Source organism: Accipiter gentilis, chromosome 15, assembly GCF_929443795.1.
Source record: "Accipiter gentilis chromosome 15, bAccGen1.1, whole genome shotgun sequence".
Classification (NCBI taxonomy): Eukaryota; Metazoa; Chordata; class Aves; order Accipitriformes; family Accipitridae; genus Astur; species Astur gentilis.
Window position 1 is genome coordinate 21,485,644 of NC_064894.1, and position 144,179 is coordinate 21,629,822.

The window sequence follows — 144,179 nt, forward strand, 5'->3', positions numbered from 1 at the left end:
ACAACCACAGAAGTTCACCATGAATAAGTTTAGCATTCATTTTACCTGCTTGACAATGAGGAGTCTGGTGACTCTTCCTCAAGCATTTCTCTCATCAGCGCAGTATTTGGCTTGAAAGCCTATGGAATGCAACTAGTGCTTTTTTATTGTTATTCCTCTACTGTACTTTGCAAATAAAAACTGGAGTTAAAAGCCATTTAAACCTAGTCTTCATTCTTTAGTTTGAACACCTGACACTGCTTATGCTTTACAAGAGTTTTTCCTGCACGATATGCACTTCAGAAGTACTTTGAAAGATACCATAATCTCATTTAGAACATTTTCAAATTTTATTTGCAACTATTGCAATTACAAAGAATATAACAATGTGAATTTGCATTTAGAGTGACAACCCTTTCTAATAAACAAGGTCACAAATTAGTGTGCACCTATTCTGGCTTTGGGCAATTTTCATAGGATGGAAATTTTCCTGCATGACAATTTGTCACATTTTACAGCATTGTATTTTCATAGTTCAATACACAGGAACAGAAATACATCTGCTCCTAGTTGCAGAACACTCATATGTATTTCTGAAATACAGAAATACAGCTTTGAATTAATCACCTTCATTTGTTTTATTGAGAGGAAGAAAAGGAAGAATCCATCCATGGCTTTTGTCAAGTCATACAATACACTAACAGCCCTGATTCTCTCCTCCCTGCATTTACTCTCTAATTAGACTTGGTTTTTTTAAAAACAGGAGTAGGGATAGAATCACTGTCTTGTTTATAGCTCTGCAAGTAGACTGAGGTAAAAAAACTCAAAGAGATGCACACTATTACAAATGCAAACAGCCATCAAATTGTCCAGTTTATTCATGGGAATTCAAAACTGATACAAAACATGCCCTCTTTGCATGTTGTGTTTTACCCTTAAAATGTTTCCGACAGTGTCAGGTAGATTCAGAGTTAAGAATATACTTCGGCTTTCAGTATGAACCTTTTATAAAGGCATTACACAAAAGCCACCAACTTACGTAATACATGGTCCCAAAATTGCTTTCAGACATTTTGTTTATCAAAAGACTCAGATCTTCTGCTGATCTGATGAAATAAAGGCTTAAAAATGTTTTAAGCCATTAATAAGTATCCTATGGCAGAGTCAAGAAAGTTTATGATTTCCATTATAATCTTGGGCATAAAAAGGCAACAGTCCTAAAAAAGCAGCCCTCCAGAATATATGGAATGTGGCAATGGGTATGATGTCAATTTATGATGATCAAGTTAAGTAAAACAGATTTTTAAAGCCATGAATGACGTGAGCAGTATCACAGCAAAGTATTTAATGAATACCACAGAACCAATCAAGTTCGAAAGTTGAGCAGATGTTGTTTCAATCAACAGAGATTTGTAATGTCAAATATACCAAAACGTTTTCTAAAATAAATCCCTAAAGCAGAAAAATTGATTTAAAGTTTGCTCCTAGCTAATAGTACCTTTTACTTAAATTGGACCCTAAACTGATCAGACAATACATAAGCCCACACTTTCGGACATTTATAATAAAAAAGCTTTTATTTTCAGTTGAAACAAATGCACCATCCTGCACTTGAAGGCTATAATGAGCCATAAGCATATTCCAAGGTGTATCAATGGCAACAGATTTGTTTCACCTCCACTGAGAAGTTACATATGCACTCTTAATTGGTAAAGAAAAATTAAACTCAGCCTTCTCAAAGCTTCTGTACTGTGTTTCTTTGTTATTGTACAGTTCCACAGTCAGACCAAGAGTTTGCAGTGTGTGCAGATATTGTAGTCAATCAATAGTATTGTTTAATCATCATCTTCCTCCTCTTCTTCTTCCTCCTCAAAACTGTCTTCAAAGCCTTCACTGTCTTCCTGGTCCTCATCACCTTCTATTGCTGTATCCCATTGTGGATGATTTTCTGGCACTGGTTTTGCTTCATGAACTTCCAGCTGTAAGTGGATAAATAAAAAGAAAGAAAAGACAGGAAAAAAGTGTTACAGATAATACACATCACTTTGGGAAATCAAACAAAAACAACCCCTAAAACAAATTACACACACAAAATTGACAGTTTTTAAAAAAATAAAAAAAACCACACACAAAAAAACCAAAACAAAACCAACAACTGCTTCCAGAAATACAGCATGCCACATTTTTCTTATTAACTGGATATATCTAGGACTAAGGGCAGGGAAACAGCATTGCAGACCTCAAAGTATAAAGCCAGAGCCAACCATACTGCAGAAATTGAATAAACATGAGAAACTGTGTATTAAAATATGCAGGCACTGGAAAGCATCACAAACTTCAGTCCCATTTAATCCAGCATAAAATTGCCACTACTGGCATCAGGCAGAAACCACTTAAGTCCCTACTTGCCACCATTTAAAAATTAGGACAGCTTGACTTCTTAAAGATACCAGGACTTTGGGGGTTTTACTAGCCATATGAAGTAGTTTTCAATATAATACAAATATACAACACAATTAAGCATCACCTTCAATGGTTTAATCTGGTCCAGTCCCATATATGAATCAGATCTTAAATAAACTGTGTACTGATAGTTTCCAGGTTTGCCTGGTGCTGGGAACTTCAGCTCTACCTACAAAACAGAATTCACGCCGTAAGTTCTTACTGCTTTCAAGTGACGCGTTAGAACAAGTACCTGAGCACTCTAATGAACAATAGATACTGCTACAGAGTAATACTTTTTTCTTAAAAAGTTTTTGTTTCTTACAAGTGGCACTTCTATGAAAATCTCTACATAATGAAATACCTACAGAAGAGAGACAAAATGCCCAAGCACAATACCTTCCATGAAAGTTGAATACTCGAGTCATTTTTTTTCTGAATTAGACCAAGTAACTCTACATTAAGCACAATTTCACCCTGTTGTATGCTTTCTAAATCTCAAAAACCCAAACAGGTTAAAATACTTAGTCTGCTGAAAGTATTAGTTTAACTGTACTGTTATTTGAAATTGAACATAAAATTTAGTTTGAAAGAACAAAATACATCAAATCTCCATTTTTCAAAAAAGCAAAGAACACAGGCAAAGGTTAGTGTCTCAGAAAGGTTCATGAGCCAAGGCTAATTAATTTATCTTAGCCTCTGCTATACAGAAGGACACTTGATATTTCTCACACATTTGAATAACTTTAAGAATGATCATTGTGTACGAATACTGTTTTTCATCAGCTTTTGATAACAGGGGAAAAAACATATTCTGCAAAGAAACTTGAAAGTCTTCTTAAATTATTTCTTCTTTCTCCATTATCAATTTTCACAGTTAAAAGACTCCACTTTTATCAGGAGAGTAAAATTTGTCTTCCATCTTAAGAGATAAGTATGAAAAAATTAAAATCTAAATGTATTTGCATACCATAAGACACTTCAGTATAGTTTTGTAATACCCCCAAAGAAAATTCTTCAAATACTTTACCTCCTCTTTATCTTTTAGTGTACAAACGTGATATGGCATACATATTAGCATCTGCTCCTTCCGATCTGCAATATATAGCCACCACCATTCTTGTTTTTCCTTTCATAAAAAAAAATACACAACACCAAAAAAACAGGATTATTGAAGTCATAAAATGATGCCCCTACACTTTATAATAAGTAATTATGATTCACTGGTCCTTATAATACAGATAGAAAGGAGGTGGTTTGGTTTTGGTGTGGGTTTTTTAAACTCTTGGATGTGTATAAATAAAGTATGTATTACATACTGCACACTGAAAGCAAACAGGTTATCAGAAGTAACTGTTGGTCTCCAAAGGCTTCATTCCATACGTTCAGGCTAAGCTACCATGTGAGACATGGAACCATTCTGAAGAATTGTGTCCACTGAGGATTTACAAGCAACTTCATGCAATATATACTAGCTTAGGTCCTTCAACAGAAATCCAGCCTGGATAAAAATGTCAGCATATAAAGCAAGGCACACCAAAAGACAGAGAAAGTACTCTTCACAGTTAACAATCTTTTTCAGTAAAGTATGTTTTGCCCCACTTCTCTCCCCCTCCAAAAAGTGAGAATCTCCTGAAAGTTGGAATTTGGACACATCGAGATTTCACTTCAAGGAAGTATGAACCACAGGCAATATTGGTATTTGTAAAGAATACCAAACAACTGCTGCCTGTCACACACAGCTTTCAAAATAGCTTCAGCTCTCAAAGGTCTTGCCACTGCAGGCACTAAAGCAGAGTTTCTAAACTCAGTGAAATTAAATGAGTGCAGTTCTTCATAAAAGACAGCAACACTGTACAAAAATAATAGTTTATCCCTTTAGTCCTTTACAACTATTCCAAGTGATTTTCTTTATGAAAAACCATCCCATGTGATTACAAGGCATAAATTATTTAATCTGTAAGTTTCAACAATAAATATATTGTCAATCTGCTTGACAGCTGTAGCAAAGAAGAATCTTATGCAGTCAAAGTGTTTATTTCCTAGCCAAGGGGCCTCTAGGAATAGAAGGATAAACAGTATAAACAGTACAGATGAACAAGAACTACAGATGCCAGATCCATTACAGAAATGGCTACTCGCCATTTTGGGTCTATAAGGACTCTGACCATTGAAAAAAGGATCTGCATTTGTATCAATGCGTTATTTTTTATGTTACCAAAACACTGTGCTGACTTACTATATATTATGTGTGTTTCCATCACTCTCAATGGCAAGGAATATTTTTTTTAGAACAAAGATCAAAACTGTCAACTGGATTTTCACAAAAACTGGTAAAAATAGCAGCCAAGGGGGGAAAGAAATACCAGAACAAACAACATCCATTGATCTAATGCTCAAAGGAATCTATACAGTAAACTCTTTGAAAGTAAAGCTCCTGACCCCAAAGTACCACTGCTTTTTTATAGAAAGGACAACTGTGCAGGAGTGTCATTTTCCTCTCTCTTATTGGGTGGAATTTAAAGTTTATGCCTCTGAGAATCTGGCAAGCTAACAGGCTAGCGGGCAAAATGCCCTTTAACAGATGGGTGCAAGGTTTGGCATGCCAGGGAACCAGTATGTTCATGAAATTGGAACACCAGTGCCAGTTTCTACCTAAAAATGTCAAAACTACAATCTGTGCAGTTTCTGGATCCATGGATGCAGGAGCGTAAGATAATTATTTAGGAACCTGCATAGATTAAAGATGCATCTCTGGCAGAGTAATCGACTGCCCAAAAACTTAGATGAAGTGTTAAGGCTACCTCCTGAGAACAAGTATATTAGGCTCAGCTACATCAAACATCCGTAAATTCTGGAAATACAGATTCACACAACTACAGCATTTCAACCATAACTTGGCATCTCAGAACTGGCCATGACCACAATACACATAATACTCTAGATCACAGATGAAAAAACACCCAGAAAGTACGATGGAGTTTGTTCTTCAGACATTGCAAATCAGCTCTATCTGAACATGCCCCAACTGCAGCTACAGCACTAAGTACAGCTGCATTCAACTTTGGGGAAATCATTGACAAGAGGTTGGAAAATTTACAGCTGCAGTACCATGAGACAGTACGTGTGTATCTTTCAAGTTCAAGCATTCAGTTCAGCCCTAGATTCTTTTTTTAGCATAGTATTTAGGTTTTATCATAAAACCCATCACCAGCTTGGTTACACACAGCTGAAGCTTAAGCAGGTTTGTACAGCGTAAGTATAAGCGAAGTCTCCAAAGGAACTCTCAGTGCAGTAAAAAAGAAATACAAATAGTTAGTGCTCTTGTGGCACTGGGCATAACACATACTCACTGTTTGAGCTTAGACTAATGACCAAAGCCAGCTGCCTTCGCAGCAAGGAGGTATTAAGACTCTGCTGCATATTTGACATGATCTAAGGCAGCCAGAAGAGCAGAACGCCAGTACACCTTTTTCTGTTATGCTGGTGTACTGCTGGAAGCTGTACTGAGAGATGGGAGGGTACCTAACAGTATCAGGAAAATACAGCACGAAGATCAGCCATTACAAAACTAGATGTTGTGAGGCCACACAACTCTCAGCTAAGGCCTCCAGGAAAACAATTTATTTGGTTTATTTGTATATCTTGTCTGGCCCCTTAGCAACACATCTTGCTTCCCACACTTTACTTTCTAATGATGGCAGAACTAGGTAAAAACAGCAGGAACAGTATGATCGCAAGCATGGGGACAACGGAGTATGTTTTGCACGTGCAACAAGCTGTACAGGGTACAGACATAAAGAGCCTTGGGGACTGAAAAGAGGGAGCAAATATACACAGTCTTCCTTTTTTCTCACGTTTTCCTGTTCTTCCCCATCTCAGTTATCTCCTTTAAACCACAATAGGAAGCATAAGCTTTGCATCTCATCTCCCTGTTACTGGAGATAGCAAGACAAGAGAAGATATCCTAGATTAGCTCCCTAGTCAGAGAGCAGGGAAGCAAAGGAAACCCTCTGAACCACTGGCCTGGAAGGGAAGTGTGGCCAAATACTCCTTCCTGCTGGTCCCAATCTGGTCACCTCCCAAAGACCTAACTTATTTGCTCAGAACACAAAACCTGCACTTTGAAAAAAATCCCATCTTTTTCATGGTTTCATTGCTGCAACTGGTTTTCAGACACCGAGTGGTCAGCTGTTTGTGTAAGTAACAACTGATATATCGGAACATACTTTCAACACCAAAGGCTGCTGTAGGGACACCTCAGCCTATCTACTACACTGAGTCACCACTCTCAAATACATCTCTGATACCAATCCATATCTGATCTTGTATCTTTGAGCTCTATAGGAAAAAGACTGTTCCACAATGGGCTTCCACCACTACCAGACTACACTGTGGTAGAAAGAGACAGCTTTACCAACCCTCTCCATCTTCCACAGCCACACACTGTGTTGCCACCACATTGTTGCACTGAGACTTGAAGTCAAGCAGCAAGCCAAAACAATCTGCTGATCCAAACGACCCCTAAACTCTCCTGTCATTACTGTTAACACAGGAGGGGGGGATCAGGACATCCCCCACTCACAGGTGCTTGCAGTTAGATAAAGAGCAAGTTAATACTCTATATTGGAGCCACTGCTGTGCTTTCACATTCCATAGTGCGCGCACACAAAAAAAAGGACTATAGATTAGATGCCTATATATCTGAAAGCTTTCATTCTGAATCTATCTATATGCAGCAGATCATCATAAAAAAAACCCAAACTTTAGCATTATTGCCATCAAAAAGGGACCTTAAATTCTATGCAAGTTTGCAAGTCTCTGGGAACTGGATAGAAAGAATAATACATTAAAAGTTTTTAGGAAAGTATCTGAAGGAGTTTAAGAGGATTTTATAAATTTAGACTTTTTTAAATTAAGATTAGCAATTTTTTCAAGTATTAGACTTCTTTAAAAGCCCAGTATTTACAGTAAAAATACAAAAAGAGCAATTAATTTGCATTATATTAATTCTCATGTTTTGCAACTGTAATGTTTTTTATTACCTCAGGAAAAAAAAGACTGTAAACGGGATGTGTTATCTTTGACTTCGTTTCAAGCAGGGCTCGTTCCTTTCTCTGTATACTTTGCTGTAGTTCTTGCCACTCCTGTCAAAGACAAGTTTAAAGAGTTACTGTGCACTAGCCACCTTTTGCATTAAAAAAAGAGAGACATTTCAGCCCATGGAAGTGATACATATGACAAGTTCTTGTGCTACACAACACATTATAAAAGGGAAAGGCACGTAGAGATTAAGTTATACAGTATGATTGAAAGAAAAAAAAAAAATCAAGCAACAGTAAAAATAAAGAGACCATTCATATAAATATTAAACAATAAAACCCCCAAAACACAGATCTGTGGGGCTTGCACACATTCTTCAAAACTCCCTTCTACAGCACTGCCTATGAACACTCACTACCTGAGCTGTAAGAGTCCTGATTACAAGCTTGATGATTCTTTTCCCTTCAGAAGCTTATTCTCACCCTGTACAGGACTTCCAGCTGTCATGCTCAAGTCTTCCACTGTAAGACCTGTGGTGCAGAAATCATCTACCACCACAATGCCTCATTCTCAATTACAATTACAATTTCAAATGACTGACTAAATTATTAACAGTTACTAGAGTTTAGTAAGCACATGTACAAGTTCATTCAACTACTGCATGCTTATAGTATGCATTATGCAGTATGCAACAGCCCCTGCATGTAAAGAACAAAGTTCAAAGGAGAGACCTTATCTCACAAAATCTGCAGCAGCTAGTAATCAAATTAAGTTGAAAGAAACATTACAATCTAACCCTGAAGTTAAGCTATTTTTCTCATCTCATTTTTAAGTTTTCTGTCTATGCTGCAAAGACCCTTCACTGCTCTCTCAGACTTGCAATGACAAAGCTCTTACGCCAGAATAAAGTCTATAAACCTCTAGAGAACTGATATTACTCCTTCATCCTAGTGTTGCCTAGCCTGAGGGGATGCCAGAGGATTAAAATGCATTTTCTCTCAACCCCAGAGGCAACATTACCCTTCAAGAAAAAGTAAGGCTTACAGCTTCATCATCTTTGTTTTGCTTCTCATCTTGTTCTCTGTCAGAGTCTCTGTCACTTCCATCATCTTTTTCACTTTGAGAGTCCCTGTTTGTTTCTTCTTCTTCAGATTCACTTCCTTTATCCGAGATCTCCTCCTCTTCTTCCTTTGCAACTACTTCCTAATGGGAAAGAAAAACCAAAAAGCACATTCACAGCACCTGTCTTAGGGTCATAGCCCTTATTTCCTATTTTGATCTACACCCTTCTTGTGTCACAGAGTATGTCTACAGTGAAGATTAATCCTTTTCACCTCATGTGCCAAGAGGAGCAGGGAAGCAATTTTCCTTCTCCATATGGCATCCACAACATGAATAGGAGAAAACAGTATTTGATTCTGAGGTCACATTTCAAAAAGTCATAAAAAAATTAGAGAGAATATAAGAAAGTACCTACAACACAGCCCATGAGGTAGAGAAAACACCATGCAGTGGGAGCATAAAGGTATTAAAGCTACTTAATTTACCAGAAGAAAGTCTCATTTCAGTTATTAACTTTAAAGGAAAAGTAGAAGGTACAGAACAATTCACCTTGCAGAAGGCAGCATTACAAGAACAAATAAGAAGGGACTATGAAGCCGGACTTCTAAAGTAGCTGGACACAACCTTCAGCACTGTGGTGGTTCCCTGATTATTTTACCACTAATTTTTAAATGCAAAGAAGAAAAATGCAATTTTAGGAAATATGCTTTAGAAAAGCATAGAATGAAATGTAATAGATGGATACAAAAAACCATCAGAATAGGAGTGATAAGCTGAACAAAATACTAAAATATTAAAGAATCTATAAGCTACCCCATTAGCTTGTTTTTGCTTCTGCTGTTTTGGTGGCTGCAATGAAGGTGGCACAGGTTTCTTTTTCAATGGCTTCTTTTTCTTTGATTTTGAAGCTTTCTTGGTTCCTTTATTCTTTTGCTGCCATCCTTTGCTCTTAACTTTGTTGACATCTCCTTGCTGTAAGGAAAGCAGTATTTAAAATATTTATTCTGTTTATTAAATTTCAGGCATTCACTGTACTTTAAGCATTTTAAGCTTAGCTTAAAAGTTAGAAAGCATAGCTCAAGATACACTTCAGTAGTCATTTCTGGAAAAAAAATGCTTGCAAAGCACACAATTAGCAACTCAAGAGCTGAAAGAAAGTTCTCTTTAGCTACCAAGAGGAACATTCATTCTTCACTTACCCCGTCTTCTGTTGGTTGTTCTTCTGCTGCACATATAGACTGTTCTTTTTCAAACACTTCCTGGTTAGAGAAAGATGTGAAAACTATTAAAGCCTCTCTGTACCAAAAGAGCAAATCATTACTTTATACTTGAACATAAACTAAATCATCTTAAGTCTGAAGGCTTTACTCATTATGGCAAATTCTTTTATCGGTGACAAACACAACACAAAATTAACAGATCAAAATTAAACACTATTTCAAACATTTGGTCTAGGATTTTTCCATCACTAGCATTATAAAAAAAATTTAGTAACAACATGTCATCTTATTCCAAAGAATCTACTTGTTTTATAAAGCATAGAAATTCTGTATCACAAAAGCAAGTAGCAGTGAACTGCAAATTCTGCTGCAATTGCCAGAGCATTAAAAACTTCAACAGCTGCACTGCTACTCAGGGACACAGGACAACAAACCAAACCAGAAATATGAAGCGTTAAGACAAAACACAATGTTGGTATTGTGTAGACTAGAACATCTCTATGCAAATGGAATTTTTTCATGCATTTCTTCCTTCAAAACATACTATATGCCATTTTAAAAAAATCATTCATAAGGAGCTGTCTTATATAATAAGATGGCAAATATGAGATACCAGCACAAAAAAAAGCATCATATAAAAGGCTAGCTCTAGTTTTTAGGTCATGTATCTCGATGCCAGACTGCCTAGTGGCGTTCATGTAGAAAACATCTTAAATGAGTTTTCTATATGTTGTCAGACATTTTAATTAATTTCTAAGTACAGTCCAGTATGCTAACAATTCCTAGTCTCCTTCATTTTTAAGATCCAGCATAGCAATATGGTGCTGTTACTTTCTACCTACTGCATCCTCAGGTATCATTGAGATGATGCATTCTTAAATTCCATAGCATGAACACATGGTACTTATATATACAGACTGCTTTCTGCTGAACTGGTTTCAATGTCTAGTCTGATCCTCAACTGTAATACTCATGCTTGTATGCCTTACCTTAGAGGCACAACTCAGACTTTGTTTTCTTAGACAATTATCTGAATAGTACAGATACAAAAATGGACACTGCAGACTTTGTCAGGCAAAAGTTTGTTTAATTTCCCTGCATTAAGTTTTTTGTTCAAAGTCATTCCTGCATCTTAAGCTGAACAAAAAGCACAAGTCAGAAGTTTAACTACTAGGGTGTAGTATTATTTTGGTTATCCCACATTGCCACCCATTCAGCAGACCACTTTCTTCATGCGGCACTGGTGTACCTCCTTTACATTAAGTTATGTATATTCTGCTGGACTGAGTTTCTTTCATAAAAGTGTCTAAAACACCCACGAGATTTGTAACATTATAAGCCCACATAAAGTGAAATCAAACACTGTCCTAAGGACTTGAGTGAACACTTTATTCTAGTTCAAGAACTAAGTTTCTGAATGTCTCTTTTCCTGTTATTTACAAACCTCAGGGCAGTATCATTTGCCATATTCTTTTACTGTTCCCTAGACAACTGCAATGGGTCAGGCTGAACTTTGGTTTGATTCCAGGAAAACATTCTCTTTCAGAAACAAAAACATAAGGGAGGATTAAGAGCACAAGTTCTCAATTTCAAATCTTAATTTTACAGTTATATTTACAAAATACTGTTAGCTTGCAAAGAAGAAATGCCTGTTTATTAGCATATGCTTGCAGTTACCCTGAAACAAGAAGTATTCTTAATACTTACTGCCATGGTCTGTCTCGTTAGTGTGACCAGAACAGTGACAAGAGAACCTACTGTAATATTGTTGCTGTCTTCATCATCCAAAACTAGTGTAAAAAAAAAAAAAAAAAAAGCAACACATCTATTAAACTTCTTTAAAGCCTTTCTTTCCATTAAACGTGGTTTCTGTTGTGTCTAAATATAAGCATACAAATTCCAGAATTTTTAACAAAAAAAAAATTTCAAAATATTATTTAATAGGTCTCTTACAATCTCAAATATACTATCAGGATGAGGGCTGGTAATTCAGCAAACTATAAAACAGCAGCATTGAGTTTGAAATTTTAATTGCATGAAAGTTAGAAAATTCAAAGTTATAGCTGCTGTGGGAACCATAACTCTGTAATATTGTGCATTATAAATTAAAGCATAAAACTTCAGAAACATGAAATACCACACATGACCAAAGGGACCCTGTTATATTTGTTCTGGGAATCATAACTTTGATTTTCCTGACTTTCATATGATTAACAACTCAATTTCAATGCCACATTAACAATCATGCATTTAATTCTTTTTTTAAGTAGAAGGCAAAGGAAAATAAAAGAACAGCAATGATTATTTTAACTAAAACATCAAACATAAAACCCACAGGAAAGCCAATGAGGAGTTTATATCTCTCATCTATGAACTGGAGAAGTCCCAGGTTGGGGAGCAATGGAGCTATATCCCAGTGTAGAAATTTTATTTACGTTCTGCACCACCACCCACCACCCCCCGGAAAGCAGTTTTACTATTCACTAGTTTTACAGATAAATTTTTTTTATTATAATGGTAATACTGAGCTAAACAGAAAAGCATATGGATTGTTTAATTCTCCATACCACAGCCGAGTATAGTTGTGTGACAAATAAAGACCATAGGCAGAAAAGCGTTGCTTGCCAAAACATGGGAAGGTACTCTCAAGACTGAACTTTAAGCAGATTAACAGGACTGTGTACAATCCTGTGCTACAATAAGACAAAACCTTTTGTTTGTTTTTTAAAAACACACATAAACAACATTTAGAAATATCAAGATTAACAGACATTTTCTTCCTTACCAGGTATTTCCATTGACATTTGTTTCTCACAGAGGACTATGCATAAGCCAAATTACAACTTAGGCGACCCAAACAAAACATACCACATTTTGAATTTGATCATTGTAACCACAGTAACAATATAAATTAGAAACAAGTATTAGAACAACCTTCCGAATATCTCGTATTTACTAGCACTGATCTTCTACAAAGGAAAGGAGACCACAGAACCAATTCAATTTCCACTGAAAGGCTGCCTAACAGAACTGCCTAATCTTCAGAGAGGAAGAGCGTTACACATTCAGTGAAACAGTGCACACAGAAGGTAGCTAAGCATAGCATGGACAAATTCTGCTAGATATAAAAACGATACAAAGATTATGACAAAGGAACCCATGAATCTTTAGTCCTCAGGGTGTCCAACTCAAAATCTCACAAAGGACTCTCCATGCTGGAATAAGCTGAGCGTAAATTCTGGAATAAGCACAACTTTTAAAGTTACCTAATAAAAGTAGTATTTCAACCAGAATTCCACATTGCTCATGAAATATTAAATCAACAGATGAAATATCAGATAAGCTCCTGTAGGAGAATGTACTGCTGGCTTGGGAATCTGTGAAATGTTTCAATTTACTTTATCTCCTCAGACTGTAAATCTCACATAGAAGAGCCCACCACTCAAAAAAGTATGTCATTTCCAGGCCACATAAATAACAATGAGCTGTGTTTCAGCATCCTCCAAAAGCTTACTGCCAACAGACTATCAAAATGCCAGAAGAGCAACATATACAGAACAAAAGGACCTCCCACTTACCCTGTGGTTTTATATCCATAGTGACATACGGAAAGCTGCCAAGGACAGCCATAACTTCATCATATTTCTTATCTTCTAGGAAGTGCAGTAAATTGCGACGATCAGAACCCTTCAAACTCACCAAATCCTGAATACTTTTAATTTTATACTAAATTTATTTTTTTAAAAAAAAGGGAAAAAGAAAAAAGGAAGTCACATAGTAGCAGAGAACACAGTCCACAAATAAACTCTTGATAATACATCACTTGGGTATCTATTAGTAACACGGGGTCACATCATTTGATTTGTTCTTATTAAAAAAAAACACCCATATTTTAGGAAACTAACAAGCATATGTTTTAAGAAATGATAAAACAGAGGTTGCATTCAAACATACTAAATAGCACTGCTTTGAACATTGGTGTGTTCCTTAGTACGTCACCCCTTAGAAACTGGTAAATGTCTTATAAAACTATTATTTCAGCCAGCTTTTTCAGAAAGCTGAGCCAAGAAATCTTACTAATCAGGTCCTTTATTTAGAGTACTTTAGTGCTTTGAGATTTATATTAGCAGGAACAACTAAGTACAAGTTACTTTTTTTTCTTCCCATACTGAACTGACTACAACTGCATACCAGGAGCTTTATAAGGCTTCCTCCTTCATACATAAAAGATCACAAAACCAGAAATACTTTCGACAGTAATTGATAATTTTTTTCCTTTTATGAACTCCTCTGTGCTACCTTCCCAGTATATTTTCTATCAAACTAGATTAAGAATGATGTAAAGCCAAATAAACAAGCAAAAAAAATTTCCAGTAGGATATTCCAGCCACATTCTGGAAAAATATTAAATACAAGATAGTACTCTAATAAGAAAGAAACACTGTTTCTCCTGTTTGTGAGGTCAAGGTAGACTGGTCTTTTACACTCTTTTACACTTATCAGATCTCTGATCTTAATTCCCACCTCCTAACTGAGATGGACTTTAAAGAAACAAAAAGCACACAGATCATCTAGGAACTATTGTATTGAACTCCTGAAAAATAAATATATTTTTAGTCTATTAGTTAATTCATAACCTTGCTTCTTATAGGCAAATTGGTAAAAGAAATAACAGAAAGTGTTTTAAGAAGTTACCAAGTATCATTTGTAGTTTTATACCTTTTTATGATTGGAGACTCGCCTAAGATTGTCCTCTTCGATGTGAGGCAGCTGCAAAAGGGGAGACTTGAACTGTTGAAGTCCCTGGACAGTCATCTGGGAAAGCTTCATGCAATTTTCCAAAGATCCCAAAGATGGAGCACGGAACTCCCTTTCTTGGGGAGAATAAAACAGACAACATCACTTTTTTTTTTTTCTTCTTACACTTCTAAAGTGTGTACTTGTACTACAGACCACAGTAATCCTTGTTTTCAGTCTACCAAGCAAAAAAAGAGGCATCTTAAAATGTCCAGCATAATTAACCAAGCAGCCTTTTTACTCCCACTGCAGTCACATAGCTCAGCAGACATTTTCTTTCCTCTATTTAGGCTATCACAGGTGAACACTAAGAAAGGGAAAGACTTCCATCTAACATTGTCTCAGGGAACAACAGCGCAATGTATCTATGCAATTATTATAGACAAAAACTCCATCATTTAAGTTTAAAAAAAGCGGCATCAAAAGCAATGTTTAAAATTTGTATATTTTACATATGTCTATGTATAACATGTTTAGCTCTACTTTTTAAGCGTATTGTTAAATATAGTTTATCATTAAACACTAATCTTTTATGACACAATACATTACTTCTAAGATTTTCATCTTGAGAGATGAACATAAAGGTAGCAGCCTAATGCTTGCAAGAAAAAAACGCAGGTATAACTGAAGCTAAGCAGAGCATATTATATTGTTAAAAGGCAGTAAGAATAGCTGTAAAATACCAAAGGCCTGGCTTTTGTAAGTAAGTAAACCTAAAGGTTAAAAGGCGTGCCTGAGCAAACACCTATTTGACTTTTCTTGTAGAAATTGCCTACAGTTCCCTTCATATTTTAAAGTACAAAAAGGTTTACCCTCTACATAATTAAAATTATTATAAGACAGACCAGCAGAAAGTCTTAACCAGAACAAAGCAAAAGAAAAAAAAAAAAGCAGTCATTTAGTACTCATCATGTCTGCAAAGAAATGAAAAAGCAAACAGGTTTCCACATACTGCTATTTAACTTTGTTAGACAACCATCCATTCCTAAACAAGGCTTCTCAAAACCCTGTTTAGAAAACTCATTTCAGAATTCCCCCGCAGCTCAAAAGCTGCTGCAAGTCCAGAATTGGCAGTGTTTGGGTCACTCTATGGATACTTTACCGTGAAACAGAAAAATAAATTAGATCCTCTTCAGAGAGCCAAGAGGAATTTAAGCTACTTAAATCTTTTCCTGAACTCATATGTGGCATATGAAAGAACTGAAGGCAATTTTAAAGATGTGTTACAGAAGGCACCTGTAATTTACGATGCCTGTCATTTTATTTAAGAATCAGTGTATACATTTTCCTATACTTCAAAACCTTTTCTGAGAAACAATCAATCTTTGATTACCTTGACTGTTACAGGTATATTCTGCATATAAACATATAAAAATAAGTATGAATACAAGTATCTGTTTGTGTACATACACAAATACACTCATATATGTATACAAATATGTGTATTTGGTATGGACATACTTGGCTGGTATTGGGATATTTGGGACACTACAACAGGGGCATAGAGGCATCTTTCAATAGATCGATTAGACAGATGGTCAGAAGGAATATGCCCACTCTGCTAGGGCTGTGTGATCAAGCTTACCACACTATCAAGGCAATTAGAGATACAGATAAAAGCACATTTACTTACACCTGGGTGAGAAGGCAGACAAGCTGTAACATGCACCTGACCAAAAGGGTACCAAAGCCAAACCTGCTGAATGTTTAAGTGCCAATGGCATGTATTTTGATTAAAAGCAAGTTTAAGTTAATTTTAAAACATTTTACAGTGGAAATATGAAAAGGTAATAAATCTGACAAAAAAAAAAAAAAAGAAAAACAAAACCACCACCCAGATTTGGTGTCTTCAGTATGTTTTCTCCTTCCTTTATACCACTACCTTGCTGCAAATTTATAAGCAGCTACTAGGGTATGATAAACACACATGAAAGATCACTCCATTACCTCTGCTCCACCTGCCCCTCTCCCTTCAAATGGCCTGTATCTTCATTAATTACACCAAGCTATAAATATAATCAGCTAGCAAATCAAATTACATGGCAGGATTCTTTTTTAACCCAGTACATTAGTAAATACTGTGAAGATTATACACAATGCAAAGAGAAAAATAACACATGAATGGAACTATCCAACTAGACATACTGATAAGTAACAAAGATGTAACTTCTACCTTTCAAAAAAAAAAAAATCATAGACTCATAGAATGGTTTGGGTTGGAAGGAACCTTAAAGCTCATCTAGTTCCAACCCCCCTGCCGTGGGCAGGGACACCTTCCACTAGACCAGGTTGCCCAAAGCCCCATCCAGCCTGGCCTTGAACACTGCCAGGGATGGGGCATCCACAGCCTCTGGGCAACCTGTTCCAATGTCTCACCGCCCTCACAGGGAAGAACTTCTTCCTTTCATCTGATCTAAATCGATCCCCTCTCAGTGTAAAGCCATTACCCCTTGTCCTATCACTACAGGCCCTTGTAAAAAGTCCCTCCCCATCTTTCCTGCAGGCTCCCTTTAGGTACTGGAAGGCTGCTATAAGGTGTCCCCGGAGCCTTCTCTTCTCCAGGCTGAATAACCCCAACTCTCTCAGCCTGTCTTCATAGGAGAGGTGCTCCAGCCCTCTGATAGTAAATAGTAATGGAAAGACTAATCTCCCAAATAGCACAAAATTACTTTCCACCTTACCCATCTTCCACCTCCCCTGTAATTTTTTTGGCTGCTGCTAAGGAAAGTCACAGGACTTTTTTAAATTTAAAAAAAAAACCAACCCCACACTGCAAACCAAGTTAATAAAAGGATCCTAAATATTCTCTGACAAACTGGTTTTTGCAGGGAATTCACCTAGAGCTTTAAGACCACAGAGCACTAGTCAGAGTAGAAATTCTTCTTTTTCTTAAAGCATTGACTCATCACCCATATGACAGCAGAAGAATATTTTAACAAAGTTGGAGAATATTACTTTGGTTTCCTGAAAATAACACAGGACTTTATATTCCCTGAGAGTGGATTTGAGGAAAGACAGTATAGCTTTTAACAACACTCAACTGCCCCCACCATAAAATGAATGTCATTACTGCATGTATTTTGACAGCTTCTGCTTGTCAAAACTGCACAAGACAATCTAATGACATTAATCTAATGTCATAAGGTCATCCAAAACATATGACATTAAAGTAGTCTATCACAAATTTAATTGGAAATCATAGTTGCTTGTGAAGGAATGGTATACACCTGGGTCAAACCACAACCTCTACATTACACTGCAGCTTCCAACCTGAATTAAGAAATGCACTCTGACTGGACAGCTGAACTGATGCCTAACCTTTCTGCAGACAGTTGTAAGAGCACATTCCATGTTTTTGGCAGCAAACACCTTGCTTGGCAGGGCAGCTATCTACTTATGACACTGAAGGATGATCTCAAAGAAGCCAGCGAGACAATTTAGACTTGCTGATTATCAACTACCAGTTAATCATCACAAAACAATGGATGCAAGCAAGGAATGCCATACAGCAAAGTGTATTTTCAGGGAGCTGCATGTAAAAAGAAATTCTCACAGACTATGCGGAAATTAGGCAAGAGTAAAAGAAATTTTATCTAAAGGTAGCTCACAATTGCCACATTTTCCACCAGACCAGAAAAAGCGTAGCAGTAACTAAAAACTGACTGGACTGAACTGAAAACAGTATCAGTTTTGCTTTTATGAAAGCAAATTAAAACAAACAGCAACAAATCCAAACTCATTTGCAAGGAATGATAGCTCTGTCAAAAATTAAGAAGTAACCATGATTAAACAATTTTTATGCCAAACCTACACTCATTCTTTCAGGACAGATTGTTTCTAATGGGGTTTGATAAAGGCAGTATCTGTGGCTTTTATGGCAATGCATAAGCAGGCTGAGATAACCACTTTTTGCTGTCTGGGGAAGCAGGATGCTTGTCCCTGTGAAGGGCTCAGACAGCAGAACTTCATATATCTCATTCTGTGACGTGTTGTCCTCAGTCTTTCTTGCATCTCCTTCAAGAACAGCTGATACTGAACCAGTAGTTGAGTGCTATATGGACACTTTTAAAATTAACTAGAAAAACAAAGTGTCAAGATTCTGAAGATTCATCCAAGGTGCTTTTCCTCAAAAGACTTGATTACAAAGCATGCATAAATGGTTACGGATATTTTTAAAAATAAAACAACAACAATAATAATTCAGGATATTTGGAAGACATAAATGAATGCAGCGCAAAATGAGACTCCTCATCCCACCACCAATTTAGGTTTCACAAAATAGAATTGGTGCCCAAAATATTCCTTTAGATAGTATTAACGCATGCCATCATCTATGTATTTTCACAGATCAGGACTGCTGAACATATATGGCTTATTATAGCATGCGTAATTTTAGTACCATGTCAAGACTGATTTAAGTGAAAATTAGAACTAAACCCAGAAACATCAGTAGTTAAGTTTTAAGCTACTTAAAATTATGTTAAGATGACAAATACACAAATTTAAACAAAACAGTCTCTCAAAAATTTCAATATCTAACTTTAATTTTACTCATATCTTTAAAAAAAATAATGACACCTTTTCAATTTCTAGTTGTTTCCCAACAATAGTCAGCAGGGGGGCAAAATTCTCTCTACATGTATGGTCATCAGAAGTAGGGCCAACATTTTAAATTTGCTAAGTGATAAGTAGCAAAAATGGTGATTTTCCTTTCAATGAAAGATCAAAATTCTGAAATGGTTTACTTTCAAGTCCTCAAATTCATTATTCTTAGCCTGATGGGCAACTGTTCAGTACCACTTTCCCTTTAATGCTTTGTGCTGAGAGCACTGGCATGGAAGTCAGAGGAAATATTTAGTAGAAATACTGTCATTGTAAAAAATTGGAAACAATTTTGAGAAAACCTGCTAAAGGTATACCAAACAAATCCTCAACTATACCTATGATACACTTCTACTTTGAGTTTTTCCAAATCTATGGAACTAACTTCTACCATACAGAATGACAACTATAATTTCTGATCCACTTTCATAGACTCGTTGAGGTTGGCAGGCACCATGAAAATTTCTAGAAATTATTAGTTGGTGAGGTTGTATAGGTTTGGGTTTTTTAGTAACCATCACTGCATTTCACATGCAAATAGAAAATTAGTTTACACTACTGTCTTCCAAAATATTGTTTGATTTTTTTATTTTACTTTAAGGTAAAATCATTTTACTGTCAAATTAAAAAGGTGTCTCCATATACATACAGAGCTAGAGAAGAATACAGCTACCTGGAGGTCATTCAAGTTCTGAAGTATATCATGTAAAAGCTGAAAGATACGTAACAGAGTACAAGAAGAGCTATAGGTGGTTTTCATTTTTCAAAGACTTCTAGTTCTGTTGCATTAAAAAAAGCTTCTGGCCGTATTATTTTGGTTTCATTTTGCACAAGTGAAAACAAGTATTTGCTAGTTGACTAATATATACATAGGCCATCTTTAAAAGACATCTTCTAGAGGCCTGAAGCATTTTTATAAAAATACCTATCCAGATTTAAAAAAAAACAAACATACCTATATTTGGCATACGCAAGGGCTTATAAACAAGTAAAAAGTTGTCTTTGCTCAAGCACTTTTCATAATTAACTATAATATGTGGACTTGGTCCTGCTGATCTAGCAAAACTTAGAAACACCACCAAAACAAAACCAAAGAAACAAAAAAAAACCCCAACACTTCCAAGATAGCTACTTAGCTATTCATGAAATAAATTGCTAAACTATTAAACTAGTAAGGTTTCACAGCATTAGCTTCCTCATCTTAAATCTGCACTGGAGATATCCTTGCAATTCAGTTAGTGCTAGTCTGCAGAATATTCACAAAAACATACCCAATATCTATCCACAGCTGAGCTCTTAGCATGATATTCGTTAATATATACAATCTAATGTTAAGTGAAGATTACTTATAAAATGAAAAATATGGCTACTGCTTCCTTCCAGGTTTCAAGTTTTCTCTCCAGCAGCCTCACAAACTAGTAAAGATAGGGTTTAAAACAGAAATAGAAATATACTTAATCAATACTTGTTTCCAAAATAGGACACATAAGCCAGCATGCAGCAGCCTGATCTGCTCACGTCCCCTCTCCTGTACTTTTTTTGGTTATGGAGTACAATTTCCAGCACCACTTGCAATAGTGCTGGGAAAGATCTTCCCCCAAACCATTCTTGTTAGGAGGCTATCAATGCTTGTTAAAGGAGTTCTGGTCTAGTAACGATGAACCAATGAGTATTATTTGATGGCAAGCAAAATGGTCCCCCATTTGGCATAAAAAAATGCCTTGCCTCTGTTTGTTGCAAAAACAGAATGAGATCCAAGTCTTTGTTTCTTTACACTGCAAACAACCACCTTCAGCATAATTGTATTTTTACAGTAAAAAATAAAAGAAGCTTCAGTATTACATTTCAATTAAATTGTAATTTCTATGGTAAACATGGCAAAGCACCTGCCACCATAAGTTCAGGAAAAAAACCCTACAACCTACATAGCAGGCTCAACAGCATAAGAACCAGAAATGGAGAAATGAGCCACACACAAACAAACAAATGACGGCAAAGAAATGAGCCAAAATAGAAGTGACACGCAGAAGAGAAAGAACTGCAAAAGTGCAAACTAAAAGATGGATGAACACAAGGTTCAACACTAAGTGTTTTGATACCAAAAATGGACCAGATCTTTAAGAAAATGCAATTAAAAGTTTTGCCTTAAAGGCAAGGTGAGCACAGATACTTAAGATTTCAGAGTGGGGCTTGGTGACAGCAGCAACATTTCAATCTTCAAAATGGAGAGCTCTCTCAGAGTGGAAAGAGCAAAAGCTCATTTAGGCATTTCTAAATATCACAGATTAAGTTTCCCACAAAAAACAAAGACTATATGAAATACTGCAATGAAGAATCATTTACTAGTTTTAATTATACAGTTTCTTTTCTTACCTTCCCGGCTTCGAGCCATTATTATTAGTTGGCAGATCACATTAATCATTTCTTGAAGTAACGCAGGACTCTTTTTCAGGATAAACTGCTGATCTGCAAGACATAACTGGCTGCAATTTGCTGCACTTCCATTAGGAAAAAAGGGGACAGTTTACATGAACTGGACATACAATCGTGCTGTATTCATTTCTATACATTCTTGTATTACTGAAAACACCACTTTATTCACATTGACACATCCATCTGTAGCATCCCCTCACAAAACAGGAAAGAGCAAGTGCTAAGAGGAAACACAAATTTTGTATGCCAGACAAGCATCTTGCATACCAAAGGAATAAGTACTTATTAGATCCATCTAAAAAAAAGCAAGAAGATGGCACAGATAATTTACCAGTCTTATTAAAATAGCATTAATTCTTCAGATAATCACAGGTTAAAAAAAGGATTTTTAATTTTAAGTGAAAAAGCAATTTTGGGAAAAACATCATTTGTAAAGTAATAACTTCTTTGGAATACAAATATGTGAAGTTCTAAGTACAGACAGTAACTAAGTGGCAAGGAAGAGGAGATATTTTTAGTGGCTATTTAAAACTGATCATTTTTCTTTTGAAAGAAACTGGAATATTTGAACCAAAGCATCTTCATTGTTTGTTTGGTTTGGGTTGGTTTTTTTTAATTTGCATGAAAATATAGAACATCTCAAGTTGGCTGGTGGGCCTAAGAAACCATAAGTCTCATGGCTGAAACTTAAGAACTGCATTTAGAAACATTTCAGTTTGTATATTTACAAGTATGAAAAATTGCAAAACAAAACTGAAGCTCATATATAACTGCTATTTTAAAGTTCTAATCTTGTCATCCTTGCTTTACATAGTAGAGGGAAAAAACTCAAAAAAATAACTATGAACAGAAACGTTAGAGACCAGTATTATGCTTATCTTGGATTTCTTTACTCTGAAAAGCAAATACACTTCACGTGTTCAACTTTTTATTCTATTACAAAGAAGAAAAAAACTGATCAAAGTCATATTTGCAGCCAAAAAGCATGAAAAACTAGGATATTAGTATTACAGAGCTATCATGAAAAAAATGCAAAGTAAATGTTTTAGAAAGTCACTGAAGTTCAAAAACTAAGTATGGTGCATAGAGATGATTGAGCAGCGATCCATGCAACTCTTTCATGGACAAAAGGTATGTTTATGAGTACTGTAGCATGCAGTGTGCTGCTGTTTCTAACAATATCCAATTAGGGGAGAAGCCATTACCTTCTTCAAGGACCTCAGGAACTTTCATCCTGGCAAGATGAGTCAACAGCAGAACTCTGGCTTTCAGGCTGTAAGGGCAGGTGAGTGGAGGCTCATTCTTCTTTAAATTTATGCCACCAATTTCTCTGATTAGCTAAAATAAAAGTTAAATACAAATAGCTATTTTGGTGCTAAAGAAGAACAGATACAGGAGGAGAACAGTTTACAAGGAAAAACAGTTACATTCACAAAAGCAAGCCTTCAAGTAACTTTTCCCTGTAAAGTTCTGTAGAGATGAACGTTAGCCTTTTTTATTCATAACACAGCTCCAAAAGGTCTAAAAGTATCTTTAAATGCTTTGTTTCAATGTGGGGGTAAGGGGGGAAGTAAAGGTTTGCACACAAGAAACTTGCCTCGAATAGCGTTGAGTAAATTTGTATTGATAGATGAAGATTTTTAAAATCTTATTTTACTGCCAAGGTTTACTAGATTCAACCATACTTCTAAGGTATTTATATTAAACTCAATATGCACTAGCAACAGCATCATCCTGAGACCTTTCACCCATTTAAGACCTAGCCAACTTCCTCAGAAACAGTCTCAAGTATCACAGGAAGGAGGGTTATATGCCTGAACTCCCTGGTAGGCTGAAAAGCAAGTATTTTAACTTATTTATAAAAAGCTCCAACTTGAAAAAAGTGTGGTATTCTTTATTCAGAATGACCTATCTTTATCCTGACTAGACCAAGATGCACAGTACAAACAGGTCGCTCTCACCTGATTTTGTTGAAGACCCTGGAGGGAGAGGCTGCAAAGCTGAGTAACAGAAGCTCATAGCTTATAAGAATCAATACATGGCCCACAAGGTTCACTTTCAGGTCAACAAGTCACTGAGGAGAGACTGAGGTTCCAAAATCTCCAGCCACAAAGGGAAGTTAGAATATCAACAGTCAGGCTACACTGACCTTTGACCAGTCTTTCCCTACACTTGAAAAAAGAATCTTCTAACAAGTTCCTTATAAGCACATCCTGGTATAACACCAGTCCAGGAAGAGTAAAACTTTGATAAGAAAACTTTATAAAAAGCATTGATACTGGGTTTATGATAAAACAGTGACATAAAAATGGGAGCAATGATCATGGCCCCAAAAGCAAGATATGCTAACAAAAATTATTAGCAATACCCTTCTGTATTGATGCTTCTGAGACCTGTACTGCCACATACTCAGAAAAAAACCACAGATGACACTGATTACTGGACCTTTAGATATGGAACAAAATCCAGTAGTATAAAATGCAAGGTCATGCACTTGGATACTATGGCTTGAGGATGGGAGCTTCTAAGTTGGAAAACAGAGGTATATAAGACAAGAGAAATCCAGAAAACTTAGCCATCCCACATCAGTTGTATTAAATCACCATATGAAACAGTTCTGGAAAACGGTATGCTTAAGGTTATTCCCTGCAGAAATACAGGAATAGCAGTGCCACCGACTAAGGCACTGCTAAGACTTAACATGAAATACTGTGGACAATTCTAAGCAGAAAGTAAAAAAAAAATGTAAAATCTTGAAACACATCAACTGGGAACAGTACCCCATTCAGCACGTAGCAGGATGAGGGAAACAAACAGCCTTTTGAGAAAGATGGGACTAAAAGACAGCAGGTTTTCTAGTTTAGCAAAATAAAGACAAAAAGAGAACAAATGGGCTAGTGCTTCTGTCTATAAATCCATTAAGAATATACACAGGAAGAATCATTTAGACTCAAGAATAATGATGACAAAAAACATGGCTATTAATTGGTCACAAAAAAGACTCCTAACCACTAGAACAGCAAGTTCTGGAACAGCTTCTCAGTAGGATTAGGTTACAGGAGGCTTGAGTGCCTTTTAAATAAAGAATGAAAAAATGTAAAGGGCTTGCAACAGCACAGGCCAAGAACTGATGATCAAAGTGATCTTTTCCAGCCACGTGCTGCCACTGCTGAAAAACCTCACCTAACCACTATTCCAGCTCCTCCTCTTAAAGTCCACAAGATTACAAAGAATTTGTAAAAGAGAAAAACATAATTAAGTAAAGAGGTATCTCAGTCTATTTTCTTCATGTTTAGGACATGACGCTGTTTACAACTTGAAAATTCAACTGTATGCATGCAAAGGTTAAATCTATGAGACTACCCCCCCCCCATTTTGCAAACTCAAAATATTTTCATTGGAGCATTTTGTATACTGTGCTTTAAACTTAAGACCAAAGTGTTAATTTCTAACAAATAAGACTTCCTAAAACTCTGCTAGCAATAATTATTTGCCACAGCATGCATTATGGCATCTGTTGGGAAGACTGAGTGGAAATGAAAATAAAAGGCAACCAGAGAGGAACAGACATTCATGGAAGAATCTTTGTAATATTTAAAGACATTATTAATTCAGACATCAGAGAATAATTTTATTTCGGTATTAACGTATTTAACTAGATCTATGTTAATGATTTAAAAGAACTTTATCAAACAGCAATCACCTCCTTATATCAATACTCAAAATTTATAAGGACTGACACTCTAATTCCCTATTTAGTTTAGCCCTCCCCAAAAACCCAACCCAGCAGTCTATATACTAAACTGATTCCATTTAAGCTAAGCATTATCACCAATTAATGTTATCTTTTCTTTAAAAAAATTAAATCAAGCCTAGCTTCTGATTCCTATTTCTGAAGGGATACAGTTGCATCTCAACAAAATGAATATCTTCAGAACTTGAATTCTGTCAGCTGGTCACCTAGAAGTGCCATCTCCCTCTTCCCTTGAAAGGGTCAGTTATTTATAAAACATCGCTTGACATAACTAACCTGTGGTATCTGAATGTTGTCTGCTGGTCTGCTTGTAGCATCTTTATTGTACTGAGGATCAAATTCAGATGCCCCTGCTAAAACCATGATAAGCCCTGCAAAGATAATTGGAGGCAGACAGAGAAAATGTCAGCAACATCCTATGCCACCAAGTGATTTCTTCAGAACCCTCAGCCATAAAACTTATTCCTACCCTTCCCCCAACAGCCATGAATATCCACGTTCTCTATTTAGTGTACCAGTTAGTCCCGCCACAGGGCAAAGGAGGCAAGAACCAATGCTCGGCACAAGACAAAAGAGATCGCTCAAGGCTCCATTTTTCATGGCATCAAGTCCAGCATTTGACTCTGAATGACTTCACAGAAATGTAGCTGGGCTTCTTTAGGACTGGCAGACGTCACTGCACAGCAGTTTGACTACTTCTGCGTGCTCACAGAACCATTCCTCTCAGCAATTCATGTGCCTGTAGCGGCACCACAATGTGTGTACTGGAGGAGAAGGCAGGAAGGATAAAATTTCAACTCAATTTTCTGTTCAGTCAGCATTGACAATTCACCAAAAAAAATTTCTTTTAATTATTAGAAAACCAGTTCAAGAAATACACCTGCAAAGAAACCCCATGAAGATGACAGACTGCTCTTTTCCTACTGTGATTAGGAGAATCCATGCTACCTCAAAATGTTCTGTTGTGTAAAATGAAAGACATACACAATGGGGTATTTTAGCCCCATTATGAACTTTCTGCTCACGAACATATCAGACCCCTCAGCCATAGACAATAAGAGAAAGCTCACGCCATCATTTGCTCCAGTTAAAATAACTTTTTCAATAATAGTTACTCAAGCTTCATTCTTAAATTTTCAGCAAGTTCTCTTCTGAGCAAGTTATTTTTGCCTACTTGCAGTGTTCAGTGAATTCCACCTACTAACAATTAGTCACATTCCCCGAGCATCAATTTTCATTTCCGTTCTCGATTATCTCTTTACTTCCTGAGCAGAGCATATCGAAGAGCTTCCAACAACTATAAATACTTTCCTATTATTTAAGATCCACAACTGTGGATCGTCAAGAAATGAGGTTTTATAAACTCATTTGTCTTTAAACCTAAAAAAAAAATATCTAACACAAGGCAACCCATGCAGATTTGTCTCACCATTTCCCTAGCCTGGTTTGATTACATCTGCCAAGGCTTAAGCCTTGAGTTTCAGCACTGGCACCTCACACCACTGTAGAATTCACAACCGAGCAAAAGCCTTACCTGATCACTGTGTGGTTTGTCTAAGCCATCTCAGCTGCGCCTCATTTTTCATTCTGACAGCACCACAGACCTCAGTGGAAAAACCTGACCTGCCTCTGACCCCAGGACTCCCTGAAAGCTTTAAGTCCTTAAATAAGGCCACTTAAACTTAGGGTTAACTCTTTAACCAATCTGTAGGAGAGACAAGGCAAGACTCAAAGCTATGGTTCTGATCAAGGTTCAACATGAAATAATCTACTGTTGACAAGAAGTCTGGAGAAAGAAGAGAATGGGTCTGTGGTGATCTCCCTAAGCTTCTAAAGAAGTCACACCTATTCTCCCATTCCTCCTTTCTCAACTAGCTGTCTGGAGGGGGGGGGGGGGGGGGGAAGCTTAAGAGTATGACAAGGTAGAGAGCAGAAACTAGTCTGAATTAATCCTACACACATAAATCCATGTATGCTGTGACTAGAAAGCGAAAGCATTTCCATACTCTTATCTCCTAGACCTCTTGGATTATCTGCAAAGCATTTCTGTTCAGTAGGAAAGGGATATGTCAAGAGCAGATGCTTCCAGCAATCTTCCAGCAAATCTAAAGCTGAACAGCAGTGCAACTCATAGGAGTACGCAAATGTATTTATGTATCCTTTTTAGAGGGTTTGGAGGAGGGGGAGGCAGTTTATTCTGCTTTTCACTAGTAAGATTCAATCTAGAACTAATTAGTACCATGCTAATTCTTCAGGCCCATGCCAGCCTCCAAACTGAAAGATCCAATTCTGCACCAACATAATGCATCTACAGATTTTCCCAGAAAAAGGTTTCTTTTATTCCTTTAAAAGTGAGCAGACAAGAAAAAGTAGTATATCAAAAACTATAAATGAGTAACAAAGTAACATGAAATTGATAGGGAACAAAACCTTTAAACAGAAATTTAGCTATAACATAACAAGAATAGAGAACCAGAAACGCTCTTTCATTCTTTGGTGATGTAAAAATTTTATGACAGCCCCTAGAAAATACCCGAAGCCTATTTTGTTACACTAACAGAAGACACACAGACAGAGGCTGTGCTCCTAGTCGCCGCACAGTAACGCAGGACTACAGGCAGGTCAGCATGTTTATCCCAACATACAATACCCTTTTTTCTTTTTTTTTTTTTTTTTTTTAAATGTATAGATAGACAGGCATAAATACAGTTCTATATAACTCCCTCTCCCAAATACTTAAGTCTTCTTAAAGAGTACTCTTCACTTGCAACAAAATGAAGTTTTTAAAAACACTCTAAAAGAACCAGAAATGTTATTTTAACCTAACAAAGGCTTATAAAGCAGAAGCATTTTAACATCAGCAGATCAACACTTCCAGATGAACACATCAACATGTTAAGATGCCTTTTACTTACGTTTCATGTCCATGTTCCGTGTTTTATAGACAAAATACGTATATATTTGAGTTGTCCGAATGAGAATCTGATCTCCACTATATCGTATTGATCGGTACCACCAGGAACCCTGAGACATTTAACAAGAACAAAAGTGACGTCAGATACGATGAAGCATCAAAACAGCTATGCTGGATCACCTCATGTCTGTTCACAACCAGGTAACTCAGCCCAACTGATTTTACCTACGTTAAGGTCAACTGAATTTCAGAAAGGGGAGGGTAACAAAAAATATTTGCTGACACAAATTTTAAAAGCACACCAATATATTCATCTGAGAGAATCTGATGCTATAAATTTTTAGATGATCTCTAGTCTAGAGAATTTCCCCCAGCACATGCACACGCACACACACATATACACTGCTTTATTTATTTTTGGTGTTGTTTTAGTGAATCCACTAAATAGTAAATCCACTGGATTTACCACTTTCTATATACATGATAACTCCTTACTGTGCAACACAGCATTCAAATCAAATTCACTTTAGGCAGATCGAGGCCAAACCAAGAACAAAATAAGAGATTTCTTTCATTATAAGAAAATTTCCAAAAAATACTAAGTCACCTAATCAGAAAATGCTTTTCAGAAGGGGAATCGGGAGGTGGCCCAGTGTTCTTGCTGCAAGTTTTCAGAATTAAGACATATACCTTCAGGCTGACAGAAAATGTTTTCCAATCCTTCAGAAATACTCCAGTAATTCCCTCATTAGCATTACACCAGTGACTTCAAATTATGGAGCACACTGTACAGTGATTGTACTCTATAATATATTTTAAGAAAAATGGTGTGCTGGGTTATAAACTGCAGTCTGTTCATTAAACTCCTCCTTGTAAGCAAAGCTCTCTAACATGAGAAAAAACATCCAAGATACACCTCAATCTATTGTAAAGTTTATCACAAGTGAAACATAACAAGCAGTAAAGTAGTAAGTGATGTTTACTACTACGAATTTAATAGGCAATAGTGTAAATTCCCCTACTACAGCAAGAACTTGCCAATTTACTTAATTATTTAGGAAATGCTCTAGGACTTGCTCCCCACAAACTTTTTGTTTTAAATAAATTAGATTTGATTCTTCCATGAATAGATGAACTCTGACACAAAATAGTACACAACTTTTGGTAAAGTTTTTCTGCAGAAAAATTGAGATTAGAATCCCATAGCTATCAAATTTTTGTCTAAGTACAGGTACTGGAAGAAAAACATAACTATAGCCAGTCCAAATGTACATGAAAGAGGCTGCCCTAACTGCTTTTGCAGATACAGCTCATCTCTCTTGCCTCATGTACAGAACATTATTTAGGTCAGTGGAGGTCTACGAAGAACTACATATCAGTATTTTCCTTTTTTGTTGATCTGGATCCAAAGGGTGGAACTAGCCTTTATTTTAGATGCCTATCTGAGATATAGGATGACTACACTGTAGTTAACTTCAGCTTCTTTATTGATTCATAAAAGAGAAACAGGCCCATTAAAGGCATGAATCATCTTGTATGTCTACTTTAGAATGAAATGATAAAATAACTTGCTCCATAAAAATGACTATTCCTCTTCACTGACTATAAAAGAAATTTACAGTGACAAGTCTGAATGCAGAAGTCTACATCTGGCATAGGGGCAAGAACAGGCATATTTTTTTCTCTGCTCAGGACATTTCTTCATAACAACAGAATGGATGTTTACTTTCACTTGAGCTACAATAAACCTGGTATAAATCAAATCACTAAAAGTACATATATACCAAAAAAAAAATCAACAGACATCAACTGAAACCTAAAAGGAAAGACAGGAAAAATATGTAGACATTGTACCCTGGATTTTAGACTTCATAGTCAATAACTTGTTGAAATCACCACATCTTGTTTTCTACACTAAATCTTAAATTATGCAGAAAGACACTCAAAGAGAAGGGATAATGCCTGGCTGAGCCTCTGCACACAGAGATGCAAGCAGTTGCCAAGACCCCAGGACACCTTCTCAAATGAAAAATCTTCTTCCCAAGAGCATGAAGGTTTCCAGGTGTCAATTTTCTGAGTCTGTCTTTACGCCATACCCTAACAGTGCACTCACTGGATAAGGGACATTGTTCAAAAGCAATACTGTAAGGCAAACCCGAGCCCTGAAATACCACTCACCTAGCAACTGATTTCTCACACAAAGAAATCTCAGGGGCAGACATCTCATGGTGTACAGAAGGTCAATAAGAATTGAAGTTACAAAAACAAAGGCAACCAGTAGAAACCAAGTCAACAACCTGTTCCACACGCAGTAATCATTCTAGTACCACCAGTTACAGTCATCTCAGTCTTGGCTGTACAGTAACACCACTGAATATACTCAAGTTAATCACATCATATTAATTTTCATGTGATGAATGACAGAAGGTACAAGACAAATTACATAAATCAGTCTAACTCTTCCAATACCTAGTATTTTCCCTACAGCCCTCTCGCTATCATGGCACTGCATTTTTTTGGAAACTCTACAGCAGCTTCACTTTTTCCATAATAAAAGAAAATACCCACATTAAAAGAAAAAGCTCACTTGCTTGCTCTCTATGAAAGGCAAGAACAAGCAACTCTACTTATGTCTAAGACAGCTTTGTTTACAGCTTGGTTACAGAGGGTAGAATATTAATTAGATAATACTTACCACAACAACGGGAAGAATAACCATAAATGCTAATCCGTATACAAGCAAAACCTAGAGAAAAATTATGAAACATACCACATTAGATACTTCAGCTAAATACCACTCTTGCTTATCTTTATTCTAAAATACAGCCAACTAGTATTACCACAAGCCTACTACAAATTAATGTAATCTTACTGCATAATACCCATCATTATTTCTGAAGTAATATAATCAGTTGGGTAGGGTTTAAATAAGGAGTATCAGTTTAGTGTAAATAATCTTTTAAATGATCCATTCATTGTCTCAGGTGAATTTCTTTAATAATTAAAGAGTTCACAGCTAAAACTGATAAAGCGGACAGAGATGATTACCGCATTAGAAGAAATCAAGCAGGTAAGCCAAATACCTTGTAGCAACAAATGCAACAGAAAGAACATTCAGACACTGTATGATTATAGCATAGCTAGCAAATCAAATGGAACTACAGAAATCCAGCAAACAAACAGTTCTATATGTGTTTCCTTGCAACAGCAAACATACTTTGTAGCAGAGGTGACCACAGTACAACCGCATTATCACTGCAATGAGATCCTTCCAAGCATATTAATACTTTACTCTCAAAGGTTAGATTTAAGCTACTCTAACACTTTTGACTCCTGAAATTTGCTTCAAAGATGTGTATTTGGACCAAAGTATTATTAACTACGTGTTTTTACTAAAATGCGTAGTATTATTAAGCACAAACATTAAGGTGAACACTTGCAAGTTCACCTTAAAATCTTGAGCTAAGTTGACTCACCAAAATTGAATTTTTCTGATCCACAATCCAAGCTGGCAAAGCTATACCAAAGCTTGTAGCTGTAGGATGAAAGAAAAGAAATTCACTATAAAATATTAAGGAATTGTTTTAAAGTCACATTGAATCTAACAAACAAAAAAAAACCCTACAAAACCACCAACACACAAAAAAAGAAATCCTCATTTTTATCTCTTCAATAAGCAAAATTCTAACAAATCTAGAAAAATCAAAAAACGAATTAGAAATACACTCAAGTATGCAATAAAATAACAACTTAAATGCAACTTCTGAAATACCAAAGATTTTAGCTTACCATATTGCAGTGAAATAGATATGCAAGATTTATTAATATAGTAAAAAAAAAAAAAGAAAGATTTCACAGATGGAAAGATTTATGAGCTTTGCCTTGCAGAGTTTTCAGCAGTTTAAATACATATAGTTCAGTAAATACATGAACTGCAAGAAAATTGTTAGAGCAAATGAATTCTATGGGAAAAGTTTTATTAGTCTGTAACCTCAGGAAAGTGTTCTAAGCTGTAAATTGTAAAAATAAAACCCTCTACTAGTTCAAATTTCTGTGTGATTGGTAAGAAAGAGAAAGGAACACTTTGCAATTCAAAAGGAGTTAGGCTGCAGAAAAACAAAGACATGATTCTCTAATAGTAACATCTACAGTACACAGATCTGAATACAGAATAGCATAACATAGCTTGTCTTCAGACACTTTAGAGGTAATAAACTGAGCTTCGTAAATGCTACCTTTCCCAACACTAAAAGTTCTAGGAAACCAAGAAAAACAATGAAAAAAGAAAAAAGACTTTACAAATTTCTAGGGCCTGCTTCAAAAAACCAAAACGAAAAAACATGCTTTCCTCAGCACTGGCAGGTATCAATGAGTACTGCCTCAAGTAAGGACAGACTAGGATCCCCCATGTACTTAGATACTACTCCGATACTGTCTCTAACAAATTGTGACAGCCATCAATTCAGACTAGTTGTTACGCTCAAGCCTAACGTGACTTCTGTGTAATTAAGCTGGAAACTACTATTTGTTGAGACTCAAATTAAACACCTGACCAAGCTGACCACACCTCAAGCTTAGGACTTCAACAGAGTAACACCCAGTGAATTTACCACATTAAGTTATACGAAACACCCTGCTCTGGAGAAGAATCTGGAGACACTTTCCTATCTGTTAATGGTTACAGATTTTTATAAGAACCTACTAAAAATATAACATGTCTTTTACTGGTGATATCAACTTCAGTTTCCCACAATATTTTTGACCTTTAGGATTGCAGCTTCAAACTGTTCCAGAACAGAAGTAGTTCAGTACAAAGCTCTTTCGCTTCTTGTCCAAGAGTCTCCTTGCCCCCATCCATGCTTGCTGAGCTGAAGCATTAGCAAATAACCAAGCAGAAATGGTCTAAAACTGCCTTACATTATTAAAAGCATATCTTTTTACTCTCCAGGACTCCCCACCTGCTTTTAAACACTCTTCAAGTGATTTTGCACATTCAGGATCTTATTTTTAGTAAAGGAGCAAGTCACACCGAAGATAAAACCTTGTTTGCCTGCCTCTAACCTGCATGCTGCTTCAGTTGCATAGAGAGGAATATTGCTTGCTGTTCCTTTGTGCTGGGCACAGAGGGTGGGATGTACCTCATCTAACTTGGTCAGACATGTCTAACACCAGATGTGCTTCATCTCATCCCAGAATATACCTCTATAAGGGACTGTCTCCATTCTTTGACTACACAGAACTAAAAAAAATAGAATACATAGCTTGGATACAGATTTTTACACTACAGGTGTATAAATGAAGGGAAAATTAATTTCACTAAATTAGAAAGCTCTTCACACTTCAACGTGGAACAAGGTTACAGAATAGAGGATGGGAGAGAGAAAATTTCAGGCTTCTTCCCACTCTTCTGACGAAGCAATGATGAGAGACCTAGAAGCAAAGCAGAGAACTCCAATACCACCGTAGTCTGAGTTAGGGTTTTAGAAGAGCAGGAGGGTTCACAGTACAAGCTGCTGCCCTACCGAAGAATCATTTCATTTTGCCCTTCGGGAATCCAGTTCCTTAAGTTTGTGAAAGTGATCACCGAGCCAACCGTACAAGGATCTTTATGCCTTTAAATCCTCAGCTTTTGGCTGAGTTTTCTTGTGAAGCTTCAGGTCCGTTCAAGGACACTGACGTACTGCCCAACTTGAAATGCTGTACCTTGACAACACTAAGTTAGTAGCTTGTGGGTGCAAAAAACAGTTTAGCATCAGGAAAGGTCATATGAAAGCTATTTGTGCATACACCAGACTAAAATTTATGGTACTATTTTGCTGATAATGTCACAGCATTTCTGAAACAAGATCTTACTTGCATTCTGCAGCAAGAGGGACAGAGTCCTCCCGCTTGCCTGGCTAGGAAACCAAGAGAAGCTAGGAGCTGAAAGAAATTTGCTATGCTATAAAAACAGAGTGGTTAAAGAAATTGAACCACCACCTTAGTCCACCAGAAATGCTATTGTCAGACTAGGATTTCGTTGGCAAAGTTGTTTTTTTGAAGGGAGAGGGAAGACTGTTTCTTTGAAACACTGGTTCAGGGGCTGGAGTCTTCTTCCGTTTTAAAATTCATTTCCCATGTTGGATGGATATAATCCAGAAAAAGGATTTCCACCACAGAGTTCCCTCATGTCAACTTGTAACTTCACAATTAAGTTAAACTCCATTTATTACTTCCAAGCTGGCCTTAACTCATTCCATGGAGATACGTAGTAAAACTTAGTCTTGCAAACTGCAGGGCATCAACAAGCAGAGATCTATGGATGCCTGTCCTAACAGATGGCAGGTTTCCTTTTTGCTTATAATGAGTACCAGAAGCAGCTAGAAATATACAATATTATTCCTCACAACTAGTTCACTTAAACAACGATCACAAAGATATTTTACAATTGACTCGCACATCTGCAAATAGGAGGAGAAGAAAATCTATTCACTTTGTCTTAAATTGTTTTAGTTCGGATCGTCTACTGTAAAACTTTACTACACCATCATCAGGTTTATTTTCATGTAGCTACCTGCCCAGGAACAATCTACCACATAGGGATAATCATCAGGACTCCTCAAGATGAAGGTGGCATAGAGCTACACTCAAACAGTACCGCTTCCAGCAAATGGAAGGCAGATGTGTATACGGTATTTACTTAAATACATACATATCCTCATGTACATACCTTCAAAGTGTGTTTATTGCATTATGGCTAGCTGTTAACTTTTCAATATACATTTATAGTATCTGATCATAAATACCAAGAAGTGTTTAAAAACAACAAGTTTCTGATGAGTATTATTTTATTGTTCACTTATACCTCCTTTTAATGTTGGCAAGTGTCTCTAGATACTTACTGAACCTAACTAATTAAAAAATATCCTTCTCTTTTTTTTCCCCTAATAAGAAGTTTGAGAAATGTGAAAGCAAACTCTTCCCTGCCTTTCCCTCCCACCACCACCCCAGAGCCAGTTTCACAAGCAAAGAATTGACTGGATGCATTGCTTCAAGTCACAGGAAAAAGTTATTCTAAATATATACAGATCTGAGTGCTTCTCAAATGATCAGATATTACACAGCTCAATGTACAGAAATTACAGGACTTGTCATTCATAATTGTTACCTTGTGGTCCATCTGGATTACCAAATTCTTCCCAATTTTTTCGTGATTCTTCATCAGTTAACCTAGTTTCAAGAAGAGATATTAAGTTAATACAGAAGTAAAGAAATTTCTCTAAATCATTAGTATACAGATACATTGAAATGTGGCATTTATGCTATCCTTCAGAGATGGTTTGGCAACCTAAACAGCTTCTGCTATTGTTTGTATGAAATCTGGTATGAAACAGTACTGCTGTATTCCTTCATGATACACAGGGAAATTCTTTTAGCACTCTGACAGCAAAAGAAATCAGACACAGAAGGTGCATCTTCATACAGGAGATGGAACAATCACATCTCCCTTTTCATGAGAGTGACTGTGTACCCATCAGCAAGGAGCACTTTTCAATGCCAGGTTACAGTTGAGCAAATACCTTTTTTTGCAAGGAAGGTGAATATGCAAGATGAGTTAATAAGCAGAAGTTGTCCATACGGGCTTTTAATTCTCTTATTCTAGACTTTTAGCCTTTGATGGCATGTGTTTGGTTGGTTGTTTTTTCCTGGAACTCGCTAGCTTCATATTTAAAAAGAGAGAAATAAATTAAGATACCACCTCCTAAATCTTACAGTTTCTATGCCTGTTCTGTAATGACAGTTTCTTGGCAATAATATACCACCTCAAACAGAATCCCTGTTACTAGAAGGAAGAATACTGCTTTAGGAAACAGAACACCAGGCATTCACTATACAGAAGATTTCGTCTCACGGAAGAAACCGTGAACGAGTCAGACATCTCCTGATCATTTCCAAGTCTCACATTTGTTAACAAGCAGACTTACTGAATGGGTAGATTTTATATCCTTTCAAGACAGCATGGCTAAGGAACTTCACTGTAATTTACTTCAAGATACGCCTCTGCCACAGCCCTTGCACTAGCATTTGAAGTATCAAACTGTATAACCAAGCACTTGAGGGCTAGCTTGCAAAGCAAACAAGTGAGATGTTTCAGGAGTTCAGAAAGCAATACCAGAATATCCTATTGAAGAGACTTTCATAGCAATGCAAATGTGTTTAAGCAGAAAGTATGATTTCAAAACTGCTCAAGCAAGCATTGTGTTGGTTCTCTTTCTCACCTCACCCCAAACAGGATTCTCTGTCAGTAACATCAACCACATAGACAACAGACTTAAAAGCAGAAATCAACTTGCTAAGTTCTCTGATGATGTGACTGACCCAATAAACCCCTACAATGGAAGAAGGCTCAGAGGGGATGGGCAAGGGTGATGTACCATGAGGCTCACACAGACCACAGTGACTCACCACAGCTGCCGCAAAGAAGCTGACTGTCTCAACACAAAGGGGACTGGAGGGCAGCCTTTGTTTTAGATAAACACCTATCAACAGTTGAGTGGATCAACTGGTGGTATAAATATTTCTCTTCACATGCATTAAAAAAGTATGAATGTCTCCAAGTTTGCAAGACCAGCATGGGGGGGAGTGCATACCTGGCTCAGCCCAACTTAAGAGTATAAAAACTAGACAACTAGCAAAAGAATTCTGAAGAGAACAACAGCTTCAACCCACGCATGCCTTCCCAGTGCCTGGGGACAGCCAACATCATGACAGTGAGTGTATTAGAGAGACCAGTAACGGGAATCACATTGGTACTGTGATCGAACTGTGTATTGAAATCCCTGTATTTTGCTAAGTCTAACTTACACAATATACTAAAAACACAACACAAATGTATTGCTCTACTAAATCAGAAATCACATGTAACATCAACTGTCTTCAGGTAAGTAAATTTGATGCGAAACATTACATGCTCCACATGTGGAATATCAAAAAGAACCTGGTCAGAGACTATTGCACTCTGACAGATGATCATTTAGAGTAGAAAAGCATATAAAGCTGTATTAACATTCCACTTATGAACAGCATTACAAAACCCAAACCCACATCTTGATTATGGAAAAATTCAATAAAAAGGGATTTTCTTTATAGCACATTCTAATATTAGACATCATCTCTCAGATTAAAAAAAAAAGCTATAAAGCACAGGTAAGGCCAAAAGATACTCTGGAGGAAAAGAGGATTCGAGGATTCAGCTTTTAAGAACTACACAGGTAATATGAAACAGTCACCGAGTGAAAAATCAGGACTGCAAAGCAAGCACAAATGATAAGGAATGCCAAGGAACTAAGAGCAAACTGAGTCAGAACCAGAACAAAACTTCTTTGTCGCTAGATGGGAACAGAGTTAAAATACTGTCTCTTACTCTTTGGCTTTATCACCAGGTGAAATGAACCATATATTCATTTTTTAAGCAATGCTTCAGAATTGCTGTGACAGGGTTGGTTAGTTAAAAACTGCAACACCCATTTTGTTCTTTGTCACCTTTAGGATTTAGTATGTAGCATACTGGAAGTACTTCTCCTAGCTGACATGGAAGTTTAATACAAAGACCTAACACCTTACAGTATTCTGACAGTTGCTAAACAATTAAATTATCCTTCCCAACTTGTACAGAACAAATATGCACTGAACCAAGACATGTTTTGACTTCCGTTACATATCCGAACAAGTTTGTCCTGGCTGCTTAGGTCATCCTTAGGTCATCCTTAAAGGTTTCCCTCCCCATAATATCAAGCTCCCATTTTTTATAGGCAAGAAAGAAACTTACGCTGCATAGGCCTTAGCAATCCTCATGAACATAACTTCATCTCCTCCTTTATCTGGATGGTATTTTAGCGATAGTGCACGGTATTGTTTCTTAATTTCTGATATACTTGCTCCCTTAAAAAGGAAAGTTTTGAGTTTATTAATAAATACCTTAAATCAAATCCATTCTTCTGTATCTAAATTCTAAAGCACATTGTGCAATATTTCTCTGAACCATTCACTGAACTCAAGAATTACGTTCTAATATATCATCATGAAACTACATATGTATCTCATGGAAACATGATTATATTATTTTTCTAACAACATTTTTATAACCATTATATTTTTAAATCAAGTTAGAAGTCACAGTGTAACAAAAAGACATTCAGATGACTGGGTTTTGGTTTTTTTCTGGATTACTTTGTTCATTCATCCATAGAAAAAAAAAAGGAAGGCATTCTTATCTGTTTGACAAATCTTATCTTTTCCTAAATTTATTCATGAATACGAGGAATTCTCACTTGCAATATTCTTCTATTTAAGCAAGAGTTCATAGATCAAGTATGATGGTTCACTTGCAGCTTGTAGGCACAAATAAATCTGTCAGTCACCAGGAACAGTGGATTGCCCTGCCGCTTAAGAATGCCTTTGACTAGAATCATACTACCCATAAATTATTTCAAACTCCTTGAACAAAGGGAATATATTACCTATACCTGAGAAAGAGATTGATTTTTATTCTACTACAGCACATTGTTAACACAATCTCTCATGCATTAACTTTCAGGTTGGACTGTGAACTTCATCACTCAAGAAAACCCACAAAATTTTATAGTAAGTGCAGATAAAGTTTTTCTAGTAAGCTATCTGCTAAGTTTCACAGAACCATTACCATAGGACTTTTAAACATTCTGTGGTAGAGAGGCTAGTATGCTGACCTTAACTGCAAAATAAACACACAAGAAGTTATTTAAAGATGATGGTACTGTTTCAATAAATTTAAACCAGAAATTAAACTACCCTGAGGCTTCATTTGCTGTTACTTTATCTTTCTTCATACAATGTGTCTACTATTTTCCAACACTATTTTTCAACAGCATGCCTGCCTCATTTAATGCACACAATGAACTTACTGCATTATAAATTAGACTTCAAGTAAAAACAGCCATTTCAAGACCAGATGAAGAATGAAGAATGCCAGATGAGTAGCAGAAATTGGAAGGGGGAGAGGGGGGGGGAATCAGGTTGCTGGAGAGGAAGAGATGGGTTTTCATGGTTCATATGAATGCTGCCCATTAAAAAAATCCTAATTTTTTCTCTCTCTGCCATAGAGGGTGCATGTGGTCCCTGATAAGCTGATGACAAACCTTCTATCATTAATTGCTTACTCATTTTCAAAAGCTAGGCTACAGAGGTTAGGCCTGACTTACAGAAATGCTTAGTAGCCTGGGACAGTGAGCTTGGAACACAGTGCTTCCCTTTATTAACTACTTACAAAAAAAATTAAGGCCCCAATTGTCTTACTTAAAGAATCCAAAATTATAATTAGTTTTGAGCTTCTTTTTTATGCCTTGGATCCCACCTGTAAGGATACTTATTCAATAAATCAGTAATTATCTGAGTGCCTTATGTAGTAGCAAATTTAAGTGATGTGCTCCAAAGCAATCTATTCTATGTTCAAAACAAAGTGCTAATACTATAAAATCAGGAGCATGTACATTATTTGGACTTTCTCCATGCTGCAGTTCTCCTCTGAAGAAAAAAGCCTCTAGTTATAAGCTGATATTCTAACATAAGATAAAAAAGTAATCTTGGCCACAGTGTGAATGCAAAGAAGCAAATGACTTGTTGTGTACCAAAAGTTTCAAGTGCTTGCATTTACAAGTTTTTTTGTTTTGGGGTTTTGGGGTTTTTTTTTAAGTTTGGGGAGGGGGGGTGTTTTTTAACAGCAACAACAGTTCCATTATCTAACATTTCAACATCTGTATCGCTTCAACATCAGCAGAGCTGGCAAGGTTCCACTTGAATGGTAGCAGAAGAAACCTGTTAATTTCATATAGTCTGAACTAGAAGTTTTTCAAGGGGATTTAAAAGACGTTGTCTGATAGCACAGAAATACATAAACACACTCTGGAACCTTGGACTTGACCTCTGAGCCCTACTTCACAGCCATCTCTTCATCCCCCTTGTAACATCTCTGGCTTTAGTTCAGTTTGTCCTTATGACATTACACTCCATCCTTCTACCAGTTCTTGGAGCATTCCAGTATTGGTTTCTTTGCCTGGATAAGTTGCATGTGTCTTGAGCACACGTACAAGTTTTCATTAATAAACATTAGGTTACGATTCACTACATACATACCTTTTTTCCCCTCAGGGCCGTTACTTGTAGAAATTTGCCAAAGATGACTAAAGAAAATCCTCTGATGACCTAATCCCTAGCCTGATTTGTTTAACCAAAGTTAACCCAGGTACATGAACATTTAAACCACACGGTTCCAACAGATACCACTCAACAGGAAAAATTTATCTTGTTCCTGTGCGTCAGTGAGAGAATGCAAGTCAGCAATCAGTCATTCAGAGGAACTGAGCAGAGGTTGAATTTAAATAACTTGCCTCTGCACATGACAGGTAGGTCTTGTTCTACCTGTCTAGCTAGAAACAGGCTAGAGTCTATTTATCTGCTATAATGGCTTTCTTAGCATAAAAAAGCAGTACCTGTGATGCCCACCCTTATGCTGACAAGCCACATCACTAATGGCAAGAGATGTATTTGTCAATGTTCGTATACATATTCAGCTCTCCCTCACTAACAATATACATCAAGTTTAATCAAAACAGATACATTCAAAGTTCTTTCATGTTCTTGTCCTGAACTGTAATCACTGTGTACTTCCTTAGACTGGAGAGTAAAACATACCACAGACTTCAGAACTGAAAAGATGACCCTACCGTTAAGGAGCTTTGTATCAGGAAATAACATAAACAGAGTATTTGAGCAAAGTATTGTGGGTAAGATGAAGAAAAGAGTTTGACAAGACTAAATAAGAGTTTAAGAGATGTCTGTCTCCTCAGGATATATAACTTTTTATATCCATTTTGAATTAGACCTTCAATACAAATAAAACACTGCATCTGTTTTCTAGATAAACACTACATCTTGTCCCCCTCCCACCCTCCCAGTTTAATAAACCAATTGGCTGGTATCACTATTTAGAATTTGTTGTTTGCATTGGCTGATGCAATTGATATTCAAGGTGACCTTTACTACATCAAAATGTGCCTCAGCAACACCCTTTAGCGCACCTTTCATTTACAAGAGAAATATTGCTGTACAACAACTGTAAATCAAATGAATCCACACTCTCATTTATACAGTTTATTCAGCAGCATCCCTAAATATGGCTATTGAGAAGATTTTCAAGAGGGTATACAAAGCAGAATGTCTGTTTTCCTGTACCAAGCAAGGAAAGCAATATCAGAGTAAGATTCAACCCCACCTCACTATATTAAAAAGTCATTATAATTTTGAAGGAGTTGGATAGAAAAGTTATAATTAGTACAGATATAAGCAAAGAATATCTAACAACTGACTTTAGAATATGCAGCAGCAACTTTCAGATGCCAAAAAAAAACAAAACCACTAGATACGTTCACTAAAGTTAACTCATTTTGTTTAAAAAAAAATATCTTAAATTTGACATCTAGACATAAAATATACAGTTACAGACTACTGAAAGATGCTATTACTTACAGGATCCAAATGTAAAACCTCGTAAGGGTTGTATTCTTGATACTCTCGGTCCGTTTTGGAAACTTTGTATGCAAGAAATAAAAATAATGCCCAGCCAGCAAGGAGGACTATTTTCCTGTTTGGAAGAAAGAATTTTTTAAATGTACAAATCCACTAGCTCTAGCATAATTCTACAAATAACATTAGCAGCCATTTGATATCAGTCTTCAAGAAACAATATTAAAATGGTGAGAAATATTAAAGCCATTTTAAAGCAGGCATTTCATTTATAACACCACCTTTGACACAGATGAGACAGCTGCTCTGACTTCTAATTAATTTCTTTTCTCCTTTTTTTTTCTTTTTTAAACAAAGGCAAGCCACTATCAACAAAGACTCTTTCCATTCCTTAACTGTCTGTCCTCAGCAGGTATACAATAGTATTTCCTATTTTTAAAGGATGACTAAAACCTGAACCTAGAAAATGTCAATGTTAAAAAAACAAAAAGCTGAAACAGATGCATAACAGACAGCAAAATATTTTGAGGGTGGGAGTAATAAACAAAGAACTGAAGGATATAAAACCATCAACTTTGAACATACACATTATTACTGTTATATATTTGAATATATATGTTTACATATTAAATATTTAAATCAAAAGACATCACTACCACCACTAATTTCGGTGAGGGATGATTATTTTTTTGCAACAAATAAATGCATTGTTTACTTATTTATTAGTGCTGAGGTTCACTGGTTTCACTTAGCAGATATTTTATAAAGGACAAACAGCATCCATCTTGATTTCAAGCCCTAGTAGATAATAATGATTAACTATTAATTATTCAAATACAGCAGATTGCAAATGTCTCTTCTGTGACACAAAAGCCTTTATTATATAACTAATTCCAGCTACTTTGATTTAAAAAATATTATTTTTTTTTAATAAAAATGTAGGAATTGCTTTAATGGAAAGTCATGCAAATGAAACGTACGTACTTTACTGTAGGAATTATGTTTTGTTGTGGTTTTAACAGTCGCAAACGATACCACAAGCATCTTCCATATACATTTCTTATATTCTTTAATCGAATTTGCTCTATAAAAACAAAGAGAAATATTGTGATTAACCAACCTGACAGAAAGCAGAATGACAAACACGATCACTTCATCTTGGAGTAGGTAGTACAAGGTCAGTTGGAGGAATTACAAAAGGTCCAGCAATATTGGCAAAAAGAATGTTTTTATCCACTTAAGTGACACTACACATCCATAAACTTAAGAAATTGGTCAGATTATTCTCCACTACCTAAAAGGCATCGAGTCTATGTTCCATGTGCCACTATGTTCCATGTTCAACCATCACTTGTGAATCCAGCCTTTGCCTGGCTAATGTGCACCTGTAAATTTTACTTCTGCCATTTTATACTCAACTCCAACAAGCCTCTTGTTCCAGTGTCAGCTACTGTGTGCAGGAAAAAAACAAATAAACAAACCCCCCAGAAAACCTAACCCACTTGCAAAATGGTATTTGTATACAACTAAAGAGTACAGCTAGAGCAACAGCTACTTCCTCAATTCAAAATAGGATGCATTTTCCTTCTCTTTGAGACATCTGCTTTTTGTAAGTTGCCTTCATTTAGGTTTTTCCTGTTGAAGGGGAAAAGGAAGTAAGAGTAAGACAATATTTATTTTTAAGCCACATAGCTCAGTAATATGGGCCCTGGGCAAGGAAGTACATGCATTAATGACAAACTAGTCAAGAAGATTTTCTCCCATGTCCTTTTAGGACAGGATTGGGGCTAGAAGGAAATTGTATTTATACTGTCAACATCACCATGACAACACATGGAAGCTGTCTCAGAGTTTTACTTGTATTTCAGAGTTAATCAAGACCAACTTAAGTCTTGGTCAAAGTCGCCTTTTATACTAAGAAAAGTATGGTGGAAAGCAAATAGCCTGCATGGAATTTCTGTAAGCACTGAAATTGTATGTTATAAAGTGACTCCAATCCTGTTTATCTTTTAAGTAACTTGTCTATCCACAGACTATGCAGTCTACCTACAACACTTCTGAAGTGAGGAGGTCACTGTAATTACCCTACCTGCATAAGACCATTTTGGCCCTTTTCAGACTAAAGGAGAAAGAATTGAGAAAAAAATCATCCTGCCTCAATACATTTAGATATTGCTGCTGAAAAAAGTGACTACATTTGCCAATTTAGAAGAAATTTGTGAATTATCTAAATGCAGGAATTATATTAACAACTTTGATCCAATGCACATGTCAATCACATCCTAAAGAGTGTTAATTCTCAACTTTGATCTTTTAACAAGGTGATGCCCTCATCTTAACTACAACAGCAGTTATGATACAAGTAAACATTTTTCTTCAGCAAATTTCTAAAAGATGATTGTGGAATACAGTGACAACCTCTGCTTAGTTATTCTTAAGATATTGGGAGGTGGGATATGGTGCTCAGTGATCTACTTGAATTTCTAAGCAAGCACCCAATTCAGATGAAACTAGAACTTCAGTTTGCAGTCACCAATCTATCTGAGGCCAGAGAAACATGACCATAAATGCCAATATTGTGCACCACGAGTTCAGATTTAACCCAGATCAGATATGACCACAGGATGGCATTTCAAACTCTGGTTGATTTGGCAGAAATGGACAGTGGTAACAGATGACAACTGGCCACGCACAAACTAGTAAAGCAGACAAATTTTAAAGGTTGCAGAGACAAGGTACCAGAACCAGAAAAAGTGTATCGGCTTATTCTGAACTGCTTAATTCTATTAAGTATATCTTCCCCAAAACTCAGTATGACATTAAACAGCTTGATAGAATTCCTTGAGAAGATTAGAAGTCCCATCACCCCCAAAGATGGAGAGGTGGAGATAAGGGAGGAGAATTCAATCCCTTGCATCTGATCTAACTCTTGCAGGACTTCAAAATAAGCTTCCAAACGTCTCACAATTTTGTGCAACCGATAAACCACACAAGTATTTGCGGTTCTCCTGATCTGCAAAGATTGTTCACGTACATAAAATAGGTACTAGACATGAAACTTTCTAAACAAAAAGGATATGACTAAGATTTCATTAAGCATCTGCCCACTTAGTTTCACTTGTGTAAGGCTTTAGAAAGCACCCTAAATGAAAAATTCATAAGACAATGAAAACAGAGTTAAAATGCAACACTGATTCCCTACTGGTAGAATGCAAATTAATTTGGCATTTTCTCTTTACCATTTTTTTTCTTTTCTTTTAAGACAAATGTTGTGGGAGATCTCTATTGGTTCAGAACCAGATCCACCACAAATAGAAGTGAGCTAATTGTTACCTAAAATTAAACTACAATTTTTAATGCAAAACTAAGAGACATTACCAGCACATATAACTGGCATTTCAAAAAAGCTGTTGACATTAAAAGACTAGACAGACAATTAAGTTATGAGGACTAAAAAGCACTGCCACAGAAATAGGGAAGAAAATGTTCTGGGGGATTTTAAACAGTCACTAGATAACTATGAGCCATAGCATGATGCTTTTATGAAAACGTCACTGATGGATGATACTTGAACAAACCAGGCATCACAAGCCTCATACAAGACACGTGCTTATGTTAAGCATAAATCGCTCATTTCAAATAGTCAATGAATTCAGTTGTGCAGCGCTGAAGCAAGATGAAGCCAACTGTTCAGTTCAACCACACTGACCCTGATCAGCTACCTGATCCAATCTGTATCACAGCCCCACAGACATTTCTGCAGCACAAACAAGGGGCAGCGCTGTTTTGGTAACTGCCTTAACTGACTACACTGCTTGCAGAAATACCTAAAACTAACATGAAAACAGATACCAGTGCTCTTGGAGAAACAGAAGGTGACTAAGAGAACTTTGTTTACTTAATCCTGTAAAACTAAGCCTAACAGGATATGACTCCTTTTAGTGTTTTTACTAGGCTGTTTTTAACAAGCTGCTGTGCCTTGTCTTTAAAAATCTGTGCCACCCTGTGACACAGTGCCCCAGTTCTCAAACCTGTCTACTGTCCAGCCCCACAAGTACTAGATGACCCTCTCATTTCCCCCCTCTGCATCCCGCCTGTAAGAACAGCCAATATCCTTCACCTTATCATGCCAAAAAGCTTCCAAAAGGCCCTTAGAGGAAGGCACCATGGAGAAAAGAAAAATAGTTGTGCAGGGTAAACTAAAGAATTGACATAAAGCCAAATAAAAACTGACCACAGGAGAAATTGATAATAGAAACTAAAGGTGGTTTATAATAACCAGAGAACTGAGGTTTCGGAACAGCCATCCACTAACAGCTGCAGAAGTCACATTTTGTGAACAGTCTGACGATAGCACCAAGAAAAGAAAAAAAAAAACCCAAGGCAAGTGGTGTGAGCAAAAATTAAGCCCTTTGGATAGGCAAACAGAACACACCTAAGTCAGTTAAGGAGTCCCTGGCAATGATGTCCTGGAACAGCTATGCTGCACAGGGGGACCTCTTCAGACAAATACCAAATTAAGACATGATGCTAAGCAGCCATTGCATTTTTTACACATGCATCTGAACAACTCTGGATCAAATCTAATTACAGTTGATTAAAATATATCAACGGAAAAGCACCTCATTAATTTCCTTCCAATCTTGGGATGGCAATGGTCTCATTTGATTAACAACCCCAAAATGAAACAGGCCACTAAAAAAGATGAATGATTGTTTATACTTATCTGTCCAGAACATAAAGAGAGAGTCAAATCCTTCCCAAATTGAGGCTAAAGTCCAGACTATTCAAATTATTCAGAGCTATCCTGAGGCACTTCCCCTGTCACTTTTCATCATTAACACATATTAACTTGTGGAATTCAAAAACAGGCAGCTACTTGGGAGAAAGGAGGAGTACAGACAGCATCACTCCCAGCTTAGGCAGAAAGCCACTGGCAAAACATCATCCTGAGTAAGAAAGCTATATTCCTGCTGTATCCAGGAAAAACAGACTTCCTGTTTATTTACTGACAACATATGTGATTGCACCAAAGAAAATACTTATCTTGTTTGGAAGAAATTGGTGTGGGTGTGGGGGGAAGGTTATCAAGAGCTGGAATACCAGATAATTACTGTCCTTAACAAAAGCAGCAGTGTATTCCTAATGAGCAAGCTGTGGATAAATCAGGTCCTTTTTTGCTTTGCCTTCATCTCCCAAGGAGCTTCTTTTCACACAAGCGGATTTGCTGTGCCACAGAACTGGCACACTGTCCCTGCAATATCCTGCAGACCCCAAGCACACAAGAGTAAATACATTACATGCTGCTCAGGGTAAAGCTTTGCAGTGAAATAGGAATTGTACCTTCTTTGAATTTTAGATCTGGAATCCTTGCTCTGTCAGGGAAAGAGGTTCAGAGTCTGAAAAGCAGGTAAGAGTTCTGTTTCTTCTCACTCCAGATCATGGCTCTCCATTAAAGCGTAAGAGAACTTCAGACACCATCCTTTGATATAGGATTACAGGGAGACAAGTGGCTGGGGAAAATGCTTTTCCTCTAGTCAAAATGACTTCTCATTTGATGGGTAAAACCCTTAACAATAGCGAATCTCTCCTATGGTTTTTAAAATAGGTATTAAACAGCCTTGAAAAGCAAAGGCGTAACGCATCCACAGGCTTTTGAATTAATCTTGCTAACAATAATCCATGCATCAAGGTATTGTTAAAGCACCCCTCTCAGATGAGGGTGCAGACTGCCAGTTCGAAGCATCCTAAGCTTCCTCCATTGTCCCCCAAATTGTTCTAGATGCATCCAAAGTTCCTGAGATTTACCAGCAATTTTTCATCAATACAACTCTTACTTTCACAGGGTTCTCACAAGCGCCTATTATATCTTAACAAATGTATGTGAATATCCAGCCAAAACTACATCTTACACACTCTTCAAGTTCTCAAGAAATAAAACAATTGCTGGTACAAAAGGAAACCTGAGTGCCATCTCTTTCTATTATTCAGAAAGAGCTAGTCAGGTACCTCCAGTGATACTAGTAAGTATTTTAAACCAACATTGTCTAAAGCTTTTAGACAAATGAAAACAAAATCAAAACCCTAGCACAGCTAGGCTATTAATAACTAAATTGGAAAAAAGTTCATTTGTACACTAATCTGCTTATTACTTTTGGATGAAAATAAAGTAATTAGCAAGTATTTTAGAATTTTACTTCCTTAAAGGTAGCTGTCCATTTGGCTACATACCTTAACTAGAGAATGACTAAAGGATCACTGACTGATCTGTAAGTTTGAGCTACAGTCAACTTTATGTTGAATCCAAAGAGGTATGCAACATCTGAACGACAAGCTCAAAGCAATTATTAGAAAAGGATGAAAAAAAACCCTTTGATCTTTATTTCTTTTATTTGGTGACTGAAGGTTTTCCTCCTTTGTATTCCAGGCGACATTACAGGTATCAGTACAGAATACTTAAGTAAACAATTGACTCCTCTTTGTCAGAACTTACGTATGCCTCTTCAATATCCAGGTCTTTAGAGATAGCAATTTTAGGATGAGTAAGCCAGAGGTGTCTGCTTTTTCTGGGTGGGTAACCCAGACCACACAGTTCTTGGGTATCACAGAACAGCTGAACATTTGAGGTTGGAAGAGACCTCTGGAGATCATCTAATCCAACCCTGCTGCTCAGAGGTGGGTCAACAAAGCAGGTTGCTCAGGGCTCTGGCTGTAAGCCTTTGAATATCTTCAAGGACAGAGACTCCACAGTCTCTCCGAGCAACCTGTTCTAGTGTTTGATCACTCTCATAGGGCAAAAAAACTTCTCATGTCTGTCTCAACATCTGTTCATTCACCCATCACACAATGGATGAGGAACGCAGGGCACACAAACACAGAAGGAAGCTGATCACAGGTTGGATTCGCTGTTTCCATAGATTGCATGCAACCTGTGGCCTACAACTCAGCCATGTCTGGCTTAAGTTTGGTTTTGATGTTCACTCATACTCATACATTACTTACCCGCACACACACTGCCTTTCTGCACTTCTCTCCCACCCTTTCATCATAAGAATGCAAAGCCTTTGGCTTCTCATACAAATATTGTCTTTAAAAACTAAGGCCCTTATAAAATGCAGCAACTGCGTATTGTTTTACTACTCTCCGATCACCACCTCGGCAGTACTAGTGATGACTAGCAAAGCAGGCATGCTTCTATCAGCACATGAGGAACACAAAGGATGCTGACAACATGGGCACTGCGAGGCAGCTCAGGAACACAAGCACTTCTGTTGCCAGAAGAATCTGTGACACACATACTGGCATGACTTTACAAAACATGTTAAAAACAATACCACAGAAAGAACGAACCACTTCTGTGGACAATGAGAAGGGCACCAGATAACTGGGCTACAACAAGACATCAAATGCAAGATCTGGGATTCAAGTCATTTTGCAGTGAACACCATAAAGCAATACAAATACAACAGCACTGCATGAGTTTTGTTTCATTTTTAGTCACCCGTGTAGGGTAACCTCACCTAGCAGTTACTTCAGAAATTACTTCTGCCCTATTCCTTTCTGACAATGAAGTAGAAGTGGTCTTCACTGTTCTACTATTGAAAGTGCTTCAGAAGTCTTATATATTTGTTTCTGAAAAACAGAAGGAACCATTTTATCCTTAGGAATGCTTGACAAATGATCCCTAGCTAGACCTTAACCTTTTTTGTTTCAGGTTCTAGAAGCTCCAACAAGTATTCCAAAAGAAAACCTAAGGGAGATTCTTTTTCATTTTTTATATCCTCCTGATGAAAAAGACAAGATTACACATTTATTGGACACAGGTAACTCTGGAAGAGAGGGAAGGGAAAGAGGTACACCTGGAATTATGTAGAAGAAAGTTTTAATCACCAGAATCTTGTTTCAGCTGCAACAAACACAGGTCAGTTTTAGGAAAAAACACCACAATATAAGACTATTGGCATCAGTACTCATATCTAAAGATTATAAAAGTTTAAAAAGATCATACACTAAATTTTTAGGACAACCAAAAACTAACAAAAAACCCCTAATTTCCAGAATAAATGGAAGCCAGTCATTTTCCATCATTCTACCTCAAACAGTAGGAAAGAACAGAGCTACATCCTAGCCTCCTGCATCCTCTTTCTGCCTTCAAACTACTAAGAAAAGCAAAGGCAGCAAGTCTAAAATACAGCTCCTGTGGACTCTGTCAGAAAAAGAAATATGAGGAGGTGCATATGAAACATTCTGCCCACCAGATGCAGACAATTCACCCAAAGGAGAATGCTGCTTGGTTTCAAAAGAAAAGGACTTCTTTCAGCAATGAACACAGAGTTCTGCAGCCTAGGAAATGCCAAGATCACTTTAAAGACAGACTTTCACAAAACTTATTTGCAGCATGTTATCCTCTCTCTACCCCTGCCTTCAAAACTTGAATGCATCAAGAGATGCAAGTAATACATATAGGATGCAAGTCTTGAGTAAAGGTTATGACCCAAGCATACCATGGCTCTAAGCATTAAACCTGTTCTGTTAACACTGAGGGTAACAGGCTCAGCTGAAACACTGCTCTTGAGAGTTTCTGATTTTGCTCTTTTTTATTCAATTCTACAGTTTTAATCCTCTAAACTGTGCACTAAATAGGCTCCTGTTGCCTTTCAACAGCTATGTATATGAATACATATATGCAATGTATACACATACATATGCAGAAGGTGAAGTCTTGGACTTTTTCGTACTTCAACAATCACATAAATTAAACAATTGCATGGACAATTTATTTACTGAGGACTTGAACTGGGGCGCTCTAAAAATTTACTTTTTTAATCACAGAATCATTTCTTAGATAACAGGTGATAAATACAAGTATGAAAATGCTACCCTACCGCCTTACTAGGCCATTTTTGCTTAACTCTATTGACATTTTCCTTGGTAATTATTGTAAAATAGACTCCACAGGGATATAGTATGGTATCTGGGAATAATTTAAATATCACAGGATTAGGAAAAAACCCTACACTTACTTTCAAAAGAAACTACTGACAAACATTGATAACAATATTTTAAAGCAGTAACCCATCTTCCCCAGCAACTAAGAGGCAGGATTCAAACTCATAGTAACTCACAAAGTCAGCAACTCCTCTGAAGTACTAAATAATTTCAAACCTTATTATAATAGGATTGACTTCTAGTGTGAAACCCCAAATTATGAGGCATGAAGCAAATTAAATTGATTTAAAAGCATTCTAAAATACAGTTGCTTAAATCCAAGAGCCTTCAAATGACCACTAGTGTTTCAATTAAGATTACTTTTTTTTAAACTAGAAAGCACATTTCAGGACTTTGAACTGACCATGTCAGTGAAGAATTAAATTATCTGAATAGATGCTTTCTAATTTTAATGTCTGTTATTGTAAGAATTGTCCTCATTACCCCAAGTTTATCTATAAAGAGGTCATGTCTAAGTTAGCCTCTTCACTAAAATGTTTATAGCTGAATAATCTGACCCCAGTTATTTTCAAAGAGATTTTTCCTGTCTAGTAAATAAATATTCATAGAAATAATCAAAAAAATGCTTTTGAGTAACATATTGTTATTAACTATTAAAACTGCAAGCAGTTCATAAACTGCAGGAAGTCCTGTGAAAGACCTTAATAACGCTTCTGCTTTTCTAAAGCATGTTTTGCAGCAACTAGATCAAGCGTAAAAGGGACAAGAAGTAACCCAACTTTTCATTCACACACTGTTCCACACATTTGCTGACCAAAAGATAACATTTGTTACTAAAGAGTTTAATAAATAGTAACATAAGATGATTCAACATCTTGAAAGTTAACTTCTTTTCAGAGTTTACTTACTTGGACTTTCCGTTTAGTCAGCCTTGCTGGTCTCAGGGCACAGTTCCACATTACTCCTAATCAAGCCATTTCCAAACCTTCTCCTTCCTATTAGTATACGGTCTCATTTGTGCTGACAAAACTGTCAGTGGGACTAACTATAGTAACTTTAAAGCTACATCACCTAAATTATCAGATTTACAGTAGCGCTAGACCTACAGGTGCATCAGCAAAACTTTAATGGAATCTGAGAGGAATCAGAAAACTGGCCATTTTAATATGGAACAACAGCCACATGAGTCAAGGTTAACAATTTTAGATTAAATCAACAATGCTGGGCTCCAAGACTTACACATCCTTAATTATTAGCTTTATTTTATCAATTTGGTGGGGTGAGGAAACCAGAACACATTCAATCCAAAACAAATGTAGACAAAAGTCACTTAGCATACCACCAATCACTAAAAATGCCTGTATTCAGCATTGTTCTGATGCACACCTTGAAGAAACTATAATAAAGGACACAGAATTAGCAGACACAGGGTTAAGTACCATACATCTATTTATCATCAGTGGGGCTTTTATAAAGAGAAGGTGAGCTTTACAAACTTGTGTCCTCTGAAGGAAGTAAACATATGGAAGAGGAGATCCTACTGATACAGTCTGTGGTTTCCAAAAGGCTTTTGAAAGGTTCCTATTAGAAGTCTTTCGGGAAAACCATCTATTGCAAAAATATGTGACTAGAAGATAGAGTGAATAGCCAGTTCTCACAGCAGAAGAAAATTGCCAGCAGTTCTACAGGAGTCTATGTTGAAACTATGATACTTGCATTTCACTAATAAGTAACCTGGGTAAAGGGGTGAGCAGTAAAATAGAGCTTCTGGATGATATTAACTTATTTGGGTAACAAGGGCAAGGGTATCCTGAAGAATTGTAAAGATCAAGCAAGTGGCCTACAGCATGGCACATGGAATTCACAGTATGAAAATGTGAAGAGCAATGGGGACTATTCTAATTTTATATATGTAAGGGCTGAACATTACCTCTCAGGAATGTAAACTTGATGTTGTAAGAAACTGTTCTATGAAAACCTCAGCTGAATGCTTAGTAGTTATGAAAAGCAAAGCAAATGTTTAGAGCATTCCTGTGAGGGAAGGAAGAGAACATTATTCTACCACATAAGCTTAAGGTATGTACAACCTTGAGTATGATGCACAGTCCTAGTCCCCACCTCTCAAAGAAGGGCAACTAGAAAACATTCAATTAAGATGAACAAGGGCCATCGAACATATGAGAAGGTTTATGTTCAAAATATAAGCTACAAATCTTTCAGCTGGGAGAGAGAAAAGTGTAAGGAGAGGTAACGGAAGGCTGTAAAAAACATAAGCGACAGCCAGGATTGAATATTTGCTGCCCCTTCCAGTAGAGCAAATAAGGATTGTCAAATAAAATCAGAAGCAGATGCAAAACAAAGGTGATTATTTGTAGTCTGGGCAGCAGAGCTGGTGAACTCCTTGCCATAGGATGGTACAGACGCTACACTAAAAGTCACCGAACTGAAAACCATTGAAAACTGGGAGAATATGCAAAGGAAGCACCATTTATGCTTGCCATGTTATACCCTCATTGAGGCATATACTTTTGTAATATCATGTAAAGACGACATCTGACCTGACACAGTATACGCACTCTCGTTTCTCAAAAAAAAAAAAAATTGCTATTTGAAACTTTATTGGTAAGCCTCTGCAGAAGTCACAATGCTAGCAAATATCCTAGTTTCAAATAGCTCAACCAGCCAACCAAGATAAAGGCATCTTTTGAATCTAAAATGCATCACCTCCAGCAGATATATATTTAGAACGTTTGCAAGTAATTTTCTGTACAAGGGAAATATTAAGTGAAAATCTCAAAACACCTCTTCCATCTTCTCAGCTGACTGGTGCAGAGGTGAATCTTTTTGCTCAGGAAAGAAATGAAGTACCTATTTTGGGTTTCGCCCTACTCTTGATATGGTCCAACCAGCATGACCTCCCTCACCATGAAATGCAGGCACATCTGTGTCCGGTCCTGGCTAACAACCAAGGGAAAGGACTACAAATCCTTCAGTGGGAGAAGGAAGCACCTCAGGGTGAAAGGACACCGCAGCAGCCCCAGTCTAGACTTGTTCAAATTGCTGCAGATCTGCACCCTTCTTCACAGGCATGAATTTGAAGAACAAAAACAAACAAAAAAGTCACCCACCAAAAAACCCACCCCCAAATCCTCACTTTGGAATCGCTGTTGATCCCATTCCTCATCATTTACCTTGTTCCTCTCAAATTCCTGCTCCTCCCACAAGAATGGTTTAGCTGCCTGTGAAACCATAACTGAACCATCACACTACCCTTGAATGTATCAGGTTAAACAGTGCTAACTTGAATCCTCTAATACACAGCCTGTACATCCTGATAGTTCAGTGTCATCTACACCAGTAGTCAAGATATCCTTGCAGCAAGTAGAAAATGAACAACAAGGTATATAATAAAACTTTTACAATGCTGTTTTCATAAGCTTCCATAACAAAAGTTGAATTTAAAAAAAAAATAGAAACAGCTTTATTTTCATGTACATGTAATGAGAGATAAAGTTCTTTAATAGCTTGATCTTGATCTTGCAACAAAAAGCTTTTCAGAATTAAGTGTTCTGGACAGTCTTGAAGCTACTCAACTAATCTCTAATACAAGATTATTAATTTTATTTTACTGCTAGGAGGCTACAATGCTTATAATAAGATTACAATACTTCAAAAAAATGCCATGAAAAGACATGCCTTTTTTCCAAATAACAGAGCAGTTTAGATAACTCTGTCCAAATGCTTTGTTTTGAAAAGTATTTTCAGAGATAATTGCTAGGCATTACTAATGACATCTCATGATGTTTGCCCTTTCTTCAAGTGTTTCTGCAAAAACCCCTACTGCTTCCAAACAGCAATATAGTAAAAAATTAAAATAGTATGAAGTATCACCATTATGTTCTATTCTCCCTTTTAATAGTCACCTAATAAGCTGTATTTTTCTGAACTTGAAATTATTTAAGTTAACCATAGTACGCTCAATCTCTCAATACCTCAAAAAATTTCAATTTATATGTAATAACAGTTTTTAAACACATAACTGAGTTTCACTGACTCTCCTCCCACTTCCTGACACAATGCTCAAAGGTTGTATTAACAGGGGAGGATAAGCACACACACATATGGGCATAAAATGCTTATATTCACGATACCAAGTTTTCACACCCATGCTCATCCACCACATTAGCGTTAGCAATGAGTATGGGATCCTGTGTTGTCATCCTGTCCTTTACCAGCATCCTGTACCTCTACCCTGTACTACAAAATACCAAAATGCTGTGAAATACTTTTGAGGTAGGGTTAGTAAGATTTCAGTGAGCTGTGAGCAAGGACAGGGGTCACAGTTAACCTACTCCAACCAATCTTTTCTCACCAGAGGATTACAAGCAGCACAGAAGAATTTTACCCCAGAGTGGGAGCAACAGTATTAGGTGCCCTTCCTCTCCTGCAGCTGCTGTAAGGTTCAAGTGCTTATTACTCCATTACAGATAAAGTAGAAGAAATGCTGCCTGCATTCTCTACATTGGCTTGAGTCATATCCAAATTGCAGACTCACTGTTTGTCCTTAAAGAGCCAAATAAACTTTATAGCCTCAGTTCCTCTACTTCCATCTTAAAGCAGGGGATTAATATGGATCTCTGAAGACAGCCTTAATATCTACAGATGAAAAATGAACCAAAAAATTACAAAGAAACCTTCCTATTTACTACATAGAAATATCCAGTATAATGAGCAAATATACAGAGAAATATGGCTTCTAATACAGTAAACCTTTACAGAAGAACTTTTTCAGGATTTCTGTTGAGGTTTTGAACACAGGTGCCAAATATTACCTATCTACAGTAGTATACAAAAACCCTACTGCTTCAAAATAGAACATAGTAAAAAATTAACAAAATAGTATTAAGTATCACCATTATATTCTATTCTCCCTTTTAATAGTCACCTAGTAAGCTATATTTTTTAAGTATTTCTGTACTTTGCCCAGCCTCAACACAAAAAGTTTGGAATAGAATGGGAGATCTCAAACTACCTATGCTACTTCCTAGAGGCATGGCATCTTCAAAGATTAGCAGGGAATAGCATCCTTTAACCAGATTTGTTTAAGTTTTTCTTTGTGTTAGCCTAGTGTTCTTGAAGAAAACTTTAGCTACATCTCAGAAACAGAAACATTTGAGAGGGGAGGGTGCAAGGGAAAAAGACTGGTGAGCAACAGGACAACATATAGATGGGGGGGGATGGAGACCAACCAAAAAAAAACCACCACACTTTATATGAATTTCTATCAGAATGAAAGTAAACTGAACAGCTTTTATCCATTTCATATCAGTATTTTTTTTCTAGACACAAAAATGCAGCAGCTCATTTTTTTCCATTCCTACAGTAGGTTTTTCTGTCCTTACACTTCAATAAGGAAGATCCATGTTCCAAGCAGAATAGCTCCTACAGCTTCTTTTCTCTCAGAGATGAGACTACAAGAGAAAGCGTTCATTAACGTTAGCTCTGCATTCACAGCTATTATTCTTTGGGGGTTTTGAACTGTTTTCAACATCTTGTTCTGTTTGAGTTATTGTAAAAGACTCAGGATAGAGACTTTTATTCTTTCCAGCAGCTTTGTAACACATTATGAATACCCAGTCCCCTAAAACAGGATAATTTATTTAATGTAAACCTAAATCAACTCAAAAATTGGATGAAATGACAAGCTTTCACAGATAGATGTACTTAACTATGAAGCACATCACAATCTACGAGCACCTGTTTCAGCACAGCTTTATAATTATGTGTCTCAATTCAGCAGCACAGGTATAAGTCAAAAAGTACACAAAGTTCAGCATACGCATCAGCATTGTACAATAACTGGTGCATTTTCCAACTAAATTAATTTACCTCTTGCTCTCCATTTCATTTCTAGTTGCTGGTTTAATCCACACAAGCCTACAGTGAAACTGGTTCAAAGCAAGTCCAACAACACAAAAATATTTGATGGGCATTTATCCATCCCTAACTGCTGAGAAAAAACATATATTTTTTTTTCCCCAACTCTTAACTTTTTGAAAAACAACTCAAAAATTCTCATTTCCAAAAATACTTTTTAGTTAAGAAATGAATCTGCACCAGACTTACTTTTTAACAACTGTATTTTTTCTTCCAAATCAAGAACAGTCCTTGCAATAGTTTTCCTCACAGTAATTATGTTAAAGTTATACCAATATTTAGCCAAAATGCAAGTAATCCACAAAAAGTATGAACTGGTTGGGGGTTTTTTAATAATACAACACATATACACACATATATGTTTTAAAGATACAAGTCAAGGATAAACAACATGGCAGTTTCACCATCATCACCACCAAAAGAATCAGTCTTCTCCCCCTCCAAGCTCAGTCACATCCTGCACCATCCCTGACATCCACAAAGTGAATCCTACCCGGAAACTAATACTCATTCAAAGTAACACACAAAAAATGTGCCAAAAATTAGTTTTAGCTCAAATGAATTCCTTCCAGTCCCTCACACTGCTCAGGTGCTCTCTTTGGCACAAGGGAGGGGGAGAAATACAAGACTTGCTCTGTTAGAACACTGCTACCTTGAAGCAGTTATGAAGCTGCAGCCCAAGACAAAGCTGAACAATTAACCTTTTACAAGAGCCTTATTAGCTCTACAATGAACACCAAGGAGATAAAGTCGTTGGGACAAATCTGTTTTACAAAGTCAATTACCTGCTTGTTTGGTTTATCAAAGCTGAGGTAATGAAATTATAGGACAGTTCACAGGGCGACTTCCACACCACAGCAAAACCCTTACAAATATAAGTATTGATCCCTACTGCAGGCTGCAGCAACACTTCATATGGACTCTCTCAGAATGCCTGGAGAAAGCAGGTTTAGACACACAGGAAATAAAAGCAGCTCAAATTTTACTCAGGACTTGAGAGAGACAAGATAAATCATGCTGTTCTTCAAGACAGTAGTATTGAAAAGGCCTTTCTAAAGTTTATTTTAAAAAGAGCTAAGAGCAAAATCTTAATGGCTTGCCAAAAAACTATCCTGCTAAAAATCTGACATTAGGCAACACATTTTGAATACTCTTGAAGTAGTAAAGCAGTACAGATAATTCTTACTTTCCAATCTTCACTATGGCAAAACCAAACACTATTTTTTTTTATTATTATTATTATTATTTACTCTATGGGCATTTACTACAAAACCACAGCACAGAACAAATCCTAAAGTGTTACGGACCATCAGCGATTCCCAGATTTTTGGTGCTAAACCTCACTTGAAGAGAGCCATTAATGTTTTGCACTCTCGATCCTCTCCTTCCACTGGCGCTCCCTACTGTATCAAGTACCAGCAATCTATGGCATTGTATTTGTACAAGGAATCAACGTCTTTCGGGTACTCTGGTTCACATTGCAAATGAGTCTTGAAGTGAGGAGGACAGGCATGTGATTTGCTTCAAAAGTTCACTCCGATCCAGCCTTCTCACTCCTGGCAGGCTGAAACAGCTAGCCAGTCCACCTGGACCTCACCAACTCTGCCCAGGGCCACAAAGGCATCTCTGCGCTGGACTTTCTAGCACAGGTAGGACAAAACACAATTGCAGAACAAAAATATTAGTTGGTCCTACATGGAGAGAGCAAAGGTCTTGGCTGAGCTTATTCAGTTTGGCACCGTCCTGTTCCTCACTGGTTGGAAAACCTGCTCTAAATTACTATCAAAATAAACATCTCTTATCAAAGTCTAGATATTCCTGCTCATTACAGGATCAGAAGCTAGCAGTGCTGGAAAATTTCTCTCCTGAAGACATAGGTCTTCTCTTAGCTTCTGAAATTATACATGTGTTTGGGGTTGTTCTGTTGTTTTTGGTGAACTATTCTAAAAGCAAGAAGTCATAGCTAAACAATTGATACTTTGCATCATTACGAGGTTTTAATTAATTCCTGAAATCCGGTTCAAATGCTGGAACAGGTATGGCTGAACACATAGGAAGCTGTATGAAGAGTATTCAGAGAATTTTGCTGGCAACGAGTGGCAAAAGAGCCATACACTTAAACTGGAACAAGATAATGAAGCACGGGAGCACTCCAGTAGTCCTGAATGTGATCTGCACAACACCTCAAATCTTTATTCAAAAAGAGCCTGCAGAACAGAACATAAACAGAAGACTGTAGGCACACTGTTGAACCATATGCTAAAAATTGGTCTATACTCACATTTTAAAATCCATTAAGACAATTATGAGGCTGAAATCATTTTTTCATTTCCATTCATTGCCATGACTGGTGCTTTTCACTTAGTTGAGTCATTTTTGTACCAACAGCATAATAAAATCTACTTTGTGTTTTGGAAAGTATGGTTTGATACAGCTTTGTAAGAAGCCAGCACTAATTGCAGAACGACATGCAGCAGGCCCTCCACACACTTGACAATGCTGACTAGAAGGAAAGAAATGAGCAACATTTAATGGCAGGCCTATTTGGAAACTAGGTACAACCCATATAGCATATTCCAACGTTAGGTTTTCATTTTCTGCCATTCTGTAAGGATACCTGAATATGAAATATAAGGCTAGTAAAGCATTTCCAAGTTTGACAGCATTTCTATGGCTTTTCCTGCTTCTGTTAGCCCCTTGAAACTGAAGTTAATGGCACCGAGTGTCACTGCTGGCCATACCATTCTGCACAGCATCTCAACTAAGTCACATCATTTTTCCCAAGAAGCAGCTGCTAAGAACTACGGAAGAAGTAAAACATTATTCAAGAGAAGGAGCTATTTTCTCCCCCCCACCTCCCACCCTTCACCAGAACAAAAATAAAACAAAAATCTTGAGTTTTGGAGAAGGGTTACGGAAGTAAAAAGTTATCTCCTCTCTTTGATCCCCCGCTCCTTAAAATCAACCCAAAGATTACAAAATGTCCTCAACAACAGTAACGCCTTACTCTTGCAACAGTCAGGACTCAGAAAGACAAGGCAGAGAAACCTTTCTTTGCAACAGAAAGAACTAACTCCTCAGCCGTACAACAGGTAGTATCTGGAGGGCAGAGATCAATCCTCCAAAGAGGTTCCCTAGCCAGTGCCCTGTCAGAAGCCACAGGCATGTCTGTCAGCAACCAAGACTGTAAACAGCTATGTTTTAGCACCAAAACAGCATTTTTCATCATTCAGTATTTCTTTTACATATAAAACTAAGTTAAACAGAACCACACAAGCCATTTAAAATGGCATACAAAGATACAAAATAACCACCACACATTGAATGTAAAAAGATGCAGTGAATGAAAGGGATTCTTCTCAGATTGCAAAGCACAAGTGTTCTTGAAAGGTCAGTAGTTTCAGCGACAGGAATCAGCATCAAGCGTCCCTGTTCTACTGAGCATGTAATATCCTACCTCTAAACACTATCTCTACAGCCTTTTTCATCTCAAAACTGCCGTTTAAAACGTGTTCCTGTGCAGCCTATATATCAACATGCCTTCTCCTTCCAAGAATAGAGGGATGCAGGAAAAACAAATAGGGAAGCGGCTGTGGAAATGAAATTCAGGAGTATTCAGAGAAACTTTCTAACATTGCTTGGGGCCACAAAACATCATCCCGAAGGGCGGAACAGAAATCTATCACTTTGGACATTTAACCATGACTTGCAACGGGAAAAATTAAAGCCCCATTTTCACACTCACTGTGACTTTACAGCATATAAAAGCAGAGCTTGGTAACTTTTCCTCTTTGGCCTCAACTCAACAGTTCATTCTTTTCCCACGATGAAAATTTAGGTCATCCGCCCTGAAACGCCCCGAGAACACACACAAAAGAAGTCCAAAACACAAAAACCCCAAACAAAGCGTTAGACCCCAGCGCAGCAATGACTCTGCAGGAGCAGAGGCGCGGAGCAGAGCGCGCTTTCGGGGAGGCGGGCTCGGACCCTCCCGTTTGCCGCCTGCCCCCGGGTACCGCTAAATGGCTGACACCGACTGAAACGCGAGCCCGCCGCTCTCCCCCCGCCCCGCCAGCAGCGGCAGCCCCCGGGGTCGCGTTCCGCCGTGCTCCCCACAGGGCCGGCCGAGGCGCCCCAGGCCGAGCGGAGCGGCGCCGCTGAGGGCCCGGCGGGAGGCACGGCCCGGCCCGGCCCGGCTCTGCCGCGGCTGCGGGGGGCGGAGGGGGGACGTAGGGGGTGGGGACGGCCGTGGCGGCGGGCGGAGGCGCAGGCCGGGCCCCGGGGCAGGGCCGCCGACTCACCGGCGTGCTGGTCCCGCGGCCACAGGTAGTAGGTGGCGGGGATGACGATGAGCCCCACGAAGCTGGTGAGGAAGTAGAAGAACGTGTTGCCGCTGTCGTCGTACTGGAACTGCTGCCCCGCCATGGCCGCTCAGCGCCGCGCCGACCGCCTACACCCCTCACACACACACCCCTCACACACACACACACCCCCGCCCCCGCCGGCGCTGGCGTCCCCGGCGGCGGCCCGGTCTCGCCGTCCCGGCTCGCGCGGGGCCGAACCAGCCGCTGACGGGATCCCGCGAGAACGGGCGTCTCGCCCCCGCCCCCTCCCGGGCACCGCCGCGGAAGGAGACGTGTCACTCGGCAGCCACCATAGCCGCCGATCGGGCGTCACGGGCGGCGCGTGCGCAGGCGCCCGCCCGCCCACGGCACCCCTCCCTCCCCTCGCCCGGCCGCTGATTGGCTTGACGAAAGCCCCGCCCCTCACCTTCCGCCGCGCTGCGAGAGCCGCCTGAGGAGAGCCGGGGCGGGGAGGAGGGGGGGGCGGTCCCCTCCGGTTTCCTCACGTCCCCGTCGTGTCCCCCTCCCTGTCGCCGAACCGAGGGGCGTCGTGACTCTGCCCGCCTCCCGCGGGCGGGTGGCCGAAAGCGATGGCCTGCAGGGAGCGGGGTGCTGAGCCCCGCCTTGTCCCCGGGCCGCCGCCTCTTCCCCACAAGATGGCGCCCCTGCCCCGGTGTAGCGCCCCGGCCGCCTCCCGGTGTTCCCTGCCCTCGTCCCCGGGAGAAAGAGGTGTCCCCGGGAATTGCTGGGGCCTTGAGGCCGGGGAGGGGCGCGACTGGCGTTTTGCGGCGTGCGGAGGAGTTTGTGGTCCAGCAGTGCTGGTCTTACCGCAGATGCGGTTGGAGCTGGGCGGCTGGGCGGGAGCGGCTGTGGTTTGCGCTGGGGTCGGCGAGGGGAACGGGAGCGAGCGGGGAGGGCTGCAGGAGTAGGGCTAGGGAAGAGAGGAAGGCCGTGAGGGTAGAAGGCGGGAAGCAGCATTCAGGGAGTAAATACGGGACCAGAAGGCACGGTGTTCTTAAGATGTGTGAGAACTTGGATAAGGAAAGTAGTTCAGTCACACAAAGTCCTCAAGATTTGGAGGGTGGACCCTGAGCAGCCGTGTGAGAGCAAACATTAAATAGTATCTAATTCTGAATTTAGTTGCAGGAATGATCATGCTCCACAAGAGGATGTGAACCTAAAGGTGTGAAATCAAAAGACAGATACTGTGTTGACATTCATCACACCATTAATGGCAAGTTACCTCTTCAAAGTAGAAAAGGTAGCAACCTTTTGCCCATTTGTGCCCATTCGTGAGAATATGCCTGTCTCTACAGCTTCACAGTCCAGCGTACAGCCACTCATAAAAGTGATCGCATAAATATCTCACAGTTCCAGTACTTGTAAATTCAGACTATGGGAAAACATGACACAGAGGTGGTGATGGCATCACATGCAAGAGAAGCATTAGGCCTACCTTAGCAGGAAAGAAACACTGTCCCAACACTAAAGAAGACTAATGTCGGAAGTGGAGAGAAAGGTAATAACGCCACAACCAATGAGTGGCACCAGATGTCCTGCTGCCATGATACAGTCATCCCTAGATGGAAGAAATAGCTTTAATTTTTCTGGGAAATGATTTTGTGTTAATTAAAATGTGTTTTTTTTAAAAAGGGTTTATTTTTTTCATTGATACTCTTTGTAATTGTTCCCAGTTAGATCCTTGTAGGGTTCATAGGCAAAGTTTAAGACATTTCCTTCTATGTCTTCTGCCATATACAGTGCCTTTCAGTATGATACACCCTCTGCAGTGACAACAACTCTTGCAGTAGCTGTTTGGGAAGATAGCTGAATGCATGAAACTCCCCTCCCTCTGTGGGTTTCTAGTCCTTCATGTTTCACAGTGAGGCAGTGAAAAGCTTCTGTACAGTAAAAAACATGGGAGGACAGGTAGCAACCTGCACGTGTACTTAACCCAGTTTTGTAAGCAGAGAAAATGCTCTTTCTGCAACTGTATTCAGTTGTTGAGTATGTTACTTCAGTCAGATAAAGGGGCAGAGCTCTCAAAGACGATTAAGTTCCTACAGGCTTTGTGAAAGCAACCTGTTAGATGGGGAAGGCTTGTGGGTGCACCGGCTTGTGGGTGTACCGACTTGAAGGACCAGCAGTGGGTGAGCTCAGATCTTACTAGACACTGTAAAATCCACACAGTGTGGGTGACAGTGTGGGTAAGTGCCCTGTAGAAAATCTCTGGTTGATGCCTTCAGCCAATCACAGGAGCCAGGTGAGGAGGAAAGCAGGTATCACTCGTGTTGCAGATGATGAGACTGCTTCTTAATGCCACTGTTTTGGAGCCCAGCTGTGGATTTTTTTATCAGTTGCTGGCAACATCGCCCCTTTGCCCGGTTGGTGTGTGTGAGGGGGTTCCCTGTGGCATTAACTGAGCTAGTGAGGGAATCCTAGGGGGCTGCTCTCGGCCTCATCCTGTCTCTGCTTTCCCGCTGCCACCCTGTTCCAGCTATTAGCCAGGAGCCACTGGAAAGGAGGGCCTGGGAAAAATAATTCCTGCTGTCTAGCTCTAGTAGTGCAGGGCTCCTGGGCCAGGGGCTGGGGTGCACAGTAATTATATAGCAGTGAGCAGAGGCCATTCTAGCGTAGACCCCAACGGTTTGTTTGAGTGTCGTTCCTTACGTACACAATTTCCCCATAAACAGTGATGGTGAGCCCTTGCTTCCCAGGGAAAAAGGAGAAGCAATGTTGCTTTTTCCACTCGTGGCCTGTCTGGAAGGTCACCTGGGCAAAAACAGCCGTACCTGCTTGGATTTCAGGGGCAGCTGGATCCACTGGAGGTGAAGACAGCATTATGGGAACTCCCCAGTAGATAGCTATTTCTAAACTAGAGGAATATGATCTCCCCAAAATGCTTCCAAAATACTTCCAGCACCCATTGTGTCGACTCAGAAAAGCACTCTTATTTCACAACACAGCACTGTCGTGCTACTAGCAGTTGTAGTGGGCCCTTCCACGTGGGCAGGATCTGCGGAAATGGGTGACTGCAGCCGTGGGAGCAGCACCCAGCATCTCGCAGCACACTTGCTTGGTCCGTCTGGCTTCCCCTTCAGCACCCTGCACCAGGTTCAAATTGCTCGGTGTTAGACACATGGTCGTTCGTGCAGTGGTTTCACAGTCACCAGCATCTCTTGCACATCCACTGGTGATGTTTCCGATCTCATGGGAGGTTGTCAGCTGCTGGCTGCCTCTACCAAGCGTGCGCCTTCAGGCTTTTATCAAGGGAATATTACAAAAAGGCAGCCTACTGAGTTCAGTCCTACCTGTACTCCTAACCACGCAAGCCAGAGAGCAAGATTACTGGCAGGAGAGAGTGCTTTGACAAGATCCCATAATCTCTGTGGAAGAAAAGAAACAACAAACCTGGTGAGGTACCAAAGATGTTAGCGGGTAGGAATGGTGAAATTTAGAACATTTCAGCTGTAACAGCTACGTACTTTCCAAATGGAACAGAAGATTTTATGACTGTGAAATGGAAATTACAATCTAGCAGATATGCGTACAGTTGTGGGGACTTGTGTCCCAGACGTCATGACCTTTCTGATCTTCTGTGACATGGTGGACTGCCTTCTGGCAGCTGATGGGAGTCCGGAGAGCAGGGATTTCCAGAGGCCATCTGGCCAGCAGTGGCATTACGGAAATTACACACACCAGCCACCACGACAGGATTTGACTCTAGGATTCCGCTGAATCAGTAAGCTGAAAAGAGATTCTTCTATAAAGTCCGTTTTATTAATGTTGTTTAACATTAGTACATTAACAACAATAACATTAACAACAGCTTGAGCTAGGTGCCTCCAAAGAGGGACCCCAAACAAAGAAATCGCTGGGCAATTATATGCTTACGATCTAAGTTGCCCACCCCTCACGCCACGGTTTGGACCAACAATATGGCTTCATTTTTTGTTGCCTCTGTCAGAGGTTTGGTTTGTTCCCCTAATCCTGGTATCCACAGGCAGCATAACCCTACTGCACCTAAAATCCTTCGTAGCGGGTTTTTTGTAACTGGCTGAGGAATTTCAGTTATAGCTTTTACTCTTCCTGGATCTATTACCCACGGTCCTTCCTTTAAAATGAATCCCAGATATTTTACTTCTTTTGACATAGCTAGAGCTTGGATGGTGATGCACGCTGTCCCTTGGTTGCTAAGGCAGTACGTGAATGTATAGTATCTTTTAAACAGTCATTACAATTTCTACTAGCTATTAGTACATCATCTGCATACTGCACTAAAATTGATAGGCCAGGTAACTCAATATCCTTTAAATCTTCTTTTAATATCTGAGAAAATACGACGGGAGACCCAGCAAACCCCTGCGGAAGGCGAGTCCACGTCAACTGTTGTCCCTTCCAGGTGAAAGCAAACAAGGGTTGGCTTTCTTCAGCGATGAGAATACTGAAGAACGCCACGTCCAAATCAGTCGCCGTGAAACACGCAGACCCCGTGCGGTATTTGCAAGAGCGCAGCAGAGGGGTCCTGCACCGCGGGCGGCGGGACCATAACCTACTGGTTCATTGCTCTCGAATCCTGAACAAGTCGCCACCCGGGATCCCCATCGTTGCCCAGTCTGGGTGTTTTTTCTCACCGGTGCTACGTGGGGATCCGCGCACACCGCCCGGTTCCCGGGGCGAGGTTCTGACGCGCCCCCGGGTTGTGGCTGGGGCTGCGGCCGGACGGCAGGGGGCGCGCCCGCCCCGCCCGCTGCGCTACCGCCTGCGCGGGGTCCAGCCCTTCTACGTCACGTTGCTACGTCAGTTCTCGCGTCAGTTCCCCATTTACCCCACCCCTGCCCCCCACCCCAAGTCCGCGGGCGGCGGTTCTGGGGTGTTTGTTGTCTGTCGGTCGGGGTCCTGGGCTGCGGGCGCTGCGCGTACCCCGCGGGGATCGAACCGGCGGCCGTGGGTGAGGGGTGCAGTCGTACAGGCGGGGTTTGGAGGGGATCTCTTCCCGGTAAACAAGCTGGGGACTCTTCTGCTCTTACAAATCTGCCCCACGCCCCTTTATTTCCTATTACTGATAGGAATGGTTTACTTAAAACATGTTCTCCTTTTCCGGTTACCCCTGTGAACTAATACCTTGCCCTGTGACACAGATCCCTTCGGTACAAAATTAAAAGTGATAGCGTTGCTCCTGTGTCGACTACAAATTCAACCTACCTTCCTTCTGTTTTCCCAATTATATGTCCCTTATGATTAAGCTGAGCTTCCCACGTCCCATAGACTCCCAATTTCCACAGAATCTTCTGGGTCCCCTGCCTCCAGCCATCCCAGATTACTCCTTGACTCCTGTCTTACACCTCCCCTGTCCAGTTCCCTTCGAGACCCCCTCAGATGAAGCAGGCATTCTCCTTGCCAGTGACCAAGCTTCCCAGAGTAATGACACTTCTCTTCCCAGTTATTTCCAAGTCTTCTCATTCGTCTTTCAAATCTCTCGGTCCGACCTACCTCTTGCCCTCTTTTGCTCTCTTCAAGTCCACTCCCTCGCCCTCTTAGCTGTAAACTCTGTGCCACTAAAAGACTAGCTTCTTGTTGTTTTTCCTGTTTCTTTTCCTTTGCGAGTTCTGCTCTATGTTTTTCCTCCTGTCCATCAAACATAAACACTGCCACACTTAGGATCTTTTGTAAGGTCTCCCCTTGCCACCCAGGAACATGCTCTTTAAAACATTTCTGTATATCTGGGGCAGCTTCATCAAAAAATACACTTGCTGCTAGCTCATTGTTAAAGTTCTGTGCGGTCATTCCTCCACGCATTAATAAAACTCGTGTGATTGTGCCCAGCAGTCACTAGGGTGTTCATCTAGCCTCTGCCTACATTCCTGTACTTTCGTCCTGTTCACTCCCAATTCTCCACAAGCTGTAATAGCTTCCACTCAATTCTGAATTGCTGTCTGACAGTTGACTCTGTCTCCTGCATTATTATAATCCCAATCCAGATCATTTGCCAGCCAAGGGTTCCTATTTCCCCCAGCCTGTCGCGCCAATTCTGCATCCTTTTCAATTATTTTATCCGTTTCATCAGATCAAAATAAATCCTTCAATAATATTTGAGTATCCCCTCATGATGGATTATATCCAGCACAAATGTTTGAAAATAATTGGGCACACCGATCCGCATCTTTCCTCAGTCTAGGCGTTTTACTCCCCCACACAGCTAAATCTCCTGGATTCCAGGGTTGATTAGTAAATATGCAATACTGGAGGAGGAGCATTAGCTCCTCCCACTACAGGCTGCATCGCAGCTGGATTTGGAAGAATATTAGCAGAAGTAGCTGGAGGAGTGGCAGAAGCAGTAGCAAAAGATGGGTTAGAATAAAGTGGAGAGGGGGGTGCATAGGCTGGAGCAGATTCCACAAGCATATCTGTTGGATCACTTACAACTGCTGCAGCTAGAGTCATAACCCAGGTTCTCTGTGAACTTTTCTGACCATCTGCTTTATGGCAGTCATGTGCCCAATTGTCCCATACATACCAAAAATCCATCTGATAAGGTTTTTCATCTTCCAGAACATGTTGTATTAAAGTTAATTGCTTTTGGTCAAAGGATCCTTCACAGGGCCACACACACCACCACCACCACCACCACCCCCCGTCTAGTCATCGCCAGCCATTCCTCCTGGCACAATGCTATTGCTCATTTTTTTTATAGACTTGCAATGCCATCTGTTTTCCTCCAATTTTCTAGTACCTCAGCTACGGGCGTCCCCTTCTCTATGCCAGGTATGTTCCCAATATCTGTATGCCAAATTCATGTACCTTACACTGATCAGGCCATGCTCACCTCTCCTAGTGTGCTTCCGAGCTGGGACTTGAACCCACTCAAACCCAGAAAATCCAGAATTTAGTAGTGGAATTTTAACACTCACCAGTCAGCATCTCTGATGCCCAAAGTTCCCAGGTGAATTCACCCGATGCCAGCAGCTGGACTTCTGGAGACAAGAGGGTCCAACATCCAGTGGTGGTTGCCTAGAGTCCCATCTGGGTCACCGAAATGTTATGGAAATTACGCACGCCAGCCATCATGACAGGATCTGACTCTAGGTTTCTGCTGAATCAGTAAGCTGAAAAGAGATTCTTCTATAAAGTCCTTTTTATTAATAGCGCTACAGCTTGAGCTAGGTGTCTCCAAAGAGGGACCCCAAACAAAGAAATTGCTGGGCAATTACATGCTTACGATCTAAGTTCCGCACCCCTCACTCCACAGTTTGGACCAATAGTAATATTAAGGCCTGGGGTCTTCTTGCTTTTTATTGGTTTGATCCGCTTGCTGTTTCGTTACCAAGCACTTGCTAAGTGGTCGTCTTGTTATACAATATACAGTGGTTCTATATCCTGTTTCACCTCCTCTTAGGCTGGTTTTGGCTGGTTCTGTAGTTAGCTGTTTGGCATGTTGTAATATGGTTGTTACAGTTCATATACCACAATCTATAGGCTTCGTCTACTCTAGCTATTAATGTTTAAGCTGCTAGTGCTAAGCTTTGACTAACTTTTTCTACAACTGTGGCAATCCAACACAGCGCTGGGAAGTTCTCCAGCTCACGCCATTGCCAAACAAGTCTGATAAGAAGGTGATGGATTTCCAATGATTTGCCAGTTTTACAGGCATATTAGTTTCCAGCAAAATGCAACGTGACATTATATAAGTCTAGCATATCTGGGTCATTAAGCCAACAAAGGAAGAAGGCTCCTAGTGTGTGTAGGTGAGAAAGAGAGACGATAACAGGTTTGCATGGCATATTTCATTGAAAAGAGCATTGCTAACAAAATAGCTCTTTGTAAGAGCTTCAGAAGCACCTGTAGTTATGCAAAAGCTACAGACATGAGAAAGGCAGCAGGATCTGCACTGCGTATATAGCTGGGACCCACCTCAGGCTTCCCAGCAGTGTTGGGTGGCCAGGCAGACCCCTGCCTTTGTTCTGCTCCTGGTTCACTCTGCGGACAGTGTCACACACGAGCCTGCGTGTGACCAACCTGATGAGCCACAAACCAAAAAAAAGACTCTCCTGAAGAGAAATACACTAAGGGAGGGAAGGTGCCTGCAGCTGGTTCCACTAGGGCAGGTGAGTGCCTGCACCCACTTCCCTGGAAACACCACTGCCCTGCTGACTGCCACTTTTTATTGCTGCTATTTTATATATTTCTGGCAGAGAAGCCAGATTCAAATTGATGGCTCAACGATCCACCCTAGGACCACAGCGGACCTGCCTTCTTTGGATTTGCCTGTTGTTTTGATGGGAATAAAACTAGCAGTTGCCCAGAACCGTAGAGCAGTTGAGCTGTACAACGCATCTAACATGACCACACAAGGAAGAAAGGTCCCATGTTTTAACCACTTCTTGGGGTTTCCGCAAGAGTGTAACTCCCTCTGGTTGGGGTTACCACATTCTTGCGTCCCCCAATGTCTGATTTGCTTCCAAACAGGGCTGAGAAAAGATAATGTATCAGTCTCCTTGGTATGCTGCCTAACATTTTGCTGCAATTTCCACAAAAAGTTCCACGGATGCACTCCTGACTAGGCACAAGGATTGGGCCAGACTGATAGCAATGGGATGGGGGAGGCAGGGGAGAAGCGCTGAAGGGCAGTGGTGTGGAAATCTGTAGGATGGGGAAACGGAGCTTTCCTGGGCAGTGCGCTGGGTACTGCAGAACTTTATGTGGTGGGTAGTTACAGATGACAGGAGACTGGGGGGGGTCCTGCTGAGAGGTGACAAGTTCAGGAAAAAGGTACTAGAGCAAGTTGCTGGCAGCTTGTATCTCAGCTGTGTAGAGGCTGATGGCAGCCCAAAACCCCACGACGGTCCTGAACAAAGTGCAGTGCCAGAAGAGTCAGGAGAGTGGGAAGATAAGAGCTTACGCACCTCATAACCTCATCTGTGATGTTTGGGCTGTGATTCTCTGGAGTCTTACCCTTAACAGAATATCCGACAATTCCATTACATCAGGAATCAATTTGGTTGGCATTTTGGCCTACTTTCTTCTTTCCTGTTGGGTGCAAGGGAGTAATTGTGGGGTGCAATACTGAAGCTGAGCAGTGCTGTAGGGGTTGAGGGTTTCCACTGACCTTGGTCCAAAATGCTGACCTTTCTCCTCTTTCTTCTTTCTCTTTTCTCATCTTTCTCTCTTCCTCTCTTTCTTTCTCCCTCTCTTTCTTTCTCCCATTCTTTTCTTTCTCTCTCTCCTTTTCTCTACCTTTCCCCCAGCCTCACACAGGGAGCAGCCATGAGGGTTTTGCCCTTGAGGAGGTGCAGGCTTTGCTGCAGGCTTCACAGGCATCAGAACAGGGCACTAATGTTGGGAATACTAACAATGAATGCTGGAGTGTGGCTGCTGCTTCTCTGGAAATTAGTAAGTGTTGCAGTTAAATCCAGCAATTGGGACTCAGGGGTATTATGAGGATAGGCACAACAAAGATGCAGTAAGTGGATTATCTGAAAAGTCCGTCCTGTCCCCCCCCCCACTTTTTCCTTCGAGTTTCCCATTTTTGTTTAACTATTTTAAGCCATATTTTTAAACGTGGCCTAAAAATGCTGCAATAGCACTGCCTTTAGAAATGGAAAATAATTTGTAAATTATGCTTGCTACTTGCCATTCAGAGCTCTTCAAACAATATCTGTTTTGATAGTTGACCTTGCAAATTGGGGAAGACAGAAGTAAGTCACAAAGATTCCTGCGGGTTAAACTATTTTCCAAGCTGATTATGAAGCTTAGAGCTCAAATGGTCTTTGCACAGAAACTCACAAAATACCTTTTCTTTTTAAAGGGTTATCACCACCTAATTCATTTTACCTCTGATTTTGCATTAGAGGTATTGTTTACTCCTCTGCTGCTCAGAAAATGCTCAGGAAGTGTGATATTATAGTCCACCCCACAAGCCTGCTCCAAGGTACAGCAGCTTAGCACAGCATAACACTGCCATCTGTTCACCATGGCTGGGCTTTGTTAATGAATATTGTTTGAATGTTTAAGAAGGGCTTTCCCTGACATTTTATTTATTTCTCAGTAATCTCAGTCATGCTGCCAGTGATCAGGTGCAATTCCCATTGACACCATCACCTGGCTGCTACTGATGCAAGATTTGCCCAAGAAATAGTTGCAAAACCATGAATGCAATGTCAGGCACAGGGGCTTGTGCTGGCTTCTAAAGTGTTTTTATCAGCTTCCATTAACATTTGATAATTAACTACAGTTCCCCAGTTTATTTTGTCCTCTGCTTCTTTTTCAGGAACAAGAGCGCCTTGGTTTAGATTAAAGTCTCAGAAGGCAAAGGATAAAAATTGTTTTTCGTTAAGATTAAAAAGCACAAAGAGAAGTCATGGCAAAAATAAAAGGGATTTTAAAAACAGTACCTACTGGCTGAACTGATCTACACCTCATATTCGTGGCTAGAGCAGATGCTTGTTGGTATATAGCCTTGATATAGAGAGCAGAGCTAGAGGAGGCACAGGGAAAAGCAGCTGAAATGATCAAGGAGATCATCTTATGGTCATCTTACAGGGAGCAAGGAGGCAGGCTGGGACTCTGCAGAGGAGACGGCCGAGAAAGGACGTGTTGAAGGTTTACAAAGCTTTGGTAACACAGCCAAGCGGAAGAGCTGCTCGCAAGTATTGCAACAGCAGCATGTGGGAAACCGGAGGAAACTAGTTGGAGATTGTTTAAAACAGACATTCTTTATACAGACAGTAGTGAACTTTTGTTGCTGGCAGCTGCACAGGGCTGGGGGAGCTAGGTGGTATCAGCAAGTTGATGAAAGAGTTAGATGGACGATAGATCCGTGGATCAGTACTAAAAGGACAAGGCCAGGACATAGCCCTGAACATCCCTAGTACGGCAACACTAGATACATCAGAGAAAGGGGGCAATGGGCTATAGGAGGTGGCTAGGCTCACGTGCTCTCACTGGATGCCTCTCCTATTGCCTCTGCCCAGTGAAAGCAGCAAGATGTGCTTATATTCATGCATACCCACTGACTTCGGCCCCCTCCCCCTGGTAGAGGAATTTCTTTGCTTCAGAAACCTACCTTATTTTCATGAACAGCCTCCTTGTCTGCAGTGTAATCAACAACCTCTTGAGGACACGTTGACTTTTCCGCTTCTGCATCAGAACTGTCCAGCCCGTGATGATTTCCACTTGGTCCCGACCGTCCCAGCTGAGAACTTTCATGCAACGGGAATTGCCTGCAGGATCAGCCTGGCCACACAGCTCCATGACATGTACTTCGATGTCACCCATGGGAAGTCTGCAATAAATAAAGAGGGGGTTGAAGCCTCTTTAGTAAGCTGTGGAGCCAGGGAGCGCTCTGAAACTGTCCTGGTGCATCACAGCAGCAGCCCAGCCTGTGACACTCCCAGTATGGAGCAGCCCCAGCAGTGAGATTTACTGGTGAGGAGCTGGGACAGTTCATGACAGAACTTATAGCTGCACACCTCTGGGCACGCCAAGCGCCTGCCTGAATTGTGTACCCAGGGCATCAGGAGTAAGATGGCCTTTAGTGCCGCACTCTGATCTTCTGCTCAGTGATCATCTGAAATCATGATCATGGGAGATTCAGGCACGGAAGGCAGGGAGTACAGGTTAATGTTTGAATTGGAGGGATTTAGCCTAATCTAGGAGGGATGGGGACATGCACGTCTTTGCTAGGGCCAGGGCCAGGCCACCACTCCAGGAGGTCCCGACCACCTAGTGACTCACACGAGGCCAGCAAATACACAAAAGCTTCAGCCCAGCTAAACGCAACTCTCACAGCTGCAATGGGGATGGCACGTCCAGACAATGGGCAGCTTTGCTGCTCAGTGGAGGTGTATTTTAAAGTTTGGGGTTTTTTACCTTGATGTCTGCCAATCTGTATGAAGTAAAGATCTGTAAGAACACCATTATATGTTTTCATATTTATTTTTCCTTCACTGATGCCAGTTTGCCTTTTTTTTTTTTTTTTTTTTTTTTAACTCTTTAACTATCAGGCTGACAAACCCAAAGCTGTACTGTATTCTCCATCTTATGTCAGGCACGAGGTGATAAAGATCTGTAAACCAAACGCAGAGGCTGTGCAAGCATAATGAAGGGAATAATGTAATTCTTTGGGGCTTTTATTATCATTTCTCATGAAAGCATTGTACCTCATGACATAAATCTGCAACCACAACCTTTTCAAACATGGGCTGCTACAGCGAGTTATTACTTAGGTGAGGTGAGGATGCAAGATTGATTTGTACAATGTCATGATACCATGATGACATTGATTCCATTACCAGTATTTATTTTCTAAGCTTTTCTATATACAGATCATTTACCTTTTTAAACTATCATAGCAAATGGAAGGGCTGTGTTCAGTGACACATATGCAGCTGTACTTGGGCTCCCCCTTCTCCCCAGCAAAGCATATACCCCCTGCCCGAATTCCACCAAGCATTTCACTTTATTCTTTCAGATGTGTAATGCTCTGCATTTTGCTACAACTAGATCATTTTCTGAATTAGTAAGGCAAAAGGAAAATGTACCATCATATGTTTTTGTATGCTCCTAAAACCTACTTAAAATTGATTGAGCAGATTTTTAAAGACCAACGCAAGGACCTTTAGCGCTCTTCTCCAACTCTGTCAAAGGATTAACAGAGACCACCACTAGCTGAGACTGTATATGGTGTTATATTGATGTTTTTCACAGCTGAGCTACATATTTCCAAACACTAGGGTTTCTAATGCAAATGCTACAGCCTTTCACTGCAGCAACTTAGAGGAGCAATGCTATGATTTTAATAAAGCTGTCAGATTAAGTGACTGCATGGTTACACCGTGATATTAATACACGTTCTTAACTGTCAATTAGTTAACTGGCTAATAAAAAGAGCCTAGCTTATAGGATTTTACTAATGAATATAATGCTTTGTTTCTGGGCAAAACATATGCTTTGGATATATAATTAGAAAAAGCCCCCCTCTCTCTCCCCCATCGAGAGAGCATGTGCAGCTGAATAAAGGAGCTCATTATACCTGCGAGGGGTCAAAGTCTGTGGATCTGTAGCTTATGGTATTATGACAGATTACAAAATCACTCTATTATGTTAGTCAATCTGTTTCCAAGCACAAACTAGCAGGGAGCAGGGCACTAGAACCGCCCGAGCAGGGTGCCCGTTGGCTTTCCCTGGCGGTCTTATGATGGGTCAGCTGGCGGTGACACCACTTCTGACAGCTCACATGTCAGACCTTCCCCGCCTGACTTCTGCCTTTGTTATCTCAGAGCCTCTTCACCGACAATCAATCCCTGCTTCAGGTTGCAAAGAGCTCCCAGTAAGAGCTGAAACAAATTTGAAATCTGTGGGTAGCCATCACTTGTGCTAATGAAAGGGAAAAGCAGAGCACTTATGCTCCAGCTGACCTCTCTCAGGCTCTCGCCTTAAAAAAGAAAATTAAAAAGTTTTTAAATAGCGAGGGGAGCAGCTAAACAGCAACAGCTGGGAGGGAAAGCATTGGGTTCAGCTTTAGCGCATGTGTCAGTTTAAAAGGAAAAAAGTAATTCATATGCGGGATAAAGAGATTTCAGACATGATAGAGATCCTAAGAAATATTTGACTTGCCTAATCTTTCAGGGAAATTATTCTGCCGGAAAGTCTTATTCAGTCAACTCAGCATAAAACTCCTTGGTACCAAGGGGAAAGAAAATCCTCTTTTATTCAAGAAACACAGCAGTAGTCAGCACTGTGGGCACGTACGTTTCTGAAGGACTGCACCTTTCTGAGATCCTACCAAAGACGGGTGGTTCCACCACTGCCTTGGGCTGGTTATTTCTCCCTCGCACCAGTCTGGCAGCTGCACCAGGGCCAGGAGGGCCCCAGCGCTGCCAGCGTGGCACAGAAAGACTGGGGGGTAAACCAGAACCGGTAGGCTGGCTTAGGTAGCCCCCGAGCACTGGAACTAAAAAAGCCACCTTTGTGCCCCATCGTCAATTAATTGTGGTGCCCAGGAAGATGCAAAGTCTGACCAGAGCTTTTCATGGGACTTGTACAGGCTCCATCATGTCGGCTTTTGTCATGCCTAACAAATGGCGAGGTCAGGCTGCAGCCTTTCTGAGGGGTAATTTCTAGGTAATTTCTTTCCTCTTCTCAGCTGCTCTTATCACAAAACTTGTGGGCACTCATTTCTCTTTGCATCTTCTCCCCCGAATCCAGCGTGATTAAGATTTGCCAAGGGATTCAAAAGCTACGAGGGCACAATCTGCATTCACATCCCGTAAGCACCCAACGTTGCTTCTCCCAGGAAGCCAAGCTCAGAAATGTGCTTGCCCTGTTATTCACTGAGGGCATTTTTTGTTGAAATACCATGTTGAGAGCACACTTTTAACCATCCCATGTTTACAACAGGCACTGAGCATCTCACAGCAGCAATAGCAGCAGCAATAGCAGCAGCAGCTTCTCTCATGGTTAGAAAGGGACCTGGGTTAGGGCTGGCCCCAAAATGGAGGAGCACCATGCCATGCAGGTACCCCCATGCTCACCCTGGATTGGGGTCAGCAAGCATTTAAGGAGACATTTGGCTCTCCTTGAAGCAGACACGGGGCTCCCAGCTCCTGCAGAGTGGACTGCCCAAACCTCCAGGGACCACAGCAGGAGCTTTGACACCAAACCTACACAACGTCACTCCTGGAGGCACCTGTGTTTGGAGCCAGGTGCCACCAGAAATACAGCACAGGACAGGCGCAGCATCAGGAGAAGGAGCTACAGCCCCCTGGAGGACACAGGGTGGCCAAGAAGAGATTTTTGTAGGATGATGTTGGACACCATCCTGCCCCAGCAAGGAGCTGGGCACAGGGTCTGACACTCAGCAGTCCCTTCTCAGCACCTTCCTGGAGCTGCCAGGCTCACTTTCAGAGGTGCCCCTGCAAAACAAGGTAACTGAGAAGTTCTTGAAACTTGAAAACCTTCAGCATAGACTCACCTTGGGGCAGGTGCGTCTAGACGGCCCTGCTTGAGCGGACGCGTTGGACCAGATGAGCTCCAGAGATCCCTCCCACCCTTAACCGTTCTGTGGCTCTGTGGTACTGCGAGGACGACCGGCGTATATTTGACGTATATAACAATACCGAGCTGTGGAAACATTTCATAGCTTGCACGAAGTAAGGGCCGTGACTCTGGAATCAAACCACTGTTGAAGCGATGACGGATGAATCTCCAAAGCCACCCTGCGGGCTCACACAGCGGCAGCAAGTGGAGGGCTGCTCGTGGACATGGCTGAAATGCTGCAAGGAAGCACTTGAGGGAAGAACCAAGGACTTGTGTGAAAAGCAGGCAGAAGCCACCGCTTACAGGACACAGCGAGGAGTTTCTTCCATCCTGCAGACTCCGGGAGCTGTGCCGGCTGTCCTGCCCTGGGCACACATCTGTGAGGAGGTGGACTATGTCCCGTGGTGCTGGGACACCCAACCCTGAGTGACCCACGCACCGCTCTGAGCTCCTGCTTCCCCTCCACGTGCCTGCCTGTTTCAGCAGCAATTTCCTCGGCGTCACAGCTCCGTGGGCTCCCTGGTGGCTCCTGGTCAGCGAGCCCCCGGGCTGGCGGCGCACGGCCACGGTCAGTGGCTGTGGTTGTTCTGGGACCTGTAAAACCACCAACACTAACCTCTCCCACTGGCTCCTCCTGGCCGCACCCCAGAGCTTCCTTGGCTTGCTCGGTGTTTACCAAGCTGGTCCTGCTCCTGGTAATAAACTTCACTGCAACTGCAAAGCACCCTTGTAATTTTAACGTTGCCATTTTCAATACCCCTCCAAATGAGCCAGAAAATCTCTGAAGTAAAATACAGGGTGAAAAAATAAAGTAGGAAACCACTTCCTTTCTCTTTGGACCATCAGCTCAGATGAAGAGAGGGAGAATTTCCCATAATCAAGCTTTGCTGTTGTTACAAGACCTGAAGGGAACTTCTCCTTTACCAGGGAGCAGCCTTCCCCGGCAAACACCAGGAAGTCAAAATTGGAGTATTAGGAGAAAAGTGAGGCTTTAAATAAAAAATCCCAGGTTTTTAGAGAAGATAGTCTGTCAGTCTCTTAGAGATAATATCTGCTGTATTTCAGGAGCTAGCTTTTCTTCTCAAATACAGTCACAGGTTTTCAAACACATTTATCGCTTTTCTTTGCAGAACCAGGACAATGTACTGCATTACTGGTCGTACAAACATCCCGTTAATCCCCAGAGGCTGAATCCAGGCATGGCGAAAGTCAGTTCATGTCCCTGGAGATCAGCAGAGTGACATTAGCTTACACTGGCCAACACTTTGGCCCATACGCTCCAATGTATTTGGCTAGCAGCCGAGGAGTTCATGACTTTTATATGTTTCAACAAAAGGCGTTGAAAAGAGCTTTTGATATGGTTATTTGGCGACAGAGATCAAACGTTTCCCCTTTGCATTAATCCTTTTCATGTTTTCAGTATATAAACTAATTTAAAAAAAACAACTCATCCTGCAGGTGTTCAGGCACAGGGTTTGAGAAATAGTTATTCGGGGCGTATGTGCTACAGGGGCAACCGTAGAAGAGAAATGGCGAAGGTTTAGGAAATCAAAGAGAATGTGAACCAAAACTTATGAGCCCTACCCATCGTGCCAGAACCGTCAGGCTCAGTGGAGACGGGCTCCTGGACTAGAGATGACCCACAGGGCTTCAGTTCAGCATTGCCCTTACGTAGCTGTCACCCCAAAGCTCATCCCTGCGAAGCTACAGGTGCCCAGGGCATTGTGCTTCAACGACACAAGAAATCTGTCGAAGCAGCCCCCTCTCACTGGTGCGCGAGCAGTGCCAGGCTGCTCGGCCGGCTCGGACTCTGCCTGCTCCCGGGCTCGGGCAGCCCTCGGTTTGCCGGTGGGTGCAGGGAGCTGGTGGCTTTCCTCCTCCCGGAGCATCCCTCCTGGTGCGTGGGACAAGGGCAGAAAGGCTCTCGGGTGGGTCTCTCCGAAACTGGTGGTCGCAGGAGGGTTTGCCCGAGGGTCAGGAGAGGCTGAATTCATTTACCCGCTGCTCGGCACTTGTTTTCTGACCTCTGTGGCCCCTTTGTGAGCCCCGGACGGGGCTTGTTTATTATGAGCACCGCTATTGTACGTGTGCTAGGCTTTACTGCTATTCTGGAAAGCTGCCCCCAAAATGAGATTTACTTCTAAGAAATAACAAAACCCAGGCAGGCAGTCATACTCTCTTCATCTTTCCTGGTTCTTTTATTTCTTTTTTAAATGACCTCTAAAATATTTTCCCATTAAAGCAAGGTCTATTTTTAAGCTACCAATGTAATTTAATCAGTCATTTTTCACGAGAGGCACATCTGACTGGAATTTATGCTCTTTTATCCCCTTTTAGCAGCATATATGTTTTTTTCTGCCAGTGAGTAAGATGGGGACTCTTAGTCTTATATCTGACACTCGCTACAGTTTTTTCCCTTTTCCCTCGTCTTCCCCCTCAGATCCTGGAAATGAGTATATTAAACAGTCTGTGCACCCCCATTTCACAGATCATCTGACTCACAGAAGAGGAGCTAAGAAGTAATGCGCTCTGAAATCAAGAAGATGTACTAGGGAGAAAAAGAAATACACATATATATATTTCAAAATCTACTTTAATTTGTCACTTACATACCTGTTCATGTTCTCTTATTGCTTATTGTCCCCTTGAATTGAGTTTCCAGCATTAAAAAAGAGAGTTTCATAGTGTCAGACCAGTAACGTAACATACAGCTTAACTTCTGCCCTGATCACTTAAAGGATTGTGCTGTTCCTTTACTCAGCGCTCACGGCTGGGACAACATACATTTGGGGGAAAAAATGTGCAGATCTTTAATTGATATATTCATAAATACAAACCACAGAAACCATAGCAGAGAAGACAATGTGGTTTTGCCCAGCCTAATTACCTTCAAGATTTTGTAGCTGATTCAGAGTAGTTAGTTCAAAGGCTGAGCACATGGGTCACATCCTGGCATCCTCATGCAGAACGGCCGTGCGTCCAAATCCCCGTGATGCGCCCATTTTACTTACAGACTTCCAGACATGAAGGCACCAACGACCTTGAGGAGGTGAGAGATCAGGCAGAGGCAGAGCACATCTGTACGTGCTTTGCTTTTTTCTTGAGGTTACCTACCCATATGCAAGACCGCTGGCTGCTGTATGGCAAGGTGTGCGCTGCGGGGCGGTCGCCCTGCCTGGGGATAAACCCCGAGTCCGAGGGAGAAGCCTGGTCCCCCTTCCAGAGCTGTAGTCCCTCTGCATTGCAGAAAGCGAAAAACTTGCGGTTTTACCTCTTACTACGGGGGCTGCTTTCACTTGAACTAAAGCAAGTGAACATCTGCACGCATAAGCAGCAGAGAGCTGTCCCTGTTACCAGTCACTGGGGGTCAGCTGTAGCACACAGTCTGCCAAGGAAAGTGAGAGAGAACCTGTTATAAAGGAACTGGGCATGGGAAGCCCCTTCACCTCTTCCATTTTTGGAGCAGTTCCTCGCTATCCAGCTGTTGTGTGAAACGGCCACGCACCCCCCAGCAAGGGATGCTTGGGGATGCTGGGTCAAGGCAGCCGCTGCTACACGGCTCTCCGAGGATGCTGATTCCGTGCACGCTGCTGGCACTGCTTCTTGGTACTCTCCAAGCCTCTGCTCAAAGACGTAAAGCCAACGATTCCTGCTGTCATTAGTGCCCTGGATGTCTATTTACATACCAGAACCCCATTATGCTACATGCTGCACAACCCACGACAAACGCCCGGTGCCTGCGACCCTCCTCGACGGCCGGGCAGCGGTGCTAGCAGCCCCAACAGCAGCGCGGCTGCGGGTCCCTGACAGGGAAAGGAGCCTACGGCCCAGTGACCTGCAAAAGGAGGTGCTTCTGCAGCGAAAATGAAACCTGTCAGTACTGCTTCAACCTCTAAACCGACACCAGGCGGGAGAGAAGAGACTCCCTGCTCTCTGCTCGGGAAGAGCCGCATTGAAGTTTGCTTACTAGCTTGGTGGGCAGCTTTTCTTGCAGCCCCGTGCCACAAAGGTGTGTGGGAACAGCCCCTGCTCACTAAGGGCTCTGGTACCCTGCTGCGCTCTGCAAAGCTCGAGGATGAATCTGTTACTGGGAAGAAAATCTCAGTGCTCAGGTGTAAAGCTCTTTTTGAAGCGTTTGGGTACCAGTGAGGGATAAGCAACACTTCCTAATAAAAAGCCACAATCTGCTTGTGCTGCAAAATATCGAGCGTTAAAGTGATTCTGCTGCAAGATCCTCTTTGCTCAGCACTTTGGGAGATAGTTTACGTAAACTTGCTTTCATCTCCAATAGTCCCTTTTCCCTCTCAGGCTACGGACTTCTCTTTGCTTTCTGACCATAGTGATCGTGAATCTCTGCTGTGCCTCGCAGTCAGCTGCATAACGCTTCCCCGAGGAAGGCTGCCGTAGTCATTTGCATTATCATGAGAACCCAGCTCCCATCTGGTGAAACCACAGGATGCTGCACCCACCTGCTTGAATCAGGATTGTGAATATTAAAGATAGAGCAGCAACCACAGGGTTGAAACAGAAACCACTGGGTACAGAAACCATTTCTGAGACGGCAAATGTTACTCCATCACACTGCAGTAGCATGGAGCCAGAAGAACCAGCAAACATCATAGACTTTAGAGCTGGGAGACATGACACCAGGGCCTGGGAGAACAGGAGAACACCTGAAAGGTGTTGACCGTAGAATTTAAAGCCAGAAGAAACAGTCAGAGAAGCCAAGGATGGTCTGGTGCAGAGCACCAGTCAGGGATGTCAGGATGCTTACCCTTGCATTGACCCCAACAGTCTGTGATTGAGTTGGAGCTGTGGTTTTCAGCCTCAGGGGTGCCACACATTGCACTGAAGGGCTCCATGAGAGGCGACCAGGAAAAGCAAGTTCACCTACCCTGGACAGCAAACCTTGAATAAAGCAAGTTCAAAGCCCCACTAGTGAAAAAACAGGAGACTGTCAATTGAAATAAGGTTGACAAACATGAACTAAAGACCATTTGAATGCTGAACTTGAAGAAGTATTTTCAAAAATACCTTACAGCTGAAAAAGAAGGATTATTCTGAAATAGTAAGTCTCATAGGAGCCCACGTCCTGCTTTCAAAGTAGCTTGGCTATTGGGATGCTACCTGGTACTGTGGGTCAGTGGGTTTGACCACACTTCTGAAGGCTGGATTTGAACTCCCAAGTCACTAGTGGGGAAAACGGTTATCGTTTTTCCCCTCAGAAGTCCAACCTGTTCCCCCGTGCATACCACAGATGTGGGGACAGCTGTGACAGGGAAAGATGCTTTAAAGCTGCAAGTGTAAAATCAGGCTGCTGGGCTTTGGCAGGTCCTGTCAACCAGATTCCTGCAACTGCCCAGTGCACAAAGATGCAGCAGCACTGGTGATGGCAGGCTGGGGCCAGAGGCTCCAGTCTCCCACATTACCGTGACTAAAAACCCAAAAGGCAGAAAGCCCTGAGCTTCCTCGAGAAACTGAGCTCTGGTAGGTCCTGGAGCCTTTCGAGCAGCGAGAGACCCATTTTATTTAGGCAGCTTACAGTTGCTTTGCTGAACTGGAGGGCGTTGTTCTATTTGCCACATTTTTCTTTCCTTCCCCAGAAGTGCTGTTACCAGTAGAGAACAGACACCGTTTCTGGTGGGTGGTGAACCTCCTGCCAGTGGCCTTTGCTGGTGAGGTGCCGCTGTGGGACTTCACCAGGGAACCTGGGCACACACTGGGCTGCAGCTGGCTAAGTATCAAAAATACACAGGCGAGGTTGCCTTGGCCATGCCAGCCAGCCAGTCAACAGGCAAGGTAAAAGCCAAGAAAACTGTTCCAGGAAAAAGAAAAGAAAAGCTTAATCTTAGTAAAAATATAGTCCCTGAGCACTGGCAGGGTCAGGGTCAGATTGGGTTACCCGTTGTATAAGCCCCTGTTATACAAGCCAAGACAGGGCAGAGGCTTTCCCAGGACTACTCAATCCTGCTTTCTCTTGCTCAGTTTCACTGTTGCTCTCTCATTCCTTCCTTCCTGCTGTCCCTTCTTCTGATCCTTGCTTGGACATCAAACAGTCCGTCCAAGTGCTTCCATCACCACGATTTACTAGATCACACAAATCAGTTGGTCTTTAAATAAAATATGAGTGTGGAAGCTTATGAGTGGACCTAAAGTAACTCACGTGAGTGGCTGCAATAAAGGCAGCTCCTTATATACTGCTTATGTGTGTAACAGACAAAAAAGCCCATTATGCACTAGGGATGCAGCCTGCTGTAATGCAGAGCAGTCAGACCCCAGGGGCTAGATGCAAGCATCACTTAGACCTGTGCAGTCTGGACAACAACAGCAAACGGTGCTGAGGGGGCTCCTGATCACTGAGAAAAAACACACCGCATGCTTGTTTCATAGAAATAACGTGACTGCTACTATTCATCCCCTGACCGACTTTAAAGCAGCCGTTGAGGACATTATTTTCCCCTTGAAGCATGCATGCTCCTCTCTGGGCACTCCATCCCGTTCACCTTGAGATTCTGTTTTTCCATGAAAAAGTGCCCTATCAGTGGCAAACTAGTATCTTTGCCAACGCTCACCAGCCCTCTCTGCACCCCAGCACTCACCCTTCAGGCAGACGTTCTGGAAGCATCTTCAGGCTATTGGTTTTTTTTCAAGAGAGCAATGCAAAGTAAGGCTACTCCTCCTAACAGACTTCCAGAGTGCATTTCCTCCTCTGGAAATAGCTGCCCTCAACCCTCCCTTTGCCAGATCACTGTCAATTCTCTGATCACCTGGAGAAAAGCAGCATTCACCAGAAGAAACACACACCTTCCAGAGTCAGAATCGCAACCTCCATTTGAAAACCTACTCCAGCACGGCGCAAACATGCAATTTTTGACATTTTTTCTCATTTCTGCATGTTTGAGTAATTGCTCTCAACTCGGCACACTTCTTGTGTGCTCATTTCTCTGGTTTTAATATGCTAAGTTTGACTCCAAGGCCCTAAAAAGCTGCTGAAACATATATTGGCAACTTATCATAGCCTTCTAAAGAAAAAGAAATATAACATTGTACTTCAGACAGAAAATTCATTTCAAGTTTTAGAACTATGGACGTAAGGATGCCTTAACAAATACAACTTGCTTCTTAATCAACAAGAAAGGAAAGTAATTATCTAAAGCAGTCTTTTCATGACAGAGGGGAGAAAAACAAAAGTTACCAAAACCCACTGACTTTAGAGGCTCCCAGTTGAAGCTTGCCCCTGTAGTAGGAAGAGAACATACAGTTTTACCTGGAAATGGGAGAGCTTAAACTTTTCAGACCTGGCCAGTATTATACAATAGAACAGACTTTCTATTATACATTATAGAATACCAGACAGATATAAAATACCTGTATCACTCATATTTCCCTGCCCCCTCCTAGAGACTCCTTTGAAAATCTTCAGTCTTTACCACATCTATTTTAGGACTTTTCCTTGCAAAATCAAGATGCCGGCTCCTGCAGTCTGGTTTTCCTGCAGCACAGTAAATTGCTACTGTTTCGAATGCTTGAAAAAAAAAATTTGAATGAAGTCCAAAGGAATATTCTGATTGCCAGTGACTGTTGTGTCTTAACCTAGATCAGTTTGACATAAGCCTTTTACTTCATGGTTAACCCGGAAAAATCCTGCAGGGAATATAAATTCATGCATTAATCCTGCTCACCAGTTTGGTTCCACTTAGGTTTGGATGAAGAAGGTGCCGTGTTGCAACCCCGACTCAAATCTACTGCTTCGAATGCTTTAATAAAACACCACTCCAGAGCCCTTTGTGATCCTCACGCAAACTCTTTATTGCAGAGGAGAGAAAGAGACACCACTGTAAGTGCTGAGCATTACAATGAAACATAAAGCAGCATTAAAGTTGCTCTGTGCTTAATGCTGCAGTTTAAGCAGCTAATCTTGTTTCGGTTGAATGGCATGTTCATTACAGCAAATAAATCAGTAACGTGTAGGATTATTGAAGAGGAAAGACATACTAAACCAGTTTAGGGCATCATATTGATTTTTTTTAATTTTTTTTTTTAGTGTCTGATTTAGCTTGGCATTTTTCAACAGTCAGTTCTAATAAACGCTTGTATAGCACAGATTAAGCAGGTGGGAATGCTGCCCAGAAAGAATATTATGAATAACTTAAGGCACTGGTTTAATTGCAGCAATACATGATACTTACTGTGCTGGCACCAGAGGGGAATTTTCAGTATTAAAACTTCAACCAAGCTATTAGTGAGTATCTTTCTTTTATTAAATATTTGAAAGTGCTTTCCAATATTTTTCACCTCAGATGGGAGTAGGGGAAGATTGCAGTGTTCATTTAACTATTTAACTTATTTCCACAACAACTCATTATTTTTAAAATTAATTAGCAGCTTACTTGATGCAACTTTGCATTTCTGACACTGCAAAATATTGCACCAGCGTCCCTGCTGTCCTGCCACCCAGTCAGCCCTATTCTGCCCAGTCCCGTTTGCAAGGAAGATGCACAGAAGCAAAAAAGCCAAAACCCAGCTCACGCTTTACGCAGCAGGCTCTTTTCAAAGCTATACTATGGCATATTCCTATATTCCTTCCCCACAGTGCCAGTTCCCTGGCACCAGCCTTGCCACAGCTCAGGGAAATGAGCAGGAACAACTTGATCCAACTTTGGAGATGGTCCTGCTTCAGCAGGGACTTGGCTAGGTGACTTCCAAGGGTCTCGAAGTTGGACTGACAGGAGGAGAAGAAACACAGTTAAGGCTTAAGTGAAAGAGCAAAGCGCTCCCCACTGCCAAACGGCCTCCCCTCAGCCTCAGCAATTTGTCTATGTCCATGTAGAGTGGAGGTGCCCTGTAAAACACCAATGACATTTGTGGTAACCAAGCTCCCGTCCCGCACACCATACACCAACACGTCAAAGCAAGGATTTAGCACGAAACAGGGGTGGGGAAGCTGTTTTACCTGGAGAAAAAATGCAGCTTTTTCTTCTCTGTATAAAGCTGAAAGTAACAAAATCTCCCTGCAAAACAACCATCTCCCACTTCCTTCACCTCTAATCAGTGCCAGGTAGGAAGGTGCGTCTTAGCCCACTGCACCTCCAGAGAAGTGCACGTGCTCACAGGTACTCCCACACGCTCACATTAGCCAGCACAAATCAGAAGCGCCCCAGGCACCTCCTCTGGCCCTGAAGCAGATGCTGGGAAAAACCAGTCCAGACCAGCACCATCCATCTTTCAAGCAGAGCAGATGCAAAGTGTTGAAGCTGTGTGCTATAGCCAAAGACACTGGTCTGACAGCTCCCCGAGCCAACGCTCAGTCCCACGTACAGACCATGCCAGAAACCCTTCTGATGGCCAGCAGAGATGCTGGTATCTCTGTATTAAACACCTGCACTAGGAAAAGGTTATCACACAGCTGACTCTGGTCATCAATCACATCACCTCCTGTCTTCCTCCTTCACATGTTATTTTTGCCTTAGATTAGGGTCTCCAAGATAGCAACCGCATTTCAATTCTCGGCACAACTCAAGGCTACTAGTTGCACATAAATCATCCTAGCTGACTCCAGCAAGTAGCAACAGACACTGATCACAGTGCTGGGAGAAGGAACACTACAGAGAAATTGCAGAATTTATTAGCTCTGCTCTTCCAATGTGTAACTTTTTACACTGGCAAAAATACAGAGGGTGCATCCTGCATAAACTTAACATAGATCAGGCTAAAAATGCTTGCACCAGTCCCGGAAGGAAAATTCACAATAAAATATGAACAAAAATTAGTAAGTTACCCATACATTCTGATTAGGAGTGCAGTGACTTTGCTAATCACACAGCTTATCATTCCAGAGAAACTCTATATTACAGGGCATGCAAACTAATGTATAAATTAGCAGAAATGGAAGAACATTTGATGGTACTTGATTAACTGGACAGTAAGCACCAGAAACAAAACATTAAGAAACTGAAGCCATTTTGTGATTGTAGCAGGCATTTAATAAAGATGGAAAAAAAGCAGCCATTACACAAAATAAAACTATTTTTTGGTTGTGTTAAAGTCTCCTCTTTAGTGCTAAAAAGGAGTCCTCGCTCAGCTTGAAGTAGAACAGGAGCTTTGTAAAAAGCCTTTGAACCAGGTTTACTTCACCATCCACAGCATCACACAAATCAGGTGCCCTCCCAAAAGGCAGCAGTTGCTTTTAAGTAACTCACAAGCAAGGCCCTGTTGCCATCCCACTACTGGCTCCCATTCCCAACCTGTGCAGGCAGCCCACCGGCATGTCCTGTCACAGACCAGTGGGAGACCTGGGCTCAACTGCTCCATCTCACTGCTACCAGTCCCCAGCCACACCTCCACCAAGGAGCCAGAGCCTCCCCTCTCCAGCTCAGCTGCAATCAAGGCCCCATTTGTACCCTCTTTTCTCAGAGTCTTTCAACCACCTGTGAACTTTAGCAGCCTCTCCCCCAAAACACTGTTCTGAGTGTGCTTAGACCCCCATTTCCACCCTCAATTACTCTCTGAGCCTCTGTTCTACTCACCGGGTGAATTCCCCACTCTTCCCACTTGTCCTTTTTCTGTGCTTACTCCCTTTCAGGTCCCTCCCCCAAGTATACAAGCAACCAGAACCGTTCCCTGGTTTTCCAGCTGAAGCCACACCTCACGAACTGGCATTACAAATTTCCCAGCCTTCCTGGAAGTTCCTTGCAAGGGATGCACTGAGATTTAAATTTGCCTTCGAGATACACACATCCTACCACTAGTGCACAAGGCCACTACCATTAGGTGAGACACCCCGCTCTCTCCATGGCGAGGCACTGCACTGCCATTTTAAAGAAATCTTCCAGCTCAACAGCAATCCCAACACCGTGCCTGCTGAAGCTGAAAGAGTGGCCAGCGCAGAAGACCAAAAGCCTCCCCACAAAGACAGCAAGTCATCCCCACCAGCCTTACTCATGCACACGCATGCAAGAAACTCTGTGGCAACTAACAGGAACCTTTCCATATACTTCAGTAGGCTTTGGCTGAGCTGAAACACCACCCTTCCTCAGCAGCTGCAGTTCATTTGTTCTGTAATTCAGCGCAGCACTGCTTTGAAAACATCTTTCTGATGCTGTTTTCCTGCAAATGGCACAATGAGGAATAATAAGCAGGTGCTTCTGAACACAAACCCAGAAGAGCAGGAGTATAAAACTACTATAAATGAAGCAACTAAGTAACCACACTGTTCATTGTTTATTGACAATATTTATTAGAGCTGACTTTCTGTGTTTAGACATTTCCTAGTAAGTATAAATATGAATGAAAGTGCTACCCCACAGTAAGAAATCTTTATTTGCACAAAAAAGATACAAACAGCTAGTATTTCAAAGTTCATCCTATTTAGTACACATAATACCAAAAAGGCAAAAAATAAACCAAGATGAACAACTAGCAGCAAAAAGAATTCTAGTTCTCCTTCAACACAGTCTGTGTGCTTCCACATTTCTCTAGGAAATAGTATAAAGAGAATTCAATTTATATATGAAATATCCTACCAAAAATATAGCAGTGTGTAAAGAAAGTTAGTAGTACAAAGTTGGGGGGGGAGAAAAAGGAGAAAATAGTAGATGTAATATTAAAAATCTCAAGTGTAAGCTTCACTGCTGCTTTAAAATAAAAAACAACAAAAAGTCACATGAGTATTTCCGTTTGGCTTAGCAGCCAGGAAAATAAGAAAAGCTGATTTTTTTTTTTTTAAAGTGCTTAACCACCATATCCAAAAGTAATGACTTTCAGACCTACTTAACATGAATGTGCTCAAAAAGCCACTGCTTACAGTATAAAAGCTGTCATTCTGAAATGCTGCACATACAAACTAGCTTTATCTGCACGAATGAAAGATCGCTTTGAACAGCTCTCAATCATATGATGTCCCAAATCAATGTAATGCTATTAGAGCAGGCAGCTGAATAAGTCCCAGAAAGTTGAAGTTTAAGAATAATAGATATAAAAAAATAATCTTTTTTTTTTAAGGCAGCATGCCTCTCCCAGCCGCAAGAAGGTGACTTTACATAATAAGCAAGAGAGACACAGTTTTATGTTAGTGTTGTAAACTACCTAGAACAAACTGACTGCTGACCTAACAATTCACATATTTAACAGAGGGAGATAAATACTTCTTACTGTTAAAATACAAAAAGGCAATCGTGGGTGGGACCAATCACTAACACAGTTTTTTACTTAAACATACTGTCAACTTGCCTTTAAAACCAACAGTATGTCCTAACTCAAAAAAAAAAACACACACAAAAAAAAGAAAAACAAGAAAACCAACCACTTGAAAAGCTTTAGGACTTATTACATTGTTATATGTTTATTTGAGCCTTAGTGCAAATGAAAAATTTAACATTCTAGGCTCCAAAGCAAGTCAAATACATAAGACTATTTCATGGGGGTTTTTTGACAGACATCAGACACACAGATTGCAAGAGAAATTTAATTTTTTAGCTGTAATGGCCATTTATTTTTATCTCAAGGTTAGAAAACACATTTAAAAATGGGAGCAAAGACTTTGGCATTCATTAACCTCAAGTACAGCTATAAATTGTTTCAACCCCACCACTCTCCCAAAGCAGGACTATCATAACCAAACTGAACTGTCGGTATTGCTGCAGCCATTGAATTGTGCCCACAGCCTGTTAGTAGCACTATCCATCCCCACAGTTATTGTATGAATTTCTCCACCAGCTTTGGAATCCTGCAAGCTGAAATTTGTTTACATTCATCTATTTCACAGGCCTATTTTTTTCAAACTATTTCTTGAAAGTCATCAATTCCCAACACAGTATCTTCATTGTCCTTCAGGACAGTTTTTAAGTTAGAGAACCCTCTGGTTCATTTACTGCTAAAATACATTATTATCTAGAAAAGGTAACTTTTCCCCTACAAAGTTCCTGTAAATACCTCTGTATTAAACCATAGCAAGCTCTGGACCAGGAAATTCAGTACCTCCAGTGACTTGACTTTGCCTGACTTCTCTACAAAAACAGCAACAAAAAAAACCACCAAACATAAAAAAACCCTTTATAATTAAAAAGGAAATAACACAACAGACAGACAAACAGTGAAGCATTCAGTTACCCAAGCAGATATCTGAAACAAGCCTCTGAAAATGCAACATTTGAAAAGCAATTATTTTAGTGGTTAAAGTGTGCAAATGACTAAATACACTGCCTGTTTCAGAGATAACTGAATACTGTAGTCATCAATGATTATTATTCAAGTCTAGCAGTGGCAGTTCTGTTGCTTTTGTTCCTGGCTTTGGACATTATATATTACCACATTACCTGCATATTTCATGCCTTTTTTTTTTTTTTTAAACATGTATCAGCAGCAGGACTTCAGAGCAGTACAGGAAAGATAGGAACTTTTCCTTTTTTAAAGGTTTCCTGTCCATCCCAAGTCTGGCAAAACTGAATATTATGTAGAATCAAACATAATGTTTCAAGCAGGAACATCAATTATTATTTCAAGTTTTGTCTGTCTATGAAAACCACCTCAAAAAGATTCAGAATCTCAGATTTCTGTGAAACAAATATGATAAATATGGAAAAATACCATGCAAGTAAAGTGTAGCTATTCTATTGATGAGAAGTACAAAAGCTTAGAAACAGAAAAACACTAGCTACAGCCTGAGACTGAAAAAACCCACAGATTTTTCAAAACCAGAGTCCATACAGTGTCACACAGCCCTGCCTTGTCATGTTTGTTAATATCCTCGCTTAGAAGTCAGACAGCATTTTGTTTAACTTGTGGTGCTCTGTATCATTACACTATACCATAATTAACTCCTCTTTTGTGCCGGCCTCATTCCAACACAATTGTACCCACTGTATAACAGCAGCAGTTCTCAGGTTTTGTTTTGCAGCTCAGCTGTATTTTTCTTGGATGTTCACAAGACTGGCATTTGACTGGATGCGCTTGGCTAGAAAGGGAAAAATTATATGAAAATTAAACACAAAGAATTCCGCAAAACTGGTCTCTCTGCTCCCTCTATTTATCCATAGTCTCTCCACTCCCTCTATTTATCCGACACAGACTTGCAAACAGATTTCTGTTCACGTCCAGAAACTTTAATGAAAAGATATGGCTGAAGCTCTTTACTACCCTTCTTCAGGGGACAGCAGCAGACTAATAGTCGCTATTAGCGCCGTCAGCACAGCTGCAGGCAGATCTGGCTGGGCCCCCTCTCCCACAAGAGCCAAGAGAGTCCCTGGCACCACCCAACTCTAACAGTGAAATGCCAGCACCACCACTTACGCAAAATGAGTATCCGTTTCTTCTGCTTCGAGTGAAGGAAGCTACTAAGATAAAAAACAATAGGTAGGAAGAGAATAAAGGATGAAACTGCAATCACTGGGACTGTATCACTGCAGGGAACAGAACAGTTGAAAGTCCTGCTCCAAAGCTTCCGAGTGATGTTCATCTAAAAGAAAAACATAAGCAAGCTGTGAAACCAAGCACATGTATTTTCACTGTGCAGCATGGCAAACACTCAGGCCTCAAGACATGCAAGTGTTCAAATATGACCTCAAAAACCAACACTTTAACAGATCTCCCCTCAAAAGCAAGCAAACCCCTGGAAATGTAGAAGCAAACAATTTAAACAGAGCCAAGATTTCACATCAAAACTTTTACAACCTTCAAAACCAGTATACTCAGATACACTGTAGACATTGCCATGTGCCTGTTTCCCAGAGAACTCACTGACAGCCTGCAGGGACAGGGCTAATCCCGTACTTTCAACAGCGCTCCCTTTGCCCAACCACTTAAAACCCCACAATATAACAAAGCTTTTTCCAAACATGCGTCGCCAATGCTGAGGACCCCTAGAAACAGCTGCTGTAATACGGAATCAATTATTACACTGGCTAGAACAATAGCAGTAAAGCTTCAAATTAAAAGCCAGAAGATTAAGAGTTTTGGGTTTTTTGGTTTTGTTTTTTTTTTAAATCCATCCCCTTCACAGTAACAAGAAATTAAAGTGCAGCTACTCAAACTGGAATGCACTCAGCTGATCAGGAGCTTCAGTCACGCTCCTGCTGCACTGACCGAGGACAGGACCTAGCAAGACAGCCCCACCAAGCTCATTTCCCCCCACAGGACATCAGCCTACCAAAGGCACTGCTGCCCATAATGTCCCACACCAAAAGGGAAAAGGCAATCCCTAGCAAGACAAGCACAAATAGCTCAGATTAATAAAGACCTCCATGGCAAGCTCTCCTGTTGAGTATTAATAAATACTTACTGCATCTTCCACATCGATGCACAAGTGCGCCGAGTGCCCAGACTCACCACCTTGCCTGTTCATCCTCTGCAAGTTGTTATACAGGTCATTCAACATTTTGTAGGTTTCGTTGCAGTTTTTACATACTTCTGTGTAGTTACTTGGTGACAGATAGATGGTTTGTCCCTAGGATTATAAAACAGCATTCATACAGAGTTTTAAGGCATTATAAAAAAAAAAACAAACAAAACTTAAAAATTTAAAAACTAGAGTCACGCTTTAATCAAAATCCAGATTTCTAGCATCCTAGATTGAGTAGAGGCCCAGACAGACAACTCGCATGAGAATGCAGGAGGAAAAGGGACCAACTCTAATTCACTAGGGACAGGATCCATTTCCTGCAGATTATGCATCTCATTTTTAAAGTACCAGTTCCCAGAAGAAGGAAAAAAAAATTTTACTAGCAATTAAATGGTATTCTGGAGCCAGAGATCAGGTTCCTTAATACTGTGGTTTGTTTTTCATTTGCCCATACCTAACAAGTAACTGTTGTTACTGCTGAGCTGTACTGACAGGGACAGACTTTGTCATAGTACATAATCCTTTTCATTTGTGGCTGTCCTGGTTTTGGCTGAGATAGAGTCAGTTTTCTTCCTAGTAGCTGGTATAGTGTTGTGTTTTGGATTTAGTATGAGAACAATGTTGATAACACACTGATGTTTTTAGTTGTTGCTAAGTAGTGCTTATCCTAAGTTAAGGATTTTTCAGTTTCCCATGCTCTGCCAGCAAGCAGGTGCACAAGGAGTTGCGAGGGGACACAGCCAGAACAGCTGACCCCAACTGACCAAAAGGATATTCCAGACCATAGGATGTCATGCTCAGCATATAAAAAAGCTGGGGGAAGAAGAATGAAGGGGGGGATGTTCGGAGTAATGGCATTTGTCTTCCCAAGTCACTGTTACATGTGATGGAGCCCTGCTTTTCTGGAGATGGCTGAACAGCTGCCTGCTGACGGGAAGCGTTGCATGAATTCCTCGGTTTGCTTTGCTTGCACGCAGGGCTTTTGCTTTACCTATTAAACTGTCTTTAGCTCAACCTACCAGTTTTCTGACTTTTACTCTTCCAATTCCCCCATCCCACCACGGGGGGAGCGAGCAAGCAGCTGTGTGGGGCCGAGTTGCCAGCTGGGGTTAAACCACGACAGCGGCCTTCACCACCCCTGAATGCAATACGACACACTTTAAAACAAAACTACAATCTCTAAAGATATTCCAACCCAGTAATGGTTGTATCAGCTACCCACCAACCACTGGGTTAAGTTCTAGTTCAGACATCACTCCTAGCCAAGGCCTAAAGGCACATTTCCTAGAAATCATTAATAATAAAAAAAGCAGAGTTTCCTCAGAGATTGTCTCACACCCATCATTTCCCGTTTTTACCACTGAATGATCCCAGAACTTGGCCAGTTTCCGACTGAAATGGAATATGCCCAGTTTCTTATGCTATTTAGGGCATTTTCTTTGGGGCCAATTACCACATTCATTTCACTAAGTGAATTATATTGCCTTTGAAATATGACAAACTTTGTCTACCCATAATTTTACTAGTCAAAAGAACTGTTACAATGATTTAAGGTACCGGTCTTTCTGAACCAGTCTGTATTACCAAAAGGCTATTTAAAGATTGAATTGTTAAGTCAGAAGACAACAGTTCTCCAAAGAGGTAGAAAAAGAGACTTGCAGCATGCAGACATGATGTTTCTTACTATATAATTATCAACTGTTGTGAATTCAGAAATTCTGATGTGAAGTAGCATTGCAATTACATACAAAATGAAGTCAAGGTGAATATCAATTAGAATTAATTTTAAGCTCTCAATCTGTAAACATCTGCATTATACAGATCACTGCTTTATCTGCCTAAAATTCACAAACTCACCAGCAGTTTATTTGCCTAATGCGTATCTGCAGTTTATTCAGCATAAATAAGATTTTGCCAGCAATTAGAGGTTTTAGTGCTTCTCTTAAATACACAGCATAAATACCTGAAGGTTATGTTCAAAACATGTCAGAGATTTATTGAATAAATCCAGGAATTCTACAGTAGAATTTGATAATCCCTCACTGCTGTTCTTTAAACAATCTGTCAAAGAGAAAGAAAAACATCAGGATATTCTAATTTCTAACATTTCCATAGCCGACAAGCCCCAGACACTCCATTCCTGCAAAAAAGGCTCTCGACTATAAAAGACAGGTCTAGTCAACACTGCGGTTTCCCTATCTGCCTGCCATTGATGTCTCAGACCTGCTGACCTAAGTCTTCATCGAGAACATATTTCAGAATTAATTGGCCTTGATTAAGTTAAAGACGAAGACTATCATCAAGAGCTTTCTGAAGAGGGGGTCTGAATTATCTTTGGACTTTGAGACAAAACAAGACACTACTTTTATTTTCTACCCTGCAAATCTGGCTTTGCCCAGCAACAGTAACAGCCATTATGTGAAAGCAGAAGCACCAGCAGTGGAGATGAAACAGAGAGCATCCAGGAAACAGGCTAGACCACAAACACTACAGCAGAATCAGAGTGTAGGTTATTATTGTTTAAGAAAAGAGCTGACCATTTCACCAGTTTTGACGGGAGCTCTGGGGCTTTCCTCCCAGTCATAGACTCAACCCTACCATGTTACTACTTCCACCCATCCCACCCCACTTCGGGTTCCCTAACCAGACAGACCCTTGAAAACAACAGGGGTTTGGGAATTTAGATGTTCAGCAACAGCACCATGAGAGCACGCAATCTTCCTAGAAAAATCTCCTGAAAGAAGGAAGCACCATCAGTGTTGAGGGCGAGCATTCAGCTGGACACTGGGCAGGCAGCACACAGGTCACAAGCTAAGCACAACAGGACAGCACAGACCACAGAGCTCCTCCTGTACTGCCTTTCCAGCCCTCACACAGCCCAGACTCACAAATGAAAACAAACTTTTAGGCTCTCAAGGGGCTCTGCAGCAAACCCAGCATCTTTGTCACTCAACTCTATAGAGCTACTCCCACTGTTTTCTAGCACAGGGTCCCACTTCCCACACCAGGAGAACGGCAAAAAGCCACAGTTTAGCTGTAAGCATGGCACATCACCAGCAGCATGGGGAGAGCGAGATACAGGGATAGATTTGGACACCCTCCACCCACAAAATGAAATCAAAAGCATGGCTGTGGAGGCAGACACGGTTCAATGTGTAAGCATCCCAGAGTTACTGACTTTATTAACAAACAAGGAAAAGTTTCTTATGTAAGTTTTTGAGAAAATGGGAAGATGGAGAAAAACAGAAGAAACCACAATGAAGCTACGGAAAGTCTCCAGAATGTCTGTAGATCACAAAGAAAACCAGCAAGACTACCTTTTGAAAGAATAGCCTAAAAAAAATATTTATACAACAACTAAGTCTTCCAAGAGAATAGTGCCCTCAGATTTTGGCAGTATCCCTGAGTAAAAAGCTCTTGTACCCTTCATTGGAGCGGCTCTAGTTTAGGATTTTTGTGTTATCTACTGACTGTATTTAAATAAATACATACAATTCCAAACTGTGCAAATTTTAGGGGCTAAGTCATAACAGTAGCAGAAGGAGTCACATACTTGCACAGTTGGCTGCCTCCCAGGTTTCATTAAAGAACTCCGAAAGGGTCACAACTATCTGCAGCCTGTCTGAGGTCAAGATGCTTTTGGCACAGTTGTGGCTCTCAGAAGAATTCTAGAAGAAAAAGGAAACACCACCAAAAAAAAAGCAATCAAGCATTAAAAATACAGAGGGAAAAATTTGAAACATACGTTAGGCAACCACAGCTAAACAATCACAACGCATCACATCGATATTTCTAGAATAGGCAGAGCAGAATTGAAGGAACAATAATAATCTTTTGATCCACCAATTCATACTAGGAGCAACACAGCCTACTGCACATGGTCTCTGAAGACCTGCTAGGACTGCATGCAAGTCACTCAAAAACATGTGACTGCAAAAAAAAACAAACCAAAGAGCAAGAGCAAGCAGAGAGTCAGAGCTGCCTCTGCCAGGTAGCTCACGTTCATCCATTTCTGGGCCACCACCCCAGGAGCCAGCTCAACGCACGTGCAGCCAGAGAGAAGGACAGGGTCGTTCTCGCTAGGCTGAAGAAATATTTGAAGGAGCTGAACCATCGAACTGGCCTCAAAACAAACCAAACCCAAACAACAGAAAACAACATCTAAAACAGCTGTACCAATGTACTGTATCAGCAGCAAACTTCCCCCCCCAGCACAGCAATACCAGGAACGCAGACCTCTGCGAAGCAGCACCTGCGGCCACTCCCCCAAGCCTGTGGCCAGGCCAGGCCAGGCTCTCGTCCTCCCCAGACGTAGGTACCAAACTCATCCGTCTTAGCAAGCCACCCAAGGTAGCCCATCCTCAAAGCAGGCACTGGCACAACTCTTACAGCAACTTACTCTTTGGACCAAGCTCATAAAAAAAATGCAGAGCAACTATAAAAGCAGTTACAGAATAAACGGGAAGTATCCCTATCGGAATTCAGAATAACGTTTTTTCTCCTTCAGAGCTTTATTTTCTCCCTCAAATCACTGATACAAAACCATGACCTCCAGTCAGCTGACTCCTGTGCTCTAGCTCCTGGTTTCTGGCTGCTAAATTGACTTAAGCACTTCTCAAAATTGCCAAAGCTGTCAAAAGCCTCTTCGACAAGTGACATGGGACACATGAGAAAATAATCTCTTTAACGAGAAACATGTTCCTTACAGAGCTTTATGAGAGATCCAGTTTCTGCCTCTGTTAAAACAGGTTTATTTTTTAAATAAGAAGTTTCCCTTGGAGACTCAACTGCAGAAGTCAAATATTGCCACATTCACCCGCTTTCATTTCTACCAAATTACAAACAGATATGCAAGAAAGCTGTTTATGCGGGAAACTCCCTGGTTGCTTCATGAAGGCCTTTAACTGTGAAACTTCCTCACCAGCTGCACTCATGAGTGGGCAAAAGCACTCTAAATCCAAAACTGAATCAAGTAGACCTATCCTATCATTCCTTAAATACATTTGCCTAATTTATTCTTTAATTAGCCTAGTGAGGAGGATTTTGCATTTCAGAGATGTCCAAAACTTAAGCTAGCTGCTTCTTTCTCATTGCACTATAACTACTGTAGGATGGCAAAGATAAAAACATCAGATAACTGATTACTTATGATCATCGACTGAGGTTGCAAGAGGTTACCTCCTTTATTTGGTTCGTTAATCCACCCACGGAAGGAAAGCCAAATGCTCTCCAGTACAGATGTGTCTTCCAGACCACATAGTGGACCAGTCCTCCCAGGCTGCCAGTACTCTAGCACAGCAGCTGCAATGAGTTCATACATATTCTAAGTACTGGGATGTTTGGCAACCTAATCCTAGCCAAAACATCATGCTGAAAATACCCAAGAGAATTACATAATCAATTTCTCACTTTCACATTACTTAGTCACTGGTATGAAACAGCTTCCATATGAGAAACAAATAAAACAGACTCCAGGATTGCAGACTAAAACAAGAAACCACTGGCTAGATATTTGCCCTGGAGAGGGCAATTATGAAATGAAAGTCCATGCACTTTTCCAATACAAGCACCGGGGTGGTGAGGGGAAACGGGCAGACAACACATCAAAACCAGAAAGTGGTATTTTTTCACACGACAGGTAACCAAGCCGCGAAATGGTTTGCAGCAGGACACTGCGGCACCAGAAGTTTACCTGGGTTTAAAGAGCAACAGATTTTTCTTGCCAATGGCAATTCTGAATAGATTCAGAAATCCCAAGACCGGAAGCACAATCCAGGGGACACACTGATACACACTGATACTTGTTCTCTGCTTGTACTTTTGCCAGGGCACCCACTTCTAGCCACGATCAGAGAACAGAAAAAGGTCCTTTGGTCTGATCCACTCTTGTCATCCTCACACCATCCCGGGGACTAACTTTTACAAACGGATAAACTGGATGAGAACATGCAAAACTAGTCACGAACCACCTCCAGCACCAAGAAATGGGAAAAAAAGAACAACTCAAGTTCTTCCACATGCACAGAGGAGCAAAGCTTTTTTTCTGCGGGTGGAGCTGGCCAGATCGCCGGGCAGCAGAAGGCAGCCGTCACGGGCAGCGGCGCTTCCCAAACGCTCCCAGCCGCTGCTAAACCGCCTGATGCACCCGGCGGGGCTTCCAGCCTGGCAACTGACCGTCGCAGGCTGGAGATCCCCTTGCCCCAAAAAACACGGGTGCCCCGCTCACCGCGGCAGCGTCCCGGGTCACGCCGCCAGCCGCGCCGGGGCCCGGCCGAACACACGCCGCCTCCCCTCACCCCCGGCTCCGGGCAGGACCGGGGTGCGGGGCTGGGCCGGACACCGGCCGGCAGGCCGCAGGCAAGGAGCAGCGTCCCGGGCTGGCAGCCGCCCGCTTTCCCGAGGAGCCCACCGCCCCCCTGCGCAGGGCCCAGCCGCGCCCCGGCAGCGGGCTGACGAAGCGGCCGGGGCCCCCCAGCCCGGCGCCGGGGCCCCCGCCCCGGGCAGCCTCGCCTCGCCGCCCCCCGCCCTTCCCCGCCTCGCCCGGCCCCGCGAACGCACCCCGACGGCGCGGGCGATGTCGCCGTACTGTGCGAGGAGGCGGCGGTAGTGGCGGTGGCAGGCCTGGCAGAGCCGCACCGGGCGGGCGCGGCGGCCCAGGCAGCCCGTCAGCGCCGCGCTGCCCTCGGCGAAGGCGACGAGGAGGCGGCGGCACTCGGGCTCCAGCTCGGGCAGGTCGCCGGGCAGCCCCGCGTCCCACAGCTCCTCCGCCAGCTCCTCCGCCTCACCCAGCGCCTCCAGCGCCAGGGGCCGGCGCGGCCGCCCGACGGCGGCGGGGCCGAGGGCGAGCGCCAGGACCGGCGGCAGCAGCAGCAGCGGGAGGCAGCGCAGCGGCGCCATGGCGGCCGCGCCGAGGAAGCGGAAGCGCCGCGCCGGCAAACGGCCCGCCTCCGCCACGGGGCGCCGCCGGTCATTGGTGGCGGCGGGGAAAGGGGGCGGGGCCGCGGGCGGGAGCGGGCGGGGCCGCGGGCGGGAGCGGGCGGGGCCGCGGCGGGCGTGGAGGGCGGGGGGGGGCGCGGATAACGGCGTGGGCTCTTGGCGGGTCGTGGCGGTGGGGCGTCCCCGGGTGCGGGTGTGGGCAGGGGGCTGCAGTGCCCGGGGAGGGGTGTACCTGCCACGTGGTGCTCCGTGGGGGGTGCGGTTTCGGTGCCATCTCTTTCGGGCGGGTAACAACGCTTTTCTCGTCCGAAAAAGGGGGCTTGAAAGTAGCCGTCGTGCGGGGAGCGACTGCGAAACGTGCTGAAAATACGGCAACGGTTAGGGAAAAAAATCCCCAGACCCGAGGAAAAGTTGACAGCGGAGGAGCAGACCGCATCTTTCCGCAGGCAAACTATTTCCCACGTTTTGCCTCAAGCTCGACGCCTTTGTTGGTATCTGGCCCCAAACTTCCCCACGGCCGCTTCTCAATAAAACCGTGGTCGCCAAAGGAAAACTCTTCCCAGAGCAGCAGGCAGCCCTCTCACCGGGCGCTGCAGTGCCGGGCTATCTAATAACTCCTCTGCCGGGCAGAACCTTGACCCCCCGTGCCTGTCACACCTAACTAACGCCCTTTCCAGCCATTTCGATGGGCTTTTGGCCGAGTCTGGGTTTCTTAGCGCTCTGGTCAGACACACAACGGAGAGGCAGAGCAGAGCCCTGCAACTCCATACCATGGGAATAACGGAGCTGAGCAGGAATGGCCCCATCTGTTTCTTGTGGCAGATTCAGTAGTGGAAACGTGGCACCGGTGACGGGAGGCAGCGCTGGCTGACAGTGGTGTGACGGTTGCGGCAGCTGCCAGGAGTTCGGCGCTGCTTGAACCGGTTCCCCGTGCACCCAGCCGTACCCAGCTCGGCCGGCTCCCCGTCGCCTGGCCCGCCTGGCCTTAGCTTGTGCCGGTCGTGCAGTAGATGTCCCAGCATGGAAACGTCCAGGATGGATTTGTGAAAACACGACAGCAAAGGCGATGAGAAAGATGCCATCAGGCAGGCAAAGAGCGCCCGATGGAGAGCATCTGACTTCTCTGAGTGGGTCGGATACCTCAGCTCCGAAGAAATGGCTTTCAAAGCAATGAATGAAAACAAATGGAAACCATGTCACGAGTATGACACAGAGAAAAAATGTGCCAGATTGCCTGTACTCGCAGCTTGATCGGGGTGAGGGCCCCGATTTGGGTGCCGGACCTTCCCTGAGCCCCCTGCCCACTCTCCAGGCAGGCCCCACCGACATTTTGGCCGAGGCGCAGCGATACTCCCCCCGCACAGCGCCTGCTCCTTTGGGGACTTGCCACCGCGCTTGGAACCCCGAAGCTGCTTAGCAGGACGCATGTGGCTGGGTGGCTCCGGGGCCAGAGGATTCCCCCCCCCCCCCCGCCCCCCCTTTGCTTAGTTCACTAGCAGGGGTGCAGCCTAAAACCCCGAGAAACTTTGGGGCAGCGGGCCGGCGGGCAGGATCCCGCCTCCCCCCAGGAGAGGGCAGCAGCACTCCCGCGCATCGCCCCGCCGAGGGGCGGCGGGGGGGGGGGGGGGGGGCTGGAAAAGGGCCCTCGGCGCGTCCCACACGGCCCTGACAGCACCCGCATCCCCGGGGAGCGATGGCAAGACCCCCCCCCCCACGAGCAGCCGCTCGCCCTCCTCACCGGGGGTCTCCCTCCCGTGGGGTCTGCAGGGGCACCGGGAAGGACCGGGGGGGGGGGGGGGGGGGGGGGGGCAGAGCTGCATCTTCATCTTCTTCATCCCCCCGCAGGTCGAGGGGGATGCGTTTTCCCGCATCTTGAGGGAGTTGAATATTCTTCTGCGAGAGAATGTGTTCTTCGTGTGAGTGGAAAACACGGGGCGCAGGGGGAAGAAAGATTTAAAACATAAAAGAAGGAGGGGAAAAGAAAAAAGGGGAAGAAAAGGGAAAAAAGCTTAAGAGTTTCAGCTGAAATCTCTGAGGCATAACCAGAATACAAATGTTTCTAGCATTAATAAATGCGCTGCTGCAGACCTGCAAGGAAGACGTCTCCTCATCAAGTAGTACTTCTTTTTATCAAAAATAAACATGACATTACAAAGCAAAATTAGAAAGGCACTAGCTTTTTCAGCTATGGTTCAGAAGCAGGGCCTGAAGAAGGCATGGCCCTCTTCTCTGATAATAGATGAATTTTGTTACCAGGCAGGAATCGGCATTTACCCTAACTGACAACTCAGCTCTCAAGCAAATTTGGTTAGTTTTCTTATCCAAGTGCTGCCATTACCTTTCTGCTCAACCTCATCAAAGGGATTGTACTCACAACTAAAGCAAGCAGGATTTGGCCTTGACCAGCAAATGTCAGAAATAACTCTAAGACTATCAGAAGTCTTGTGTGGTTACATAGTCCTGATTATTCTTGAAAACACATCCAAGTATTTCAATACCTGCCCTGACTACCAGAAAAACTGTGTGTCATTCATCAGAAGGAAGAGTCTTACTTCAACAGCGTAGAAACAGAACACAGCAAATAAATATTGATTTCCTATGCCACCTTGCTGGATCTGTGGAGATGGCAGTATGGACCAGGGAAAATGAGCAGTTTGAAGCTGTGAACCTGGTTGTCCCCTCCGTTTGTCTCCCCGTTGCCTTCAGTGCTCTTTCTCCTGATTTATGCCACTGTGAGCTGAAAACCGAACCATTTTTTCAAGTTTTCTCGTTGTCTTCGAAGGATGATGGCTTGGATAAAGCCTTTTAACCAAAGGGCTGGAAAAGGAGGGGCAGACCGTAAATCTCAAGGCAGGGCCAGAAAATTAAGTGATAACCTGAATGTAAGGAGTAAAGAGGGACAGGAGTCAGGGACGACTGGGAGGCTGGGTGCTTGGGGAGTGGGACAGCCTTGGGAAGGGAGACCAGGGCAGGCGGTTACTCGGAGGGCAGGAAGAAAGGGGAGAAGGGGCTCTGCCTCCTGAGCCAAAACTGCTGCCCAGGAGACAGACTGCTTATCTTCTGAAATAGGGGCCAGCGAGAGCACACATGTGTGAGGGCTGTCCATGGAGAGGTGGCTCTGGGGCTGTGGAAATGGAAATCCTCGGGTTTTTAATCTTGACTAATTTCATTGCAAAGATGGCAAAGCTCAACATGAGCAAAGGATCAGTGTATTACATCTTCATTGCACAACCATCCCCTGCCTGTGGAAAGCTTTTCTTCCCCCTCTCCATTACAGTCCTGTGTGTACCTCTCTGTATTAATTCACAGAGCTGATGCTGGCTCCTTCATGTGCTGGTTGTGGCTGATGTCAAAGCCTACCAGTGGGTCACCCAATTCAATGACTGTTTTCCAGACTCCACAGAGCACCAGAAAGCAGTCCAGAAGACAGTTGCACATAAGTAATTAATTAAGGGCATGCACACATCCCCATCACACTAAACAAAATGAGCTTGTGAGGAAATAAATATGTTAAATAAACTATCACCATGTTGACACATTTTTTGCTAGTTGCAAGTGAAAATCATCTCAGCAATAGTGTACAATGGTCTGAGCCAATTCTTACTTTGAAAAGATTATGTGAGCTTTGTTTAAAAACAGTTGACAAACACCTGTCTAGTGGCACTGTTTCTGACCAGAGTGAGCCACCGTGCCTGTTAGCACTGTCCTGTTGGAGCATTATTTTTCTGTGTGCATAGCAAAGAACATGAAAGCCTTTTCACTCAGGGCAAAAAGACAGAGTCACATCTGCACTAAACCATGAAGAATGAGCAAAATAACAAGTCAGAGAACAAACCCCAGTTGATGTACAACCATTCAGTCTTTAATTCAGACTTTAATTCAGAAGAACCCTGTGCTGGTTTTGGCTGGGATAGAGTTAATTTTCTTCATAGTAGCTAGTACAGGCTGTGTTTTGGATTTGTGCTGAAAACAGTGTTGATAACACAGGGATGTTTTCATTCCTGCTGAGCAGGGCTTACCCAGAGCCGAGGGCTTTGCTGCTCCTCACCCCACCCCACCAGCGAGGAGACTGGGGGGGCACAAGGAGTTGGGAGGGGACACAGCCGGGACAGCTGACCCCCACTGACCCGAGGGATATTCCAGATCATAGGACGTCATGCTCAGCACATACAGCTGGGGGAAGAAGAAGGAAGGGGGGATGTTCGGAGGAATGGCATTTGTCTTCTCAAAGTAACCGTTACACGTGATGATGGAGCCCTGCTTTCCCGGAGATGGCTGAACAGCTGCCTGCTGACGGGAAGTGGTGAAGGAATTCCTTGTTTTGCTTTGCCTGTGTACATGTATTTGCTTTACCTGTTAAATTGTCTTTAGCTCAACCCACGAGTTTTCTCACTTTTACCTTTCCGATTCTCTCCCCCATCCCACTGTGGGGGGAGTGAGCAAGCGGCTGTGTGGGGCTGAGTTGCCAGCTGAGGTTAAACCACAGCAGTGCTTTTTGGTGCCCAGCATGGGGCTCGAACGGTTTGAGATAATGGCAGAATTGATTGGAACGTGGTAGATCAAATTTATATCTGTTATTGCTGTTCAGCTATTAATTGACAGGCTCCTGTGCTTGCCATGGGGCTTGCTTGCCTTACTGTGTATTAGAGTCTAGTGCTCGTTAGTGGCTGCTTTTTTGCTTTTGCTGCTTGCTGTACTGCTTATCATCTTACTCTGCTGTGCCTGGGAACATTCTGATAACAGCAATGGCAATGCGCCTGGGCTGGCAGATGGCCAGGGCATCGCTGCTGTTCCTGTGCTGCTGTACTGGACAAGCTGGAACTCCAGTGTGAACCTGAGTCGAAGGGACTGTGACCTGTGGATGAGTCCATGCAGGAACAGGACACCCCGAAGCGTCTGTGGCTGTGGATAACCCCATGCCAGAGCAGGTACATCTCGAAGCATCTGTGGCCGTGGTTATGTCTGTGACACAGCAGGTATACCTCTAAAGGGACTGTGGCCCAAGCATAAGTCCGCGCTGGAGAAGGTACACCTTGAAGCATCAGTGGCTGTGCATGAGGTCATGCTGGAGCACCTTAAAGCATGTGGCCATGCATAAGTCCACAACAGAGCAGGCATATGCCCCTGGGGGGACTGCAGCCATGGATAAGGCCATGATGGAGCCGGCTTACTTCTGAAGGGACTGTGGCTGTGCGTGAGGCCACGCTGGAGCAGGTACATCTCTGAAGGCATTGTCACCCATGGATAAGGCCATGCTGGAACAGGTGCACCTCAAAGCGACGGTGGCTGTGGACAAGTCTGTGCTGCAGCAGGTACACCCCTGAAGAGACTGTGGGTCATAGATAAGGCTCCACTTGGAGCGGGTACACCCCTAAGGGACGGCAGTCTGTCGATAAGTCCAAGCCGGAGCAGGGGCAAGGGGAGAAGTTCATTGCAATGTTAAATCCGATGATCTGGTCCGAAGGGACCAGGGGTGGAGATTGCAATGGAAATACCTTTAAATTGTTGTAATCCGGGATTTGATTTGCATGTTATAGGAATTACTACAGCAGGAGCCACTGGAACCAGTAGAGGACAAGCCTTACAAGAAGCAGTGCAAGTGCAGCAGTGACCCGACCTGAGCTGGCTTTGGTCCCCAGTAACTCCACAGAACACATCACTTCTCCTGTCCTGAGTGACCTCCATAACAGATGGAGCCCAAAGACATGGACTAAATTAACTCAGTGGGCATTTCGTGGATGTTTGTGGACATTCACAGGCATTTTACAGACATTTCACAGGGGTGATCCATAGCCTAAGAGAATGATATCCATGTATTGCATCAAAGGATGGGAAGGGGAGTGGTGATTAATGAGGATGTATTGGACAGTGTGGGACCCGAGCATGACATAAATGGTATGGAATAAGGGGTGGAGAATGTGCTGGTTTTGGCTGGGATAGAGTTAATTTTCTTCATAGCAGCTAGTACGGGCTGTGTTTTGGATTTGTGCTGAAAACAATGTTGATAACACAGGGATGTTTTCATTCCTGCTGAGCAGGGCTTACCCAGAGCCGAGGGCTTTGCTGCTCCTCACCCCACCCCACCAGCGAGGAGGCTGGGGGGGCACAAGGAGTCGGGAGGGGACACAGCCGGGACAGCTGACCCCAACTGACCCAAGGGATGTTCCAGACCGTATGACATCATACTCAGCATATACAGCTGGGAAAAGAAGAAGGAAGGGGGGACATTTGGAGTGATGGTGTTTGTCTTCCCAAGTCACCGTTAGGAGTGCTGGAGCCCTGCTGTCCCGGAGATGGCTGAACACCTGCCTGCCCACGGGAAGTGCTGAAGGAATTCCTTGTTTTGCTGTGCTTGTGCGCGCGGCTTTTGCTTTACCTGTTAAACTGTCTTTAGCTCAACCCCCGAGTTATCTTGCTTTTACCCTTCCAATTCTCTCCGCATCCCGCCAGGGGGGAGTGAGCAAGTGGCTGTGTGGGACTGAGCTGCTGGCTGGGGTTAAACCACAACAAACCCCCAAATTTATCAGTGGCTTTGCAAGTCAGATGCCAAATCCCGTCCTTCAGTCTTGAGCACTCAGGAGCAATAACGCTGCATCAGCTGCTTGGGAATCAAGGAAGGTCAGACACTTGAAATGTGAAGATGCACTCAGGAACATCACTCTCTGGGTGAGTACAAGAAGCTGCTATCACCAACTAAAACTTCAAGAATTTTAGACTTACAGAAAATGGGTGTCAGTACCTCATACAGAATGCTTTTTTAGGAACGGTCTGCAAATTTGGGGTTTATTCCCTGAATTACCAAATGAAACGAGGAAGGACTAATAGCATCCAAGTTTTCCAAAGAGCTGTTGACTAGATTTACTCTGCCTAACTGGCCAACTCAACCAGGATCTGCAACGTGTTTGTCTTAGTCAATTACATGGCAAATTGTGAAGCAGATGATTTGCTCTCCTAATCCAAACCACCACGTTCCCATTTTGGAGAATCACAAACCTCCTCCATGTCAGGGTAAGATTTAATCAGACAGAGTTAGATGCCACCTGGTACATCCAACTCCTCCTTATGGCTAGCTGGTTCACCTGGGGGGGAGGCTGAACCTCCACCCAACATCCTCAAGGGATCAGAGGTTACTTTCCTGACCACCACTGTCCACTGAGACCTGCCCAGGACTCACCTGCATTTTTCCATAGCCACCTGCTCCTGAAGCCTATGGCTGTTGTAGCCCCTGGTGGATACTCAGGCAGAACAAGCTGGGTGGAGGAGTCCTGGACACTGTCCTGTCCCTGGGGCTAAGGTGTCGGAAAGCACTGAAGTGACCTGTGGTGGTGAGACAGAAAGCCAGCAATCATTTTCCCATTTCCAAACAGACATAGAGAGAACGCTGAGACAGGTCATCTATCAGCTAACCCTCTTCCCTCTTTCCCTCTTCCACACTTCTGAAGAGGGAAAACAACCCCACATCCTCATATGAAGGCTTTTCTTTTCTGTAGGCATATAATAGTGTAATAGCTTGAGAAATCATAGACCGTGCCATACGATCTTTGCTTAGATCTTAAATGTTTGCATAAAATACTCTCTATGAATCCAATGCACAGAGAAATGTAATTTCCATGCACCTGTCAGAATTTTTGCTGCAGAAAGGAAGAAAGAAAGTACATCATCTTGTTAGAATCATGACTAGAAAACAATTAATTGTCAGTAGGCAATCACACCAGTCTGAAAAGATCCATCTTGAAATAAGTTTATGGGATTTTTTTTGTTTGGGTTTTTTTTCAGGATGCTGCACTTGAGCAATTGAATGATATCACATTTAAGGTCCTGGGTGGCATGCCATTTCCTTACTCGTATGCATCTAATTAAGTCTTAATTGTGCCATTCGTTATGAAATGAAAGAAGAGCTGTTAGATTGGATATCTTTCATGATAGTAAAACAAGATGATACCAGTGAAATAGCTAATGTATAGAAAAAGAACAGAAGTATGCAGGGAGGGGGAAAAGACTTTTGAAGATAATGCTGTTTGAAACACAGCAGAAATGTTAGAAACAGCATAATAGTGAATTTACCACAAATAACTTCTTGATCGACACAAACAGTATGAAAGGTACATTCTTTTTATAGCTCACTGAAGTGTGGATGACTGTCCACATTCAGGAATACCCAGTGAGCCAAATTCTGCTTTTAGTTACCCTGGTGTCAGTTGGTATCATCCTGGTCTCCTCTTCAGAATGAAACAACCCAGAACTGTTCTTCTCTTTTGCACAGATTGGTTCTTGCTACTTAATGTATCTCCATTTAATTTCATCAAGTTCCCAAAGCACAGGCCTAAAACATGGCTTGTATGGGAAAAGAACGGCCAGGCTTCGGGAGATGTTGGATCCACTTGCACACCCATCAAGTTTCACTCCTTGTATTGCAGCCCCCCCCGGGCGGGTCAGTGGAGAACACCCCCCGCAGTCCCCCAGAAGCAGGAGACCTTCCCTCCTGCACACACAGGGCTGGGATTGAAGCCATGGTGCAGGAGCTGATGTGAACACCTGAACTGATCACCTGCGCTAAGGGAGAACTTTTTGACAGCTGTCTCCACTTCAGATATATCTGTCCTGGTGAGTTCTTTGGTTTACATCTCTTGTTTGCATTGTACCTAGGTACTTCCTTTTACCCTTAGTAGTAGAAAATTATCTATTTACTAATATAATTCCCTAGTAAACATTTTTCCTTTCCTCTCTGGATAGAGGATCGCAGCAAGATGAGCCATAACAGAAGATAACATAAACATGACAGATTATTTCACTAAACGCATCAAAATTTAAGGACTGATTATCCTAGAGAGTTGCAATCTTACCTGAAGTACTCCCCATCTATGTTGATTCTGGGGGGAAAAAAAAGTCTTCAACACAATTTCAGGTTATTATATCAGCGAGGTGCCTGCTGGTGAGGAGTTGGCAGAGACACCACTGGAGGGGACAGCCTGGGGCGCAGTGGGTGAAGTCCACCACAGCTGCTTCTCACCCAGCCTCGGCCAGCCAGAGCCACCGCACCCCAAAATGGGCCGGGGGCTCTGAGCTTTTGGGAGCTGTGAGGGACTCAGGAAGAGCCAAGCGTTGCTCCTGCCTGGGGTACGTCACCAGTGTCCGTCCATTGTGGTTTCCACAAAGGGCCAAACCTTCTCATTTGTGAATTTGCAAGTCTGCTCAGCGGAGTTCACTGAGGTTGTGTGCATGCAAGAAAGGGAGCACGCTCTGGTCAAGAGGCTATAAACATAATATTGAATACCAGATGGATTTCCTTATGCTAGCAGGAGCCAGCAGGCACTTCCAAAGGCTACAGCCAGTTGAAGACTTGATGAAATTTTGTAAACAGTCACCGTCACACCTTGCAGCATTCTTTGCTGTGTTTCAGTCCCGGCCGACTGCCGTGACCTGAAAGTCACTTCCCCCCTTCCAAGGGTTCACATGGAGTTTATAAAAAAAAAAAAAAAACACAAATAGTATCTCAGATGTAACTATCACGTATAGTGAATCCCATCTTATACTTCTCAGATTATATTTATGGATATTTTAATTTTGATAGCCTCTTTTTCAAATGCTTTTTTCAATTTAGAGTGTTTTCATTAAAAAAAACCCCATGGTAGTTCCACCCCACCCACCCCCACCCTGAACAAAAAAACCCAAAACAACAACAGAAAAAAAACCCCACGACCCATTCCCAGTCTTAAAACTGATCTAATACTGTGTGCTCCATCTTTCTCTGCTGGGAGGAACTATACAAACCTACTTGCAGAGCCAGCACAGGCAACCTGGCCGCCCTGGCCACGGCACGCCCCTGAAATCCCTGGCTGGCAGGATTTAGCCTTATTCCATATTGAAGGAGACAGTTGCACCGGCTCCTTCCAGCGGTGAGGGACCCCGAGCAGATCATCTTATCGAGAAGGGAAGTTTCAGCAGCAGAGGAGAAGTCAGGCTGTGGGAGTCTAGAAAAGCATAAAATTTGGTTTTCCTGCTCTTCCTAGACTGTATTAATGGAAGTGTTTAAGAGAGGAGCTACTCCTTCAACACGAACCCGTAAATTCTTTAGCAGCTTGGGCAAGCCTTTCTCAGCAGCAAAGCAGTGGGTCTGTGATTGTCTTGGACTGTCTGACGTGAACTGATGTCCCACCATCTTCCAGCTCTTCAGACCCTGTGGATCTTTGTCCACGAATGACAAAAAAAATTAAGGAACGGGTGATCCCGGGAATTTTCCACGGGGCTTTCAGCATCTTCTCTCCCAGTGAAAGCCGGGGGTCGGGCAGGGAATGGCGAATCCCCAGCACCGACCAGAGCCAGCCCCCGCTTTGGGTGAGCCGGACAGGAGCTGTAAGAAACATTGCCCCCCACCCACCAGCGTCGTGGGTGGAGGTCCCCGCCCGTGGGAGCGCAGGCGCTCTCCTCCCGCAGCCCCCCGCGCACCTGGGGGGCGTCGAGCCGGGGGGCAGGCGGGCACGGTGAGGACAGATGAGTGCCCAGACGGACGGACAGCCGGACGGACAGCCCTCAGGTGTGCCCTTCCCCTCCGCTCACGGCTCTGTCTCGACGAGAACAGTGCTGGGGCAGCCCCCCCTCCCCGGGGACTCCCTCCCCCGCAGACCTGCCGTGACTTTTTTGCCCTCGGAGCGCGGAAATCTGGAGACCAGATCTGGGGCTCTTTGGGGGTTTTTTTTCCCAAGCCAGGTATTCGCTCCTGGCCACGAGCCCTGAACTTGCCACAGGGGAGGCTTCAACAGCTCGGAGGAGGAAAGGACAAGAGCCGATGAAAGCCAGCACCCCCACGCACGGGTAGACGAGCCTCCCCCACGCCCACGAGTGGGGAGCTCAGAGCGGGAGTCCCGCAGAGGGGAGCCGGGTGAGCCTGGCGCCGGGGGGAGCGGGGCTGAGCGCCCGGCCGCCAGAAAACAGAGGCGGCAGCAACCTGTCGGCACCGGGGGCTGCACCGGCAGCCTTTATAGGGCTGGGGGCGGCTTCCCAGCTCCCCCCCCCAAAAAAAAACCCAACCCACCCCTTTCTCCTGGGCAGGGCAGGGCCGCAGGCAAGGGCTGGGGAGGGCTCATTGGGTGCTGTGCGTGGGGTCCTGGAGGTGCCCAGCCTGTCCTGCGCCCCTTGGGGAGCGGGGCTGGGGGGGGCCGGGGGTCTGAGAGCCGGACACAAGCCGTGTCCCACCGGGTCAGCCCCGGCGGGAGGGTGGTGGGTTGGTTTGGGTTTGGGTTTTGGTTGTGGGGGGTTTTTTTCGCATGGGGAGGGGGCTGTTTTGAGGAGCGCCCGCACTTGCAGCCCCGGCGGTGGCTTTGGGAGCGATGCCGGCCCCCTCCCCCGGCCCCCCGGTCCTCCCCCCCCCCCCCCCCCCGCCGTCCCCGCCGCCCCCGGTCCCCGGCCCGCCCCACCGCCGGGGTCGCCTCCCCTGCCCGGAGCCGCGCTGGGACTCGGCTTTTTGTTATTTTCACGGAGCAGATATTAATTAAAAGAAATACATGATTAAAAAGTAATGAGTTGAATAAAAATTATCTCCGCTCATTTTCTGATTATGTTAATTGTTAAAAACCCTTCAATCACGCTGTTGCAGTCAATGGGTTTTAATGTGAAATTAGTGGGCTCTTGATAACTTACAGTCCAGAATAATCCTGGAGGTTTAGTCATCATTCCTAATAACGAGATGTTACTGAGAACGGAGATTTTACATGATTTTGCCACATTCAGCCCTTCCCCCATGAAAGGGTCTGCCTTTGTGGCACACAACTTCAATTTTCATGCCTACGACTACTTTGTTAGTCTTACCCTGTATACTGCTCCATTATACGCCACTTACATATTTTATGTGTCTGTGTGTCGTCTGAATATAAAAAAACGGGTGCCCGGTGTAAGGATAGAAAAACAATTTTGTCCTTCATGGATTTCTAATTTTATTTTTCCCGTCCAACTCTTCTTGAATCTTGCGACTGTTTCTCCGCTCTGATTAATTAACTCCCTAAGAGATAAGCACAGGTTTAGTCTTAAAGTATTACAAGTAATTAAACTGTGAGGGAAAAAAAATATGTCTGTATTTGCTGCGGGAGTTGGTACGCCACGGACAGGCTTGAAGAGTCCGGAGGGAAGTAAATATGGAGAGTTTCAGCGATGGGTGATCGCAAAGAGCCGGGGATTTGAAATAACTTCAGCCCCGCGGTTCGGAAACGCTGTGAAATTCGCCACTCATAGAGGGACGAAATGACGGCCCCCACACCACTCTTATTTCAGCCAGCGTGTTTCTTCCCTAGAAATTCGTTTAAGAGAGGTTTCATTTTCACGCAGATAACTAAATGCCCCCTTTTCTCTTCGACAGCCTTGAAAATTTGCATCGAAAACCCGCTCCTCTCCTCGCACCCACCCAACAATTCAGCTCAAATCTCGAGCACTGACAGCAAACTGACTCCTCGCTGGAAGGCAAAGAGCGGGGCGGAACGGAGGAGCGGCTGCGGGGAAACGATCCGCGCTGCCAGCCCGGGATGTGCCCGAATTCCGTCGCAGGGACTTGTCCCCGCCGCGGCCGAGGAGCCGCCCGGGCCGCCGGGGAGCGGGCGGTGGGCGCGGGGGGCAGCGAGGGGCAGCCCCCCCGGCCCGCTCGGTCCCACTCTTTTAGGTTAAAAAGGAAAAGAAAAAAAGAGGGGGGAGGAAAAAAAAGAAGAAAAAAAAAAGGCAGCGGCAAAATTGGCGCTCTCTGTGCGTGCGTGTGTGTGTGCGCGCATACCCACGTATTCCTTCCCCCCGAGACAAAGTGCTGGTGCTGTGCATCTCTCTGTCACCGCAAGGATATCTAATTACTGCTGACAGATAAGAAAAGAGGTTTTCGTGCGGACCGAGGGGGCTGGAGCGGGGACGGCGGAGTGCGGGGCGCATTCCCGGCCAGCCCTGCACAGATTAGGCTGGGGAAAAGTCTCCGCCACGGCGACTTGGGCTGCTGCTGGTTTAATATTGATCTCCTATAACCGGCGGCGGGGAGCGGGTGTTTGCTTGCCTTGCTGAGGGGGGAGGTCGGGCCGGATCCCGCACCCTGGCTCCTCTGGAGTGGGGAGAAGACGGCCAGGATCGGGCCCTTCGGGGGCTTTCCCCCCCCCCGGGAAGTGGCGGGCCAGGGGCAGCACCCCCGTCTCCCGCCCGTGCCTGCCCCCCCCCTCGCCCCGGGGCAGCTCCCGGGGGCGCCGGGCCTCGGGGAGGAAGGGGGAGGTTACGTCCTAATTTGTTGTGAAGGGGGAGCGCTTGGGGGTCTGTGGTTTGGTTTGGGTTTGGGTTTGTTTTGGTTTTTTTTTTACTGGCGCTTCTCGTAAAAAAAGAGCCATTTGTTTACAAAGCCCCGCTGCCCCCATGGGAGCCCACCCCCGGCAGAGCTCCCTAAAGGAGCGGGGGGGGGGGGATCCTGCCGTGCCGGGCCCCCTCGCTGGTTCATTTCCCTATTTGCATCCGCTGTTAGCTGAAGATCATTTTAATAAATAACAATGAAAGGGGAGCGCATCTAGAGGGCTTGTCGGCAACATTCAAAAGCCAATAGAGTTTATAATTCTACTCTATCATTTCTTATTGATTAGAGTAATCAAGATAAAAAGCTAGCCGGGCTCCGAGAAGTTCAGCGGCATATCATTAAAGATAAGAGTCAGTTAATTCTGGCGCAGGAGTAATGGTGCCGGCGATGAAGAGTTCATTTGCATGAGATGCTGAGCCCCGTAACAAGAGGACAAAAATCACTAATTAGGACTGCAGAGTGTCTCGAGTTCTTCAAGCACCCTTTCGAGATGAGGGATGATGCAAAGAGACCGCACTTTTATGTAAATCCAGGGCAGGACACCGCGACCGGGGTGCCGCTCCCCGGCAGGGATCGCCGAGCGGGGCCGGGCCGGGTCCCCGGGGCCGCTCCGGGGCTGGCGGCGGGGCCGGGTCCCGGTCGCCGTGTCCTGCCCCGGCCCCGGTGTGCGCGGCCGCCGCCGCCCCGAGCCTTGCGGGACGCCGGCTGCCCCGACCGGCCCGGGAGTCCGGAGGAAACCCGGCGGCAGGAACCGCCGGGCTCGCCCTGGAATCTGCGGGGTGGGGGGACACGGCAAGAAGCGGAAAAAGAAAAAAAAAAAAAAAAAGAGGAGAAAAAAAAGCCCCGTAGCTCTGTTCAAAGGTTTACTGGTCGGTTAAAAAAAAAAAAAAAAAAAAAAAAAAGCCTCACACCACTAAGAAATAAAAAGCCTGGGCTAAGGTGCCCGTGAGCCCGCGGGCAGCCACGAGTTGCTAAAAACTAGGCAAAGCGCTTCGCGGCGGCCCGCCCGCCCGCCTGCCAGCCGACCCGCACCTCCGCCGGCAGCGGGGAGCGCGCCCCCCGCCCGGGACGGCCGCGGGAGCCCGGGGGGGCCGCGCCGAGGCGGGACGGGCTTGGGGTCCGCCTCTCCCTCCCGCCGCCTGCGTGCCTCCCGCTTCCCCACGGAGCACGAGTGGGGCCAGCGCCCCCTCCTTTCGGCGCGGCTACTGTCTTTCCCTCATCCCCCCCCCCCCCCCCTCCGCCCGCACAGACGGACCCAAACCCGAGCGAAGCCCCTCTAGCGTCTGGCAGGCCTCCGGGGAGGAAGGACACCCGTGGGGCTTTCGGGAAGCCCCCCGCAAAAGCCGGGGGCCGCAGCGGCGGGCCGGTGGCTATAAAGCTGTTTACTTGCCCGAAAGGCATCAGCCGCGGGAGGCTTGGCAGCTGGCTACCAGCACTAACTTTGCCCCTCGCTTGGCCGGCGAGCAAAGGATTCACGGCCTTCTTTTGGCTAATTGTAGGTGTCAGCGTGGAAAGTGGCAATGTTTGCCGCCTCTCAAAAGTCTCGCTGTCTCTCTGGCCCCCAGCGGCTCCCCAGCCAGCCCCGCCGCACACTGCCCTGCGCTCACACGCCCACGCAGGACGCTCACACGCCCGGGCTACGCGCAGCCCTCGCAGCCACCTCGCGCTTTCTCCCGCGTTCACACCTCCCACACGTGTCCTTTCTCACCCGACCCCCGCGGGGCACCCGCCTCCTGCGCACGCCCACCACCCACACTCAACGTGTTCACGCGCGCACACCCCTCTCCCCTCTGTCGCTTGCGCGCTCGCGAGCAAGCGCCCACACGCGCGTTGGTGTCTCGGGTGGACGGATCCCTCGCGTTCGCGAAGCCCCTCGCACAACCCTTCTCGCACACGTGCACCCACCCGCGATACCCCCTTGCACACCCCAGCGTACTCATACGCACGCTCCCTCACCTTCCCTGCAAGCTCACCTGTCGGGGAGACAGACAGACAGACAGACACCCCGCTTCACAAACACGCCCCCCCGAGACCCCTGGTCCCCCTGCAGGGCCCAGGCCTGGGCCCGCTGCAGAGGAGGGTGGCAGCTCTCCTCCCGCCTCGCCTCCCCAGTCCCCGGCTCTTTGGACTTTTGTCTGGCTATGTGGCTGAAGGCTCCTTTCCCCTTGTTCTTCCCATAGAGAATAAAGTCAGTCTGTATTTAATGGTTATGGCGGATGTGAGGAGGATTTGGCAAATGAAGAGGCCTTTTGCTCTAAAATATTGTTCCTTACGTCGTGTGAGTCTACCAACCCACCACGACCCCATATTCTTCTCCGGGTGTCTGACTCGAATGACAAACGAGCTGATTTTTTCAGTACATCGCTGGGAAATGTAGTGAGTGATAATAGAGATTTCTCTTTCATTTTTTACGCTTGACTTGGTTATTGTTGCTTTTCTTTTCCCGTGATTCCTTCTGAGGATTAGCTCTGACTTCCCCACTATTGGCGGTCAAAGTGGCCCAAACTCTGGATGACAATTGATGGGGATCAGGGGATTGCCCATTCTGTGCCTGTAAGAACTGATTTGTGCCAGAGAAACTCATCAAGTATAGGCGAAGAATAAAAAGCATTTGGGGGTAAATGTATTCATTGAGAAGGGTTCTTCCAAATTGCTTCTAAGTTTTCTTAATGAAAAGTAACGCTTGCAGCAATCAACGGCTTTTTGACGGATTACAAACCTGGGTAGGACTATGGGACTGCATTTAAAAGTGCCCCAGCCTTAGCATGGGGGCAACTTGCTCACAAAAGTGTAGGAACGAGGGTCAGGCCGCAAAATACAAAGCTGAGGTTTGATGCGTGTAGGAGTAATGAAAGGTGCATTAATTTATTAACATGGTGCGCGCAGGAAAAGTGAAAGAACAGCCCGGTGTAAGAAGAATCATTAACTCTCTACCCCAGGGACCCACCCAAGGCTCGCCATTTACATCAAAATAGTTATTGTATCTTTAGAGAGAGAGAGAGAGAAAAACCCCGCAGCAGCAACAGTCCATGTAAGAGGTGGAGAAAAGAAAAAAGAAAAGAAAAGAAAAGAAAGAAAAGAAAAGAAAAGAAAAGAAAAGAAAGAAAAGAAAAGAAAAGAAAAGAAAAGAAAAGAAAAGAAAAGAAAAGAAAAGAAAAGAAAAGAAAAGAAAAGAAAAGAAAAGAAAAGAAAAGAAAAGAAAAGAAAAGAGAAAAGAAAAGAGAAAAGAGGAAAGAAAAGAGAAAAGAGGAAAGGAAAAGAGAAAAGAGAGGAAAGGAAAAGGCGAAGGGAGGAGGAGAGGAGAGAGGAGAGGAGGAGGTGTCAGCGGAGGTACGGGGCCGGGGGAAGGGGCGGCCAGGCCCCGCCGAGCCCCCCCCGCCGCCGGGGCCGCCGGTGTCCCCGGGGCGGGCGGTGCGCGGGGCCGGTCCCGCCGCGGGGCCTTGGCGGCGGGGCCCGGGGCCCGGCACCCTCCCCTCGAAGTGTCGCTTCGGGCGTTTAAACATCGATTTTGTTAATTAGTCGAATCCTTAAGGGCCGCGGAGAGCGGCCCGGGGAGCGGCGTTCGGCGGGGAGGAAAGGCTTTGTCCCGGGCTGGGTTAGCGCTCCGCCGGCCCGGCCCGGGCTGCATTTCGCTTTTCGTGGGGCTTTTTTTCTTTCTTTCTTTCTTTCTTTTTTCTCTCTCGTATTTTTCTTAAGCGGTCGAAGGACACAATGAGAACGGCCCCGAAGCGAAAAGGTTTAGACCGGGAAGGGGAGCGGGCAGGAATCTCCAGCCCTTCCCCGCCTTCCCTCCAAACCCGAAAGGCCGGAATATTAACTTTTTTCCCCCTGCATCTTGTCAATGCTATCATGGCTTTGATGGGAGGGTCTTCAAGGTGGCACATTTCTGAACTTAACCCCTTTTCAAACTAACTCTCTACCTCCCTTGTTAGTGCCCAGCTCTGAACTTCTGAAGAGTATTTTTGTGTGAGTCAGGGTTCATTCACTCGGGGGCTTTTGTAGGACTTTCTTCCTTTCAGCCCTCAGTGTGTTACACCAATTAAAGGACGACGTGCTGTAAATGTAATGGGCCGAGCAGTGATTGTTTTTGACAAGCAACAAAACACATAGATCCACCCCTTAGATTAGGCCGTTGAAGGGAGGTTCATGCCGGTCAGTTTACTGAATAGTTCATGAACTGTAATTCTGAGGGCTTGTGTGAAAGAAAATGTCTCTCTCCCTTTCTTTTTTTTTTTTTTCCCCCCTCTAAAAAGAAGAAACACCAAGCATCTAGGGGGAAGGGGATGGCTGGGAGGGTGAGGGGAGTTGGAGGAGAGCAGAGGTGGCTTTGTCTTATCATTTAGGAAGAAAAAAAAAGAAGCTAACAGTCAAGCCACTTTATGTCACTAAACATGCCAGCCTCCTTTGCAGAGATGCTCCTCTCCGTACATCTTTATGGGCAGCCTTGAGCTAATAACCCACTAACTGCTCCCATCCACACAGTACTTTTATCTGGCCCAGAGCTCCCTTGTAGCTGGCCCAGAAGCCTTCGTAATTCTGACTTCATTTCATAGGAAGAAAATATGGATTAGAGTTGAACCTTTGAGGAACAGAAAGCACAAGAAATCTCATAGTATCATATGATCCTGTTCCTCTTCAGCATAGTGGGGGACAAAAAGGGGAAGGGGGGGAATGCTCTATAACCTGAACAGGACCTGAGTCAAAGGGGTTTGGGAAATGAGACATGATCCTTCCTCAAATGCCCAAGGGCCAAGGAGGTGCTGGGCTTGTCATTTATTTAAGTCAAAGCAACCTGGATATTCCCAGGGAAGGGGTAGGCACAGTTGCAGGCTGTGGAAATAGTGGGAAGAAAGAGATGGATATTTCTTCTTGAAAAGAAGCGAGTTCCTTCAGCCTTTGCTATGAAGATTATCCTGGGCACGTCACATTCTCTTTAATCGCAGAGGCATCTGCGGTCCTGCAGCTGCACGGGTACCACGTGCAGGTTTCTGAAGGGAACCACAATAGTGCAACTCTGTTGAGATGGGGTGGGGAGCAGATACGGCACAGAAATGCCTTCAGAGCCCTTTGGGAGAGGGGTATGCCTCAGCGTGTGACCCCAAGAGCCAGCCTGCGGGGCGATCTCTGGGAAGAAAGCTACCTTGGGAGCTCCTGCTGAAGAAACCCAACACAATCTGCTCTCCACTTTTGCCCGGGCATCATTTCACCCCTGAATTGAAAAGTTAAATAAATAATCTGTCTTGCTTTCAGATGTGCTGTTTCTCTAGGCATTTTTTTAGCGACTCCCAGGGTTTGCTAAATCACTGTTAATTCCTGCAGGGCCTCAGCAAACCCCAGTGACACCTGTGGAAACGATGGGGCTAGCTCCCTCTTGAAGACCCAGAATTACTGCCACGTAATATTCAGATTGCAGCCGCCTGGGCCTAGGCAGCAGCACATAGCAGATTTTTCTAACTCTTCTTCCCTTCAGTTCAATACAATGGGACCTAATTCCTGCAACACTTTTTTTGGATGCAGCAAGTTGTTTACACTGGTGATAAGCGTACTGTATGCGCTGTAAAATTTGTACTTGTTACTGCAGGAGATTAATGAATATGTGAATCACAGCTGAGGAGTTTAACTCTCATTGACTTCATTATGCAGAAGGTATCAGGAAACAAAAAGACACGTGTGCTAACTCATAAACAGAAGTGCATCACTAATTCCAGTCTGCAGGCCCCACTAGAGCAGACTTTACATCTGCTCCCCCAAAAGGACTGTGTGCCTCTCACACTGGCACACAGACCGCAGTCATTTGAGGCCGCAAATGCCACGGGAGACAGGGATGCTGCGTGGACAATGGACAGATATCAAAGGGGAGCTGTCTGACTCAGGGAGAAATCTGCTGTGAAATCTGCTCCCAAGGGAGGTGGATCAGAACAGCGTGCAGGTCAGCGAGGACCGAGAGACGCTGCACACTGTGTGCCCTTGCCAAGGATAAGATCACCACTTGATCTGTGTTCGATTAATAACAGTGCAAAATGATGCAAAGTATTATGGTACACTCAGAAATATGTAAAAGAGCCCCCTCCTCTATTTCCCACCCTTCTCAGCAGGGGGGGGAGGGGGGGGGGGGGAGAAAGCTCCACCTGGTAAAATGAAGTGGAGGTATTTCCACAGGCAGAGGCTTCCTGAAGAATTTCTTCTTCTTCTTCCTCTCCAGCTAGGTCTTCCCCAAAGACTTAGCCTGGGAAAGCTAAGGAAATTCTCTTTTTCAGGTTGGGAGAGAATATTCAAAACAGCCAAGTAAAACAAGTTATAAATTTGTAAACATTTCTGTCATGCAAATGGCCCGTTCTGGTTGCATAGCGGTAGGGCGATTCTCATTTGGGAGAGAAAGCATAACCCATGCAGGGGTTGCCAGTTGTACGTAATGTAGCCGTCCTAAGCCGGTGCCAAACAACCTTTCTGCTATGCCAAACCATCCCAGATTTTGTGTAAATTTATTACACCAAGCACACAGCAGCTGTTTAATTGCAGAGAATTTAGGACAGGAAGTGAAGAATAAATCTGCATCCAATTGAATCCGCAGCATGTAATTATCTGGAGCACAAATGGGTAAATAACGAAAACTAATGTGTCTAGGAAAATAAAAGCACACATATAGACACATATTTGTGTGGGGAATGGAAGTGTGTTTCATTCAAGTAAAATGACTCACTCGCAGCGTTCCCTTGATCTGGCTCCAAGTGTTTGCAGTGTGCCTTGTGATTCTCGCCTGAAGAGAGAAGTCTCGCTACATGACTTCAAAGCACGGTAACTTTTCCAGGTGTTACAGAGTATTTTACAGCAGCAGTTCTCATGATCTGATGACTCGGAATAGTAGGGAGGAGGAAATTAGCCTGTAAATTCACCACAGAAATGAGTGGAGATTTGTGCCGTATCAGGCTGGCCGTACTCTCTTCTAAGGGATGTTGAGGAATGAGAAACAGCATCCGCTTTTACCAGTGAAGAAATGACTGTGTTTGTGGCTTCCACAGAAAATGAGGACCAGGAAGAATTCATTTTTACGTATCCCCTCTTAGACACAAGTACAGCATTTTTTACGCTTCTTGCAATTCTGAACTTTTCCCAAGGAGAACAGAGAAGGAGTGTGGGTGTGTTTCCTCAGAACAGGTTTTAATTTTGCCAATTGCTGTGAAAATTCATATTTGAAAATGGACCAGTAAAAAAATATACACTCAATGAAAGCGGACAGGCTGCAGTAAGATGCCCCCCCAAAATGTCGGGAGAGTGCTCTAGCTAGTAGATAGATGATTGGCAAGTAACGTAATCTCCTGGGGAGATGGTTTTCAGATCTCCTCCCTGAATAGATGTCGAAAGCACCGTCCTGCTTATCCAAGTTAATAGGGTGTGAATACAGCACTGTGTAGCTGCGTGCAGCAGGACAGCTATAGTCTTAAAAATCTGTAACCAAGACTTACTCATAAATGCAGTATCCAGAAAGAGTGCCTACTAATCCGCTCCCTGCATTTTCCCTCTTCTCCTCTACGCAATTTTCCACGGCTTGCATAACCATTTGGACACTCATGTTAACGCTGTATACCCATTCCCAAAGCTATGGGCCGCTTTTGCAGTCTTCTTAACTCCCAGGATTTCTCAGATGACCCACTGCAGGGGAAAAAAAATTCTACTGAACTAATCATGCTCATTCCTTTTGGTGGCAGAGTTTATTAAAGATTTTTAAATTTTAATATTTTTTTTAATTGAGGTATTTTTTGGCAATGAAGTAAATGGAGAGGATCAAAGCAATTTTTCATTACTGGGTGGCTGAATGATGGTTAGTGAGACTAGAGGAGATTGACTGTTTTGTAGAGAGATTAGCAGAATTCACATCACCGCTGAATGAAAGGTGGAGGAGGCAGAAACCCTAAACAAGTGAATTCAATTACTTCTGAAAGCAATAGGGTAAATGAGGATTCTCTCTTTGGGTTTGCTCCAGGAAATATGTCTGAAAAGTTTGTTGAAGAATACCAGTCATCCAAACCCTAAGTTTGCTTTTTTGTAAAAACTCCTCACTCTGTGGCAGCGTGTGATTTGGAAATGCTTCCCCTGTTTTGTGTATGCTGTTGTCGTGTCACCTCTTCAGTTAATTTCGCTCTCAAATTACACCACCCAGTGCAACTTGTTTGCACATGTGGCAAGGGTTTCAAAAGGAATATAAACCCGATTACAAGCCCACCGGAGTTAAAGAAGAGATCCTCCTCAGCGTCCCTGGATAACAGCCCCGGCAGAAGGAGCACTGGGCGGGCTTGTCGGCGGGCTGGTACAGCGGGGTGTGATTGCTGGCGCTGGCAGGGATGCTGTGCTCTGAGCTTTGGTGTGCGCTGGCACAGCCTGTGCCAGCCTAGAGTTCACAACCTGGGAAGTTTGGAGTTTCAGTTTATTTGCTATGTGGTGATTTTGTCAGCAGTATGGCACGGTAGAAAGTAGCATTTGTTCCACAGGCTATCAGAGCAAGGTCTGTTGATTAAGAAGTGGCATGGTCCTGTTGCCAGCCTGCATCCCTGTTGGGTGTCCCTAGCGCAGGAGAGCAGCCCCAGGCACACAGCACTCTCCTCTCTTTCCTGCTGCATCTGAGGGTGCTAAGCGCAGAGGGCCTCCCAGCTCCCCTGGGACCTCCAGGCACTGCCAGCGCAAAGACTAGGAGCTGAGGCAGTGACTTCTGCAGGGCTAGGTGAGGAGGGGGGACCCCAGGGGCACCTCTCGCCCCACCCTGACGTGTCAGAAGGCATTGCTGAACAGAGGCAGAGTGGAGAGACGCTGACTTGCAGAGGTTCCTTCCGTGCAGAGATTTCTCCTTTCCACACCTGCTGGGCTCCTGCTGTCCCCAGCACCGTCCCTTAGTGCTGCAAACCTGACATACCCCCGCTCCCTTCATACCTCCCACCCTGCCTCAGCCTGTACCTGCCAACCTCTGTTCCCTCCCCTGTGGCTGCTTCTGCCCCTCCCAGATCCCCCCAGCTCATGGGACACAGTTCTCTATCTTTGGTCCTACCAAAACCCCCTCCTCAGTTCTGGATGCCATAGAAAAGCCTCACAGTCTCTTGGCAGAGTTACTGGGTGAGGTCCCATACAGGATGCAGGGGAAAACTGATCTCTGCCTTTCACTGTCTCCTAGGTTATGTATGTCCTCAGTTTCTCCTATCCCTCCCACTCTTCCTCCTCATCCATTCCCACTGCAGCAGGTGGGGTTACATTTTATTCACTCTGACGTAACTCTGCATTTTGACTGTGTGTTCTGGAGAGGTAGACAGGGACTTATGATGATTAGAACAAGTAACCTTTGAGGAACCATCTCAGCTTTTTATTTTTCCCTCTCTGAAAAAGTAAACAAAACTTCCTTCTTCCCCAAATGGAGTTTAAGGTCTTACACACACCGCAGAGCTTGCAGGAGTCAGGAAGGCTGTTCCCTCTGCAGCAGAGTGTAAGACAACGGCCCTAACCAAGCGTGCTGTGTTGACCTCAGGTGCAGGAGAAGGTGGCGACGGGTGGCTGTGTAAGGAGCTATCTTCCCAACTGTTTCCAAGGTTCGCTCTTGGAGGACTTGTCTTGCTCTTCTCCCAACCCCCACAACAAAATGCAACACCCAGAAAACCAAGTTGCTGGGAAAAACAGCTCACTTAGGGAGCAGAAGAGCACAGAGAAGCCAAATCTGCAGCTGGGGGGAACGGGTGCTGTTCCATGAAAGTAAATGAAGCTGTGCTGCTTTCTCCCAGCTGATGACGTGACCTACAGTCCTTAGCTGTATAATACATCCTGTATATTTGTGCTGTGGACAACCATGTGGCAGACTCTCTGCCTCATCGGGGATGTTCCTGGTTGCAGGAGGAGTTCAGGAGACTGGAAGAAAGTCTTGGGCTCCCTTTCTACATCGCTTCTCTAATAAATCCTTAACCAGCTTCTTCCTTACTCCTATATGTCTAGTCTATCCCAACAGCTTTATTATTGCAAAGAGCTCATTTCTTGCCAAATTTCTTACGTTTTTTTCTGGTGCTTTACTCAGCACAAATCCTCTAATAGTTTGCCTAAGATTTTTTGCATTCTCCAAATATCTGGCAGTCTCAAAACTCTTGTATAGCTCAGGACTGTGCTGTGAGGTATTTAGGATCATCAGCTTGTACCAGAACCATCACTGGATAAGTTTTCCCACCTTTTACATAGTTTTCTCTTTAATCTCTGTCACAATTACAGTTCTCCAGCACTCATGGACGAGTACATTTGCCAACAGATTTTCTAGTTACCCGACGTGCTACATCCAAGGCAGAGTCTTTGGGAAGTGTCTACATTTCTTGAGCGTATCTGATCCTGTGTCTAGTAGTATTCAGGACATGCACCAGAAACTTTTGAACCTGAACATGTTATGGAAGTGGAGGGACAATCTTATCTTCCAGAATACCTCTCTTGAGCAATCTGGCTCAGGGCAACACTTGCAACTGACTTCTACCAGGCAGCTGAGACAAGGTGTCTGTAGCGCCTTTCTTATTCCAGGACATGTGTGTGACTACAAAACCCCACCACTTCCCTCATTTTCAGGCAAACTGCCTCTGTGAACTCCTGTTTCCAAAGTCTTTGCATTACTTAGACCGTTGTTGATATTAGATCTTCAACTTTATAAATGAAATATTAAATCTTCAAATGCACATACCCTTGGTGTTCTTGTTTCAGAGCAGCTTCCTGTCTGCAGGGACTAGCATCTTGGCCTACAGGGGCTACAAACCCCCTAAAGGGTTTTAAAATTGGATCTGCCAAGACAAAAGCAACCCTAATTCTGAGAGTAGTGAAGTCTCACATGCCACTGCAGTTGGTGTGTCTTTCTCACCCCGTTTATGTAGTGGTTCTGCAATATTGGCAAATCCACAAATAAGGCCTTCGTAGTAAATTCAGAGCCCCACAAAACTCTGCACATCTGTGACTGCCTGGGAAATTGCCCAGTCCTGTGCACAGCCATATTTTTCTTTTTGTTAGAGAAAACTCTCTCTCGTCGGGTTGTGTGTCCATGAGAAGCTGCCTCTTTTCAGAGCAACTCTTATTTCAGGAAGCTCAAGTTCAGTGGCAGCCTTGATCTGATCCCAGGCTGGTTGTAAATGCAGTCTTTCTTACCAGCAGTCTCCGAGCGTGCCCAGAGCCATCTCGGCACAGCAGACAGGCTGAGAGGGACCTACTTTGCAGTGACCGCTTCCAAGATCACTCAGTGTCAGCCAGAAGCCGGCACTTTCAAGTGCTGCTTACTGACGCAGTAGAAATGCTGTCTCCTGCCCTTCACCCCTGCTCTTTGCTTCCACTGCCACTTGCCAATTCTTCTTAAAACCAAGTATGGAAACCAGACTGAAACGCTGCAATACCCAAGGTGTTACCCTCTCACGACAGCGACTGCACCTACTACGGCATTATTTCTTTCAGCATGTTCTACTTTGTACCGAGGCAGGCACTATCGTCTCCCTTAACCAGACCTGTGGATGACATCCATGTTACTGCTGAAGGCACCTTTAGGTCTTCAGTGGCCTGTACAAGGCCTTCTTCCCAGACAGTGTGGAGCAGTTTAATGGGTCAGTGCCTCTAAAGATGAGCCTTGAGTCTTCATTATGAGGTTAAACCAGTGACTTCAGTACTCAGAGGAACCATCTGTGAACCCTTACCAGAGGCACAGCTTCATAGTCTTTTTCATTAAGTAGAGCTCTTAAAAGATGTCCTGACCCAGCACTCACCATTTCTCTGTTTGCTGCCCCCCTAACTCACAACTGCACAGTCACCATATCCTCTGGCTGTGTCTGTGTTAGCAAGAACTTTGGCTCCACAGAGGACTGAAACTATTACTGGCCTCCAAATCTACACTGTGTGCAGCCTGGGGGGGGGTCCTTCATGTAACTTTTAGTCAGCTTCTCTGGACCAAACACCCCACCACACAAGTGGATGGGATGCTTGAAGCACGTTCGGTGGGCATCTGAGCTTCCCAAGTAGTGTTCTCTGACTGGAGACGAGCTCATACGCACTACAGCTGCTCTGTCACTGAGCCAACCTGCAGCAAGTGGGGTCATCATGGAATTAGCTTCAAAACTGCACTGCTGCTCCAAAGCAACCTGCTTATGCAGGCACCACCCCTGATGCATAGCAGCATTCACTGCCCAGATTTTCCAGATCTCAAGGCACATCTTGGATCCTCCTCAGCTTTCTTTTACTAGCAGAGTACAGACTGTGTTATGACAACTTCTTCTCCTATAAGCAACTCATGGCCTACGGATCGGATACCTTCAGCTCATCTACTTCATCCATGCAACATCTGCAAGGGCGGCAGTCTAGACCCCGCTGTGCGGAGACTGGCCTTTCATAACAAGCTGTGGAGCAGGCTGCGTGGTCCCTACCATGCTCTCTCCTCGCTTCAGCCCACGTCCATGCAATGACTTGTATGCTCAGCTGGTGCCCACTATCCTCAGAGCTGGTAACCCCTCACACATTTGGCCACAGCCAATCCACCTGCTTAAGATGGCGAGGTCAGCAGCTCTGACCCTTGTACTTCCACACTTTGACTTTCAGATCAATACGCTGCACCGGTTCTCCTTCAAAGCTGGGCAAGGGCTTTCACTGGCTACCACAAGCTACTCCATTTTGGCCACACTCCAGGCTATCCTTATTGCGGTATTTCCCTACCTGCCCCCTTAAACGAGCAGTTAACAGGGCTGCTTCCCTTAGCAACCATTTTCCTCGTCACATAAACTTATTGTATCATTCCTTCTAATCACGCAGAAGAGCCATCAGGAGTATTCCCATCCCGTGTATCAGACTCTCACCTGTACTGACAATGTCCGCAGCGCTGAGCTCATGTCTCTCTCCTGCAGTGATGTCCCCTTTCAGTGTACAGCTGTACCCGAGCCCCATGGCAAATTCCAGCACCTCTCAGAACGGTTCTGGCCTCCTTTCGCTGATCTTTGCAGGCCAGGCCAAGTCCAGCTGAGTCCGTCTCAACTGGTCCATTGCCAAAGCATCTTGGCAGCCCTTACTGAAGGGGTGCCAGGAGGGAAGGCTTCTCAGGTTCCCCCTCAGCTTAGGTAGATTCTCCCCTTCTCTTGTCTGAGATCCCTGCTGAGCCCCAGTCTACCGGGCTGGTTTCTGGCTTCAGACTGTGTGCCCTGGTTTGGAAATGGAGTGGACAACTGAGTCTTTTTTTGCTGCAGGTAGTGCTTCAGACCTGTTTGGTTCCTGGGAAATGCCGTTGCTGTCCATCTTCTCCGACATAAAGGTTCTGGGCATACCTCCTCAGATCATTCACTGCAATTTTTTTGGGCAGTTTCTTATATACTGGGACAGTGTGTTTGACTTCTTCCCTCCTGGTTTCTGCAGTTGTGACAGTGTTAGGTAAGGGTAGGCAATAGAAGTCCTCTGACAGCCTTAATTCCACATCAGGTTTCTGACTTTTGCAACTTTCTGATTTCCTTGTGCTGTTGGTATTTTTAGCTTTTTAAATGCTCACTGCCGTCCTGCTCAGTTAGTAACCTCCAAGCTTGCCAAAGATTCCTTGGCCTCCCCTGTCCCCGGAAAAGCTGCTGGTCCTCAGCCATCTGCTTACTGGTTCCTTATTCATCTATTTTGAACTTGTTCCAGCTTCTGCTGCCCCCAAAAAAATTTACCTCTAGTCTCAGGCCATCTCCCAAGCCTTTCAGCAAAGCCTTCAGATGTTGCTTTAATCCCTTCTGCAAGGTCTCATGCTCTTTTCTCGGGTCTTTAGACCTTATTTTAGTCACTTGTGATAGCCTCCATTTCTGCAGGTTTTGTTCACAGAATTCCACAGGAAGTCCCAGTGCATGGCAGAGCACAGCATTCCTGTTTTCCTTTCTCTACTAGAAACAGCTCATTTGATATAACCTAGAATTGCATTTGCCTACTTGGCAACCCTATAACTTTAGTGTCTCATAGTCAGAGTGTGGTCAGTAATAGAAGGAGGTCTTTTTTTTTCCCTTTTGCATTTCTACGTAATGAACTTCTGGCTTCAAGCAGAAATCCTTCTGATTCATCCTTAAGGGCATTTAAAATGATTACAAATAATTTCCACTCTGTTTGTAAACGTCATCAGCTCTTCCTTTGGATATTCCTGCCTTTCTGTGTATAGCTGATGCTGCTATGTTTTGCATCCAGATATTTATTAAAAATTTAAATCTTCTTGAGAAACTCCAGGAGTGATTTTCCTTGATCTGGCAGCTTGCCTTTCAGCATAGCCAACCATCTCCTCTTCTCTAGCCAGCTCCTTTTCCACCTCATGGCTCTCCAGTGACCCCCCCATTCCTCCCACAAGGTGTCATATGCTGGGCTCCCTTCACTAGAAAATGCTTCTGGTTTAGCTACAGGACTCAATTTCAAGGTTGAGCCTAACTCAGATGAAGCTGTTGTCCAGATCCCCTTTACACTTCAGGGGGGGAGTAGGCATGCTGAGGGCACAGTTCATCTCATCTTGACATGGGAGTCTGAAACAGGTCAAAAGAACAAGCCTTGCAAGCATTCCTCTGTCCCCCTTGAATAGAAAAAGACATTCAAGACACTAAAAAGGGAGCAAATGCCTAAAGTTAGGTGGAATTATCTACCTCCTAGATACCTGGACTTCCCCAGAAATCCCTTCCATGATGATTTTAGAGAAGACGGCAGAGGGAGAAACTGCACAAGCAGCCAAACCCAGGCTCCTGCACATCCAGAAAACCTCCTACAGTTTTGACTGGACTTCTTTTGCCTTGTCTCCTGTACTGATTCCTTCCTGTGCCATTTTAGGAAATTTAAATTAAGTGGATTAAAAAAAAACCCAAACCCACTTTCCCCCTTCTCTGTCTCTTAGAAGTGCTACTATATTGAACATAATTAAAAAGTAATACTAGTGTGCACCTTTTACCAGCCTTCTCAAAGCTGTATTAACAGTGAAACACTGTGAAATTGTGTTTGCAATGATTTGTTTGCTTTGCTCCCAGTCACAGCCACCAAGAGGAAAAAAAAATCCCATGAAAAATCCAGTAAAGTTCCATACCAAGTACACAAATTTGGGCTGCAACTCCAGGAGCATCAGCTGAGAAAAAAACATCTGTAAGTCACCTTCTCATCCTTTGTACGCTTCTTATAGCTACAGATACAAGAATCTTCTCCCAGCCTTGAGATTTCATCCTGTCCATACTCTCGACAACATCTCCATAAGTAATGCACTGCTTACCAGGGACTTTGTACAAATGCCGTTCAATATTGCCAGGAAATTCATTGCAGGAGTGCTGAAGTTAACACTGACACCAGCTCTCCACCCTCACATGCATTTTAATATGGAATCTACAATGATACAAAAATATGTCTAAGCAATGTGGACCCTGTGTTCCCCTACCCAGAATGATTTCCAAAGCCTCCTAAAGATGCCACCTTAAATTTAGGAACCCCCCTCTAGTCAGAGACCAAAGCTCTCAAAGCCACAGGACTGCTACTAGAAGACAAAAGGCAGTAGGAAAACATATAAAAATCCACAGTAACTCTTGAACAGCCACTGCTGCTCCATAATAAAAGCATAATAGTGTGTGGCCCTCTTATAGCACTTTATCTGGGGATCTCAGTAGCTACACAATGGGTGAGTTAGTTTGTCTCTTAGCCTAAAAGAGAAAAAGGTCCAAAACAGAGCTGTGGGAACACAACGCCTCTCCAGGTCAAATCACAATTCTCTGGGAGCTCTTCAAAGCATGGAGAAAGCCCTACTCATGGAGTATACCTTGTTCCATCTCCCTTTTGACACAAGAAGGATGCAGAAAAGCTGAGGGTCACATGGAGCACATCAGAAGCAGCTTGGCATTTCTTTGCTACTGTTTCTGTGCTGATACTTACTTTCAAGATGACAGATTTTGCATATTAAAAATATTAAGTAAGCTTGAATTATTTTATGGGAGAGCTTGAATTATAGGCTATATGTAAAAATAAAGTACCATCTATGCAGTGTAGAGAAAGGTATAGGCAATAAGGCAGATATGTGCCCTGTGCATATTAAAACTTGTTTCTAAAAGGTAGCCATTTTTTCTTGGTATTTCACATTCGAATTCTTTCTGGTAGAGAAATTCATGCTAATGTGAAGAAGCTTTTTACCAGAATATGAGGTGCAAGAATAAGTACAAGATTTTTTTAGTAGCTTGTTGGTGTTTAATGGCCTGGAACTGTGTATACTTTATCCTGAAGAAGTATTATTAAAGTATTATTCACCCAATTGTTTTATCTTTAAATCTTTCTAAGGCATTTTGTACCACATGTTGCATAGGATATAGTCCTCTAGATATCCAAACAGCTCTTGATTCCACATTTTTTAAAACTCTCAAACCAATGGCTCCAGGCAATAAGTTCTGCGATGTCAAAGCTGGGACAGCGTTGCTTTAACATAAACATCCTAGATTGCAGTAGCCCTTGTCTTTGCCTTCCTCCCCTGGAAGGTGATGGCTTCCCATGTTCAAACAAAACATTTCTTCAATGCTAGGTCACTTTCTTGGTTACAACACTGAACGGTCTGGACTCGCTGTAATCACTGCCCTTGACATAGCTTATTCAATGTGTAGGGAAAAATGTCAAAACCAAACTGGTAAAGACCTCCACCCAGCCAGTTCTCGCAGTACGCTAAAAAATATACATGTTAAAATGCCAGGACCGTCCAGCGTTTCACTTGAAATTCTCCATAGCAACACCACTTTGGTACTGTAGTGGGGAAAAAGAGTATAAAAAAAAAAAAATCTAAGGTCTTCAATAAGGCCCTTCAACTTTAAAGTGAATGTATTCGTGGAGAAATGAAGGGTCTGTTGTGCAGATGGCTGTTTGCTCTCATTGCTAGAAGCAGACAGTCTTCGGTTAGGAGGGAAGGGGAGTCCGGTAGCGTATTACCATGCAAAAGCAGCAAGCTCTGCCTATGATGACTGCAATATTAACTCCCAGGGCTTCCTGCGGCTGAGAGGCAGCAGCGGCAGCGGCGAGTTTCACTTGCCCCCTGCCCCCCACCCCCCAGCTTCCAGGTTCAATAAAGATTACATCATGGAAAAAGTATGCCATGTAAGCCTGAGAATCAAAGCCGTCACAATTGGCGGCTGTTTAACTGTAATGTCGCTGAAACACATACTCCCCCTACGCGCACACACACTTTCCCCCTCACCCCTCCCATCCCACCCCGAACCCTCCGCGTCTCCTACGATTAAGGGTAGTATTATTGGGGAGAGGAAAATCTGATCAAAACTGTCGACCGCCAACTGCCGATTTTCTATGGATTCAATAAAGGCCACCTTAACGATTTCCCTAATTAATGGATGACATCTTTGGCTGGAGGAGAGGCGCTGTATTCTACTCTGCCTTAGTCTTTGTTAACCTTCTAATTAACTTTCGTAGGTCACCCAGGTCTCCCAAACCTAAAAGTGAAGAGAGCCATTGTGCTAGAAGCAGTAAACTTACTTTTTCTGCCTGGGTACTTAAAAGGGAGAACGATTATAGGCAGGGAAAAATAACTCCATTTAAACTCTTTGTGACTGCAGAGAATGCATAGGTCCCTGCCTTAGAAAATAATTGAAACACCTTTTATACCAATATTTGCATGCATAATAAACCAAATTAGCAAATATGCATCTAAATTCAGCTGCGGTTTCAAATTGATTAGGGATTTGGAGGGGGTTTTGGTCTTTTTTTTTTTTTTTTTTTTTTTTTTTTGGAATGTGAACTTCAGTGGGTCAACAAAAGGAATTGGATTTCTTGAGCAAATTGCAACTGCAACAGCTACCAGCTTTTACACGGCATGAACTCTAGCAAAGAGTCTGGGCTAATGGTGCACACACACACATTCTAATACTATAATATTAGGCCAGATTAATCCCTGTGGTAAGACCATTGAAGTCAATGGAATTGTATCAGAGATGAATTTGGTTCACTGCCTTTTGTGGAATCTAATATGAATTGACCATTGAGCTGGAGGCATCAAAGATGATAAATGCAGCCCTCTTTCAAACAGTCTGATGCAACCCAAAAAAGGGCAGGCAGAAGGCATTTAGGATGGGTGGCCTTTTCTTCTGTCTACAGCTTTCTCAGGGAAATTCTGCCCTCATTCACGCCCATTGACTGAAGTCAATTAAATTATTTTAATAAATTGTAATTAAAATTCACAGTGTACAATGAAAGATTGAAACTTCATAGCACAACTTGACTAATAAACCTGAAGTTAATTGCTTCTTGAAAGTAAAGATTGAGAGTGTTTCTTTGGCTTACGGAAGAGACATGAAATTAATTGTTCCTAGTTTTCTCTACTCAGCAGAGAACAGAGCAGAGTAGAAGAGAGTAATAATTGCTCCCCAATATAAACATACAGATGTACATCCCCGGACAAATATCTGACTGTGCAACCCATATTCCTGGACAGAATGTACTGAGCTTAAAATTTACATCGCAAAAAAAAAAAATCTAGGACAGAATAGTTTGGAGAAATTTTTGGATTAACTGAAGAGGATGTATGATATGGTGATTAAAGACGCCTGAAAAATCAGGCTACCTCCAGTCTTATCCCTCACTGCTATTGGTTCACAGTGGAAAATGGTTTCTTTGACCTTAATTCTGTTTCTCCATCTTTAGAGGAGTTATGTTGCACCAAAGCAACATTTTAAAAAAAAAAAAAAGCCTTGAACTGATCAGATACAAAAGCTGTAGACATGCAAAATGCAACATGCCAAACCAAAAGTCTGAGTTTTAGAATAGCCAAATTCTTTTTTTGATGGCTTTCTCCTGCCACCATATACACATTTTCTAATGGAATAATTGGCATGTAAGAAGGCTTCTACTGCTTCTTTGCTCTATTGTCCAGTCAAGTGGTGCAAAGTATATTAATGATCCTCCCAAGTGTCTGTTGTATGTTCTAGGAACAGCCTGGCGGTGGATACATAACTCTGAGGAAATTTGAACTGTGCCACCTTTCAAAAATATCTTCAGTTAAACACGCCTTCTACATTTCTGCCTGCAAGGGCCTGAAGGAGGTTTGGCATCATGCGGGTTTGATTGCCTGTCATGGTTTAACCCCAGCTGGCAACTCAGCCCTACACAGCTCACTCCTCGGTGGGATGGGGAGAGAATTGGAAGGGTAAAAGTCAGAAAACTCATGGGTTGAGTTAAAGACAGTTTAACAGGTAAAGCAAAAGCTGTGTGTGCAAGCAAAGCAAAACAAGGAATTCCTTCAGCACTTCCCATCAGCAGGCAGGTGTTCAGCCATCTCCAGGACAGCAGGGCTCCAGCATCACACCTAACTGTGACTTGGGAAGACAAACGCCAATCACTCCGAACATCCCCCCTTCCTTCTTCTTCCCCCAGATCTACACGCTGAGCTTGGTGTCCTATGGTCTGGAATACCCCTTGGGTCAGTTGGGGTCAGCTGTCCCGGCTGTGTCCCCTCCCAACTCCTTGTGCCCCCCCAGTCTCCTCGCTGGTGGGGTGGGGGCAGAAGCAGCAAAGCCCTCGGCTCTGGGTAAGCCCTGCTCAGCAGGAACGAAAACATCCCTGTGTTATCAACACTGTTTCTAGCACAAATCCAACACATAGCCCCATACCAGCTACTATGAAGAAAATTAACTCTATCCCAGTGTTATAGAAGAAATTTGATTAACTGTATTGTCTCTGAATAGTCTAATTTAGCATCAGTGGCTTGGCATTAGCTAAAATAACTCAAGCCTTAGGCTGCAAGAGCTGAGCGAGAGTAAACTTTTTTGAGAAAATTACTGCTGCTAACAAAGAACTAGCTGAATGTAGCAGATACAAGCAGAATGAGGAAGATAAGGACCAAGGAGACAATTCCAAGACAATGAAGTAACTTTAGAAGAAAGCCAGCCCAGCACAGTGAAGACCGATAAGAAATCAAGAGACCACTGACCAGAATTAAGTGGTTGGACTTGGAGGTGGACTTGGGGATCAGGTGATGCGTGGTATGGGTATAACTGAGAGGCATGAATTGGGGAGGAAAGACGTTGCCGAGAAAAGACAATCAAATTACACGTATGGGATCAAGATACAGAAAAGAAGCAGCACATCTTCCCTGCCTCTGGAAGTCACTGCCACCAGACAGCTGGAGGACGAATGAAGGTCCAGGGCTCTACCCTGCTCCTACTGAACACCGCAACCGGGCAATGTTTTACCTGACCACTCAGAGGACAGACATTTTTGCAGACAAGTGATCCCATACCAATGGTTAGGTATTGCCCTTTACAGCTTAAGGAAAGCTTTCAGGGTCCCCAGTGTCAGGTTCTGCCTCAGAAGGAGTATTTGTACTAAAGCAAGAGTCTTCAGAGAAAGGTGTCACTGTTAAGGTTCTCAGGAAAACTGGGTTCATTCTCAGGCACCAGCACAAACTTCCCATGTGACATGGAGCCGGGAGAATTAATCTCACCTGACTTTTAATATCCATGTGAAGATATCCGCATCTGAGCCTTATGAGACTGGATGCCTTGAGAGTCAGTGGAAGGAAAGACGTTGTACAACTACTAACCCAGAAGCGCCTATTTTGGTTGTCTGGTACGGGAAGGATGAACTGTGGCCCAGAAAAGTTTTCTCCCAATTGACTATTTAGAGTCCACGTACCAAACTTGAACATTTGCAGTTAGTACTGCAGATGTCTGCTTTGTGGTCAGATGAATCCCACCTTCAGTCCCTCTGCACTTCTGTTCCCCATTTTTTAGAAGGATATAATGATACCTCTGCTCTTCTATCTTTTGCCCTTTTTGCCCTTTTAAACAGTAAGGTCCTTAAAGACCTGTCTGGGATTCACCTGGTAGGAAGTAGACAGCTACTTTTAGGGTGTCTACTAAACTGGTACTTTTACAATGCAATTAATTTGATCCAAAATTCTAAAGCTAAAATAGATCTGAGGAATACATCATAAAAGTGTCTTTTTCTCAGCATAAAGCAAGATGGAGATAACCAATTCTGCAATCCAGATTTCTAAAGTCAAGTAAAATTAACCTCCTCTGTTAATACAATACCAAGCACAACAGAGGGATCTGATGAAAATAGTTTAGATATCTTGTAATACTGTTTTAACTGCCTTTGCATCTTAAATAATCCAATGACTAATTAATTGGGAAAACCTTGTTAACACCCAGTAGAATAAAGTGTAAGACATTTTCCTCAGTAATAAACATAACAGACACTTTAAATCTTGTTACTTCAAACTAAATAAATGATCTGTGGAAATATTTCACAGCAATTGAGACATTCATTATCTCTCTTCTTGACACAACTGGACTTAACTTTCTGACTCTGACATTAAAGTCATATTTCACAGTCTGTGGAAGAGGCAACAGCTAGAGGTTGATGCCTCCCTCCAGCTCAGTCTAACCTTTTCCAGAAGGAAACCACTATTTTTACCAGATAGCCTTGCAGAACCTGGTAGTGTGCAGTTAAATTAAATTATGCTCAGTTGTTATCTAGAAACAACAATTTCAATCAAATAACCATAAAAAGAACTTAGAAGCAGAGAGTGTAAACCTGGGCTCCTGAAATGCATTTAATTTGTCTTCTCACAACACAAAAATGATCTTTTTCAGGTCAAACTGGTAGTGAAGCCCTGGGCACGTATCTCACTGAATCCAACTGCCTTGACAAGACTGGAGTTGGACCTCAGGAACTGCAAATGTTCCAACTCCAGTATTATTGCCTGGACTAGAAGTTCCACCTTGTCACCTTCTCAGCCCTGAGGGGTCTGATGAGCTGGCTTCCCAGCCCAGGAGGCTCATATGGGCTTTCTCCATCCTCTGAACTTTTCTGTGGAGGAGGAGCCCATGGTCTCAACAGAAACAGAGATGTCAGTCCTTGTCCTTAGCAACTTTAGAGTGAGATCAACTCTCAAAAGTGACCTTATACAAAGCAGAGCAAGGCTGCACATTTGTTGCCTCTTGGCGTTTCCATACCAAATGTGTTTAATTTACATGAAAAAAAAGATAGTGCCTCACCCTGCTTGGCACTCTGGCAGAGGCAGCCTGGGCTCTGAGAGGTAGGAGGCTTGATCACCTCTGATCACCTAGATGCTCGGCAGCAGTCTTGTCTTCACACTCAGCTGTCCTCCCACTGATGTTACACGTTTACCCAAGGGGCCTTAGCAGATGGCCCTGCTGGGGGCGAGCACAGTGCAGCCCAGTGCAACTGGCATCCTGGTACGTACCACAGCACCTGCGTGTCTGGTAGACACGAAAAATCAACTCTACTCTGTCGCCTAACTTGTGCCAGGAAATACAGTGCCCAATGCAAGGAACACCTTAATAAAATTTCGGTGCAATAGGCCTGCTTCTCTTGGAAGGCAAGAGCCATCCATACAGTTCTTGGGGTATTAAAAAGCACAACTCATATTCTTATTTCTCTACAGGCCCCTTTACATGCCAGAGCTTTGTGGATGAGCTGGATTAGATTTACAAAGCAGTCTTAGACACAGGAAGGGTGACTGAGCTGCTCAGCATTGCCCAATAGCAGAGATGTAGGGAAAGCAAAGGCCTTATCTCCAAAATCAGGTATTTTAAGTGCCACCAGGCCAGGCTGATATAGGCACCTGTATGTTGATCTTGGGCACTGAAGAGAAAATCAGGAGTGAAAGGAAAGCACTTTGCTCTGCCCTAACAGGACAGCCTGTTGCTGAACACCAGACTTTCTAGGCAGGGAGCAGCAACGACAGGCTCAGGAGGTAGACCCATCTGTCCAAGATGCAAATCCTGATATCCAAGAAGTTTGGAGGATTCCAAAGGGTTTATATGGATGAAAAAGAAAAAAAAGAGAATGCATAGATTCTTCCCTGGCTGTTTTATTTGAAGAGTCTCCTTTATATTTCCCAACTACACCAACTGAGGCAGGACTACAGGCTTTGGAAACCCTTATGGCCACACCTGAAACTAGATTAATATGTCAAAATCCCTTGTATATAATGGCACTGCCATCTCCCCAGTTCTCTTTGCCTCACTGTGAACCGTTATGTCTGTCAGCTGTGGTGCCGGTCCCTTTCTCCCCTGTTTTCTTATCTGCTTCCTTATAGTGCGTTCCTGGTAACCCTTCTTCTCCTCACTGTTGCCAACTGCGTTTCTCTTGTTGATTTTTGCAGCTCGAGTCCTATTTTAAGAGCTTCAGGTTTCAGCTGCCAGCTCAACAGAGAGTCACTGACCTCACTGCATAGCTGTTTCTGCCTTTTACACCTTGTGCACTCTCCAGTTACCTTTTGGCTGCTCTGATTTCTTTGTCTTTCTTTGTCCTCCCTTTAGCCCATCAATCTGGTGATAGTTACCCATAACTCTCCTCTCAGCTTGCCTTGTTGCCCTTCCACACCCACTAACTACTAACTCTGCCAGCCTCTACACTGCCTTATTTCATCCAGGCACACGGTCTGGTGAATGCCTCTGGAGCCTTGCGTTCGTCCTCTGCATCTTTGCATTTATCCTTGGAAAAAAGCCCTTTCTTCATCCACTCCCTGCGAGGGTCCCTTCAGCCTCCTCCCATCCCTACTCATTCTTTGATTAGCACTTTCCTTCTCCAGATTCACCAGCATACTCTTTCTATGGATTGCCCTCTTCGTCTGTTTTCAAATAAGCCTCTGAAGTCTCTGCAAAAACAACCCTCCTCTACATACCATTATGCCTTTCTCATCTCCTTTACCTCTTATCCTTTCAAATGACTAGTTTACTCCCATTCTCTTGAACTCACCTCTCTGACACTCAGCAGTCTGGTTTTCAGCCACTTCACTCTGCAGGAATTGCTCTCTCTAAAATCACTAATGATGTCCTTCTAGTCAATTCTAACCGCCTCTTCTCCAGCCTCTTTCCCTTTGATTTTTCCAACACCTTTGACATATCAGACCATTCCTTCCCTTGGAGTTCCCCACAACTCAGCTGCTCTGCTGAAAATTGCCATCTTTAGTTTCAGAAGAGCTTGGTAGCTGACAGCCAGAAGCATAAGAATAGGGGCACAGTGAAAAGGATAATTCTTTGTATTGTTTTCTGCACACTAATGAAGCTCTTCTTAGGAAACCATGAAAATTTTAAGGGCATATCCAACAGCAAGGAAAACCCCAGCACAAGATCTCTTTGCTTCCTATAGACCTCTATGCCAGACTTAATGTATAATATGAGAGATTTCATCTTTCATATCTTCACCGTTTCCTTGATGGATTCTTGTAAGGAGGAAGAAAAAGGAGAATAATGAAACCAATAATTTCACCTTTCTACAGCTTTGTTGTTTCACGTCTCTCTCTGTTTACCGATAAAAACAGATATGGATTAATTCTGAACTATATACAGATACACAATACAGACAGAAAGAGGATCAGCCTGGGAATATAGCGGAGTCTTTCCAGTGTCAGGTTAGCTGAAAGCCAAAGAACATCGTACGGGGAAAAAGCAAATGCAGTGGCGTAGCGAAGGTCACAGTCAAAGGTTCGGGGCTGGGGGGTTAAATCCTACAGCTCAGCCATGAAGCCAGAGGCTCTTTTCAAGTTAGGCTATACTTGCAGAGCTACATGGATAACGTGAACAAATGTTCCTACTGTTTGGCTCTCACTGTACCCATTTTTACAAAGACAGTTCTACCTGAAAAGTGGACAGAATAATATCTGTAATCACTTTATGTGGACCTTAAAAAATCAGAAGTTTATGCACAAAGTGCACAGAGGCGTAACACATGAGAATTATGAACTTCAAATCAAACTGCCGCACTCTGTACCCTTCTACCCTAGTTTCAAGCTCTGTTTGCCTGCCATATAGTCTGCAGCAAAGCTGTGGATGATAAAACACACTGTGTTTCCCATTAAAGTAAGAATAGGCTGCAGAAAATTACGTTTAAAAAATCAGGGGAATTAACTTTAACTGTTGGATGGCCTACTCCCTCCCCCGTGTGTCAAAGCAATTAGTGAGAGTCAGATCAAAGGATCCACTCTGCGGAAAAAGGAGAAATAGAATCCAATGTGAAACGTCCCCCTGCAAAGACAAAATATATGCAAATAAATTGCAGGTAACTAGGAGATCTGATACTATACCACCGCCAGGAGGAGAGGGTCAGCAGTTACATCTGATAATAGCCTCTCTCTTTTATTTGGGGATTACCATTTTCCAAAAGAAAAGCTAAATATTGATTAAGTGATATCTCAAATACCACAAGATTATCAAAGCAATTACAGGGATTAACTTCCCAAAATGCTCCAGTATAACCTCAGCTGCAGAAACTGTGCCAACTTGGTAATGGCTATTAACAGCTGTATGCACAAGAGTAATCCCCTGGTTTTCTTTTGTCCTCCCTCTCTCTCTGATTGCTCCTATATATATTATAGTTTTTCTGAGTGCACGGGATGTACCACTTGGGAACCTCCTTCTGCATCCCCTGATGGGACCTGCTTAGAGTCAGAGGAAGTCAAAGGCTATTCAAGGAGGACATTTAGTGACATTTGTGTCACATTCTTGTGACATTTAGTTGTGTTGCCCACTTTCACATGAGAAAACCTGCCCTGCTAGAAGATGGCAGGAGACTTTGCCAGTCATGAAGCCCTGTATGGATATGCTGACTTCGATCACACTAACTCAGTCTTGTTCCCTGACAGTGCTATCTACCTAAGGATTGAATGTGGTGCAGACACCTTTGAGAATAGCATCAGATGGCCGGAGATGTTTATCTCCACTAAATAAGAGCTCTAGCTTGGTCCCCAGCATGGTCACAGAGCCCAAGCTTCTTGGTAGCTTTCTATCCCCAGAGCCCACTCTCACGTTCACGCTGATGGGGACGACGGCTCGCTTTTGCTTCCATTTTCCTCCCCTCACTCTTCTCTTAGGGGGAGAAGCAACTTTAAAGCATGGGAGAGACAGACAGAGAGAGCATGACGCCCTATAATCCAACAAGTCAACTTCCCGAGCTCAAACATGAACTGATTTTTTTTTTCTTCCCTCGCCTTATAAAAAAGAAATTGACTTTTGTTTGGAGTTTGTGAAAAGTGGGACTCGGGGCCCAGTCAATGGGGCTCCCCGCAGCGCGGGCTGAGTGGAGCCATCTCGAACCAGTCAGCCGCGGCACCAATTAATCCGCTCTTTGTCACAGCCCCGGCCTCAGCAGCAGTGGCAGCAGTAGCAGCAACACATTTGGCCATTGTTCAGACCTTCATGCAACGGGATTTACCCTTTCAAAGAGGCAGTTTTGTCCCAAAGAGTTCGAGCGGAAGTTTCTCACTGACAATTTGCCCCAAATAGATAGATTTGTCAGCAGCAACCTTTAAAAGCAAAAAGCCATGGAGGAAAAAGGGGAGAAAAAGAAGTGTGGGGGGAAGAGCAAGTGCATCCTTGTCTGTCTGGGGGTCTGTCCTGAGCAGGTGGGGTGGGCGCAGGGCCTGAGGTACAGAAGGGCGAAATGGCATTGATGGGGGCTCTTGTTCACCTCAAGGCAGATGTAGCAAGGGAGCTAACAAGCTCCCAGGCTGTTGTATAGCTGCTCTGACTTCTAAAAGCCTTTCAGGGAACTTCTTTACATGGCATTGTCATGCCTGCTACACAGCACTGTGCTAGGCTGGCCAGGGTTTCCCAGCCTCAAATACCCCACCACCAGCTCAACTCTGAGAGCAGCAGGCATCATTCTCCATGGTCTTGCCACCAAAATCTACATTTAAACCAATACAAGGAGTTTTCTGTAAACAGGCTGGTGTAGCTTTTCCTATGCTAGGTGCACTGGGGCCCATATCCCAGACAGAAAAGGTGAAACAAACCCAAAATTATTTCTTGCCCCCACACCAATGCCGCTGTGCCCCTTATGGGCACACTCCCCTTTGGACTTCAAGGACTGTTTGCATGAATGGAGGGTCGCTCTGTTGCAAACTGCAGCTGTTCCCATGCACTGCTGTTGCTCCCACCCTCAGATCGTAGCACATCACAACATCCCTGGCTTACACGTGGGACCTGCCCTTCCCCACAACACCTCCCCACATACTCCAAAACCAGAAAAGGAAGAGTGCAGGAATCTCTCTCCCCAGCTTGGGCTCCTGCAGATCCAAGTCCATGTACACACAGCCTCTCCCGGCAGCATGGAGACACCTGCTCTCACATTGGAAGGCAGCAGCCGGGAAGTTCCCAACCCTGTCAGATTAATCTCTCTTAATAACACAGATTTGGGGGAAAATGGAAGAAATATGCCTAATCTCACCTGTGATTGCACCTTCTGTTATGCCCAGTCGCGTGGCGAGGAGGTGGCTAGCAGATTTCTGCAAGCACCATGGTGCTGAAAACTAGAGCCCTGCTTTTTCCTAGGAAAGGCTGGAAGAGGTTGTTCAGCCTGACATACGTTGCCCTTTGCATACAAGAAACTATCATCTCATCACCTAGACATAAAGTATAGCCTGCCCTGCCCCACCCCAGAGGCCTTTGCACAGCAAAGAAGCCAAATTCACAGGAGAACAAGTAGTTCTGCTGTAGTCACAGTGTTTATCTACTGCTATTCAGGCAGTTTGGCTTCCCAAAGTTAAAGAAACCCAGTTCACCGAAGTAGATCTGCTGCAGCTATCTGACCAAAAGGAGAGGCATGAGAAATGGATGCAAGGCAGCTGTACAGCCCTAAAACTTCGCAATGAATGCTAAAAACTCCATTGCTGCGTGACAGTCAGTCCAGCTCTTCTGTCAGAGTACTTTGTCTCACTGTATCTTAAATGAGTTTGATCTACATTACTCAAAGAAAGAACCTCATTGTTTGAGTATTGCCCAACCCACTGGTGTTTATTTGATGGCCTTCCCAAGGCATTTCCTGAAAGACACAAGAAAAATGAAGGCCAAGTTCAAACTGACATAAAAAATGTCACCAGCCTGCTTTATACCCACCAAGTTCCCCTAAGCCTGCTTACACCTGCTCTTGGAAAGGGAAAATGGTACAAGTGGCTGCAACCTAATTATAAACCAGCCAGAAGCAGGCATTGTTTACAATTAGGTTAGGGCCATTGCAAGTGAATTGGTTTACAGCAAAACTAGAACACACTAAGCTAAAACTGAAACATCAGGCACCACACCTGAAGACACCAGTGGGTGTTGCATGTTCTAGGTGGCCTTCAACACAGGGGACAAAGAGTTCAACAAACAGTTGCAGAGCAGCAGTGTCCTCAGTTGCAGCAGATGGGTGTAAGACCTAAGACCTTCCCCATCTGCAGAGGAGTTTTAAGATACCACAAGGGCAAGGAAGTAAGGATGGACACACCTTGCAATGGTGCAAGGCACTGAGATGGGGTAAAAGTCAAGCAGTACAATTGCAAATATGTTCAAATACAGTTTTCTCCAGGAGGTCCAGCAGAGAGAGACGCCCATGTGGCATGTCTCCTATGGAGGCCTCACTCATTCAACTCTTCTGGAAATGCACAAGTAAATTAACACTGTTCTTCCTTGGCATGGGAAGAACACTGGTACAAGGGACAATGGTATTCCCCAGGAAGTTTAGCTGTCCCACCCTTTATTCCCTTAGCATGACTGGCCCTGGTCATCAATCAAATCAGCGGGGTTCCCAAGACCAAAACTCCTTTTTCCTCAAGTAGTGATTTTGCCTATGATTTCCAATAGAAGAAAAATCTAGCTACTGGATATGATAGAAAATATTCTACCAGCTACAGTGTGTTTACCATGTGCACAGAAAAATGAACAGAAGAATAACCTATTTCCTCTGTTTGTCTCTCAGGTGCTGAATCATGTCAACCTCATGCTAGCAAAAGTGCTAGGTGGATTTGAGCAGCATCAGCCAACACTGACTGCAATGATAATATACAGAAAATGTCAATAATAATCAGATGCTCCTGACAGTACAAACCCGGTTAATCAACCATACAGTAGATTTTTTAAAAACTTTCCATGTGTATTTGCAGCTAAATTACAGTATTTGGATCACTCTTGGGGTTTCCTAAACATCATGATTTAATATGCAGTATAGTCTCTCCACTTGTATTTGGAATAAAAGCATTGTTGAGCAATAATCTGCACATTGGAATTCTACCGCTTTAACTAAGTGATCTGCCACACAACTTTGCTTACCAGTATCAGCACTGCCATGGAACAGAGTAATTATGAAAAGCAGTTAATGTAAGCATTACTAGTTGTTATTACTCCACATGCACCGTTCCATGCTGAATTGCCATCCATGCAGTCCTCAGAGTTTTAGATTCAATGCTTCAATGCTTTGTGGTCTGTATTGCAGCACAAAGAGCTAAGTCACAAGATAAAGCTCTGTCCTGGGATTCCCACCACACATTCCCCTTTATATTTCTTTATAAGAGCCATTCCTCATGGAAAAGAGGGACATACAGTTACTGGATCACATCTCAACAAAGAGATATCCTTTCCCATATCCAAGCACCTGTGACTCCCTAGTATTTACAGTGACAAAATGTTCTTGTGACAACTACAGCAAAGTTGCATCTCGCAAAATCATGTGAGGACATGAATAAAAATATCTGAAGTCTCTTTTAAGAGCACTTAGAGCTTGGAATCCTTGGGTCAGTAGCATGCAGTTGCCCCATACTGCAGAAAGTACTCCAGGCACCAGGGTTTGTGAACCAGCAAAATACATTGCAAGTTCAAGGATGTGCACTGTATTTGAATGATGAAATCTTAGCTGAGGACTGACAGGACTCTTCAGGTCAGGTAGGCTGCCTAAAACTTTGGTTGTTCATGCCAAATTCTGCAGATCTTGTGCACACCAGCAATCCTGTTGAAGCCCATTAAACTACTGCCTATTTCATATTTATGATGGAATCAGAATCTGCCTCAGTGTATGTTTTCATTGGACTGCATTTCCTTGTTCAGGTAGAACAAGTGCAAATAGCTGCAGGAGTTAAATCATTTTACAGGGGAACACAGCAGAGCTCTGCTTTCCTCTTTTCTTAGAGGTAAGAGTGCTAGATTTTGTTACACAGGCTGACGCCACTGGTTTTTCAAGCTCACCATCCTGGCCTCATCAATGTCTGAAAACTCAAAAGGCAGAAAACCCCAACCAACCTCATAATACATCTAGCTGGTTGCAGAGTGACGCATACTGTGCTCTTCTCTGCTTGGAGTTGCCAGTAACTTCTCTACCTGCAAATATATTCTGTGACCTATACTTTATGAAGCAAGAGATAAAGCAAGCATGTCTATAAATATCATGGACAGTCATAAACCTACTAAACTCTTCTTAAAAATCTATCTGCACCAACTGACTCAATACTTTCAAGCAGCACTGAATGCAATATGCTGACTCAATGCTGCATCTGGAAGTATTTATTTTTGTTGGTTCTAAATTCGTTTCCTGAAATAGATATCACAGATCTGGTCGCCAGCCAATATCAAGAGATATAGCTAAATTGAAGTCAATGGAGCTGAGCCATTACATTGCCAGCCAGAAATATGGCCCTTCCTAAGAGCATTCCTTGCTGCCACTACACAGTATTTTGTGCAATTGCCTCAAAGGTCAGCTTGTTAATAGGCTTCTACGGCAAAATTTGGGAGGCCAATCTACCATAGAAATTATTATGCTCAAAGTGCGATCAATCAGGAATACAGCTGAGGCAACTCTTTCCTACACACACACACACAAATGCTTAGGATGTAACCAGAGCTATTTGTTTAACACATGTGTAAAATGATTTTTAAATGTCACAGCATAGCTCCAAGATGTATTTATTCCTCGTAGTCAGCATTCTTTTGTTGGCAATTTAAACCTGTTAAAGGATAGACCCAATCTTATTTCAAGTTTTCTTTTACTGAGTTAATAATATATTTGCCCTTGTATTTGGACCTTTCACTAGTTTTATACAGCTGTGTCTCTACCGGCTTCAGTATTGATACTGTCTTTTGTGTTCATGTCAGGAAAACTAAAATGAGGCTGTTTCTCTCTAAATTAGATTGCAGCTGCTGCTACATCATTGGCTTATTACGACACTTTGATTTATATCTAACTAGCAAACTAACAAATAAGTCAAGTTACTAACTAGAGCTGCTTTGTTAAGTGCTTGTCTGGCATTGTCTAGATGGGATCAGGTACCAATGTAGGCGTATAAGCCAAGCCTGACATATCCCTTTCAAAGGCATACGTGATTAATGGGGCATTTCATTGCTGCAAGTGAACTCAGGCTTGTTCCACCCCTGAATACGAGTATTGAGAAGAAGTGCTGTGGCTTACGGAGATACTCTTTTCTCAGCTATCTTCCTTAGGTATAATTTTCCCCGCTGTTCTGCGCAAGGTGGCTTTGCTAACATATGCTCATCAGATGCACGTGTGGAAATAGAGCTATATAGTCACTGTTTCATGCAGTCATTAACTTATTTAACTGAGCACGCACAAGGGAGAAACTCGCCACTTTTTCACTGGCATCTGTGGGGAACGCAGGTCTTCCCCAACTTTTTGCCAGATGGATTACTCAAGATGGAGGATGGGCTGAGAGCTACTCAAGCCCAAAAGCCACCAGAGGTAACTGGTACTGTTCACTGGGACACCTCAGCACGCAGGGATTGAACACAGGGCACCACCACCAGCTCAGGGAAAGTCATCCCTGGCTGCAGCAGGAAGGCGGCTTCGCTTTATGGAGGATACGTAAACATGATGAAATCCCCGTGTGTCAGGAGAGAGGGAGCATTCACAGGACAGTCTTTTCACTGGGTCATCTTTCTGTACCTTGAATTTTCACATTTTGGAAAAAACCCTTTTCTTGCCCTGCCTGGAGAAAACTCACAGCACGAAGCTGTGGTGTTTTGGGGTTGTTTTTTTTAAATTAGCCATGGCTCTCAGCGCATCCCTGCAGCCCTGGAAGGCACACAGCTCCAGGGCAACCATGAGGTGGCACCAAGATGGCCGCCAGGGCAGTTGCCACGCAGCGTCCTCAGCCCCTGGGGTCAGCCATGTTGGGTGCGACAGCCCAGGCAGGGCACAGGGAAGGCCAGCGACGCCATCGCTGGGTGTACGGTGCAGGGCCCTCCAGGGAAGGCGTCTGTGAGGCAGGGGCTTCGCAAGGAAGACTCAAAACCGCAAAAGAGCTCATTAGGTGCATTTCCACCACCCGCATGAGGAGCAGCCTGAGCTGGACATCAAGCACAGCCACGTCACAGGCCAGGAGTGTGGCAGGGCAGCTGAGGAGGAGCACGGTCCCTACAGCGGCCTTCGTGGTGCCACTGCCCGTCCACAGAAAGGGATTTGTGGTGGTGCTGCAAAAACACGGACTGTGACCTACAAAGAAGGGAAGGCTCCTCAGACTTCAGGGGGGATTGAGCAGCCTAGAAGAACTCAACCCAGCAGGTATTTACGCTGCGAGGGTGCTGCTGTACTCACCTCCCTGCACGGGGCTGCCTGAGGTGCCAAGGGATGTCCCCGGCTCTTCGCTGGCACGTGCACCAAAGGAGGAGAGTGGAGATAGCTTCTCGAGCACTGCAAAGCAACAGCAGCTCCTCCTCCCAGGAGAGAATAGCTCTCTCCTTTCCTTCTTTATCTCCTTTCCAAGAAAACAGGTATGTTAGATTTGCCTGATCTTACCCACCTGCTTCCCATCAAGAGAAATGGATGAAAACAGCACAT

General features: G+C 43.1%; 2 protein-coding genes across 2 annotated transcripts; both read right to left on the bottom strand.

Annotated features, from left to right (window-relative positions):
* Positions 1-310: 310 nt before the first annotated feature.
* Positions 311-61,151, bottom strand: SEC63 (SEC63 homolog, protein translocation regulator). The gene is made up of 21 exons (XM_049817800.1): positions 60,973-61,151; positions 42,770-42,869; positions 41,789-41,903; positions 38,055-38,167; positions 35,394-35,455; positions 31,723-31,781; positions 30,942-30,992; positions 28,248-28,356; positions 25,609-25,703; positions 22,784-22,916; positions 21,519-21,611; positions 14,466-14,620; positions 13,325-13,472; positions 11,454-11,536; positions 9,726-9,785; positions 9,340-9,498; positions 8,509-8,667; positions 7,467-7,568; positions 3,452-3,550; positions 2,507-2,611; positions 311-1,958 (listed from the first exon to the last, which is right to left on the bottom strand). The coding sequence occupies exons 1-21, from the start codon at positions 61,094-61,096 to the stop codon at positions 1,815-1,817; spliced, it is 2,268 nt and encodes a 755-aa protein (XP_049673757.1). The 5' UTR covers positions 61,097-61,151; the 3' UTR covers positions 311-1,814.
* A 27,212-nt stretch (positions 61,152-88,363) lies between these two features.
* On the bottom strand, positions 88,364-98,287 carry OSTM1 (osteoclastogenesis associated transmembrane protein 1). Its single transcript, XM_049818017.1, has 6 exons — positions 97,943-98,287; positions 94,938-95,052; positions 93,348-93,445; positions 91,325-91,489; positions 90,337-90,502; positions 88,364-90,001 (listed from the first exon to the last, which is right to left on the bottom strand). Exons 1-6 carry the CDS (start codon positions 98,279-98,281, stop codon positions 89,946-89,948), a joined length of 939 nt encoding a protein of 312 aa, XP_049673974.1. The 5' UTR covers positions 98,282-98,287; the 3' UTR covers positions 88,364-89,945.
* Positions 98,288-144,179: the final 45,892 nt, after the last annotated feature.

What these genes read in the sequence shown, in the direction of transcription:
- SEC63 (XM_049817800.1), bottom strand. Translation starts at nt 61,096, where the DNA reads ATGGCGGGGCAGCAGTTCCAGTACGACGACAGCGGCAACACGTTCTTC. An exon ending in TTATTCTTCCCGTTGTTGTG is followed by an intron (nt 28,357 to 30,941) that starts GTAAGTATTATC and finishes TAAATGTCTCAG; the next exon opens with GGTTCCTGGTGGTACCGATC. An exon ending in TCCTGAGGTCCTTGAAGAAG is followed by an intron (nt 21,612 to 22,783) that starts GTAATGGCTTCT and finishes TATGTCTTGCAG; the next exon opens with ATCAGCAGTTTATCCTGAAA.
- OSTM1 (XM_049818017.1), bottom strand. Translation starts at nt 98,281, where the DNA reads ATGGCGCCGCTGCGCTGCCTCCCGCTGCTGCTGCTGCCGCCGGTCCTG. An exon ending in ACATCGCCCGCGCCGTCGGG is followed by an intron (nt 95,053 to 97,942) that starts GTGCGTTCGCGG and finishes TTTTTCTTCTAG; the next exon opens with AATTCTTCTGAGAGCCACAA. An exon ending in GAAACGGATACTCATTTTGC is followed by an intron (nt 90,002 to 90,336) that starts GTAAGTGGTGGT and finishes TTCCCTTTCTAG; the next exon opens with CCAAGCGCATCCAGTCAAAT.